We start from the raw sequence: 144,179 nt of genomic DNA on the forward strand, positions 1-144,179 counted from the left end.
TGTCTAGTTTTCAAAAAATGGTGAAAACCCCATTTACAGGCAACCTGTCATCAGGTTTTCCCTATATAAACTACATCACCCCTTCTCTGGAACTCTCTACCACAACATATCAGACTCTCACCTACCATCGAAACCTTCAAAAAGAACCTGAAGACTCACCTCTTCTGGCAAGCTTACAACCTGCAGTAACCACCGATCGACCAAACCACTGCATGACCAGCTCTATCCTCACCTACTTTATTCTCACCCATCCCGTGTAGATTGTGAGCCTTCGCGGGCAGGGTCCTCTCTCCTCCTGTACCAGTTATGACTTGTATTGTTTAAGATTATTGTACCTGTTTTTATTATGTATACCCCTCCTCACATGTAAAGCGCCATGGAATAAATGGCGCTATAATAATAAATAATAATAACAATAAACTATAACCACCACTTTTCAGTCACAGTTAAAAGCATCATTTTTATAAGGGCCCAAGTGCTCTGCATAGCTAAGAATATAACTTTTATAATTCTGCCATGTGCTGATCATCACCATCTGATCTACTGGTCATCTCCAGACTGTACTCAGCACTTCTTCTGTCTCTGCAATTGCCATCATCCTTCCTTGATTGATGTTGCTGATTTCTCCTATGTCATCCATTGAGTCTGTTCAACTCCCGTCTTGCATAGCAAATAGATAATGGCTGCACTCAAGTTTATTGTGCTAAAGCAAGGAAATGTGCAATATATGAAATGTGAACAGCATAATGGCTTGTGAAATTTATGAAAAAACACATGAGATTTTTAGCACAAGATTTGGCCAAAAGTTGTGAGCCCATTCTCCAAACGTCAAGGTAATCTCAGATCGAATAGGTAACTAACCTGTCTGCCTAGTGTGAACACTTACCTATGGCTAATAATATGGTAAAGCCTGCATTTATAGAGGAGGTTAGAACCAACTGTGTTTGGATGTAATTAAAATCACAGCATGGTGAAGGGCGGGGCGTTCAAGTCAGAAACATAGTCTTGATCAACATAGTCAAATTTATCCACACACACTTTGGTTCAGGTGATGCAAAAAATGATTTTATTCAATTCAAGTCCGTGAAACAAGGGAGAAGCAAGTGGAAAAAAAAATTATAATACAAAGTGACTAAATAACATTGCAGATGCTTCGACCCATCCTGGGTCTTACTCATTACGTTGCTGTAAAAGAAAAAACAATACATGGGAGTGATGTTCAAACCCGGAGTGTCCAGCTTTTACAGCATAGTGGATGGGATTTCTAGAAATTCTATGTCTACTATGCGTGTCTGTGGACCTGCGAATCACCCTTCTTCCTTCGCAGAAATCTTGAGAGGTTTGTGTTGTAGTGCAGCGGTATCCATGCTGTCCAGTGATGAGGCAGTGACCAGGTAAAGTTCAAAACAAAACGTGTGTTAGTGTCCAACTCACAGAAATGCACAGCACATGATATCCTCCAGACTGCAGCCAGGAAACAAGACGGTCTACCTCCTAGACCGGTTGCCGTGGGCGACTGCAGCACCGTGTACGCTGAGGGTGCCAGGCTCTGCTTGCCTGTGTTGCTTCACACAGGTGGAGCTCTGCAGAGCTTCTGCTCTGCATGCTTGCAAAACCAAACTGACACAACCAACCCTTTTCTGCAGGTGTTTTTGCAAGGAATCTGTGGCCGGAAGCTAGATGGAAAACCCGGCCAGGATGGAAACGAACTGCCCCACTAACATCCTATAATCCATTTTAAAAATAAAAATCCCATGGCAGGGTGACTCTATTTTGGTGTCTGCAGTCTCTATCTGAGGATCACTATGAGTTATTGCTGCATCTTGAGCTTACATACAGATCGGGTGATGCTGGAGCTGATGGCTCCCACTGACAGAGCGACCTGATCTGTATGTAAGTGTAAGATGGTGCAATAAATCTCACAGTGCCTCAGATAGAGCCTCCTCAGAAACAAAACAAGAGGCAGGAATCAGATGAAGCCCTGTCACCTATTTGCTGCCGTGGCACCTCTCCAGCAGATTATAACAGGTGCACAGGTGGCATAAGAAGAGCAGACGCCCACAGACAGCCTGCAGTGTCTGCAAAACTGGGATACACAGTTACTGTACAGTACAGTGCTGGCACCAGTCTACTGAAGCAGCTGAAAGCTGTGCACCTGGCCCTGATAGTATGCCCCTGCCTGAATGGGCCTCCGGCACCTCTGGGCCCCAGTGCAGCTGGCCCAAGGGATTCAATAGGGAAATGGACTGGCTTAACTAATTCACCATCATTTTCTTCCTAGACACGTTGATCCTCCTTCAGTCAATAGGTGAGTGCATCCCCACCCCGCATAACGCACATGGCATACCATACACCTATACTAGTCTCCCCACACTGCTTTCCCCATTAGTTACATCCCAGCCATATAACCTTACTGTCCATTTACGTGATCCACATATAATATTTATTTCTCTGAATTAAATTTTGGTCATACTCATTAATTAAACATCTAGACTCTTTATTTGAGAGTGAATGTACCCCCACTGTCCACAGACTCTCTTGATATTCCATCATACCACAATTACAGGCCCCTTCAGTCTATCCCTTTTAGGGTACCCATCTAAATGAATTAATACTGTACAGGTGCTTCTCACAAAATTAGAATATCATCAAAAAGTTAATTTATTTCAGTTCTTCAATACAAAAAGTGAAACTCATATATTATATAGAGTCATTACAGAGAGATCTATTTCAAGTGTTTATTTCTGCTACTGTTGATGATTATGGCTTACAGCCAATGAAAACCCAACAGTCATTATCTCAGTAAATCAGAACATCTGATGTTAGGGGATAGAGATAGCTTTCATGCCTCTGCCTTAATGCGTTTCCCCAATTCATCAGGAGGCCCAATTCATATGAGGTACAGATTCTCTGATAGTCATATTAATAAACATTAGCGTTTTAAAGGGTTATATGTACTCACCTATGTCTACTGTACTTTGCAACATTGTGCCAACTTCCCTAACCTTCAGATAGATTACCTGCTCAGTGCTCACTCATGCCAAACACCTCTGAACTGTAGGATGAGTAGCCAAAAGATACAATGAAGGAAACAGCATTGCAAATATTGACTGCTATTCAAGCATCCATTGTTTCTCTTACTGGCACGATCAATGAGGTTCTTGAATGGAAGAAGTGGCTGCTCCTGAACTTGAGGAAAAGCAACTCTGAGACAGCAGTCAGTACCTGGACACAAAGAGCAGAAGATCTTGAAAATCTGTATTGTGAAAATAATCTTTGCATATTTCGATTCATGGGACATGCATCGGGGAAATAACTATGTGCCTACTTCTAGCAGGAGGTTCTGGCTGTTACTTAACCATTTAGATGCTGCTGGCAATGGCTGACAGCACTATAAAATTATTTAGATCTGGGTGGTGGTTCTAATTTCTCATTTATTGGAACTCTTGTAATTTGATCATCGGAAGCTGATGGTGCTGAGAAGGCAGGCAGGGGCCTGCTGAAGGTCCCTGTCACCTGCTGGGTTCCTGGAAAATTGTAAAATTAACAATAACCTGCAATACTATAGTAAAGATTTCAGTTGTAAGTACACTATGGGAGCTTAGAAAAGGCAAAAAAAAGTATATAAATGGAAACAAAACCCTTATATAGCTCCATAAAAAAAAGAATAAATAATGGTGAAACAGATGGAAAAAACAAAAGTGTAAAACCAAAAATTGGCCTTGGCAGGAAGGAGTTCTTATGCATTGTATTGTTTTCTTTTAGCTGGTTCATGTTAGTACACCATATAGCTTAGGTAATATTATAAAGCATCAATGTTCTCCAACCAGTGGCTCACCAGCTTTTGCAAAACTACAGCTTCCAATTATGCCTTGATAGTCTCCAACTGGAGTTGTAGCTTTGCAACGTCTGGAGAGTCACAGATTGGGAAACACTGCATTACGCAATGTACAATTAGTAGATAACTGGAACAGAGATGTATTTCCATTACAGCTGTCTAGTGAAGTAAAGCAAAATGATTTCCAGGACCCCTGTCTGGCATCTGTAAGGAGATGGACATACTGCCTACGTTAAAGCTTGAGCTTTAGTAATCAAATTTCCATACATGTAAAGTGCTTTTAAACTGGTGAAAAGGTGGAAGGACTTTGTGTCTATGGTACCGGTAATTTGTAAGAAAATGCCAGTCTGAGTCCAGAGGAACCTCATTCAGTGACATCTTGAGATCTTCCACCATGTCACAATTCACACCAATTGTAAAGTTCAGCTCCTCAAATTCTTAACTCAAACCAAACTTCATATTCATATGTAGTGCATAATACTTCCTTTTCAGCACCTGACTTTTCTGTCTCAGAATGTGCAGCGCCCCCACTGCCGCAGGGCCGAGGGGTACCCGGTACCGGGTCTCTGAGTCTCTGTTCTGGAGTTGTCACGGTGGCTAGACCCGGTCCGTGACCCTGCTGAGGGGTGTACAATGAAGGTGGAGGTATGGGTTGTCGTTATGGTGCGGTGAAGTGCCGGTCACGGTAAATAACGAGGACACCAAGTTGCAGTCTCTTTACCTCTTTACTGAAGGCTTCAGGATCCTCAATCCGGAATACGGTTAACCGGGCCGCGTAAGCCTGGCCGGTCCGATGGCACATCCAGAGCTCCCTTTGCAGGTGGAAATCTGTGCCTACCTTCTAGCGCTTGTGTCTTGTGGTCCTCCCCTGCTGTGCTTACGGGATAGTCCCCACAACTGTTGTGTTTGTTTCTCGTGTTCCCTCACAACTCGATTCTGATGTTCTTCCACGTCCCCCAGATCTTATGGTTAGGACACACCCATATGACGGGGAGGCTCGGAGCTCTTCCGGGACTCTAGCGTCGACCCAATCCTGTTGTTACCCCCCTGTGTCTTCCTAGGTCAATTGGGTGAGACAGCCCGCCTATAACTGACTGTCCTGCCGTAGGTTTGAAGTTTGGCCTGGAGCTCTATACTTCCTCGGCGTTCCGGCCACCGGTTACGCGCCTCAGTAGGATGTTGCCTCGTCTTACAGCACGACTCCTACTGGTATTCTCCTTGTTGCGTTGATCTCGTTTCTCACTCAGCACAATAAACCTCGCTTCTTGTCCTTTCTTGGGGTACCGCCGCTATATCGTGCAGGCGCGGTCCTGTAACGTTCTCTCTGGTTGCTAGGCCTCTGTCAGGATCCCACCCCTGACAGGGACCCCTCTGAATCTTCCCCTACAACACCCTCTGCCACAAGGTGTTGCCTGGTTCCAACCCAGTCAGCTTTCTGATCTAACTTCCTATCCAACCCCCAGTTTTACCAGACTGTGAGGAGTGGCCTAATACATAGTGCCCTTAGCTCCCCCTGGAGGCCAGACTGTGAAATGTATTGGTGTCTGTGATACCTGGTCAGAAGAACCCTTTCAGTGCCATCAGACGTACCATAGCCCCCCTTAGTGGCGGAGCAACAGTACTGCAACGACCAGGACTCTGGGGCGCTGCAAATGCACTGAGAAAAAAAAATGCTAAAGTTAAGTAAATTATCCACGTCAAACATGATCTGCAGATATTCATGATGGATTGTTCATGTGCATATGGGAAAGCAACCATGCATAAAATGTTAGTTTGGAAATTAAGGAACTGTTATGGCTTTTTTAGCACATTTATCACTTCCCTTATGAAAAGGCAAAAGGTGACACCATAAATAGGAAAGTACGCACAACTATTATATAAGACTTAAGAAAGATTTTCTACCACTATTTTGAAAACTGACCAGACAAAGGGAATATTTATAAATTAATGAAATAAGGGTATATGCACATGTTGCGGAAAGGTGTGCGGAATTTTCAGCACTGATTTTGGTAAATCCGCAGGAAATCTGCACTGCGGATTTACTGCGGAATTACCGCAGAATTACCGCGGTTTTTCCTCAGTTTTTGTGTGGTTTTACACCTGCGCTTTTACACTATTATGGAGCAGGTGTAAACCGCTGCGGAATCCGCACAAAGAATTCACATTCTGCGGAATAAACAACGCATCGTTTCCGTGCGTTTTTTTACGCAGCATGTGCACTGCGGATTTTGTTTTCCATAGGTTTAAATGGTAAATAAGTAATTTCTGATAACATGTGGGGCAGCATCGTGTTCGGGAATAATTGTGCAAGAAATTGTGGGGTTTAGCTTCACCTATTAGCCTTTGTGTACTTGACAAATTTGCAGCAAATACAAAAATTACATTTTTACCACTAAAATTTCCTATTTCCACATCTCAATGTCATAAAATTCTGTGAGGCACCTATGGGTTCAAAATACTTGCTACCCCCCTAGATGAATTCCTTGAGGGGTTTAGTTTAGTTTCGAAAATGGGGTTACTTGCAGGGGTTTCTGCTATTTTCACTTGTCAGGTGCTCTTCAAATGAGACATGGTATTCACAATTTATCCCAGGCAAATAGCACCTTTTTCTTTACTAGCCCTGCTATGTGCCCAAGCAGAAGTTTTTGACCACAGATAGGGTATAGTCGCGTTCAGGACAAATTGCACAACAAATTATGGGGTCTGTTTTCTCCTATTATTCATTGTGAAAATTACAAACTTGCGGCTAAAACAACATTTTCGTGAAAAAAAAACAACATTTTCAATATGACTACCTAATGCTATCAAATTCTATGTAGTACCTGTGGGTTCAAATGGCTTACCTTGCCCCTGGATAATATCCTTGAGAGGTTTAGATTCCAAAATGGGGTCACTTGTGGTTTTTTTCACTCGTTAGACACATCAGGGGCTCTCCAAAGGCAACATAATGCCTGCAGATCATTCCATCAAAGCCTGCGTTCCGAAATGTCACTCCTTCCTTTCCGAGCCCTACCGTGCACCCGATCAGTGGTTTTCCTCAACATATGGGGTATCAGCGTACTCAGGAGAAATTGCACAATACATTTTTTGGTCTATTTTCTCCTGTTACTCTTGTGAAAATAAAAAATTTGGGGCTAAAATTACATTTTTGTGATTATGTGATTTTTTTAATTTTCACAGCTCTATGTTATAAACTTCTGTGAAGCACTTGAGGGTTCAAAGTGCTCAAGACACATCTATATAAGTTCCCTAAGGGGTCTAGTTTCCAAAATGGGTTCACTTGTGGGGGGTTTCCATGGTTTAGACATATCAGGGCCTCTCCAAACGCGACATGGCTCTCGATTCCACATGCTTTTGAGTACAAAAGTCAAACGGTGCTCCTTCCCTTCCGGGCCCTTCCGTAAGCCCAGATAGTAGTATTCCCACACATATGTGGTAGCAACATACTCAGTAGGAAATATACAATACATTTTGGGGTCCATTTTCTCCTGTTACCCTTGTGAAAATAAACAAAATTTAGCTAAAAGTACATACAGTGGGGCAAAAAAGTATTTAGTCATTCAGCAATAGTGCAAGTTCCACCACTTAAAAAGATGAGAGGCGTCTGTAATTTACATCATAGGTAGACCTCAACTATGGGAGACAAACTGAGAAAAAAAAATCCAGAAAATCACATTGTCTGTTTTTTTTATCATTTTATTTGCATATTATGGTGGAAAATAAGTATTTGGTCAGAAACAAAATTTCATCTCAATACTTTGTAATATTTCCTTTGTTGGCAATGACAGAGGTCAAACGTTTTCTGCAAGTCTTCACAAGGTTGCCACACACTGTTGTTGGTATGTTGGCCCATTCCTCCATGCAGATCTCCTCTAGAGCAGTGATGTTTTTGGCTTTTCGCTTGGCAACACGGACTTTCAACTCCCTCCAAAGGTTTTCTATAGGGTTGAGATCTGGAGACTGGCTAGGCCACTCCAGGACCTTGAAATGCTTCTTACGAAGCCACTCCTTCGTTGCCCTGGCGGTGTTCTTTGGATCATTGTCATGTTGAAAGACCCAGCCATGTTTCATCTTCAATGCCCTTGCTGATGGAAGGAGGTTTGCACTCAAAATCTCACGATACATGGACCCATTCATTCTTTCATGTACCCGGATCAGTCGTCCTGGCCCCTTTGCAGAGAAACAGCCCCAAAGCATGATGTTTCCACCACCATGCTTTACAGTAGGTATGGTGTTTGATGGATGCAACTCAGTATTCTTTTTCCTCCAAACACGACAAGTTGTGTTTCTACCAAACAGTTCCAGTTTGGTTTCATCAGACCATAGGACATTCTCCCAAAACTCCTCTGGATCATCCAAATGCTCTCTAGCAAACTTCAGATGGGCCCGGACATGTACTGGCTTAAGCAGTGGGACACGTCTGGCACTGCAGGATCTGAGTCCATGGTGGCGTAGTGTGTTACTTATGGTAGGCCTTGTTACATTGGTCCCTGCTCTCTGCAGTTCATTCACTAGGTCTCCCCGCGTGGTTCTGGGATTTTTGCTCACCGTTCTTGTGATCATTCTGACCCCACGGGGTGGGATTTTGCGTGGAGCCCCAGATAGAGGGAGATTATCAGTGGTCTTGAATGTCTTCCATTTTCTAATTATTGCTCCCACTGTTGATTTCCTCACTCCAAGCTGGTTGGCTATTGCAGATTCAGTCTTCCCAGCCTGGTGCAGGGCTACAATTTTGTTTCTGGTGTCCTTTGACAGCTCTTTGGTCTTCACCATAGTGGAGTTTGGAGTCAGACTGTTTGAGGGTGTGCACAGGTGTCTTTTTATACTGATAACAAGTTTAAACAGGTGCCATTACTACAGGTAATGAGTGGAGGAAAGAGGAGACTCTTAAAGAAGAAGTTACAGGTCTGTGAGAGCCAGAAATCTTGATTGTTTGTTTCTGACCAAATACTTATTTTCCACCATAATATGCAAATAAAATGATAAAAAAACAGACAATGTGATTTTCTGGATTTTTTTTTCTCAGTTTGTCTCCCATAGTTGAGGTCTACCTATGATGTAAATTACAGACGCCTCTCATCTTTTTAAGTGGTGGAACTTGCACTATTGCTGAATGACTAAATACTTTTTTGCCCCACTGTATTTGTTAGTAGAATCTGATTTTTTTTATTTTCACAGCTCTTTGTTATAAACTTCTGGGAAGCACCTTTCATGACAGATCTAGATTACAGATCTAGATAAGTTCCCTAAAGGTACCGTCACATTAAGCGACGCTGCAGCGATAGCGACAGCGATGCCGATCGCTGCAGCGTCGCTGTTTGGTCGCTGGAGAGCTGTCACACAGACCGCTCTCCAGCGACCAACGATGCCGAGGTCCCCGGGTAACCAGGGTAAGCATCGGGTTGCTAAGCGCAGGGCCGCGCTTAGTAACCCGATGTTTACCCTGGTTACCAGCGTAAAAGTTAAAAAAACAAACAGCACATACTCACCAGCGCGTCCCCCAGCCTCTGCTTCCTGACACTGACTGAGCTCCGGCCCTAACAGCAGAGCGGTGACGTCACCGCTGTGCTTTCACTTTCAGTTTAGGGCCGGCGCTCAGTCAGGGTCAGGAAGCAGAGGCTGGGGGACGCGCTGGTGAGTATGTGCTGTTTGTTTTTTTAACTTTTACGCTGGTAACCAGGGTAAACATCGGGTTACTAAGCGCGGGCCTGCGCTTAGTAACCCGATGTTTACCCTGGTTACCAGTGTAAAATATCGCTGGTATCCTTGCTTTTGCTGTCAAACACGGCGATACACGGCGACCTAGCGACCAAATAAAGTGCAGACCTTCTAGCAGCGACCAGCAATTTCACAGCGGGATCCAGATCGCTGCTGCGTGTCAAATACAGCGATATCGCTATCCAGGTCGCTGCAACGTCACGGATCGCTGGCGATATCGCCTAGTGTGACGGTACCTTAAGGGGTCTAGTTTCACAAATGTTGTAGGGAGTAGGGAGTTTCCACTAATTAGGCACATCAGGGGCTCTTCAGACGAAACATGGTATCCACTCTCTATTCCATCAATTTTTGTGTTCAAAAAGTCAAACGGTGCTCCTTCCGAACCCTGCCGTGAGCCCAAACAGTGGATTTCCATTTATTGGCATACTCAGTAGAAATTGCACAACAAATGTTAGGCTAGGTTCACATTTGCATTTGTGTGCGTAGCGTATCATCTTCATGCGCAAATGTATGTAAAAACGAATGCTTACACAGCATTTTTTATCCGCATCATCTTATGCAAGACGCAAAAAACATGCTGCGTTGTTTATGCGCATGCGTTCGATATTCCCAATGCTTTTCCAGTACAATTGCCTTGACACCAGATACCATGTGATTTCTATATACAGTATATATATAGACGCACTGCACTGATGAAATCCTAGTCTTTGCCTGCAGGGCCGGCTCCAGGTTTTTGAGGGCCCCGGGCGAAAGAGTCTCAGTGGGCCCCCCCTTTAACACATACCACGATTCATGATCGCATATAAACACAGCCATGTAGTATATAACACAGCCCACGTAGTATATAGCAGCCCACGTAGTATATAGCAGCCCAGGTAGCATATAGCTGCCCATGTAGCATATAGCAGCCCATGTAGTATATAGAAGCCCACGTAGTATATAGCAGCCCACGTAGTATATAGCACAGCCCACGTAGTATATAGCAGCCCACGTAGTATATAGCAGCGCAGCCCATGTAGTATATAGCAGCCAACATAGTATATAGCACAGCCCACGTAGTATATAGCAGCCCACGTAGTATATAGCAGCCCAGCCCACATAGTATATAGCAGCGCAGCCCATGTAGTATATAGCAGCCAACGTAGTATATAGCACAGCCCACGTAGAAATATATAGCAGCCCACGTAGTATATAGCAGCGCAGCCCACGTAGTATATAGCAGCGCAGCCCATGTAGTATATAGCAGCCAATGTAGTATATAGCACAGCCCACGTAGAAGTATATAGCAGCCCACGTAGTATATAGCAGCCCAGCCCACGTAGTATATAGCAGCGCAGCCCACGTAGTATATAGCAGCCAACGTAGTATATAGCACAGCCCACGTAGTATATAGCAGCCCACGTAGTATATAGCAGCCCAGCCCACGTAGTATATAGCAGCGCAGCCCACGTAGTATATAGCAGCCAACGTAGTATATAGCACAGCCCACGTAGAAGTATATAGCAGCCCACGTAGTATATAGCAGCCCAGCCCACGTAGTATATAGCAGCGCAGCCCATGTAGTATATAGCAGCCAATGTAGTATATAGCAGCCCACCACGTAGTATATAACACAACCCAATCAGTATATAAGAGCCCATACCTTGTCCTCCCAGCCAGGCTCTGCATCCCCCCGGCCCCCGCAATCCTTTGTTCCAGGTGGCAGGTGCTGCACACTTCCTGTTTGGCGACGCTCAGCTCATTCTCCAGGCACTGGACAGTCAGAAGTCACTCTGCTCTGCGTATCCATGGCGACGGATTGTGGGCGGCTCTCCAGCAGCTGCAAAAGTTCCAGAGCTCCGTGCTGCCTCTGCCTCCTCTCTTTTAGCGTGCACCTCGGACCGCAGATGCCTGCCTCAGGGGCCGCATGCGGGCAGCCTGCCCCTAACGCCAGCCCTAAATGGGCCCCCCTGTCTCGCCAGGGCCCCGCCACTTGCCCGGGTACGCCGGGTGCTGACGCCGGCCCTGTTTGCCTGCCGTATCAAGCTGCAAGATGGATATTATTAAGACACAGAGCTTTATGTTTAACCTGGATTTGTCTTTGAAATTGGCTCATGTCTTTACTGTGGCTTGTCAAGAACAAAGAATAAGAGAAAGATGGAGAAGACGTTGTCGTCGGTATTGGCAACACTCCATTGTGGAAGTCCAAGGGAGCCGTGGAGCCTACCACTCATTGTACTCAGAGCTGTGTGACAACCCAGAGAAATTTTACAACTACACCAGAATGTCACAACACAGTTTCCATGACTTGTTGCAACGTGTCAGAGCATCCATCAGCAGGCAGGACACACACAGCTCCATCGAGCAATTACTACTGAGGAACGGTTATTGGTCACCCTGAGGTATGTAATGTTGAAAAAGAAACTCCTGTCACTAATAACCCTAACCCTATCCCTAACTTATCCCTAACCTATCCCTATCCCTAAACACTAACCCCAAACCATAACCCTAAGCAGTGTACTGATTTTTGTTTCTCATTTTCTTTTCTGCAGATTCCTTGCTACAGGAGAGACGTTATCATCGTTACATTTCCAATTTAAGATTGGAGTATCCACGCTGTCTGGGATTGTTGGTGAAACATGCCGTGCTTTATGTGATGTCCTGCACAGAGAATTCCTCCCCCAACCCACAACTGAACTATGGAGGGAAAATGCTGCCAAATTCATGGAAATTTGTAATTTTCCCAACAGTTTGGGGCTGTGGACGGAAAACATATTAGAATATTGAAACCTGCTGGAACTTGATCAGAGTATTACAATTTTAAAAAATACTTTTCTATAGTGTTAATGGCGATTGCCGATGCAGAGTGTAAATTTGTCGCTGTGGACATTGGCTCATATGGACGTGGAAATGACTCACAGACATTTAAAAACTGTGACATGGGCCAACGATTATATTGTAATGGTTTTAATTTTCCACAGCCACAACCTCTTCCCAGCACTGAAGGACCGCCAATGTCATTTGTTCTGGTTGGGGATGAGGCATTCCAGATGTGTGCCAACCTCATCAAACCATACTCAAGTCGGGACTTAAACCACACAAAAAGGATTTTTAACTACAGACTCACAAGGGCACGAAGAACAGTGGAGTGCGCCTTTGGATTGCTGGTCTCAAAATGGCGCATTTTGGGAACATCCATTAATCTTAAAATTGACACTATTGATCAGGTTGTGAAAGCATGTGTATTTCTTCACAACTACATCCTGGCTAAAGAGCGACCCAACCTAGAGGAACCTGCTACTATCACATTGCAGGATTACCACAATCATCCTCTGAGGACTTCAATGGCAGTTGCCCAAACAAGAGATAAATTTGCTGACTATTTTGTTTCTGATATTGGGCGTCTTGCATGGCAAGACGAAATGGTGTAATAAAATGTACCTGTTATTTTTGTACCAATTTTGTACCAGTTTGCTTACCTAAAGTGAAATGTACCTGTTACCTAAAGTGAAATGTAGGTGTTATGTTTGTACCTATAATGTTTGCTTACCAATAACACCTTAACAAAACCTCCTGAGTGTAACACCCATTACTACACATGTTTAAATAAAAACATAAATAAAAGACAGAGACAGTGATTGTGAACCAAAATTTTTTTCTTATTTACAAAACTAAAAACTTTTTATTTCCACAGTAATAAATTGAAAACGAAAAATCTAGTGTCTTTTATTACTGTGCGTTTGGGACAATGGAGTGACATTTTGGACCAGGGGGTTGTTGGGCTGGAAGTATTGGCTAGGAGTGGTTGGGGAAGTGATTAAATGGGAAGTGGCAGATACTTGGAGGAGTGGGTCAGACACACTGGGATTAGATGACACATTGGGGAAGAGGACACATTAGAAGCGGATAACAAAATGGAAGGGAGTGACAAATTGGAAGGGTTTTAAAAACTTGAAGGGAGAGACTGAGCTGTCATGATCTCAATGGCAAGAGAACATAGCATCAGCATATATAGGAACTAGCTCTTGGAAGATGGGAACTGAGCTGACCATGAACTAAACCTAACACACAACTAGCAGTGGCCGGGTAGCATGCCTACGTTGATTCTAGATGCCCAGCACCAGCCGGAGGACTAAATAATGCTAGCAGAGGAAAATAAGTCCTAGCTCACCTCTAGAGAAATACCCCGAAAGGAGACAGAGGCCCCCCACATGTATTGGCGGTGAATTAAGATGAAATAACAAAACGTAGTATGAAAATAGGTTTAGCAAATTTGAGGTCCACTTACTACATAGCAGAAGACAGAAAGAACACTTTCATGGTCAGCTAAAAACCCTATCAAAACACCATCCAGAAATTACTTTAAAACTCTGGCATTAACTCATAACACCAGAGTGGCAATTCCTGTTCACAAGAGCTTTCCAGACACAGTAACGAAACTACAGCTGTGAACTGGAACAAAAATGCAAAAACAAACATGGACAAAAGTCCAACTTATCTAGTAGTTGTCTAGGAGCAGGAACAAGCACAGAGAGGCTTCTGATAACATTGTTGACCGGCAAGCAACTAACAAAGCAGCAAGGTTATATAGCGACTCCCACATCTTGATGGGAACAGGTGAACAGAGAAGATGAAGACACCAGTTCAATTCCACCAGTAGCCACCGGGGGAGCCCAGAATCCAAATTCACAACAGTACCCCCCCCTCAAGGAGGGGGCACCGAACCCTCACCAGAACCACCAGGGCGATCAGGATGGGCCCTATGAAAGGCACGAACCAGATCAGAGGCATGAACATCAGATGCATTCACCCAAGAATTATCCTCCTGGCCGTATCCCTTCCACTTGACCAGATACTGGAGTCTCCGTCTGGAAACACGAGAGTCTAAGATTTTCTCCACAACGTACTCCAACTCACCCTCAACCAACACCGGAGCAGGAGGCTCAACGGAAGGCACAACCGGTACCTCATACCTGCGCAATAATGACCGATGAAAAACGTTATGAATAGAAAAGGATGCAGGGAGGTCCAAACGGAAGGAAACAGGGTTAAGAATCTCCAATATCTTATACGGGCCGATGAACCGAGGCTTAAACTTAGGAGAAGAGACCCTCATAGGGACAAAACGAGAAGACAACCACACCAAATCCCCAACACAAAGCCGAGGACCAACACGACGGTGGCGGTTGGCAAAAAGCTGAGTCTTCTCCTGGGACAACCTCAAATTGTCCACCACCTGCCCCCAGATCTGATGCAATCTCTCCACCACAGCATCCACTCCAGGACAATCCGAAGATTCCACCTGACCAGAGGAAAATCGAGGATGAAACCCCAAATTACAGAAAAACGGGGACACCAAAGTGGCAGAGCTGGCCCGATTATTGAGAGCGAACTCCGCCAATGGCAAAAAAACAACCCAATCATCCTGGTCAGCAGACACAAAACACCTCAGATATGTCTCCAGGGTCTGATTAATCCGCTCGGTCTGGCCATTCGTCTGAGGATGGAAAGCGGACGAAAAAGATAAATCTATGCCCATCCTAGCACAAAATGCCCGCCAAAATCTAGACACGAATTGAGTCCCTCTGTCAGAAACGATATTCTCAGGAATACCATGCAAACGAACAACATTTTGAAAAAACAGAGGAACCAACTCGGAAGAGGAAGGCAACTTGGGCAGAGGAACCAAATGGACCATCTTAGAGAAACGGTCACACACCACCCAGATGACAGACATCTTCTGAGAAACAGGCAGATCTGAAATAAAATCCATCGAGATGTGCGTCCAAGGCCTCTTAGGAATAGGCAAGGGCAACAATAATCCACTAGCCCGAGAACAACAAGGCTTGGCCCGAGCACAAACGTCACAAGACTGCACAAAGCCTCGCACATCTCGTGACAGGGAAGGCCACCAGAAGGACCTTGCCACCAAATCCCTGGTACCAAAAATGCCAGGATGACCTGCCAACGCAGAAGAATGAACCTCAGAGATTACTCTACTGGTCCAATCATCAGGAACAAACAGTTTATCAGGTGGGCAACGATCAGGTCTATCCGCCTGAAACTCCTGCAAGGCCCGCCGCAGGTCTGGAGAAACGGCTGACAATACCACTCCATCCTTAAGGATACCTGTGGGCTCAGAGTTACCAGGCGAGTCAGGCTCAAAACTCCTAGAAAGGGCATCCGCCTTAACATTCTTAGAACCCGGTAGGTATGACACCACAAAATTAAACCGAGAGAAAAATAATGACCAGCGCGCCTGTCTAGGATTCAGGCGCCTGGCGGTCTCAAGATAAATCAAATTTTTGTGGTCCGTCAATACCACCACCTGATGTCTGGCCCCCTCAAGCCAATGGCGCCACTCCTCAAAAGCCCACTTCATGGCCAAAAGCTCCCGATTCCCAACATCATAATTCCGCTCAGCGGGCGAAAATTTACGGGAAAAGAAGGCACAAGGCCTCATCACGGAGCAGTCAGAACTTTTCTGCGACAACACTGCCCCAGCTCCGATCTCAGAAGCGTCGACCTCAACCTGAAAAGGTAGAGCAACATCAGGCTGACGCAACACAGGGGCAGAGGAAAAACGGCGCTTAAGCTCCCGAAAGGCCTCCACAGCATCAGGGGACCAATCAGCAACATCAGCACCCTTCTTAGTCAAATCGGTCAATGGCTTAGCAATATCCGAAAAACCAGCAATAAATCGACGATAAAAGTTAGCAAAGCCCAAAAATTTCTGAAGACTCTTAAGAGAAGAGGGCTGCGTCCAATCACAAATAGCTTGAACCTTGACAGGATCCATTTCAATGGAAGAGAGGGAAAAAATATATCCCAAAAAGGAAATCCTCTGTACCCCAAAAACACACTTAGAACCCTTCACACACAAAGAATTAGACCGCAAAACCTGAAAAACTCTCCTGACTTGCTGGACATGAGAGTCCCAGTCATCCGAAAAAATCAGAATATCATCCAGATACACAATCATAAATTTATCCAAATAATCGCGAAAAATATCATGCATAAAGGACTGGAAAACTGACGGAGCATTTGAAAGACCAAAAGGCATCACTAAATACTCAAAGTGGCCCTCGGGCGTATTAAATGCGGTTTTCCACTCATCCCCCTGCCTGATTCGCACCAAATTATACGCCCCACGAAGGTCAATCTTAGAGAACCACTTGGCCCCCTTTATGCGAGCAAACAAATCAGTCAGCAACGGCAATGGGTATTGATATTTAACAGTGATTTTATTCAAAAGCCGATAATCAATACATGGTCTCAAAGAGCCGTCTTTTTTTGACACAAAGAAAAAACCGGCTCCTAAGGGAGATGACGATGGACGAATATGTCCCTTTTCCAAGGACTCCTTTATATATTCTCGCATAGCAGCATGTTCAGGCACAGACAGATTAAATAAACGACCCTTTGGGTATTTACTACCCGGGATTAAATCTATGGCACAATCGCACTCTCGGTGCGGAGGTAACGAACCAAGCTTGGATTCTTCAAAGACGTCACGATAGTCAGACAGGAACTCAGGAATTTCAGAGGGAATAGATGATGAAATGGAAACCACAGGTACATCCCCATGAGCCCCCTTACATCCCCAGCTCAACACAGACATAGCTCTCCAGTCGAGGACTGGGTTGTGAGATTGCAGCCAAGGCAATCCTAGCACCAAATCATCATGTAGATTATACAGCACCAGAAAGCGAATAATCTCCTGGTGATCCGGATTAATACGCATAGTTACTTGTGTCCAGTATTGTGGTTTATTATTAGCCAATGGGGTGGAGTCAATCCCCTTCAGAGGAATAGGAGTCTCCAAAGGCTCTAAATCATACCCACAGCGTTTGGCAAAGGACCAATCCATAAGACTCAAAGCGGCGCCAGAGTCGACATAGGCGTCCGTGGTAATAGATGACAAAGAGCAAATCAGGGTCACAGATAGAATAAACTTAGACGGTGAGGTGCAAATGGAAACAGATTTACCAAGCTTTTTAGTGCGTTTAGAGCATGCTGATATAACATGAGTAGAATCACCACAATAGAAACACAACCCATTTTTACGTCTAAAATTCTGCCGCTCGCTTCGGGACAGAATTCTATCACACTGCATACTCTCTGGCGACTTCTCAGTGGACACCGCCAGATGGTGCACTGGTTTGCGCTCCCGCAAACGCCTATCGATCTGAATAGCCATTGTCATGGACTCATTCAGACCCGCAGGCACAGGGAACCCCACCATAACATCCTTAATGGCATCAGAGAGACCCTCTCTGAAAGTCACCGCCAGGGCGCACTCAGTCCACTGAGTAAGCACAGACCATTTACGGAATCTTTGGCAGTAAATTTCCGCTTCATCTTGCCCCTGAGATAGGGACATCAAAGTTTTTTCTGCCTGAAGCTCCAAATGAGGTTCGTCATAAAGCAACCCCAAGGCCAGAAAAAACGCATCCACATTGAGCAACGCAGGATCCCCTGGTGTCAATGAAAAAGCCCAGTCTTGAGGGTCGCCCCGGAGCAAGGAAATCACAATCCTGACCTGCTGTGCAGGGTCTCCAGCAGAGCGAGATTTCAGGGACAAAAATAATTTGCAATTATTTCGAAAATTCTGAAACCCAGATCTATTCCCCGAGAAAAATTCCGGCAAAGGAATTCTCGGCTCAGATACAGGTGCATGACAAACAAAATCTTGCAAATTTTGTACCCTCGTGGCGAGATTATTCAAACCTGCAGTTACACTCTGAAGATCCATTACAAACAGGTGGACACAGAGCCATTCAAGGGTTAAGAGGAGGTAAGAAGCAGCTAGACAGCAATTAAGGGCTAGACAGCAAAACTCTGAAGGGAAAAAAAAAAAAAAAAAAAAAAAAACACTTCTCTATCTCCTGCTTCAGCCCAAACAATTAACACTTTGTGGGCCGGTCAAACTGTCATGATCTCAATGGCAAGAGAACATAGCATCAGCATATATAGGAACTAGCTCTTGGAAGATGGGAACTGAGCTGACCATGAACTAAACCTAACACACAACTAGCAGTGGCCGGGTAGCATGCCTACGTTGATTCTAGATGCCCAGCACCAGCCGGAGGACTAAATAATGCTAGCAGAGGAAAATAAGTCCTAGCTCACCTCTAGAGAAATACCCCGAAAGGAGACAGAGGCCCCCCACATGTATTGGCGGTGAATTAAGATGAAATAACAAAACGTAGTATGAAAATAGGTTTAGCAAATTTGAGGTCCACTTACTACATAGCAGAAGACAGAAAGAACACTTTCATGGTCAGCTAAAAACCCTATCAAAACACCATCCAGAAATTACTTTAAAACTCTGGCATTAACTCATAACACCAGAGTGGCAATTCCTGTTCACAAGAGCTTTCCAGACACAGTAACGAAACTACAGCTGTGAACTGGAACAAAAATGCAAAAACAAACATGGACAAAAGTCCAACTTATCTAGTAGTTGTCTAGGAGCAGGAACAAGCACAGAGAGGCTTCTGATAACATTGTTGACCGGCAAGCAACTAACAAAGCAGCAAGGTTATATAGCGACTCCCACATCTTGATGGGAACAGGTGAACAGAGAAGATGAAGACACCAGTTCAATTCCACCAGTAGCCACCGGGGGAGCCCAGAATCCAAATTCACAACACTGAGCATAAGGTAGGTGCACACTCGGAAACGGAGAATCAAGGACAGGTGAGGGTTGAGGAGGTAGGACAGGTGAGGGTTGAGGTGGTAGGACAGGTGAGGGTTGAGGAGGTAGGATGGGTGAGGGTTGAGGTGGTAGGACAGGTGAGGGTTGAGGTGGTGGGTTCGATGACTTGAAAGTCTTTTTCCGGGAGGTTTTGCTGGTTCCTAGGTGTTTTCATTGGCTCTGTTCCTGGGGTCCTGCACTTGGCTGACATGTCGATGTTGATGCTATTTCTTCACTCCGCTGCATGGTGACACTTGCACTTGGCTGTGTGGTGAAGCTGTCCTAATGTCCAGCGGTGGTGGTGATGGAAACGTCAATTGCGCTGGTGGAGCCGACTGGTATCCTAGTCCTTGGGATGTGTTGAAAAGTGCTGGAGGATTCTGCCACTGCTGCTGTGCTGGGCCTTGTTGACCTGTTCCTGTATAGAAGGAAGGTGGTACCTGCTGCTGAAATCGGGACAGCTGCTGTAATACCTGTTGTGAATTCCGTTCTCAAACTCCCTCCTGTGGTCATGAATGGTACTTCGGTGAGTTCTGTCCGTGGACTCCCTCTGGTGGCTGTGAGTGGAGCTGCTGGTTCTGAGATTCCTTCCCCACCTGCCTCGTTTATGGCTAGGCTGGATTCTCTATTTAACTCCACTCAGATCGTTACTCCATGCCAGCTGTCAATGTTCTAGTACTGGTTCAGATCTCTCCTGGATCTTTCTGAGGACCTGTCTACTCCAGCGAAGCTAAGTTCCTGCTTGTTCATTTGTTACATATGGTTTTTCTTGCTAAGTTCTAGTCCAGCTTGCTATCATGAAACTGCCTGGCTAGCTGGAAGCTCTGGGGGTGCAGAGTGGCACCACCGCACCGTGAGTCGGTGCGGGGGTATTTTTTGCACACTCTGCGTGGTTTTGTAGTTTTTTGTGTTGACCGCAAAGATCCCTTTTCTATCCTCAATCTGTTTAGTTAGACTGGCCTCCCTTTGCTAAAGCCTATTTCATCCTGTGTTTTGTGATTTCCTCTTAACTCACAGTCAATACTTGTGGGGGGCTGCTTTTACCTTTGGGGAAATTTCTTTGAGGCAAGTGAGGCTTTGTTTCCTTTCTTTAGGGGTAGTTAGCTCTTAGGCTGTGAAGAGGCGTCTAGGCAGAGTCAGGCACGCTCCACGGCTATTTCTAGTTGTGTTGATAGGAGTAGGGTTTGCGGTCAGCAGAGTTCCCATTTCCCCAGAGCTCGTCCCTATTCCGTGTTTAACTATCAGGTCATTCCTGGTGCACCTAACCACCAGGTCCATAACAAATACCTGGTTGTAAGCAACTTGTCAGGCCTTCATCACATACAGCTGGAGATCAGGCGGTAGGTTTTCTGTCACGCACCATTCTATGGAAGAAAAAAAATGTTGCGCCGGTCTCTGAAGCATGGTGATCTCCAGTCTGTGAAGCCTGCTTGGTTGCTCCATCGCTGGTGGATGACTGGGAGTGTGTCAGTTCGTTGCCTGGCCGATGAAGAGCCGCTTCAACAGATGATGGTCTGGGTTCTGCAGTGCTGCTCCAGTTCTGTTTTGAAATAAATTAAAAACATTAGTAAAAAAATTTACACAGTTTGTAAAAGCAACACAAAAGATACTCACGTTCGCTGAGCAACCACAGGCCTCAGAAACTCAAGCTGGCGATGATACTTGTATTTTCTCAGCCTTTGAGCAGCATCGCTTCTAACCTGATTCTCCTCTCTAATGTCCTTGTTGAAGCGATCCTTCATCGAACACCAACAGACTTTAATTTTCTTCACTGTGAAGGGAGAAAAAGGAAAAACTTGTTGAACATTGCACATATATTTTCAGGTTCTTTGCTGTACTTACAAAAATCCTTTTTGGAATGTGGCGTGGCATTGTCCCAATCATCCAGCAGCAATCTTGCCACTTCTTCCCAGAGTCATTGAATCAAGACCGCGTCTGAATAGTTTCAATCACGGGGGTCCCACAACTCTGCTCGCTCTTGCACCGATTGAATGAGTGTGTCATTATTTATGTCCAGTTTGCGATCACGTTCTGGAACCTATAGAAAAAAAATGAAAAATAATTAGGAAACTTAAATTCAATTACAAGTCTGACAATGAAAATAATACTTACTCCCCGTGTTTCCTCCCCCTAAGCTTGACACCGACGAGTCTGGGAAGATTCATTGTCACTTGTCTGCTGCTGCTCTTCCCCACTGACAGGTACCTGTAAAGAAAACACATGATTTACCACACTGACATTCAATACTTTCCAAACAGTAGATCAAATGTGCTTACATATTCACTGTCCTGTCCACCCTGGGAGATTCACTGGAGGATATGGTTTTGCAGGCAGCAGTCAAGGGAAACACTGCAGAAAAAAGTAAAATTAAAATTGTTAAGAGCAAAAAAAAGAAAGAAAAAACACACAATACTTACATTACAAGCAGTAGTCCAACAGCACAGCAGTCAGGCAGCACGACAGGGACGGCAGCACCAGGACTGGAGCAGGAGGATGGCAGTACAAGTGAAACACTAGAGAAGAAAAATTAAACTTGTCAAGAGCACACAAAAAAAAGGACACCAAAACTTACAGCTTGTGTTGAGCGATACCTTCCGATATTCAAAAGTATCGGTATTGGATTGGATCGGCTGATATCAAAAAAATATCGGATATCGCCGATACCGATACCCGATACCAATACAAGTCAATGGGACACAAATATCGGAAGATATCCTGGATGGTTCCCAGGGTCTGAAGGAGAAGAAACTCTCCTTCAGGTCCTGGGATCTATATTCATGTAAAAAATAAAGAATAAAAATAAAAAATATGGATATACTCACCCTCGGACGGGCCCTGGCTCTCACCGCTGCAAGCGTCTGCCTCCGTTCCTAAGAATACAGAGAGTGAAGGACCTTCAATGATGTCGCGGTCACATGATCGGTCACATGAGCGGTCATGCGACCAATCACAAGACCGCGACGTCATCGCAGGTCCTTCACTCTCTGCATTCTTAGGAACGGAGGCAGACGCTTGTAGCGGTGAGAGCCAGGGCCCGTCCGAGGGTGAGTATATCCATATTTTTTATTTTTATTCTTTATTTTTTACATGAATATGGATCCCAGGGCCTGAAGGAGAGTTTCCTGTCCTCGAGACCCTGGGAACCATACACTGGGAAGTTATAGGAACTTCCGATTCCGATTTCCGATATCACAAAAATATCGGAACTCGGTATCGGAATTCTGATACAGCGAATATCGGCCGATACCCGATATTTGCAGTATCAGAATGCTCAACACTACTCACAGCCTGTAGTCCAACAGCAGCACCAGGACAGCACCAGCAGGACGGGAGCAGCAGGATCGGAGCAGCAGCATGACCACAACAGGAGGACGGCAGCACCAGGACCGGAGCAGGAGGACCGACTTGACCAGCAGACAGTCTACAAGGAATAGATCAAAAAAATGAGTACAGAGTCAAGACTGCAGAGACAGACATTTTCAATGCTTCCATGCTTACATATCAGTCTGATGCTCACATCCCAGATTCCAGAGAGTATAATGGCCTGGCAGTGTCCAGACTTCATTTTATAGACCTGGCAATTAGCAGGCGGTGTATCACTTCCAGGCCACAATAATTAACGAAACGCATCCGTTTCAAATGCATATATGTGCGCAGGTCCGTGTGCATGTTTTCCCATAGACTGTAATGCGTTGTTTTGACGCATTCCATCCACAATCATCGGCATGCATAATTGGCACCTCCAAAAATGCAACATGTTGCGTTCGCCAGACCCCGCCGCAACCCCGGAAATAACATAAACGTACGCATCCTGCATACACCATGTTAAAGATATGTATGCATGACGCTTGTGGATTGATGTGGATGAAATGCTGCACACAAACGCAAATGTGAAACCGGCCTTAGTGACAGAGCCAATTCTTATCTCAATGACCAGGCCAATTTTTTTTAATTTTGGCCAGTGTCACTTTATGTGATTATAACTTTGGAACGCTTCAACTGATCCCACTGATTATGAGATTGTTTTTTTATGACTTATTGCACTTCATGACAGTGGTAACATTTCTTCTACACTGTGTTCCAAATTATTATGCACAAAGAGTTTAGGAGTGATATGGTTATACTTTTTCTGTTTGTCATTTAAACTCATTGATGGTGATGTGTGTCAGGGCTCTTTATATCACTGAAAGCAATTGCAGATACCTGTGCAAATTAGTTTGGCAGGTGTGTCCAAATAAAGGCAAGACTACTTAAGAAGGCTGTTCCACATTATTAAGCAGCCTACATTTTTTGCCAAAATGGGAAAGAAAAAGGATGTGTCGGCTGCTGAGAAGCAACAAATTGTGGAGTATTTAGGTCAAGGCATGACTACAATCAACATTGCCAAGACACTTCATCGTGATCATCGCACAATCAAGAAGTATGTAGCTGATTCCCAGCACACATGTGTGCGTGGTGAAAAGGAAAAATTGAGGACTCTTTCCAACAGGCAATTGCGTAAATTAAAAGAGCAGCTGCAAAAATGCCTTGTCATAGCAGCAGACACGTTTTTGAAGCTGCTGGTGCCTCCAACGTCCCCAGAACAACAAGATGCAGGGTCCTTCAGAGGTGCGTAAGCCATCCTGTTGACCACCTCTATCCACTGGACACAAGCAGAAACGGCTCCAGTGGGCCAAACGATACATGAAGACTGACTTCCAAACTGTTTTGTTCACCGATGAGTGCCGTGCAACGCTCGATGGTCCAGATGGATGGAGTGGAGGATGGCTGGTTGATGGACACCCCATGAAAGCATGGCTAAGGACCCAACAAGGAGGAGGTGGAGTAATGTTTTGGGCTGGAATCATGGGGAGAGAGATTGTCGGCCACTTTATGATCCCTGAAGGGGTAAAGATGAACTCCATAATCTATGTGGAGTTTCTAAAACAACACTTCCTGCCATGGTTCAAGAGGAAGAACCGTGCTTTCCGCAGCAAGATCATTTTCATGCATGATAATGCACCGTCTCATGCTGCAAAAAACACATCTGCATCTATGGCTGCTATGGGCATAAAAGAGGACAAACTTATGGTGTGGCCATCATCTACCCCTGACCTCAACCCCATTGAGAACCTCTGGAGCATCATCAAAAGGAGTGTCTATGATGGCGGGAGGCAGTTCACATCTAAGCAACAGCTCTGGGAGGGTATTCTGTCCACATGCAAAACAATTGAAGCAGAAACCATCCAAAAACTGACAAATTCAATGGACGAGAGAGTTCAGAAGCTTCTTTCGAACAAGGGGTCCTATGTGCAAATGTAACATCACCTAGAATAAAGTTTACACTTGAAAACTGTTTGATTTCATTTTGTAATAAGCTGATAATGCTAATAACTTCACAACTGACCATTTTTTGTTCAAAATAAAAAAAAGGTTGAAAACTCTGCTGTGCATAATAATTTGGAACATGCATTTTGAGTGTTTATTTTTTTTAAAAAAGATACTGTTTTCATAGGCAGTTTGTTCCAAAACATTGCAATTATACTAGAATAGTAGATGACTGGAAAATAACAATGACTGCAATTCAGATAGGTAATTTAGAGAAAATATGAGGAAATATTATTTGCATAATCATTTGGAACACAATGTATATGACTTGCGTTTATTTGTGAAAATATAGGAAATTTGGCGAAAATTTTGCAATGTTCAAACTTTTAACTCTTATGCCCTTAAATCAGAGACTCATGTCACACAAAATAGTTTATAAACAACATTTCCAACATGTCTACTTTACATCAGCATGATATTTAAAATTTTTTTTTTTGTTAGGAAGTTATAAGGGTTAAAAGGTCAAACAGCGATTTCTCCTTTTTACAACAAAATTTACAAAACCATTTTTTCTAGGGACCACCTCACATTTAGGCTAGTCTCACAGGTCCAGATAATTCTGGTACCGGAGCCGCATATTCATCCCTGTAATGAGCGGCACCACATGACTGCTCATACAGGACAAGCTGCGGCGCTGAGAGGAAGCATCAAGGGAGCTGGGTGATTATTTTAATGCCAGTGGGCGGGCGCACAGGGGGTGGGAGGCGAGAGGTGACAGGGAACTTTATTTTAAAAACAGAAAAAATAAAAAAACATGATTTTTCATTCCTTCTCTCCAGCGAACGCTGCTGGGAAGAAGGAATGAATGGCGGCTTCAGCACCACACGCAGGGGGACAGCGCTTAACCCTAGCGCTTTCTCCTGCACTGTCCGTGTGGTACTCAGTCGGCACACGGGCGGCACACGGGCAGCATCCGTGTGCGGTACGTGTTTACACGGACCCACTGACTTTAATGGGTCCGTGTGATCCGTGCGCTCCCACGAACACTGACATGTCTCCGTGTTTTGCACACGGATACACGGTCTGTGAAAACACGCTGACATGTGCAGAGACACATTGATTTTAATGTGTCTACGTGAGTCAGTGTCTCCGGTACGTGAGAAAACTGTCACCACACATAATTTCGGCTCTGGCCAGTAGGTGTCAGGATTGTCCCATTGATACATATTTACGTAGTTATGTAGGTTGAAAAAAGACCTAGGTCCATCAAGTTCAACCTTTCTCCACCAATTGTACATTTCATCACTAATTTAGCTATAACCCGCAATGTTATGTGAATCAAGGAAATCGTCCAGCCCTTTTTTAAATGCTGTTATAGTGTCTGCCATTAATACCTCTTGTGGTCGGCATTCCACAGTCTGACTGTTCTCCCTGTGAAGAACACTTTCCTATTTAGGAGTCGGAATCGCCTTTTTTCCACCCATAATGAGTGACCCCTAGTTCTAAGTATGGTCCTTGGAAGGAATAAGTCATGCACCAGACATCTGTACTGGCGACACATATTTATACATGTAAATGAGATCTTCTCTGAGACATCTTTTTTCTAAGCTAAACAAGCCCAACTTTGCCAACCTCTTCTCATATGAGAGGCCTCTATCCCATGAAATAATCTAGTTGCCCGTCGTTGAACTGTCTTGGAGGACTGGTTTGCAGTGGTAACAATTGTATCTGTAAGGCTGGCGTCACACTAGCGAGTTTTACGGACGTATGAGAGGCGTAGAAAATACGGATTGCATACGGTACAATGATTCTCTATGGCCCAGCTCCTATCTGCCGTATTTTACGTATCCGTATTATACGGTCTTGTACGGCCGTAGAAAATTGCAGCATGCTGCGTTTGTCAGCGTATTGTGCTAAAAATACGCCAATGAAAGTCTATGGGGGCGAGAAAAATACGGATTACACACGGACCATGCGTGTGACTTGCGAGAAATACGCCAGACATCTCCAGGTGCCAGGAAATGTGCCAAGCCCTCAATCAGGAAGCTCAGACATGATAATTAGCTGAAAAAGCCAGACAGACATCCTGGAAGTCTGGCGCTCGCCTCCACGGAGTTGCAAGCAGCATGGCAAGCATCATCAACGTGGATATGCTCCTCATCCTAGTCCAAGAAAGGCCTGAAATATGGGACCAGCGGGATCCCAACTATTCCAACCGGGCCAGGAAAGAGGCAGCTTGGAGGACCATCTGTGCGATCCTATTCCCAGATTATGACCAGCGCACACGTGCGGAGCAGACACAACTTTGTAAGTTCACTCATGTTGCGACATTAATTAACCTTGAAAAATGCTTTACCTATATGATTTCTGGTCGTTTTTTTTTTTTTTGCTTAGTGTGGTTTATTTTTTGGATTTTTTGGGCAAAAACAAAGATGATGAACATGAGAAACTGTTTTATGTACATAGATAATATAGATGTTGTGTTGGGTACTATTTTTGTTAACGCCAGACTGGTACAGAGGGGAGTGAACCCTGTCCTTGTGTTGTTTCATTTTATTGTGTATAATGTATTTGCTGTTGTAAGTAGGGTTGAGCGAAACGGATCGGACATTTTCAAAAATCGCCAACTTTTGGCAAAGTCGGGTTTCGTGAAACCCGACCCGATCCCAGTGTGGGATCGGCCATGCTGTCGGCGATCTTTGCGCCAAAGTCGTGTTTCATATGATGCTTTCAGCGCCATTTCTCAGCCAATGAAGGAGGACGCAGAGTGTGGCAGCATGATGACATAGGTCTCGGTCCCCACCATCTTAGAGAAGGGCAGGACAGTGATTGGCTTGCTTTCTGCGGCGTCACAGGGGCTATAAAGGGGCGTGCACGCCGACCGCCATCTTACTTCTGCCGATCTGAGCATAGGGAGAGGTTCCTGCAGCTTCATCAGAAGAAGGGATATAGTTAGGGAGGGAATATTAACCCCCAAACCGCTTGTGCTGTAGCGATTTCCACTGTCCAACACCACCTTTTCTTTGCAGGGACAGTGGAGGCTACATATCTGTGCATCAGCTCTGTAGGTTATAAGGCTCCCTGATAGCTGCATTGCTGTTTGCACGCTGCTGTGCAAACCAACTGCTTTTTTAAAAGCAAAAATCCTGTTGCTCCTTTCTGCACAGTTCTATTGTTTATTTGTCCACACTTTTGTGTGCAGCAGTCCTTTTTATTGCTGCCATACTTGTCCTGAGATCATTGTAGAGAGATTATTATTGTAGTACAGTCCCTTTTTTTAACATATATCTTCCAGTCACTTTCTGCCACTTATACTGTGTAGTGTAATACAGTGGGCCTGAATTTTGCAGCTGTCTCCCACACATAAAAAGGGAGATTTATATTGCCACTAAGTCATACCTCCCAACTTTTGAGGAAGGGAAAGAGGGACAAAGTCAGCGGCGCGCGCAGCGCGCGGCGGCAAATTTTGGCCACACCTCTGACCACACCCATTTCACAACTAGTCACGCCCCAACCACACCCATTTAGCACTTCTGATAACAATGTTTCATAAACAATAATTATAAACAACAAAAAAATATGGCCACACATGACGCTCCATACTGTATAATGGCCACACATGACGCTCCATACTGTATAATGGCCACACATGACGCTCCATACTGTATAATGGCCCCAAATGATGCTGCGTACAGTGTACTGGCCCCACGTGATGCTCCATACAGTATAATGGGCCCACATGATGCTGAATACTGTATAATGGCCACACATGATGCTCCATACCGTATAATGGCTCCACATGATGCTCCATACTGTATATTGGCCACACAGTGCTCCATACTGTATAATGGCCACACAGTGCTCCATACTCCCAGACATACTCCCAGACAGAGACCTGGGCACAAATAATGAAGTTAGGGGTGGCGGGGGCATGGGGGGTGGGGTTAGAACAGTTAGTAATTTAAGAAAGAATGGAGGTACAGAGAGGAACATCAAGTGCATGTATACTAATGCCAGAAGCCTCGCCAACAAAATGGACGAATTTGAACTAATGTTGTTGGAACATAATTATGACATGGTGGGGATATCTGAAACATGGCTGGATGAGAGCCATGACTGGGCTGTTAACTTGCAGGGCTATAGTCTGTTCAGAAATGACCGTACAGATAAGCGAGGGAGAGGGGTGTGTCTGTATGTAAAATCCACCTTAAAACCCATCCTGCATGATAATATAGGTGAATCTAATGAAAATGTAGAGTCCCTGTGGGTGGAGATAAGGGGAGGGGGAAAAAATAATAAATTATTGATAGGGGTTTGTTATAAATCTCCAAAAATAATGGAAGCAATGGAGAATATCCTCGTAAAGCAAATAGATGAAGCTGTGACTCAAGGAGAAGTCATTATTATGGGGGACTTCAACTACCCTGAAATAGATTGGGGAACAGAAACCTGCAATTCCAGTAGAGGTAATCGGTTTTTGACAACTATGAGAGACAATTACCTTTCACAACTGGTTCAGGACCCAACAAGAAGGGGGGCACTGCTAGACCTAATATTAACCAACAGGCCAGACTGCATAGCAAATATAAGGGTTGGGGGTCACTTGGGGAATAGTGATCACAAAATAATAAGTTTTCAGGTCTCCTTTAATAAGATGTGTAGTAGAGGGGTGACAAGGACACTAAACTTCAGGAGGGCAAATTTCCAACGGATGAGAGAGGATCTTGGTGCAATTAACTGGGACGATATCCTGAGGCATAAAAATACACAAAGAAAATGGGAGACGTTTATTAGCATCCTGGATAGGACCTGTGCACAGTATATACCGTATGGGAATAAACATACTAGAAATAGGAGGAAACCAATATGGCTAAATAGAGCTGTAAGGGGCGCAATAAGTGACAAAAAGAAAGCATTTAGAGAATTAAAGGAAGTAGGTAGTGATGAGGCATTAAATAAATATAGAAAATTAAGTAAATTCTGTAAAAAGCAAATCAAGGTAGTAAAGATTGAGACAGAGAGACTCATTGCCAGAGAGAGCAAAAATAACCCCAAAATATTCTTTAACTACATAAATAGTAAGAAACTAAAAAATGATAGTGTTGGCCCCCTTAAAAATAGTCTGTGTGAAATGGTGGATGAGGATGGGGAAAAAGCCAATATGCTAAATGACTTTTTTTCATCAGTATTTACAAAAGAAAATCCCATGGCAGCCAATATGACTAGTGATAAAAATTCCCAATTAAATGTTACCTGCTTAACCCAGCAGGAAGTACGGCGGCGTCTAAAAATCACAAAAATTGACAAATCTTTGGGCCCGGATGGGATACACCCCCGAGTACTGCAGGAACTAAGTACAGTCATTGATAGACCGTTATTTTTAATCTTTAAAGAGTCCATAATAACAGGGTCTGTACCACAGGACTGGCGTATAGCAAATGTGGTGCCAATATTTAAAAAGGGGACAAAAACTGAACTCGGAAATTATAGGCCAGTAAGTTTAACCTCTACTGTGGGTAAAATCCTGGAGGGCATTCTAAGGGATGCTATACTGGAGTATCTGAAGAGGAATAACCTCATGACCCAGTATCAGCACGGGTTTACTAGGGACCGTTCATGTCAGACTAATTTGATCAGCTTCTATGAAGAGCTAAGTTCCGGACTGGACCAAGGGAACCCAGTAGATGTAGTGTATATGGACTTTTCAAAAGCTTTTGATACGGTGCCACACAGAAGGTTGATACATAAAATGAGAATAATTGGGATAGGGGAAAATATGTGCAAGTGGGTTGAGAGCTGGCTCAGGGATAGGAAACAAAGGGTGGTTATTAATGGAGCACACTCGGACTGGGTCGTGGTTAGTAGTGGGGTACCACAGGGGTCAGTATTGGGCCCTCTTCTTTTTAACATATTTATTAATGACCTTGTAGGGGGCATTCAGAGTAGAATTTCAATATTTGCAGATGACACTAAACTCTGCAGGGTAATCAATACAGAGGAGGACAATTTTATATTACAGGATGATTTATGTAAACTAGAAGCTTGGGCTGATAAATGGCAAATGAGCTTTAATGGGGATAAATGTAAGGTCATGCACTTGGGTAGAAGTAATAAGATGTATAACTACTGTATGTGCTTAATTCTAAAACTCTGGGTAAAACTGTCAATGAAAAGGACCTGGGTGTATGGGTGGATGACAAACTCATATTCAGTGGCCAGTGTCAGGCAGCTGCTACAAAGGCAAATAAAATAATGGGATGTATTAAAAGAGGCATAGATGCTCATGAGGAGAACATAATTTTACCTCTATACAAGTCACTAGTGCGACCACACTTAGAATACTGTGCACAGTTCTGGTCTCCGGTGTATAAGAAAGACATAGCTGAACTAGAGCGGGTGCAGAGAAGAGCGACCAAGGTTATTAGAGGACTGGGGGGTCTGCAATACCAAGATAGGTTGTTACACTTGGGGCTATTTAGTTTGGAAAAACGAAGGCTAAGGGGTGATCTTATTTTAATGTATAAATATATGAGGGGACAGTACAAAGACCTTTCTGATGATCTTTTTAATCATAGACCTGAGACAGGGACAAGGGGGCATCCTCTACGTCTGGAGGAAAAAAGGTTTAAGCATAATAACAGACGCGGGTTCTTTACTGTAAGAGCAGTGAGACTATGGAACTCTCTGCCATATGATGTTGTAATGAGTGATTCATTACTTAAATTTAAGAGGGGCCTGGATACCTTTCTGGAAAAGCATACTGTTACAGGGTATGTATACTAGATTCCTTGATAGGGCGTTGATCCAGGGAACTAGTCTGATTGCCGTATGTGGGGTCGGGAAGGAATTTTTTTCCCCATGGTGGAGCTTACTCTTACCACATGGGGTTTTTTTGCCTTCCCCTGGATCAACATGTTAGGGCATGTTAGGTTAGGCTATGGGTTGAACTAGATGGACTTAAAGTCTTCCTTCAACCTTAATAACTATGTAACTATGTAACTATACTGTATAATGGCCACACATGATGCTCCATACTGTATAATGGCCACATGATGCTCCATACTATATAATGTCTACACATGATGCTCCATACTGTATAATGGCCACATTATGCTCCATACTGTATAATGGCTCCACATGATGCCCCATACTGTATAATGGCCACACATGATGCCCCATACTGTATAATGGCTCCACATGATGCTCCATACTGTATAATGGCCACACAGTGCTCCATACTGTATAATGACCACACATGATGCTCCATACTGTATAATGGCCGCACATAATGCTCCATATTATATAATGTCTACACATGATGCTCCACACTGTATAATGGCCACATTATGCTCCATACTGTATAATGGCTCCACATGATGCCCCATACTGTATAATGGCCACACATGATGCCCCATACTGTATAATGGCCACACATGATGCTCCATACTGTATAATGGCTCCACATGATGCTCCATACTGTATAATGGCCACACAGTGCTCCATACTGTATAATGACCACACATGATGCTCCATACTGTATAAGGCCACACATGATGCTCCATACTGTATAATGGCCACATGATGCTCCATACTGTATAATGGCCACACATGACGCTCCATACTGTATAATGGCCATTGGCCACATTATGCTCCATACTGTATAATAGCCCCACAAGATGCTTTGCACTGTATAATGGCCACACATGATGCTGCGTACTGTATAATGGCCACACATGATGCTCCATACTGTATAATGGCCACACATGATGCTCCATACTGTATAATGGTCATTGGCCACATTATGCTCCATACTGTATAATAGCCCCACAAGATGCTTTGCACTGTATAATGGCCACACATGATGCTGCGTACTGTATAATGGCCACACATGATGCTCCATACTGTATAATGGCCACACATGATGCTCCTTACTGTATAATGGCTCCACATGATGCTCCAGACTGTATAATGGCCACACAGTGCCCCATACTGTATAATGGCCACACATAATGCTCCATACTATATAATGGCCACATTATGCTCCAAACTGTATAATGGCCCCACATGATGCTGCGTACAGTATACTTGCCCCACGTGATGGTCCATACAGTATAATGGCCCCACATGATGCTGGGTACAGTATAATGGCAACACATAATGCTGGGTACAGTAAAATGGCCCCTCACGATGCTCCATACAGTATAATGGCCCCACACAATGCTGGGTGCAGTATAATGGCTACACATGGTTACCCCACCCCCATCATTGCCTTATCCATCACTATACACACACACCTTTCACCGCGCTCCCTCGCAGCAGCCGACAACTTCCACTCCCACGGCGCTGAATGGTATCATCCAGCTGCGCCGCTGACTGCTCACGTCGCTGCAGCTGTGATACGCCACTGATAAAGACCTCCTGTGTCTCCTGTGCCAGACAGTGTCAGAGCGAGGGGCAATATCTGCTCCGATCCGACACAGCCAGCGTCCACTCCGTACACCTCGTACACATGCGACTCCACTCCATACACCTCGTACACACACGACTCCGCTCCATGCACCTTGCACATGCAGCTCCACTCCGTTCACCTCGTACACACATGGCTCCGCTCCGTACACCTCATACACACACGGCTCCTCCCCATACACCTCGTACACACACGGCTCCACTCCATACACTTCGTACACACACAGCTCCGCTCCATACATCTTATACACACACGGCTCCGCTCCGTACACCTCATTACACACACGGCTCCTCTCCATACATCTCGTACACACACGGCTCCACTCCGTACACCTCTTACACACATGGCTCCGCTCCATACACCTCGTACATACACAACTGCGCTCCATACACCTTGCACATGCGGCTCCGCTCCGTACACCTCATACACACACAGCTCCGCTCCGTACTCCTCATACACACACACGGCTCCACTCTGTACACCTCATACACACACGGCTCCACTCCGTACACCTCGTACACACACGGCTCCACTCTGTACACCTCGTACACACACGACTCCGCTCCGTACACATTGCACACGCTGCTCCGCTCCGTATACCTTGCACACACGGCTCCGCTCCGTACACGTCATACACACATGGCTCCACTCCATACATCTCGTACACACACGGCACCACTCCGTACACCTCGTACACTCACGGCTCCGCTCCATACACATTGCACACGCTGCTCCGCTCCGTATACCTTGCACACATACGGCTCTGCTCCATACCCCTCATACACATACGGCTCCTCTCCATGCATCTCGTACACACACTGCTCCACTCCATACACCTCATACACACACAGCTCCGCTCCGTACACATTGCACACGCTGCTCCGCACCATATACCTTGCACACACGGCTCTGCTCCGTACACCTCATACACACATGGCTCCGCTCCATACAACTCGTACACACATGGCACCACTCCGTACACCTCGTACACTCACGGCTCCGCTCCATACACATTGCACATGCTGCTCCGCTCCGTATACCTTGCACACACACGGCTCTGCTCCATACACCTTATACACACATGGCTCCGCTCCATACATCTCGTACACACACAGCACCACTCCGTACACTCACGGCTCCGCTCCATACACATTGCACATGCTTTGGACACAGTGGATACCCCGCTCCGCCCAAAGCACCACCCCCTGTTGTACGCGCGGTGATTCCGCATGTGTTCATTGAACACATGCGGAATCACCACATCGTATACATAGACTATGGTATTTATCTTGCGGAGATGGATCATCTCCGCAATATAAATAGATATGCTGCGGTCTATAAAGACACATGTCTGGGTACGCAGGGCCGCCGGACATCTGGACGCTGCAGATTGGACGCTGTGGCTGTACGCAGTGTCCAATCCGCAGCAAATCCTGAACGTTTCCTGCCCGTGGAAACATAGCCTGATTTGCTCAAACAGTTAAATGCAGCAACATTTCTTTGTAAAAAATTTTTAAAAAAATGCTGCATGAAAAACGCAGCATTTAAGGCTACTTTCACACTAGCGTCGTGCACTGCACTTCGCAATGCGACGTTGCGGCGCACCGACGCATAATGTGGAAGCGCCGCACAACGGGGGCAGCGGATGCTGTTTTTCAACGCATCCGCTGCCCCATTGTGAGGTGCGGGGAGGTGGGGGCGGAGTTCCGGCCGCGCATGCACAGTCGGAAATGCTGCAGACGGCGCACCAAAAAACGTTACATGCAACGTTTTTTGGTGGCGACGGTCCAACGCAACACGACGCAACCGTCGCACGACGGTTGCGACGTGTGGCAATGCGTCGCACTGCGTCGCTATTAAAAGTCTATGGAGAAAAAACGCATCCTGCAAGCACTTTTGCAGGATGCGTTTTTTCTGCAAAACGACGCATAGCGACGTGCAGTGCCCGATGCTAGTGTGAAAGAGGCCTAAGGCTACTTTCACACTAGCGTTAACTGCAATACGTCGCAAATGCGTCGTTTTGCCGAAAATACGCATCCAGCAAAAGTTCTTGCTGGATACGTTTTTTTGTCATAGACTAACATTAGCGACGCATTTGCGACGCATTGCCAAACGTTGCGTCCGTTTTGCGACGCTTGGGCGTGTGGTAGCGGACCGTCAGGAGAAAAAAAACGTTACATGTAACGTTTTTTGCTCCCGACGGTCCGCTTTTTCCAACCGCGCATGCGCGGCCGGAACTCCGCCCCCACCTCCCCGCACTTCCCCGCACCTCACAATGGGGCAGCGGATGCGTGGGAAAAATGCATCCGCTGCCCCCGTTGTGCGGCGGAGACCATGCTAGCGTCGGGAACGTCGGCCCGACGCACAGCGACGGGTTGTTCCCGACGCTAGTGTGAAAGTAGTCTAAGCTGCATTTGGACACGGTCTGCACGTCCAAACAAAGTGGATGTGATTTCATGAAAACTCCTGCCGACAGTGCATCTAAAGACGTCGTTAAACTGTTCAGTTGTGGTGCATTTTTTTTCTAAAAGTTTTAATGTGGAGAATGTAAGAAAACACCATTGTATTGTTAAGTGTAGAATCAAAGCATTTCTGTACTATATAAAAGCAGCAAAAACACTGAAGTCTGCACCAGAAACACTTCAAATAAGGGTATAAAGAAACACAGCAAAAACTCTGTAATCAGAGAAGATTGTTATCTTATGCTACGGACACCTGCAGGAAAAAAAAACGCACCTCAGCTTTACATCTTTTTAAAAAATATTTATGGGTTTAAATGGGGATAAACAAATCAATCACGTCATTTTTTATGCTATTTACCGATTACCGTAAATAATCTATTCACTGTTTTGTGCTGGTTGCTATGATATGTCTGTGTTATTTGCTTGTTTGTGATGTTTATTTTTTAAGGTGCATTAAAAATGTCATTATTATTATTTTTTTGCATTATTTTCTAGGAATTTTATAAGAAGAAAAAAATTGACTTTTCTTTTCATAGAATCATAGAATGATAGAGTTGGAAGGGACCTCCTGGTTCATCTGGTCCAACCCCCTGCTCAAAGCAGGATTCACTAAATCATCCCAGACAGATGTCTGTCCAGTCTCTGTTTGAAAACTTCCATGGAAGGAGAACTCGCCACTAGTGTTGAGCATTCCGATACCGCAAGTATCCGATACTTTTGTGATATCAGGAATCGGTATCGGAACCATATTCATGTGTAAAATAAAGAATTAAAATAAAAAATATGGATATACTCACCTCTCCGGCGGCCCCTGGATCTTACCGCTGTGACCGGGAGCCTCCGTTCCTAAGAATGAGTGCCTGAAGGATCTGTGATGACGTCGCGGCTTGTGATTGGTCGCGTGAGCGGTCACATGAGCGCTCACGCGACCAATCAGAAGCCGCGACGTCATCGAAGGCCCTTCACGCGCTCATTCTTAGGAACGGAGGCTCCCAGTTACATCGGTAAAGTCCAGGGGCCACCGGAGAGGTGAGTATATCCATATTTTTTATTTTAATTCTTTATTTTACACATGAATATGGATCCCAGGGCCTGGGAACCATTCCGATACTTTGCGTCCCATTGAAATGCATTGGTATCGGGTATCGGTATCGGCGAGATCCGATATTTTGCTGGTATCGGCCGATACTATCCGATACCGATACCAATGCATATCGGAAGGTATCGCTCAACACTACTCGCCACCTCTCGTGGCAGCCTGTTCCACTCATTGATCACCCTCACTGTCAAAAAGTTTTTTCTAATATCTAATCTGTGTCTTCTCCCATTCAGTTTCATCCCATTGCTTCTAGTCTTTCCTTGTGCAAATGAGAATAAAGATGATCCTTCTATAATGTGACAGCCCTTGAGATATTTGTAGACAGCTATTAAGTCTCCTCCTCTCAGTCTTCTTTTTTGCAAACTAAACATTCCCAAATCCTGCAACCGTTCCTCTTAGGACATGGTTTGCAGACCGGTCACCATTCGCTCTTCTCTGAACTTGCTCCAGTTTGTTGATGTCTTTTTTAAAATGTGGTGCCCAAAACTGGACATAATATTCCAAATGAGGTCTGACCAAAGAGTAGTAGAGGGCAATAATGACTTTGCATGATTTAGACTGTAAGCTTCTGTTAATACATCCCAGAATTGTATTTGCCTTTTTTGCTGCTGCATCACACTGTTGATTCATGTTCAGTCTGTGATCTATCAGTATACCCAAGTCTTTTTCACATATGCTGTTGCTTAGCCCTATGCCTCCCATTCTGTAAATGCTTTTTTCATTTTATTGCCCAGATGTAGTATTTTGCATTTTTCCTTGTTAAAAACCATTCGGTTAGTTGCTGCCCACTGCCCCAGATTATTTATATCTTTTTAAATCCTCTCTCTTCTGTAGTATTAGCTATCCCTCCTAGCTTTGTGTCATCAGCAAATTTAATTAGTGTACCTTCAATTTCTTCATCCAAATCATTGATAAAGATGTTGAACAATTCAGGGCCCAGGACAGAACCCTGTGGTACCCCACTTGAGACATTCTTCCAACTGGATGTGCAGCCATTTACGACCACTCTTTGGGTTCAATCACTAAGCCAGTTGTAACAACCCTGCTGGCATCGCTGCATGGCCTCCCATCCCCCACCTACATTACACTCAAACTCACTTACTTCTCTGGGCCTTGTTGTGACTTCTCTCTGCTGTTTGCTCGGTGCATGCTCTGTCTGTGTGCATATGGGGGTGGCGCCGGCAACTCCTGTGTCTTATTGAGTCTGTGTGCACCTTGCTAAGGTGTCCCCGGCCAATTGCCATGAGGCTTCCTGTATTTAAGAGATCCCCACCCATTGGTGGGGGCCTGTGCAACTTACTCCCTCAGTCAGTTCTTAGCTGCTGAGGTGCCAGGCCCTGTCTCTTTTACTCTTGTGTCCGCCACCCAGGGGTGCGTTGTACTCTGGTCTGCGTCCTGTGTAGCCACCCAGTGGAGCTTAGTACCCTGGCCTATGTCCTTGTGTAGCCACCCAGCTAGGCTTCATACCCTGGCCTATGTCCGCCACCCAGAGGGGCGTTGTACCCTGGCTTGTGTCCATGTCTCTGTGCCTTGTCCTGTTCCTGACTTTGTCTTAGCCTAGTCCTGTTCCTGTGTCCGTTTATATCCCTGCCTTGGTTTCCTTTCCCTGCTCTGCGTTCTCTATGCCTTGCTTTGCTCTGCTTTTGGCTCCGCTCTCTGCGACCATGCTTTGCTACTAGCTCTGCATTCTGTGACCTTGCTCTGCACTCTGTGGTTTTGCTCTCGGCTCTGCACTCTGTGTCTTGCTCTGCACTCTGACTTTACTCTGCTCTCAGCTCTGCACTCTGTGGCTTTGCTCTCAGCTCAGCTCTCTGTAGCTTTTCTCTGCACTTTGCTCTGTACTCTGACTTTGCTTTGCTCTCAGCTCTGCACTCTGTGGCCCTGCTCTGCGGCTCTGCTCTGCGCTCGCTCTGCGGCTCCTCTTCTTGTGGTTCTACCTTGCTCCGCTCCTTGCGGTTCTACCTGGCTCCGCTCCTTGCTGTTCTACTTCTCCCGCTCTTGGCTCCGCCTCCTGCATTTCTGCACTTGGCTTTGCCTCCAGTTCTTGGTTCTGCCTCCTGCGCTTCTGCACTTGGCTCCGCCTCCAGCTCTTGGCTCTTCCTCCTGCATGTCTGCACTGGGCTCTGCCTCCTGCATTTCTGCACTTGGCTCTGCCTCCAGCTCTTGGCTCCGCCTCCTGCATTTCCACGCTTGGCTACGCCTCCTGTGTTTCTGTTCTTGGCTCAGTCTCCTGCTCTTGGATCCGCCTCCTGCATTTCTGTGCTTGGCTCCACCTCCTGCATTTCTGTTCTTGGCTCTAGCTCCTGTGCTTTCGCTCTGCATCCGCTCTTGCGGTCTTTCTCTTCCTATTCATAAGTCCTCCTGTCTGAACAGGTCCTTACCTGTTTTACATACCAGCCTGCAGACCGGTCCCTACCGGCTCTTCCAGTGTACCAGCCTTGTCCTTCTGTCCTGCCAGAGAGCCACCCGTACCTGCCTACCAGAAAGCCAGCCGTGCCCGCCTGCCAGTGTCTCTGTAGTACCCGTACCTGGCTGCCAGAGAGCCAGCTGTGCCCGCCTGCCAGTGTCTCTATTGTACCCATCCACCTGCCTGTGTCCCAGCTGTGCCTGCCTGCCAGAGTGCCAGCCGTGCCCGCTTGCCTGTCTATGTTTTGTTCCCCGGTGGGTTCAGCAGCCACAGTCAGACACCACCCTGGAGTAGCACCTGGTAGCTTCCTATTGCACAAGTTTGTAACTAAGATTTATTAGTTACAAACCCATGCTGACTCTGGTTAATCACTTCATTCTTATCCAGGTACTTACATACATGTTGTTTAATAATTTGTTCAAAGATCTTTCCTGGTATGGAAGTCTGACTCACCGGCCTATAGTTCCCTGGGTCCACCTTATTCCCCTTTTTGAAGATAGGAACTACATGTGCTCTTCTCCAGTCGTCTGGGACTTCTCCTGTTCTCCAAGAATTTTCAAAGATTATGGAGAGTGGTTCAACAATGTCTTCTGCTATCTCCTTTAGAACTCTGGGGTGTAATTCATCTGGACGTGGAGACTTGAATTCATTTATGTTAGCTAAGTGTTTCCTCACTATCTTTCTGTTTATAGATATCCTGGATTCTTCTATTCCTTTAATAGGACAGTGAAGATCAGTTGATGTTACATTTCCTTTCTGAGAGAAAAACAGATGCAAAATAGGAATTTAAAAGTTTGGCCTTCTCAACATCCTTTCTTACCATTTCACCATTTTCATCCTGTAAAAATCCTATAGCATTTTTTACTTTTCTTTTACTTTTGACATATCCTCAAAATCCTTTTTTATTGCTTTTGATGTCTCTTGCAAGCCTTAATTCATTGTCCGCTTTAGATAATCTGATTTGTGCCCTGCAGGTTCTGCAGACAGCATTATATTCTTCTTTAGATATACCTCCCTCTTTCCTTTTGATAAACATTTCATTCTTCCTTTTTAGCATGTGTTTAAGATCTGTGCTCATCCATCCTGGTTTCGTTAAATGCTTTGTATTCTTCCCTCTTTTTGGAATTAACGATTCTGCTTTGAGAATCTCATTATTCAAAATTTCCCAACCTTCCTGGACATTTTTGTCCTTAAGGATATCCAGCCATTGGATCCCTCAGATTCTCTTTCTGAGTCCCTTAAAATCTGCCTTTCTGAAATCTAACCTTGAAGTCTGAGTCTTCACAGGTCTTCCTCCTCTAGTTATCCTAAATTCTAAAATAGCATGGTTGCTACCTCCTAGGGTCCCAGCCACTCTTACCTCCTCAACCATTTCCTCCCTGTTTATAAGGATTAGATCCAAGGTAGCAGATCCCCTTGTTTTCTCCCCTACCTTTTGGAAGATAAAGTTGTCAGCAAGAGAGGATAAGAATTTGCTTGACCTGTCAGTTTTGCCTGAGAGAGATTCCCAACAAATGTCTGGATAGTTGAAATCTCCCATGACCACTATGTCATATTTTTTTGGAGAACTTAGCCATTTGATGCATAAAGAGTTCATCCATATCTTCAGCTTGCACAGGCGACCTGTAGTAAATGCCTACAATGGTGTCCTTTCCATTGTTCTCTCCTTGTATTCTTACCCAGTTTCCACAGAACTCACAGTCTCTGAAGCTTCAATCTCTTTGCAGATATACGCTTTTCTAACGTACAATGTGACACCTCCTCCTCGTTAATCAAGTCTGTTTCTTACAAATAAGTTGTATCCTTCTAGTCTTTTCCTTCTAGGCTACAGGGACATGGAAATGCACGGAATGATATATACAGATGTAGCGCTATGTACCATGCATAACTCTGTACATTCAGGTAACGAAAATTCTCCCTCACATGTCAGTGCAGGCTGTGGCAATTGCCTACAATGATACAGGTTGTGAGTATGAATCCGGGTGAGATCAAATCTCAAGAAAACAATGATTTATTTATTTAATTGAATGTAAGTGTGTGCAGAGAGATGCTGGCACTGCCTTCAAGAATGAGAAGCTACGGAGCAATGAAGACATTGTACAGAGTGAGGGGAAGTTGAGACACAGCCCTGACCTGCTGGGACAGCGGGACGGTTCCACAGGATCGAGACGGTTAGGAGCTAAGAGCACTATTCTCTTCTTTTGATGCTCTATTCATTTTGTCTAGGTAACAGTGTACTTGTGCGTGTTCACAAATGTTATTACTATGGTAACTTTTCTTTGTGTGTCAACCGTAAGGGGTATTTATTAGCTTTTCTTCTACTGTTATCAGCTTTACTGTTATATATCTATGTATTTCATTTTAGATGTAATAATAAAGATGTGGTTTAATCTTTATTTTCATGTGTTGACTTTTTATTGTGCTATACAGGACTAAATATGGAAACATGGTATCTTTTAATTATGAAATGAAACATAAACAATAAAACTATGATTCTAACTCTCTTGTTAGAGAATAATAAGGGTAAATTCACACTAGGCGTTTTTTTTTTCTGCAGCAAAATCTGATCTCTTGGCAGAAAAAAAGCATGTTTTCCTTGGTTTTCCTTGCGCCGTTTTTGATGCATTTTTGGCGACGATTTTGGCATGCTAGATTTGTCTCTTGTGCATGTTGATAAAGTTTAGTGTTGAAAAAAGTCCTATTCCAAGTTTTAGCACAAAAACTTCTGATTTATTCTCACTGCGGGGCTGGGATTCACAGGCAGGGCGGCCGCACAGGCGCAGTCAGCTAGACTGCATATGAGGACAGACGGGCAGCGCTCACTGCCCCTGCCCAAGGCAGGAGAAAAGAGCGCAGGCGCCGGCTCATTTCAAAACAGCAATGAGGAGGCGGCACCCGGCGCCAAGAAGACTTGAGTGACGGCTGTGTGGCGTCTGCAGCAGGGGGGAAACGCCTGCCTCCAGGACTGAGGAAAGGTATTTGGGACTAATTACAAAATGGATTGACTAAACTAAAAGAGCTACCTTGTCAGAATGCAGCATTACTGCTGCACAAGGTGGCTCTTTTAGTTTCAAACGCCTGGGGGGGAGGGGGCTGACAGGTTCTCTTTAAGTGCCATTTTGCCAGACACATCTGCAAGGACATATTCACATGTAGTGTAAATGCTACCTTTTTTCTGCTTCATTTTTTTATAAAAAAAATCTGCTGCCTTTAAGTGTCTGCTTCATGTTTTTTATCAGAATATCTGCTGCCTTTAAGTGTACGAGGTAAGTGTAAGTGATTTCAGAAAAACTCCGTCCCACTGTGCTTCTAAAGATGCTGTTTAACTGCATTTTTTGTGCGTTTTCTCTCTATGTGCTTCTCTATGGAGAGTCAGATAAAAATGCATGCACAGTAAAAACTGCAGTTTCCTCTTTAAAGGGAACCTGTCACCAGGTTTGGCTGATAAGAGATGCGGCCATCACCTTTCAGGCCTGCTATACATCATTCTATAATGCTGTATATCTGGCCCCAACCCAACCTGTAAGAGGAGAAAAATAACTTATTATACTCACCTGCAGTGTGGTCCGGTCCGGCACCTCCCATCTTCTTACGATCCCTGTCCTCCTGCTTGCTTCATGTGGATGAAGCATCCCTGCATCCCCCACACATTCTCCTCGGCACAGTGCTCCTGCGCAGGCATACTTTTCTGCCCTGTACTGCAGTGCGCATGCGCCAGGGCTCTTTGACCTTTCCCAGCACCTGCGCTCTACAGTACTTTGCTCTGCCCTCAACAAGCAAGAGAAGTACATCTGCACAGGAACACGATGCCGAGGAGACGTGTCATCCACACGAAGCAAGCAGGAAGGCGGCATTGCAGGAAGATGAGAGGCGCCGGACCAAGAAGAGCAACACCCATCGGACCAGACCGCCCCGCAAGTGAGTATAATAAAAGTTCTTTTTCTTCTCTTACAGGTCAGGTTGGCAGCAGATATACAACATTATAGAATGCTGTATATCAGCCCTGAAAGGTGATGGCCGTATCTTATATCGGCCAAAACTGCTGACAGGTTCACTTTAAGTACAGAATCAAGGCGTTTTTGTACTATAAAAACGCATTAAACCCACTGCTTCAGAATTGCACAAAACCTCATTAAACAAGGGAAAAAATACATAAAAATGAAACAAAAAGCATAATAGTCAAAGAAGATTCTTACTGAATAATTTGGTATGGACAAGTTGCAGTTAAAAAGCAGGAGAAAAAAATGCAGCATTTACACTACAGCTGGACACAGCCTCAGAATTCCCTTTTTATTTCTTTTATGGGTTTAATAAAGAAAAAAAATCAATCATGCCATTTTTTACACTATTTACCAATCACTGTAAATCATCCATTCACTGTATTTTATGAATTTTTATACATGCAATGAACCTTCCCAGCAAGGAGAGGAGACATTGCAGACACAAAATGAAAGTCTGGACATATCCTTGATCCTGTTGTACATTTCTCCCCAAATCAGTATTGCCCGTCTAGAACTAGATGGTTAGGAGCTATGATTAAAGGGGGGGTGCAAAATCCTAAATGCCTATCTATTTAATGTAATAAAAATTCCTTATTATTTCCTCACTACACTATCTACCGTACCTGATTTATTCTTTTTTTGTACTATTTCTTCTTTGAAGAAACTTCACAGAAAAAAGCATAAATCCAACATGTTGTGCAGTATTATTTGCTACTAATTATGAAATAATAATCCATAAAAACAATACAGAAATACATTTAAAAAGTAATTGTATTTTATGTTTTAGATTTTGTCAGTAGATGAACTTTCAAATATAATCAGGTTATCTTATTCTTTTCTAGAAACATACAGGACAATCGCTAAAACTAACTTTTAGACAGTGCTAACTTAGGGTACTGTCACACTAAACGATTTACCAACGATCACGACCAGCGATACGACCTGGCCGTGATCGTTGGTAAGTGGTTGTGTGGTCGCTGGGGAGCTGTCACACAGACCGCTCTCCAGCGACCAACGATGCCGAAGTCCCCGGGTAACCAGGGTAACCGGCTTTCCGGCCGGCCGGCGCTCACAGTGCAGAGAAGCAGAACGCAGGGGGACAGACACCGGAATGTAAGTATGTACTGTTTTTTTTTTTTACTTTTACGCTGGTAACCACGGTAAACATCAGGTTACTAAGCGCGGCCCTGCGCTTAGTAACCCGATGTTTACCCTGGTTACAAGCGAACGCATCGCTGGATCGCTGTCACACACAACGATCCAGCGATGACAGCGGGAGATCCAGCGACGAAAGAAAGTTCCAAACGATCTGCTACGACGTACGATTCTCAGCAGGGTCCCTGATCGCTGCTGCGTGTCAGACACAGCGATATCGTATGGATATCGCTGGAACGTCACGGATCGTACTGTCGTAGCGACAAAAGTGCCACTGTGAGACGGTACCCCTAAACTAGACAGTGCTTGTCACGGGGAGCAAAGGGAAAATAGGAGATAAGAAACCTGTGCCCCTGAACTGCCCCTCAGGCTAGGAGAGCCCTGTCTTTCCTTAACTCTTGTGTACCCTTGATGGTAGGGAGGCCTGAGCCACAGATCTGTTCCTATCTCCTGTCCCTATCTCCTGTCCTGCCCTGAGCTAAACCCCCAACCCCCATCCCAGGAGGTGAACCGTAAAGGAAAACACTGATAAAGACCAACAGGGATAAAGTAAACTGCACCACAAAGCAAACTATAAGGGCAACATGATATGTGTGCGGAGGGAACACAATACAAATAGGGAAATGAACAAACAACAAAGTGTACTTCACCAGACTCCAAATTAAGATTTGAGTATGAACAGCTACTCCAACACTGGACCGAAAAGCAAGAGGCACGCAAATGCTATAGTCTGCATCCAGGAATATTCTGAGCCATACTTAAAGGGAGAAGGCATTGCCAGCAGCCTCAGCCTACAATTGACACTAATCAAAACGTTAACTCCTGCAAAGCTGAACATCAGAGAACAAATCACAACTGATGCCCAAACTCAGGCTGAGCAACAAGAAGATCTAAGACTGCACATCAGACTCTCCAGCGTGAACAGAGTCCGAAGCCGGCATGACAGTGCTAAAGAGAACTTGTTATTAGCTTAATGCTGCCCGAACTATAGCCTGCATGAATCAGACTGGTTAAGCCACATTTGAAATTTATTTTGTAAAATATTTGAAAAGCCATCCAAAGACTATGGTTTCAAGCAGCTCCAACAAAATGGGTGGAACAGGGAATGGAGTCGGAGCAGAATAGTGCGTGCTATGCCCGCCTGTCGATTGAATAGACAGTGGTGGCCTTTTTTACACTAGAAATGGCAGAGGTGCATGCCATTAATAAGATGTGCCAAATTCATTAAGTGGCATGCACCTTTTAATGAATTCGGGACATCTTATTCCTGCATGCCGTCACTAAGACTGGAGTAAAAAATGCCAGTCTAAATGATCGGGACCTATGCAGTTCCTGGACAACTTTTCACTTCCAACTGACTGACAGATCTATCACATCACACTCCTGATGGGCGAAAGGACCTATCAGTCAAAGAGACTGGAGCAAGGAGAAGCCAACCGGCATTGAACTAATCAGCTTGACACATAGTTTCCAACTAGCTTTTCAAAGTAAGTTTTCTGTGATTGTGAAATGCTGCAGCATTTCAGAGTAAAACATATTCAGCTGCAGATAGTGTCTGATTCTTGCTAGCTGTGGCTCAATCAACATGAATCTGATGACATGCTAACTTTAAAATTCTCCAAATCTATAAAAGTGTCTCACGCTGTTGATAAATTTGGTGCATTTTTAAACTGTCAAATCAAGCTGATATTTTTGAGACAAATTCTAATGTTCTGCTTGATAAACGCATCTCAAATTTTGACATAGGTTAGCCAAGACTACTTTACAGCAGAAAAAAAAAAACCTAAATTATTGACCTTGTTGACATTTTGGCCCATTTCTAAATTGAAAGAGGCACAAACATAATGCACCAAAATTCTGGTGCAATTTACAATTAAAATCTGGCATAAATACAATAGTAAATGTTTATCATTCAGCATATTATTGTAGTTTACAGAATTAGTTATGATATAGTCATTTGCATTACTCATAGTTTGGCAGACACGGATTGGTAAAACTGATGAACAGCAGAGTTCAGATTTCAGTACCTGCTTCAGTGAGCCGTTTCTAAAATTAAAAATAAAGGATGTGAATTAATGACAAATTGACACATTTATAGCCTGTTGTTAAGATAGGCATTTAAAGTAAAATCCAGGAAAACACGTAAAAAGCCTAAAAAACACCAAAAAGCTACACAATTTTACATTTTATATTGACTTTAAAGGGATTGTCCTTGTTTAGCACTGCAGACTTGTGAATCCTCACAGCGCTCATAGTGCACTGTCAGGATTCTCCAGTGTCGGGAAAGGGCAGTTATGGGACCATAAGTATGCTATATGCATACGCCTGATGACATTAATACTAGACGTGCACGGCCTTGCTCCAGCTCCAGAGAATCTTGACAGTGTGCGCTGTGTGGGATGTGAGGATTCAATGGTCTGCAGTCACATAAAGTGATTCCAGACTTTCGTGCCAACCCTGGACAATCCGTTAGATAGGAGGAACACAGCACTCTTGGTCTATGGTGCTGTAGGTGCCCAAGTCAGGTATCCAACCAGTCACTGTATAATATAACAAACTTGGCACTCAAAATGTGAACAATAGAAGTTCCTTTTATTATGCTTCCAGACACAAACAGGTTGTTGAACGTTTTCGGTCCGTCACAGGACCTTCATCAGAACATTTTTTAACATGAACTGGATATAAAGGAACACTCGTATATGGAGGAATGGCGTCCGATTAATAAACCAGATGAAGCATGTAAGGCTGAACAGTTACTAGGTACCGTGTCGCCGGAAAAAGCACTAGGGGTAAGGGTAACGGAGTTCCCAAATCTCATCCTCTGCATCGTGGACCGTGGCAGCCAACGCTCTTCTTGTGTAACTCCGTTACCCTTACCCCAAGCGCTTGTTCCGGCCACACGGTACCTAGTAACTGTTCTGTCTTACCTGCTACCTCTGGTTTATTAATCGGACGCCATTCCTCCATATACGAGTGTTCCTTTATATCCAGTTCATGTTGAAGAATGTTCTGATGAAGGTCCTGTGACGGACCGAAAACGTTCAACAACCTGTTTGTGTCTGGATGCATAATAAAAGGAACTTCTATTGTTCACATTTTGAGTGCCAAGTTTGTTATATTAAACCTGGACAATCCATTTAGCATTACAGATTTTAAAATGGCAGATGTATATCATAAATGTACACATTGGTTATTATAATATTAATCTAATATATAGATTTTAAAAAAGTATAATTTGGGAAAATTGCATGAAATAATGAAAAGCACAATAGTTACTGCTCAAACTGCTGTTGTTTCAAGGCCAACAATTTTGTGGGTAAACAGGAATAGCATTTTCTGCTGTTCCATTCATTGTTTATTGTGCTGCAATGATGATGCTCTTGACTGCTCTAATGATCATTGCATCCAATCACTGGACTCCTATGTTATACAATCAAGACCAAATATTGGATGATTTGGTCATAGAGAGAGAGGAATTATTACAGCGGCATTAGAATGAAGCAAGATCTATTAGATAAGTAAAAGCGCTTTACAATAATTTATGCAGTTCCAAATTTGGACCAAATTTCAAACAAGTATTTAGAAGACTATTAAACCAGTTCATTAAAATAATATGTCAGCACAATACAAATTAATCATTTAAAGCATGCAAAAATAAATTTTAATGTATAAATACATCTATGGCTTCTGGCAATCCTTGGTATGACCAGCAATAACTTTTCGCAGTCTGGCCCAGAACAGCTGTTGTCCATCTGCATCTTCTGGCCACTTTAGGTAGGTTTTCTTGTCTAGAATCTTAGTGAGCTTTTGGTAATACTGAAGTTCTTCTCTAGGGATGTCATCCAGGATCACCAGGATGAGGGAATCCTTACTCTCTGCTACAAGCCTGTAAGTTGCCATTCTTATCTCCAAGGAGCACCAGTTACTCTGAAGGTAACTACGTGTGATAACACAGATTGTCCACCTACTGTTATAGATACTGTCCACAATGTTCTCCACAATGTCTCTGCCAATCTCAAAGTCTCGGTTATGGATACACACTTTAAAGAAAGGAGGACCGATTTGTTCCAAGTTATGGAGAAGCTGCTCTGTTACCCACTGTTCATTGTGGCCATTATATGACACAAATACGTCATATTCATAGTGGCCTCTTTTTCGGTGTCTATTACTGAGCCAACATTTGATTGTATAAAACATGTACAGAATATACCACCAGATACTTTCATAGAAGACAGAAATACATATAAATATCAAAGTACTGACGAGTGTAACTAAGAATGCGATGAAACCTAGCTCAGTATTGCAGTTCTGTTCTAAAAAGGAGATTAAATACGGGTACTGTATTTGAGTATTAACAAAACAATGTTGATCATAAAAGTCAAGGAATAAAACTTGTGTTTCAGATTTCACCCACTGACCCAACCATGCAAACTCACATTTACAAAAAAAACTTGTGTCTGGAAGAAAAACATATTTTAGACTTATCATATCGGCCAACACATTGTCTGGAAATCCGTAAATTCTTTCATTTTCCATCATCAAAAGTCGGACTGATTTTAAATCTCGGAACAACACATTTGATCTGTAGTCCTCTATTCCGGAATTTACTAAATGCAAAATTTGTAGGTTTTTCAACCCCAAAAATAGTTTCTGCACATTTAATGCTGGGAAATCATACAGTTCATTTGTATTTTCAAAGTGAAAAAAAGAAAGTTTTGTTAAGTTTTGTAAATTAGAATTAAAGATGTCTGTGTTGGATTTTGAACGTACGTTCGCTATCAAATATATCTTGTCTAAATTTGTAAATTTTCCCAGTGCGATCTCAAATTTTGCATCATAGCAGAGAAGAGAGTAGATATTTGTTAAGTACAGTTCTTTTACTTTGTAAAATGGAAACTCATCACACTTATCAATGAACACATGATGCGAGTCAATGCTCAAACTTTCAAAGTCATTAAAAATGTTGAAGTATTCAGATTCAATTGTCAGCATCGTGTCAAGTGTTTTCAGGGACATCTTTTTCAGTGACTCCATATTCTGTGACCATGACATGCTTACCATGTCTTTAAAATCAATAGCAATCTCTTCAAGGTTTCTTAGATCCTTAAATGCCCAATCACTAATGGTTTCTACAAAATTTTCATTCAAGGTCAGTTGCTTTAAAGAAAAAAGACCTGAAAATGCAAATTCAGTCAAACTATAGAAATGATTACTCTTTAGATGCAGAACTTCCAGAGTCTTCAAACCACGAAATGAATATTTACCGATTGTCTGAATCTTATTGTCATTCAGTGAAAGTGACTTCAGTTTTTTTAGGCATTGAAATTCATCTTTCGTCAGAGAAGCTAAATAGTTAAATGACAAGTTAAGGTGAACAAGCTCCATGGAAACATTCTCAGAGCATATTTCAATTGCGATAATTATATTGTTTGACAAGTTGAGCTCTTTCAGTTTTTTAAATTTCTTCATTTGAGATGCAGTCACATTTTTGACCGAATTGTATGATAAATCCAGAATGCGCAGAAGGTTGCAGGACCCTTTGGATGTATTGATAAACTTAATGCGGTTCTGTGCCAGCTGGAGTTCTCGGATCTTAAAAAGTGATGCATACATACAGATGTTAAAATCAGGAAATGCAGAATTAGAAAATGAAAAAGAGTCAACTACTTGAATCCCAGAATTTTTCAAAGCTGTTACAAGTGAATAAGATATATCAGGTTTAAAAAAGGATAGCTTTGGAAAGTTACATAATGAGTTGTTTTCTAGTGTGGAAATTTGTTTTCCATCTATGTTCAAATAGGAAATATTAAAGTGCATGAAACTGGTATTACCGATGTGATTTTCGTTCATGAGACAGTCTGTTTCTCGGAGTGCAATCAGACTCTCACTAAATAGAGATAATCCTTGCAGATTTTCTAGTTTAGGAAGATACTGAGTTACTGATGATAAAGTTTCAATGTCCTTGTGATCCAGAATAAGATGTTTCAGTTGATGAAGGTTGTCAAATATGGATTTGTTCAGAGATGAAAAGGGGAATCCTCTCAATTTAAGCTCTTGCAGCATATAAAGTCCTCGCAAATCAAGTTCATCAATAAATGGCTGTTGTGTCTGTTGTATCCACAAAACAGAGAGTTTCTGAAGTCTCAAAAAGACCTCAGGTGACATCACAAAATCACCAAATATATAGATATACATTAGGTTTGTAAGATTGGAAAGAGCTTGTGGCTTAATGCTGACATTAAATATCTGCAGATAAAGCCAGTCTGAAGTCACAGGAACTTCTTCTAAGTCTTCTATGGAGGTGTTATGGAACTTACAGACTGCTGCAAGGCTGAAGTTTAGTTGGTCAAATCCGAGAAATTTGAAAGACGTTCTTGTACTGAAAGTATCAAAATATTCATGCTCTATAGTGTCACAGTGCTTCCTTAGCATACCAAGACATGAAGAATAGGTAGCCATGAAGAAGGCTAAGCACACCAGACGAAGAATAGCATCCATGTCATCAGATGTCTTCATGAACTAAATTCAGATGAATAATATATACTAGTCATAGTTTTAAAAGAATTTTCATTTTCAGTTCCTTTTACTAATGAAAAACACAGCAGAGTAAAAGAGAAACGAAAATGTAAATTTAGCATTGAGCAACTTTTACTTGTGTCTGTAGATAAGATTTCTTTGTCATTGTGCTTTAGATGTTACTTTCGATACCTTAAACATTGTACATAAATGTGTATCGTTTATAGAATGTAAATCCACATACCATTACCAGGATAGGTTACTTTTTAAAATACTTCTTTTTAATAAATGTCCTGTTTTCCTATGTTATTTGTAGAAATTGTCATCATTGAGGGCGCATGCCACTGAAGACAGCAAATGGCAGGGCCCATGCCACTCAAAACCAACCGCTAAAAAATATAGAGTATAGTATAACATCCTGCATGCATGTTCAACAATTGTCATGAAGTTAGCTATCACTTGTCCATTATTATAACAATAGTACCATACTGGATGTTGCTGGTGCTGGAATTGCTGTTATAAGTCATTCTTATAGCAATACATAAGGCAATAGAGTAAAGTCTGAAGAGAATACAGAATTATCATCCTGTGATCACAGAATACTTCCCTTATTGATGGTGTGACCTCATTCTTGAAATTCCCATATAGAAAAATAATTGGGTGGCACAGATCACCTATAGGATCCCACTCACAACTTTAGGTTTGCTCAAGGTACTTAGCGGCCTTAGGTGCCTTAAATTATTGGTTACACTGGATAAGGTGCAGCAGCACTGGGACCAGACTAATCAGGAATGAGTTGGTAATATGGTTTTCTGCAAAAACATCAAAAGATTCAATATTGATTTGTACTAGACAGCGTGGAACAAGGAGCTGGGGATTTGGTAGCATAGTCATACAGGCCACAGGTTGGTAACAAGGTCAAACAGGATCAGGATGCAGAATGGTGGAAAGAACAAGGCGGAATGAGGACAGCTCAATTATATAAGGTCAACTTCAAGTTCAAGATTAATACCAAATCAGAGAAGCAATACTTATACGTGGAACAGAGACCAGATTGCGGATAGTTTGAATAAACTAACTTTGATTTTAGATGGCCAGATCGTTGTGCACATTATGCAGACATTATTCTGTGTTCATTGGCCCGCCGTGGTGGCGACTAGGAATGAAAAAAATGTAGCACTTTAGCCAAGTGTAGTAAGTTTGTGGCAGGTTGCCTTGAGAAGTGCCAGACATTGTGAAAGTTTGACTTCCCTGTTTGAAGCCAAATACATTTCATCATTAACTTTTTATAGCAAGAGTTCAAAAGGGAATTTATTCCAGCTGATGATGTTAATACTGTTAGCATTTAGCATTACACTGCTAAAGGTTAGAAAGGATTAGCCTACATCCACAGATCTATGGTTCTCCAAATGTTTGGAGCAATCTTCCTGCAAAGATCATCCAAAAAGTGTACACACTGGTACCCAGGAGAATTCATGCTGTTTGAAAGGCAAATTGTGATCATACCAAAAACTGATTTGATTTACATTTCTTTTTTGTTCATCCCCTTTACAAACATTTTGTTAATTGATAAGAATACATTTTTAAATATTCTATTTTCAAAAGCATTCTCACTTTCCAGTAATTTTTCTCACATTTCCTAAAAGTTTTGCACAGTACTGTATCCTCTGAAATTGCAATACCAAGAAGGATAGTTATGTAATTATGAAAATTACAGGATCGATAGACATGTTCATAATATGTAAATGATAAGAAATTAACACAAATTTTTAAAACATCTAGATCAATTCATTATCAAGAATGAGAATCACATGCAGAAATACCACACTTACACGCCTTGACTGTTGTCCATGAATTTATCTCTGGTTGTTTGAGGAATGTTCTACCACACTGAATGCACATGGGAATGAAAATTATCAAGATCTCCTGCTGGCAGCTCTTTTTTGAAATTGCCAGCTAATGACTTCTCAAATATTTTGCTGTCTGAGGTGAGATCTTCAACTCGCCTCATGCCAGATGCGGCCCTGCATCAAAGAGTGCTATTTATTTACTACTAAGTGATTGCTACTAATTGTCAAAAATCAATGTTATCAAGTAAATCTGCATCATCTGAGGACTGTGGTGCATTGTCCAGTATCTGAAGTGTATATTTTCATATTTTGCAGAACTGGGGTTAGGGGCTGACACTGACAGCTTGGGGCACCTTTGTCTGGGTCCATCACCTTTTATGGTGATAAAGCTACTGATTATATGTGTGTGTGTGTGTGTGTGTGTATACAGCTCTGGCAAAAATTAAGAGACCACCACATCAAAATCCTGTCATGGCCAGCCCAATCTCCAGACTCGAACCCCATTGAAAACCTCTGGAATGTTATCAAGAGTAAGATGGATAGTCAAAAGCCATCAAACAAAGAAGAACTGCTTATATTTTTGCGCCAGAAGCAGTGTGAAAGACTGGTGGAAAGCATGCCAAGACGCATAAAAGCTGTGATTAAAAATCATGGTTGTTCCACTAAATATTGATTTCTGAACTCTTCCTGAGTTAAAACATTAGTATTGTTGTTTCTGAATGATTATGAACTTGTTTTATATATAGTATAAGGCAGCACCCCATAGGCAGACCCCATAGTATAAGGCAGACTCTGTAGTATAAGACACCACCCCATAGGCAGACCCTGTAGTATAAGGCAGCCCTCCCTAGGCAGACTCTGTAGTATAAGGCAGCACCCCCCACAGGCAGAGACTGTAGTATAAGGCAGCATCCCCCCACAGGCAGACCCTGTAGTATAAGGCAGCACCCCCACAGGTAGACCCTGTAGTATAAGGCAGCACCCCCACAGGCAGACTCTGTGGTATAAGGCAGCACCCCCCATAAACAGACTCTAGCATAACGCAGCACCCCCCACAGGCAGCCCCTGTAATATAAGGCAGCACCCCCCACAGGCACACCCTGTAGTATAAGGCAGCACCCCCAAAAGGCAGACCCTGTTATCAAAGGCAGCACACACCCCCATAGGCAGACCCTGTAATATAAGGCAGCACACCCCCACAGGCCGACTCTGTAGTATAAGGCAGCACTCCCCCACAGGCAGACCCTGTAGTATAAGGCAGTACCCCCCATAGGCCGACTCTGTAGTATAAGGCAGCATTCCCCAACAGGCAGACCCTGTAGTATAAGGCAGCACCCCGCACAGGCAGACTCTGTAGTATAAGGCAGCACCCCCCACAGGCAGACACTGTAGTATAAGGCAGCACCCCCCATAGGCCGACTCTGTAGTATAAGGCAGCACCCCCCACAGGCAGACCCTGTAGTATAAGGCAGCACCCCTCACAGGCAGACTCTGTAGTATAAGGCAGCACCCTCACAGGCAGACTCTGTAGTATAAGGCAGCACCCCCCTACAGGCAGACACTGTAGTATAAGGCAGCACCCCCCATAGGCCGACTCTGTAGTATAAGGCAGCACCCCCCACAGGACGACCCTGTAGTATAAGGCAGCACCCCTCACAGGCAGACTCTGTAGTATAAGGCAGCACCCCCCACAGGCAGACTCTGTAGTATAAGGCAGCACCCCCCTACAGGCAGACACTGTAGTATAAGGCAGCACCCCCCATAGGCAGACTCTGTAGTATAAGGCAGCACCCCCCACAGGCAGACCCTGTAGTATAAGGCAGCACCCCTCACAGGCAGACTCTGTAGTATAAGGCAGCACCCCCCACAGGCAGACTCTGTAGTATAAGGCAGCACCCCCCACAGGCAGACTCTAGTGTAAGGCAGAATCCCCCCACAGGCAGACCCTGTAATATAAGGCAGCCCCATTAAGAAAAACAATAAATAAATACTCACCTCTCTTCTTCCTGGTTCCTGCGCTGCTTCCTGCTCCCGCTCACCTCCGGACCGAGGGTGGCGGGCAGTGACGTCATCGCACCTCCTGTCAGTGTCCGCATCGGTGACGTCAGACACTGACAGGGGGATGATGGGAGAAGGAGTGTAGCGCTCCTTCCCTCTTCAATGCGGTCAGCTGCATTGGCTAGATGCCGATACAGCTGACCCTGTGATGACAAAGCGGCCGGGTGGTAGAGCAGGGAGATCAATTCTCCCTGCTTTGCCGCAGAATGTAACTGTATCAGTGTGCTGTGCACGCCAATACAGTTACAGTAGCGTAGCTCCGAGTGGGCGCCCTCTGCCCCCCCGGTAGCTACGCTACTACCAGGTGCGTAACTCTGTGGGGTTCAGACTGTACAGGTGCGTCGCGCTTGTACAGTCTATAAAGGCTTCGCACAGAGTGACGCTCCCAGCGTTATAGATTTTATATATACAGTGGGGCAAAAAAGTATTTAGTCAGTCAGCAATAGTGCAAGTTCCACCACTTAAAAAGATGAGAGGCGTCTGTAATTTACATCATAGGTAGACCTCAACTATGGGAGACAAACTGAGAAAAAAAAATCCAGAAAATCACATTGTCTGTTTTTTTTATCATTTTATTTGCATATTATGGTGGAAAATAAGTATTTGGTCAGAAACAAAATTTCATCTCAATACTTTGTAATATATCCTTTGTTGGCAATGACAGAGGTCAAACGTTTTCTGTAAGTCTTCACAAGGTTGCCACACACTGTTGTTGGTATGTTGGCCCATTCCTCCATGCAGATCTCCTCTAGAGCAGTGATGTTTTTGGCTTTTCACTTGGCAACACGGACTTTCAACTCCCTCCAAAGGTTTTCTATAGGGTTGAGATCTGGAGACTGGCTAGGCCACTCCAGGACCTTGAAATGCTTCTTACGAAGCCACTCCTTCGTTGCCCTGGCAGTGTGCTTTGGATCTTTGTCATGTTGAAAGACCCAGCCACGTTTCATCTTCAATGCCCTTGCTGATGGAAGGAGGTTTGCACTCAAAATCTCACGATACATGGCCCCATTCATTCTTTCATGTACCCGGATCAGTCGTCCTGGCCCCTTTGCAAAGAAACAGCCCCAAAGCATGATGTTTCCACCACCATGCTTTACAGTAGGTATGGTGTTTGATGGATGCAACTCAGTACTCTTTTTCCTCCAAACACGACAAGTTGTGTTTCTACCAAACAGTTCCAGTTTGGTTTCATCAGACCATAGGACATTCTCCCAAAACTCCTCTGGATCATCCAAATGCTCTCTAGCAAACTTCAGATGGGCCCGGACATGTACTGGCTTAAGCAGTGGGACACGTCTGGCACTGCAGGATCTGAGTCCATGGTGGCATAGTGTGTTACTTATGGTAGGCCTTGTTACATTGGTCCCAGCTCTCTGCAGTTCATTCACTAGGTCCCCCCGTGTGGTTCTGGGATTTTTGCTCACCGTTCTTGTGATCATTCTGACCCCACGGGGTGGGATTTTGCGTGGAGTCCCAGATCGAGGGAGATTATCAGTGGTCTTGAATGTCTTCCATTTTCTAATTATTGCTCCCACTGTTGATTTCTTCACTCCAAGCTGGTTGGCTATTGCAGATTCAGTCTTCCCAGCCTGGTGCAGGGCTACAATTTTGTTTCTGGTGTCCTTTGACAGCTCTTTGGTCTTCACCATAGTGGAGTTTGGAGTCAGACTGTTTGAGGGTGTGCACAGGTGTCTTTTTATACTGATAACAAGTTTAAACAGGTGCCATTACTACAGGTAATGAGTGGAGGAAAGAGGAGACTCTTAAAGAAGAAGTTACAGGTCTGTGAGAGCCAGAAATCTTGATTGTTTGTTTCTGACCAAATACTTATTTTCCACCATAATATGCAAATAAAATGATAAAAAAACAGACAATGTGATTTTCTGGATTTTTTTTTCTCAGTTTGTCTCCCATAGTTGAGGTCTACCTATGATGTAAATTACAGACGCCTCTCATCTTTTTAAGTGGTGGAACTTGCACTATTGCTGACTGACTAAATACTTTTTTGCCCCACTGTATATATATATGTATATATATATATATATATATATATATATATATATATATACAGTATATATATACACACTGCTCAAAGAAATAAAGGGAACACTAAAATCCCACATCCTAGATATCATTGAATGAAATATTCCAGTTGTAAATCTTTATTCATTACATAATGGAATGTGTTAAGAACAATAAAACCTAAAAACAATCAACGTAAATCACAACTAATATCCCACGGAGGTCTGGAGTTGGAATGATGCTCAAAATCAAAGTGGAAAATGAAGTTACAAGCTGATCCAACTTGAGTGGAAATACCTCAAGACAAGGAAATCATGCTCAGTAGTGTGTGGCCTCCACATGCCTGTATGACCTCCCTACTGTACAATGCCAGGGCATGCTCCTGATGAGGCAGCGGATGGTCTCCTGAGGATTCTCCTCCTAGACCTGGACTAAAGCATCCACCAACTCCTGGACAGTCTGTGGTGCAAAGTGACGTTGGTGGATGAAGCGAGACATGATGTCCCAAATGTGCTCAATCGGATTCAGGTCTGGGGAGCGGGCAGGCCAGTCCATAGCTTCAAAGCCTTCATCTTGCAGGAACTGCTGACACACTCCAGCCACATGAGGTTGGGCATTGTCCTGCATTAGGCGGAACCAAGGGACAACCGCACCAGCATATGGTCTCACAAGGGGTCTGAGGATCTCATCTCAGTAACTAATGGCAGTCAGGCTACCTCTGGCAAGCACATGGAGAGCTGTGCAGCCCTCCAAAGAAATGCCACCCCACACCATTACTGACCCACTGCCAAACCAGTTATGCTGAAGGATGTTGCAGGCAGCAGATCGCTCTCCACGGCGTCTCCAGACTCCATCACATCTGTCACATGTGCTCAGTGTGAATCTGCTTTCATCTGTGAAGAGCCAGGCACGTCAGTGGCAAATTTGCCAATCCTGCATGGTATTGGGCTGTGAGCACAACCCCCATCTCTGGACGTCGGGCACTCGGACCATCCTCATGGAGTCGGTTTCTAACCGTTTGTGCAGACACATGCACATTTGTGGCCTGCTGGAGGTCATTTTGCAGGGCTCTGGCAGTGCTTCTCCTGCTCCTCCTTGCACAAAGGCAGAGGTAGCGGTCCTGCTGCTGGGTTGATGCCCTCCTACGGCCCTCTCCACGTCTCCTGGTGTACTGGCCTGTCTCCTGGTAGCACCTCCAGCCTCTGGACACTATGCTGACAGACACAGCAAACCTTCTTGCCACAGCTCGCAATGATATGCCATCCTGGATGAGCTGCACTACCTGAGCCACTTGTGTGGGCTGTAGAGTCCATCTCCTGCTACCACGAGTGTGAAAGAACAACCAACATTCAAAACTGACCAAAACATCAGCCAGAAAGCATTGGTACTGATATGTGGTCTGTGGTCCCCACCTGCAGCACCACTCCTTTATTGAGGGTGTCTTGATAATTGCCAATAATTTCCATCTGTTGTCTATTCCATTTGCACAACAGCATGTGAAATTGATTGTCAATCAGTGTTGCTTCCTAAGTGAACAGTTTGATTTCACAGACGTTGATTTACTTGGAGTTATATTCTGTTGTTTAAGGGTATGTGCACATGATTCGTTTGTGGATTTTCCTTGCGGATTCAGAGAAATCCGCAGGTAAAACGCCGTGCGGATTACCTGCGGATTTACTGAGGATTTTGGGCGGAATTCACCTGCGTTTTTACACCAGCAGATTCCTATTAAGGAATAGGTGTAAAACGCTGCGGAATCCGCACAAAGAATTGACATGCTGCAGAAAATAAACTGCAGCAATTCTGCTTGGAATTTTTTGCAGCATGTGCACAGCAGATTTGATTTTCCATAGCTTTACATGCTACTGTAAAATGCATGGAAAACAGCGGCAGATCCGCAGCCAAATCCGCAACGTGTGCACATACCCTAAGTGTTCCCTTTATTTTTTTGAGCAGTGTATATGTGTGTCAATGACATATATATATATACAGTGCCTTGCGAAAGTATTCGGCTCCCTGGAACTTTTCAACCTTTTCCCACATATCATGCTTCAAACATAAAGATACCAAATGTAAATTTTTGGTGAAGAATCAACAACAAGTGGAACACAACTGTGAAGTTGAACGAAATGTATTGGTTATTTTAAATTTTTGAGGAAAATCAAAAACTGAAAAGTGGGGCTTGCAATATTATTTGGCCCCTTTAACTTAATACTTTGTTGCGCCACCTTTTGCTGTGATTACAGCTGCAATTCGCTTGGGGTATGTCTGTTATCAGTTTTATATATTGAAAGACTAAAATTCTTGCCCATTCTTCCCTGGCAAACAGCTCGAGCTCAGTGAGGTTTCATGGAAATTGTTTGTGAACAGTAGTTTTCAGCTCTTTTCACAGATTCTCGATTGGATTGAGGTCTGGACACTTGGCCATTCTAAAGGTACCTTCACACGAAACGACATTATAACGATATCGCTAGCAATCCGTGACGTTGCAGCGTCCTCGCTAGCGATATCGTTTCGTTTGACACGCAGCAGCGATCAGGATCCTGCTGTGATGTCGCTGGTCGCTGAATAAAGTCCAGAACTTTATTTGGTCGTCCGATCGCTGTGTATCGTTGTGTTTGAAAGCAAAAGCAACGATACCAGCGATATTTTACACTGGTAACCAGGGTAAACATCGGGTTACTAAGCGCAGGGCCGCGCTTAGTTACCCGATGTTTACCCTGGTTACTAGCGTAAAATGTAAAAAAAACAAACAGCACATACTCACATTGCGTCCCCTGCAGTCTGCTTCCTCCTCTGACTCAGCGCCGCAAAGTGAAAGTGAAAGCAGCACAGCGGTGACGTCACCGCTCTGCTCTCACTGTACGGCGCTCAGTCAGTCAGGAAGTGGACGCAGGGGGACGTGAATGTAAGTATGTGCTGTTTGTTTTTTTTAGATTTTACGCTGGTAACCAGGGTAAACATCGGGTTACTAAGCGCGGCCCTGCGCTTAGTTACCCGATGTTTACCCTGGTTACCAGGGGACCTCGGCATAGTTGATCGCTGGAGAGCGGTCTGTGTGACAGCTCTCCAGCGACCAAACAGCGACGCTGCAGCGATCGACATCGTTGTCGCTATCGCTGCAGCGTCGCTTCGTGTGAAGGTACCTTAACACCTGGATATGTTTATTTGTGAACCATTCCATTGTAGATTTCGCTTTATGTTTGGGATCATTGTCTTGTTGGAAGACAAATCTCAGTCCCAGTCTCAGGTCTTTTGCAGACTCCAACAGGTTTTCTTCAAGAATGGTCCTGTATTTGGCTCCATCCATGTTACCATCAATTTTAACCATCTTCCCTGTCCCTGCTGAAGAAATGCAGGCCCAAACCATGATGCTGCCACCACCATGTTTGACAGTGGGGATGGTGTGTTCAAGGTGATGAGCTGTGTTGCCTTTACGCCAAACATATCGTTTGGCATTGTTGCCAAAAAGTTGGATTTTGGTTTCATCTGACCAGAGCACCTTCTTGTATATCTTTGAGAAATAGCTTTCTTCTTGCAACTCTTCCATAAATGCCAGATTTGTGCAGTGTACGATTGATTGTTGTCCTATGGACAGACTGTCCCACCTCAGCTGTAGATCTCTGCAGTTCATCCAGAGTGATCATGGGCCTCAGCTGCATCTCTGATGATCAGCTTTCTTTTTGTTTGAGATGAAAATTTAGAGGGACGTCCGGGTTTTGGTAGATTTGCAGTGGTATGATACTCTTTCCATTTCAATATGATCTCTTGCACAGTGCTCCTTGGGATGTGTAAAGTTTTGGAAATCATTTTGTATCCAAATCCGACTTCTCCACAACAGTATCACGGACCTGCCTGTTGTGTTCCTTGGTCTTCATGATACTCTCTGTGATTCAAACAGAACCCTGAGACTATCACAGAGCAGGTGCATTTATACGGAAACTTGATTACACACAGGTGGATTATATTTATCATCATTAGGCATTTAGGACAACATTGGATCATTCAGAGATCCACAATGAACTTCTGGAGTGAGTTTGCTCCACTGAAAGTAAAGGGGCTGAATAATATTGCACGCCCCACTCTTCAGTTTTTGATTTTCAACAAAAATTTAAAATAACCAATAAATTTCATTCAACTTCACAATTGTGTTCCACTTGTTGTTGATTCTTCACCAAAAATTTACATTTGGTATCTTTATGTTTGAAGCATGATATGTGAGAAAAGGTTGAAAAGTTCCAGGGAGCCGAATACTTTCAATAGGCACTGTATATATATCTACCTATACTACGTGTAGACATTTATTTTAGCTATTCTATTTTAACCTGTTAGTGTGATTTTACTGTACACCGCACTGAATTGCCGGCTTTTCAACTGAAGACCCTTGTTCTCCTGTAAAAAAATCCGAAATAAAAAAGCAACAATATCCCATACCTGTCCGCTGTACAGGCAAGTCCCACGCTGTAAATCCATCTCAAGGGGTTAAATACATTTACAACCAGGAGCGCTGCTAATGCTGCCACTCCTGGCTGTTAAAGACTGGGGAATGAATGAAATCCAGGGAACGGAGCTTCAGTAACTAACGGTGTCATCATTCATATGAACTCTTTAGCATGAGAAAATATTGAGAATCTTTCCCACGCTACAGTTCAAAGGAGTTCCTGCCACCAGGGGGCGGAGCCTCGGTGACGTCACCGCTAGTCACCAAAGCTCCACCCCCCTGCATTTCATTTATTCCCCAGTCTTTTACAGCCAGGAGCGGCAGTTTTAGCAGCGCTCCCGGTTGTAAATGTATTTAACCCCTTGAGATGGATTTACAGCATGGGACTTGCCTGTACGGCGGACAGGTATGGGATATTGTTGCTTTTTTATTTCGGATTTTTTTACAGGAGAACGAGGGTCTTTGGTTGGATTGAGCGTACAATAAACATATTAAAAACGTGTATTTCTTTCTTTCAATAAAATACTTTATTCTTAATGTGTGTATTTTTAACACTTTCCTGCTATTGGATTAATAATGGATAGGTGTCTTATTGACACCTCTCTATTATTAACCAGGCTTAATGTCACCTTAATGACATTAACCCCTTATTTCCCCATATGCCAATGTCACAGGGCAGTGGGAAGAGAGAGGCTAAGTGCCAGAATAGGCACATCTTTACAGATGCGCCTTTTCTGGGGTGGCTGAGGGCAGATGATTTTAGCCAGGGGGGCAATAACCATGGTCCCTCTCTAGTCTATTAATATCTGCCCTAAGTCACTGGCTTTCCCTCTCTTGCAGAGAAAATTGCGGTGGAGCCCACACCAGTTTTTTCTGTGAATTAACCCTTTAATTTAACATCTAGAGCCACCAAATTTTGCACACACACACTGCTAACATTATTAGTGAGGGATATATAAAAATATAACGGATATGCAATGGTTTACTGTGTGTAAACCATGTCTCATATCCTGTCGGGTTCGGTAATGATTTAGCAAAAGCCGACAATTGAACTACTGGCTTTTCTGCTACCTAGCGCTGTATGAAATATAAATATATATATGTGTTTCACTGATATATATATATAGACTGTATATATGTTTTCACGAATATTTGAGCCCATGGATCCATTATATGTCCATTTTGCCAGCCGGCGAGAAAATCTCACCGTACGGATGTCATACGGATGACACACGGATACTTTTTGGAGAAAAAATCGCATCCTCACATTAAATACGGATGACATACGGATCAGGAACATTTTTGCGTATCTCGGCCGCAAAAAACGGACCGTAGTTTTATACGTTAGGTGTGACTCCAGCCTTACACTGAGGTTTTATCTAACTGATAGGATAACACTGCCTCATCCTACAAGTAATATCATGTTAATAAAGGGACATAGTTTCTTCGTGAGACACCACATAGCAGAAAACCTAGGTTTCATATTAGTCTGTTCACAAGGCAATCTAATTCTCAGCCCCACAGAGAAAGTAGAAGAGGGGAGATGTAGAAGAGGTAAGTGAGACCATAAGCTTCAGTGACACCACAGTAGTATCCTCTAATATGAAGCACCATTATTTACATTAGTTATGTCTCCTCTCATGGGTTCCATCTTCCGCCGGCTGATATCATCCTGCCGGCAAGGATTCTCCCGGGCTACTCGATTTATCAGAGAAAGCTGAATATTTGCAGCCGGCCTCAGAAACATCTCGAGGTGAGAAAAACCTCCAATGTCTAGCCCTGAAGAAAGTACAGTATGTCCTCCATGAAAGCTGCACTTGTATGGAAGGACTTATTCATGGATCTATCCATGGCCTTCAGACAAGCAGAAGAAGAAGGCCCTCCAAGAACATCTATTCATTCTTCCATGAAATTCTTAATTAAAAAAAACAACTATAAAAATGTGTCTTCAGTGAATGCATATTTTCCCATTACTGAGATAGATGACAATCGGTGCTCGTAAAGTTCTATGCATAGCTATGTGGTTTCAGGACAACTTTCAGCAAATATGTCTGTGTCTGCCTCTTGCTTCTCTTCCCTCCCCTCTTCGTGGAATTTTAAAAGCACCAATACCAATTGTGATCCATCTCCATATAGTGAAACTGTCCTCACTGAATACAGATTTTACCCATAAATTAAGACTAAAAGACCATTCCAGGAGGAGAAAGAAGCTGATTTCTCTGATAAGAAATATTACAAGTTGCTTATTTTTAGGTGTAATATTGATTCATGAAATAAAAAGTAACTGCTGCTTTAATTTTTAACAATGGCAGTCAGTCTACGGAGAAAATGACAAAATTAAGTTCAAAACTTGAACCGAATAACTTTGTAGTAAGAAAATTACAATAATAAGGCAAACAAAAACAATTAGTGAAATGGTAAATTAAGACAATACAATAACAAGACACAAGACACAAACGAAAGGGGAAATATAAGGGAGATAAGGATCTTATGACCAGAAAAAAAAATATTCTGCCATGCAATACTCATAAATGGCATGGAAATTATATGGATACTTAAGTAACATGCAATTTATCGATCACATGCAGCCCAGTAACAGTTCACCAAAGACCATTGAAGGCATCCACTCTACTTAGTAGTAAAGATGGGAGGTTTCTATATTTCTAACATCTTTAATGCATAGTATAGATCTATCAATAATGGAACATGGGGCCTTTTCCAGTTCTTTGTGATTACCGTATTTTTCCGACTATAAGACGCACTTTTTTTCCTCCAAATTTGGGAGGAAAGTGTGGGTGCGTCTTATAGTACGGATATAGCATGTGGGGAGGGGGGCAGCAGCGAGTGGGATCGCAATGATATCCCACTTCAGGATGTCCCCGCTGCCAGAATCAGCTGCTGGGGAAACCACATGGCCCCGCTGATTAAGTGCAGTGAATATTCATTAGCGGCTCCCCGCCCACCAATCAGCTGAGCGGTGAGCGGGGAGCAGCAAATGAATACTGCACTTAAGTAGCGACACACAGTTTCCCCAGCACTGATTCTGGGGAGAATCTGTGTGTCCGGGGGAGGAGGCAGCAGCAGCAGGGGCCAGGAGATCGCTGCATACCTGCCTGTGCTGGACGCTGAGCAGTGTCTGTGGTGCACAAGGAGGACCTGTGTGATGTCAGAAGTGGGCGGGCTGGAGCATCACTTGGCAGCACAGAGCCCTCCCTCTTCTGACATCATCACAGGTCCTTCAGACTCCCACCTAGAATCTGCAGCTTCCTCTTATGTCCTGCGCGTGCGCTGTGGAAAGGCAACAAGAGAGAGGGCTCTGTGTGTGCAGCCATGGGATGCTCCAGCTTTTACCTCACCACAGGCTGGCTCCCACAATTAAGAGGTTAGTCTTTACAAAACACAATAAAGCACTCTGCCACTCCTTTGGTGAACTATAACTCCCAGCATGTCATAGGATCTGCAGGACATGCTGGGAGTTATCGTTCTCCCATGGGATTTTAAAGCAGCACTCCAGTGTTATTTTGCAGTGCTGGAGTGGTGCTTTCACTATAAGCCCTGTGCCCCCATTCTTATACTCACCCTCCAGCATCTTCATATAGTACTTCACAGACACCACACTGGTCCCGCAGCTTCCAACATAATAACGTACTATTATATATAATAACACCACATATAATAGTATGTTATTTATGTTATTAAATATTTTACCACATTTTTTTTGCTTCAAATATTTTTTTCCCTATTTTCCACCTCTAAAACCTGGGTGCGCCTTATAGTCCGGTGCGTCCTATAGTCTGAAAAATACGGTATATACTTTGAATCTCTCAAAAAGTGGAGAAGCAACTTAACATATTTTTCCTTATTGGGAATGAAGGGACATTTAGAAGAAAAATATAGAGGATTCAATGCAATTTGTCTATTTATTACCTTTGAAGTAAGATTTTTACCTATATCCAGTGAGGTTGGATTAAAGCACAAGACCAGAAGATATGAGTTGTGTCTGCTCTTATTTTCTTAGACCACCTCCAACATGTATCCGTCATATGTGGGTAAAGTTTATGACAAAGAGATGGGGTAAGGTACCGGAAAAATAAAATCTTATATTGACTTTCCCTGCTATACACTCACCGGTACACCATGCTAGTAACGGGTTGGACCCCCTTTTGCCTTCAGAACTGCCTCAATTCTTCGTGGCATAGATTCAACAAGGTGCTGGAAGCATTCCTCAGAGATTTTGGTCCACATTGACATGATGGCATCACACAGTTGCCGCAGATTTGTCGGCTGCACATCCCAAAGATGCTCCATACAAGGCAGGATGGATCCATGCTTTCATGTTGTTTACGCCAAATTCTGACCCTACCATCCGAATGTCGCAGCAGAAATCGAGACTCATCAGACCAAGCAACGTTTTTCCAATCTTCTACTGTCCAATTTCGATGAGCTTGTACAAATTGTAGCCTCAGTTTCCTGTTCTTAGCTGAAAGGAGTGGTACCCGGTGTGGTCTTCTGCCATCTGCCTCAAAGTTCGACGCACTGTGCGTTCAGAGATGCTCTTAGGCCTACCTTGGTTGTAACGGGTGGCGATTTGAGTCACTGTTGCCTTTCTATCAGCTCGAACCAGTCTGCCCATTCTCCTCTGACCTCTGGCATCAACAAGGCATTTCCGCCCACAGAACTGCCGCTCACTGGATTTTTTTTCTTTTTCGGACCATTCTCTGTAAACCCTAGAGATGGTTGTGCGTGAAAATCCCAGTAGATCAGCAGTTTCTGAAATACTCAGACCAGCCCTTCTGGCACCAACAACCATGCCACGTTCAAAGGCACTCAAATCACCTTTCTTCCCCATACTGATGCTCGGTTTGAACTGCAGGAGATTGTCTTGACCATGTCTACATGCCTAAATTGCCGCCATGTGATTGGCTGATTAGAAATTAAGTGTTAACAAGAAGTTGGACAGGTGTACCTAATAAAGTGGCCAGTGAGTGTATATACAGAGTGTCCCGGTCAAAAGTCAGGCCCCTCTGAAGGTAACTCCGTCAAAATCAGAGGTGAAGGAGTTTCCCCTATGCGTCCTCACTGGAGAGGAGGACGAGACAGTAACAGAGGAGCCCAGCTTCCCTAACTTAGAGGTGCCTGAAGAGAACTTTGGGACTGTACAGCTTCGGGACCTCACATTAAAGGTGGCATTTGAGAATGTGACTGTATGTAATGGGGTTGCTCAAGAGCCGAGGGCTGACACCAGGTTCCCTCATTATGCAGTACATGGTGAATTGTTGTATCGGGTGACCAAACTGAGTGGAAGAGATAGTAGAGCAGTTGTTAGTTCCAGGACCCTAAAGGCAGAGGGTTTTAGACATGGCCCATTCACATGTTTTGGGTGGACATCTGGGGGTGGAGAAAACTTAGGAGAGAGTGTTACAGAGGTTCTATTGGCCAGGGTTTTACCGAGAGATCCTGAATTATTTTAGGTCCTGCCCACTTGTCAGAGAACTGCTCCTTCTTCTCACTTCTGAAGCCCCTTAGTTCCCTTGCCTGTGATAGAAATCTCCTTCGAGAGGATTGCTATGGACCTGGTAGGTCACCTCATTAAATCTGCACACGACCATCATTATATCTTAGTGATCATGGACTACGCGACTCAGTACCCAGAAGCAATACCCCTGAGGAAGTCTTCAGCTAAGAGTATAACCCGGGAACTTGTCCATATCTTTGCCTGGACCGGCTTGCACAAGGAGATTTTGACGGACCAGGGGACTCAATTTATGAGCAAAGTGATGCGGGAGCTGTGTAGAGTCCTCCAGATTGCCCAGCTATGAACCTCAATTACCATCCGCAGACTGACGGACTGGTGGAGCGCTTCAACAAGACCTTGAAGGCCATGCTCAAGAGGATCGTTGAGAAGGATGGTCAGGACAGGGACTATTTGCACCCGTTCCTGCTCTTCTCTATCAGAATATCAAACAGAGGCAACAAAGGAATGCTTAGGCTGGTTTCACACTTGCGTTGTGCAGAGCTGCGGAGGGCTGTACTTCCTCGTACTTCCTCTGTTAAGCCCCGCCCACTGCCGCACCTCTTCCATTCAGCTCTGCCTATGTCGGCATGCCTCCTGCGTACCTATCTTTAACATTGGGTACGCAGGCCATGCAAATGTATTGTATGCTGATGCCTCCGCATGTGTCATTTTGACGCTGCGCCGAACTGCGTCAAACGCAACATGTTGCATTTTGTTGTGGTCAGTGCAGCACAATGCATCCGCATACATTTGCATGGTCTGCGTACCCAATGTTAAAGATAGGTATGCAGGACGCATGCCGACGCAGGCGGTGCTGAATGGAAGAGGTGTGGCAGTGGGTGGGGCTTAATGGAGGAAGTACGAGGAAGTACGCAGCCCTAAGTAGCTCTGCACAATGCAAGAGTAAAACCAGCCTTAGTGGTAGCAGGGTGTCTATTGTACTTCAGTAAGTTTATAGTATACATTCAAATAAGAGTGATATCCCTGCTACCAAGAAGACGGACCTGAGTGATAATAGGTGGACAGTTGGAAAATTACGGAGAAACACAAAAGAACAAAGAAACCGACCATATAGTCCAAGGTATTATAGTGAAAAAAGTCAATTTATTCAGTAAGTCAGGTAAAAACAATGGAAAAAACTACAATGAATGAAGTAAGATAAAAATATAAAATTTCGCAATAAGGACGCTCACCCAGGACAATAACAACAATAAAACTGAGTGGAAGGGTGCCAAAAATGGTATGCACAGCACAACGAGTAGTATACATAATAATGTAAAACATCAAGCAGTATTGAGCAAAGTGTATGCGGGTGAGATAAAGTATGTTGTGCAATATAGCAGGTGTGGGTGTTACCATAAATTCATAATAAATAGAAAAGTATAAGCTATTAGAATGTTAGAGCACCAGGCTGCACAAGGAGCAGATACATTGTGTCGAGGAAAGAAGATCATCGAAAAGTGTAAGGCAATAGATCCAAAGTGGAGGGTAACTTACAGGGTAACTTACAAGTAATAATGCAGATCTCTGGCTCCTGGATGCAGAGGACGCTGTCACGAAAGTTAGCTGATATTCTACATTGTGAGAGGTTTGGAAGCTTAGTATTTATTTATATTCGGTCATATCAGAGAAGACTAAATTATAATCTCCCCTAGAAACAGACAGCTGGGGCAAATTAGACAGTTTCGATAAGACACGTGTTAAGAAAATTATTTGAGAGTGCAGCCTACATGTGGGGGTATATGTAGGGGGTGTAGGCTTTATGTGGGTGTACATATTAGGGGCGCAGGCTACATTTGGGGGTACATATATGGGAGTGCAGGATACATGTGGATTGTACATATAGAGGGTGCAGGCTATATTAGGGTAAATGTGGGGGTACATATAGGGAGTGAAGGCTATATGTGGGGTACATATGTGGGTGTAGGCTATAAGTGAGGGAACATGTGGGGGTGCACAGGGCCGCCATCAGGGCATTACAGGCATTACTGCTGTATGGGGCCCGGTCAGCAGCAGTACACAGAGGGGCCCGCAGATCCGGGCCCCCACTGTTGTGCTTCTACTGATCGGGCCCCATCATGCACTAAAATACTGTGCACTGCGGCGCACACGTCGGCGCTGGGGCCCGGGAGCCGTCTTGGAGCTGTGCACGGCCGTTACCTAGCTCGGCAGGTCCTGACTACAGCCCACCCATCCATTCTAGCCAGTAGGGGGGGGGGGCCCTGTCACATGAAGGGGCCCACGGGGAGCCAGGGCAGGGCCACTTCTGTGACGAGGGAGAACACCGCATAGGAGCAGAGCAGAGCAGTATAACGTCTGTTCCCGTCTGACAAGCTGCACGCTGGCTACTAGCACAGTGACGGCTGCAGAGTCTCCCTCCTGCAGTGAATGGTTTCGCCCGTCTGACCTGATCCTGAAGCTTTTCCTGGCTGCAGTTTTCCTCACTCTGTGCACGCTGGGATTGGCTCAGGCACGCTGGGTCCTAGTGCACACACCCTGCATTTCACTGACACTTCCTGGTCCTGCAGTGCAAACTTTATCAGTAAGTGCTGGGGATGGGACATTTTAGGTTTATTAAATTCAGGTATGTCACTGTGAGACCCTTGGGGTATTGTGGGGGCTGAAAGTGAGTGAGGGGGGACAGGGTACTGGGGGATGAATGTGTGCCCATGGGGGTATTGTGGGTGAGGGGGGACAGGGTACTGGGGGGTGAATGTGAGACCATGGGGGTGTTGTGGGGGAGGGGAGACAGGACATTGGGGGGTGAATGTGAGACCATGGGGTGTTGTGGGGGAGGGGAGACAGGGCATTGGGGGGTGAATGTGAGACCATGGGGGTGTTGTGGGGGCTTAAGGTGGGTGAGGTGGGACAGGGTACTGGGGGGTGAATGTGACACCATGGGGGTATTGTGGGGGAGGGGGGACAGGGTACTGGGGGGTGAATGTGAGACCATGGGGGTGTTGTGGGGGCTGAAGGTGGGTGAGGTGGGACAGGGCACTGAGGGGTGGATGTGAGACGATGGGGGTATTGTGGGGGAGGGGGACAGGTCACTGGGGGCTGAATATTATAATGTTATGTTATGATAGTATATGTACGGGGAGGCTGGAGATGGGGGTAGGAGGCCTTTGATACGTTCCACCTGGGTATTTTATGAGTGTTAGTATAAGGAGCCCCCATACAGTAACCAAGAGCTGCATCACATTTACAGCACCACTTCCAGGTGCTGACAATCCTCGTCCCCTGCCCTGTCTGATACTCACCTTCTGGCGTCTTCATCTGTTTTAGGCTACGTTCACATTTGCGTTGTGCTCCGCAGCGTCGGCGACGCAACGCACAACGCAAATGTGAACGCATGCACAACGCAGCGTTTTGTGACGCATGCGTCCACTTTTGCATGGTTTTGGGCGCAGAAAAAACTGCTCTGCGCCCTGACGCATGTGTCAAAAAACGCAAGTGCAACGCATGTCCATGCGCCCCCATGTTAAATATAGGGGCGCATGACTCATGCGGGGACGCTGCAGCGCCCGACGCTGCGGCGCAGAACGCAAATGTGAACGTAGCCTTAGTCTCTGCTTGGCTCCGTCTCTTGCAGTTTGTGGCCTGTCCGAGGCTCCAGTGTTTCATGGAGCAGCACAGAGGTCACTAATCAGTGTGAGTCTGTGGGAGCCTCGTTCTGGCCTCGTTCTCACTCTCAGGCTATGTGCACATGGTGCGGATTGGCCGCTGCGGATCTGCAGCAGTTTTCCATCTGGTTTACAGTACCATTTAAACCTATGGAAAACCAAATCCACAGTGCACATGGTGCGGAAACGCTGCATTGTATTTTCCGTAGCATGTCAATTCTATTTGCAGATTCCGCAGCATTTTACACCTGCTCCTGTATAGGATTCCGCAGGTGGTAAAATGTGCCTCAAAATACTGAATACGCCGGAGGATGAGTAAATGTCCATCAAACTGTGTATACGGGAGCTGTGGGTCCATCATACTGTGTATAAGGTAGCTGTGCACACATCATACTGTGTATAAGGGAGCTGCGGGTCCATCATACTGTGTATAAGGGAGCTGTGAGTCCATCATACTGGGTATAAGGGAGCTGTGAGTCCATCATACTGTGTATAAGGGAGCTGTGTGTCCATCATACTGTGTATAAGGGAGCTGCGGGCCCATCATACTGTGTATAAGGGAGCTGCGGGCCCATCATACTGTGTATAAGGGAGCTGTGGGCCCATCATACTGTGTATAAGGGAGCTGCGGGCCCATCATACTGTGTATAAGGGAGCTGTGTGTCCATCATACTGTGTATAAGGGAGCTGCGGGCCCATCATACTGTGTATAAGGGAGCTGTGTGTCCATCATACTGTGTATAAGGGAGCTGCGGGCCCATCATACTGTGTATAAGGGAGCTGTGTGTCCATCATACTGTGTATAAGGGAGCTGCGGGCCCATCATACTGTGTATAAGGGAGCTGCGGGCCCATCATACTGTGTATAAGGGAGCTGCGGGCCCATCATACTGTGTATAAGGGAGCTGCGGGCCCATCATACTGTGTATAAGGGAGCTGTGTGTCCATCATACTGTGTATAAGGGAGCTGTGTGTCCATCATACTGTGTATAAGGGAGCTGCAGGCCCATCATACTGTGTATAAGGGAGCTGCGGGCCCATCATACTGTGTATAAGGGAGCTGTGGGCCCATCATACTGTGTATAAGGGAGCTGCAGGCCCATCATACTGTGTATAAGGGAGCTGCGGGCCCATCATAATGTGTATAAGGGAGCTGCGGGCCCATCATACTGTGTATACGGGAGCTGCGGGTCCATCATACTGTGTATAAGGGAGCTGTAAGTCCATCATACTGTGTATAAGGGAGCTGTAAGTCCATCATACTGTGTATACGGGAGCTGCAGGCCCATCATACTGTGTATAAGGAAGCTGTGGGCACATCATACTGTGTATAAGGGAGCTGGGGGTCCATCATACTGTGTATACGGGAGCTGCGGGCCCATCATACAGTGTATAAGGGAGCTGCGGGCCCATCATACTGTGTATAAGGGAGCTGCGGGCCCATCATACTGTGTATAAGGGAGCTGCGGGCCCATCATACTGTGTATAAGGGAGCTGCGGGCCCATCATACTGTGTATAAGGGAGCTGCGGGCCCATCATACTGTGTATAAGGGAGCTGCGGGTCCATCATACTGTGTATACGGGAGCTGCGGGTCCATCATACTGTGTATAAGGGAGCTGTAAGTCCATCATACTGTGTATAAGGGAGCTGTAAGTCCATCATACTGTGTATAAGGGAGCTGTAAGTCCATCATACTGTGTATAAGGGAGCTGCGGGTCCATCATACTGTGTATAAGGGAGCTGTAAGTCCATCATACTGTGTATAAGGGAGCTGTAAGTCCATCATACTGTGTATACGGGAGCTGCAGGCCCATCATACTGTGTATAAGGAAGCTGTGGGCACATCATACTGTGTATAAGGGAGCTGGGGGTCCATCATACTGTGTATACGGGAGCTGCGGGCCCATCATACTCTGTATAAAGGAGCTGGGGTCCATCATACTGTGTATAAGGGAGCAGTACATCATACTGTGTATACAGGAGTTGCGGGCCCATCATACTGTGTATAAGGAAGCTGGGGGCCCATCATACTGTGTATAAGGAAGCTGGGGGCCCATCATACTGTGTACAGGGGAACTGTGAGGGACATCATACTGTTTGACGGGAGCTGCCGGCCCATCATACTGGGTATAGGAAACTGTGAAGGCATATTGTGCATATGGGAGCTGTTGGCCCATTACACTGTATATAGGGGAGCTCTGGGGGGCATTATACTTTCTATAGTGGAGTTCTGTCAGCATTATACTGTGTATAGGGGAGCATTGGGCTCATTATAGGGGAGCAGTGGGAACATCATACTGTGTAAATAGGGGAGAAGTGAGAACATCATACGGTGTAAATAGGGGAGAAGTGAGAACATCATACAGTGTATCGGGGAGTTATAGAATCATCATACTGTGTATAGGGGAGCTGTGGGGGCCTTAGACTGTGTATAGGGAAGCTTTAAGCTCACCATACTGTGTATAATGGAGCAGTACATGAGGGAACTTAGGGGACATTATTAAATGTTAAGTGGGCACTTAAGCATCATTGTTATAGGGGCACTCGGAGTATTGTGACCATCAAAGTTGCATATGGTCACAATATGGCGGTAAAGTCAATGATCGTTTTTTTATAGAGATTTATTTTCAATAACAGTAGGGTCATATTCTGAGGCTCCCCTATATTCACAACTAGAGTGCGCAACCGTAGCTGTAATCAGGGTTAGCTGGTTAGGGGCCCACTCAGATGTTTCGCCCCCCCTAAGTTGAAACCCTAGCTACGCCTCTGATTCTAGCAGTCTCAGTAGTGAATGTGCTAGAATGTAGGGGCTCCTGTCAGGTCCTCTCAGCAGCCCATACATTCTAGCTGCTGCTTCACTGCTGGAAACACTAGACGCCCCGGAACGACTGAGGGAAGTATAAAAAACATTTTTATTTTTGTTTTTTTAAATGGGTGAGGTGGGTGAGAGTGAGCCTGCAGATGATGAAGTGTGTTTAAGGGGGCACTGCGCATGATGAAATGATAGGGGGCTGCAGATGATGAAGTGTGCTTGAGGGGGCACTGCACATGATGAAATGATAGGGGGCTGCAGATGATGAAGTGTGTTTGAGGGGGCACTGCGCATGATGAAATGATAGGGGGCTGCAGATGATGAAGTGTGCTTGAGGGGGCACTGCACATGATGAAATGATAGGGGGCTGCAGATGATGAAGTGTGTTTGAGGGGGCACTGCGCATGATGAAATGATAGGGGGCTGCAGATGATGAAGTGTGCTTGAGGGGGCACTGCGCATGATGAAATGATAGTGGGCTGCAGATGAAGTGTGTTTAAGGGGGCACTGCGCATGATGAAATGATAGGGGGCTGCAGATGATGAAGTGTGTTTGAGGGGGTACTGCACATGATGAAATGATAGGGGGCTGCAAATGATGAAGTGGGGGTGATGGGGACTGCAGATGATGAAGTGGAGGTGATGGGGACTGCAGATGATGAATTGTGTTTGAGGGGGTACTGCACATGATGAAATGATAGGGGGCTGCAAATGATAAAGGGGGACTGCAGATGAAGTGAAGGGGGATAGGGGACTAAATGATGAAGTAAGGTGGACTGCAAATGATGAAGTGGGGGTGATGGGGACTGCACATCAAGTGAGTGTGAGGGACGGTGGACAGCAATTGAATTGTAGGTGGGGGTGGGGAGAGCCAATGGTATATTGAAGGTAGGGAGAGCAAATAATGATTTTTGAGGGTGGGGAAGAGCAGTTGATAATGAATAGAGGGTGGGAGAGAGAAGACATGACAATGAATTGAGGCAGAAGGGGCATGTAGCTATAATGAATCGGAGTTAGGGTTAGAGCGGGAGGTGCATAGTGGGATCGTTGAGGATAAAGTGACTGGAAATAAATTGGGAGAAAGAGTACAGGTGCTAATTAATTTATATATTAAATGGGGCAAGTGGCTATGTATAGCTAGAAGGGGCTCAGTGGCGTATTATAATTTATATTTGGAATGGTGGGTTGCATAATAACCAATTACAGTATATATTAATGGTGGGTGAATGTCTGTATTCAGATGTGTAGTGTAGAAGAAAGGAAAAAAGTGGGGAATGTGCTCTGGAAGCGGTGCTCTAGATAACTGTGTTATTTTATGCAGAGATGAGTCCTGGCTGAAAGAAGTGATGGCGGTCTGCGCTGGATTAAAAAGAAACGCAAAGATGAAGGACTTCAGCTAGAGACATCACTGGTGAGTCAGTATGTTACCTGTACACTGACACCATACACTATATACTGTATACAGAGCTCCTGTGTATCATGTCACTAGTGATCCCTGTATTACCTATACACTGACACCATACACTGTATACTGTATACAGAGCTCCTGTGTATAATGTCACTGGTGATCACTATATTATCTGTACACTAAACACTATATACAGAGCTCCTGTGTATAATGTCACTAGTGATCACTGTATTACATGTACACTGACACTATATATAGAGCTCCTGTGTATAATGTCACTGGTGATCCCTGTATTACCTGTACACTGACACTATATATAGAGCTCATGTGTATAATGGCATCGGTGACCACTGTATTACCTGTACACAGACACTGCATACTAAGTACAGATCTCCTATGTATAATAGCACTTATGGTGATAGTATTTTTTTTTTTTATTAATGATCAGTATTGTACTATTCAATGTGGTGGTAATATGTTGTCCGGCCATGATGTGGCGGTATTTGTTCCTTGTATGTGCTATTATTTGGTCACTATGTGGTGGTAATATGTGGTCTGGTCATGGTGTGGTGGCATTTGTTCCTTGTACGTGCTATTATTCGGTCACCGTGTGGTGGTAATATGTGGTCTGGTCATGTTGTGTTGGTATTTGTTCCTTGTATGTAGTTGGTCACCATGTGGTGGTAATATGTGGTCTGTACATGCTGCTGTGGTATTTGTCCCTTGTATGCGATATTGTTCGGTCACTGTGGTGGTAATATGTGGTCTGCACATGGTGTGGCAGTATTTATTCCTTGTAGATAGTATTATAGGTCACTATGTGGTGATAATGTGGTGTCTGGTCATGGTGTGGTGTTATTTGTCCCTTGTATGTGGAATTATTGGTCATTTGAAAAATTGAAAAATAAATAAAAATATACCTAAATTGTATTGCATATTTTAACAAATGTTTAATAAGTTAGAGTAGAGTAGGGCCCGGCCAAAAGAGTCTACCTTGTCATCGTGGCAGATTAAAAAAACCTTTTGGCCAAAACAAAATCTGCTAGCTATGTGTGTGATCTGGTGATGGGAACTGTTAATGTGTGATTGGTGAGAAGTGTAGTTTTTCCAAGAGTCAGCGGTGGTGCTGTAGACAGTTCGAGGTTTGGAGGCGGGGCTGGGGTGGAGCCTGGGCGGAGTCTTAAGGGTCCCCCGAAAATGTTGCCAGTATGGGGCCCTGAAATTTCTAGTGGCAGCCCTGGGGGTGCAGAATATATATGGGGGTACATATGGGGATGCAGGATCTACAGTATATGGCGTGCAGAATATATATGGAGGGGCATATGGGTGTGCAGGGTGTATATGGGGTGCAGAATATATGTGGGGGTACATATGGGTGTGCAGGATGTATATGGAGGTGCAGGCTATATCTAGTGGCACATCTGGGGGTGCAAGCTATATGTGGAGGTTGCATACAGGAGGTGCTGGAGATATGTGGTGGTGCAGGCTACATGTGGGGGTACATATGGGGGTGCAGGATGTATAGTGGGGTAACACAAAATAATCCATCATGGCGTGTAGCCGTCAGGATAAGAAGAGATTTATATGGGGATGCGGATTATAGATTTAGATGTATATGGGGGTGCAGAATACATGTGGAGTTACATATCGGGGGTGCAGGCTTTATGTGGGGGTACATATATGGGGTGTGGGCTATAAGTGAGGGATACATATGAGGGTGCAAGCTACATGTAGGGGTACATATATAGGGATGCAGCCTATATGTGGGGGTACATATATGGGGTGCAGGATACATGTGGAGGGTACATATAGGGGTACAGGCTATATTCGGCTACATATGGGGGTGCAGGCTACATGCAGGGCCGGCGTTTGGCACAGGCAGACCAGGCAGACGCCTGGGGCCCCCACCTAGAAAGGGGGCCCCCTGCCTCTGCAGCCCCTGTATGAAGTGCCCAGAGGGTGTACAGCAGTGCTGTGTATTGTGTAGTTCTGGAATGCCTCTCCCAAACCCCCCTTGAGACCCCCTCAGTGCAGTGATTTACTCATGTGGTCCAGGAGCTCTGTGCTGTTTGCTGTAGGATCAGGTTTCACAGTCACATACAGCAGCCATCAGCATTGGCTCTGCCCAGTCACTAAATCATTGCTTGTAATCTGACAGGGTGACCTGCTATCACTACTGTCTGGATGACACAAGACAGGAATATTGTCTGCTGAATCAGGGCATTTATTATATAGAAATAAAGGAATTCCCACGTGAAATAATAAGGGTAAACTATACACATATAGTACAGGTGTGCATAGGAATCAGCGTTTTTGGTGCATTTTTTTTTTTGCAGCCAAAGCCTGCTCTCTTGGCAGTAAAAACACTGCTTTCCAAAACACCCATTTTTTAGGGTATGTGCAGAGGATCCGGAAATGGCAGCATCTTGGACGCAGCGGACATGTGCTCCATCCAGAGTGCTGTCATCTTTTGAACACAGGTGATTCCGCGTGTGTTCATTGAACCGTGTGGAATCCCTGTGTCCTATACATTGCAGGGGTGAGATTTCTCTTGTGGAGACTCGCGTCTGCGCCAGATAAATTGGCATGCTGGGGTCTGGACAGACTCACCGCATGTCCGTCTCCCCAGGTGAGGTATGAGTGTCAGTGCACGCATAGTAGAGATGGAATTTCTTGAAATCCCATCCACTGTACTGTAACATCTGGCCGCTCCGGGTTGGACGCTGCACAAGTACACAGCAGCCGACCTGCAGCGTTTACTGATTGTGGGCACATACCCTTAGAGCTTTTGCTGTTTGTTTTTTACACTATGCATTTTGTCTACAGTACATGTTTAATAAAGTTAGTGTTAGGCTATGTGCACTGATTTTGATAAATCCGTAAGGCAAAAACACTGCGTTTTTCCTGCGGATTTATCGTGGTTTTACCGCTGTTTTTATGCGGATTCTGCTGCGGTTTTACACCTGCGGTTTTCTATTATGGAGCAGGTGTCAAACCGCTGTGGATTCCGCACAAAGAATTGACATGCTGCGGAAAATAAACCGCAGCAATTCCGCGTGTTTTTTTCCGCAGCATGTGCACAGGGGTTTTTGTTTTCCATAGGTTAACATGGTACTGTACACCGCATGGAAAACTGCTGCGGATCCGCAGCATCAAAAACGCTGCGGATCCGCAGCAAAAACCGCAATATGTGCAAATGGCCTAATTCACAAAAAACGCAGCGAAAAACAACGTTGCAGCACTTGCAGCATTTTTTAAACTTTTTCATTGCTTTCTACAGGTGAAAAAAATTGCTGAAAGAAGTGACACGCTGCAGATTTAAAAAACACTGCAGTTGTGAAATTCAGTCAACGGAAAATAAAAGGGTGCACAGGAGATTTCTGAAAATCTCAGTTTTTGCTTGTGCTGTAAAATGCTGTAAACTTATTATTTGCAGAAGAAAAAGCTGCAAAAATTCTACATATGAACATGGCGAAAAGCTACTTTTCAAAGTGCCAGCAGTGACCCTGCGTACAGCTAATAGTGGCAGACCCGTTGGCCGATATAAGGCCCCTAAATATGGAGGCCACAGTGCAATGTTATCATTTGGGGCCCCCACTTTAAATTTTTGCCTAGGGCCCCACTTTGTCTAAAACCGGCCCTGGCTACATATGGGGGGTAAATATAGGGGTGCAGGCTATATGTGGGGGTACATTTGGGGAGTGCAGGCAATATGGGCAGCACGGTGGCTCAGTGGTTATCACTGGTGACTTGCAGCACTGGGGTCTTGGGTTCAAATCCCACCAAGGACAACATCTGCAAGGAGTTTGTTCTTTTATAAAGGTTATATAAGAAATGCAATGAAAGCAATAAAGTGTCGGAGGCTTAAATATTTCAATAATTTTTATTTAGGTGAAAATTGCACAGATACATAGAAATATGATGGTAAAGATGTACCATTTGTTCTTATCAGTATTATAAAACATTGTATAATTTGTGAAATCATATTAAAAAAATAGGACAATAAGTAATTAGTAGAAATTTGATTAAAAATTAACAAGCAAACAAAAGATAAAAAAGGATTGTATGATCTCTAACAAAAATCCAGCACATTCCTTAAAGGGAACCTGTCACCCCGTTTTTTCCGTATGAGATAAAAATACCGTTAAATAGGGCCTGAACTGTGCATTACAATAATGTATTTTGTGGACCCTGATTCCCCACCTATGCTGCCGAAATACGTTACCAAAGTCGCCGTTTTCGCCTGTCAATCAGGCTGGTCTGGTCGGATGGGCGTGGTGACATCGCTGTTCCTTCCCCCAGATCTTGCTTATTTTTCCGTTGGTGGCATAGTGGTTTGCGCATGCCCAAGGCCCGAATCCACTTCATAGGTGTGGAAAAAGAGCGTGATGTGCGCTATTCCCCTGGTGATCGGTGGGGGCGGCCATCTTCCTGTGGCCGCGCATGCACAGATGGAGCGCTCTGCTGCCCGCGGCTTCAGGAAAATGGCTGCGGGATGCCGCGTGTGCGCAGATGGAGATCGCGGCGGCCATTTTCCTGAAGCCGAGATACGAACTCTGCTTCAGGAAAATGGCCACCGCAATCTCCATCTGCGCACGTGCAGCATCCCGCGGCCATTTTCCTGAAGCCGCGGGCAGCAGAGCGCTCCATCTGCGCACGCGCGGCCACAGGAAGATGGCCGCCCCCACCGATCACCAGGGGAATAGCGCAGATCGCGCTCTTTTTCCACACCTATGAAGTGGATTCGGGTCTTGGGCATGTGCAAACCACTACGCCACCAACGGAAAAATAAGCAAGATCTGGGGGAAGGAACAGCAATGTCACCACGCCCATTCGACCAGACCAGCCTGATTGACAGCCGAAAACGGCGACTTTGGTAACGTATTTCGGCAGCATAGGTGGGGAATCATGGTCCACAAAATACACTATTGTAATGCACAGCTCAGGCCCTATTTAACGGTATTTTTATCTCATACGGAAAAAACGGGGTGATAGGTTCCCTTTAAGATCTTGTGCTTTAGTATAAGCACACTCTGACACTGTTTAAGCTGGTATTTGCCCTTTGTCATAGTTAGTGGCGCCGCACATCTATCTCAGAAAAACATCGCTCATGATGACTACACAAGCACTAAAATTGTTTGTCACCATTAGGAGTATGGATGTGAATGTGGAAACAATGGCAGAATGGCATTTTTCATGTATTAACCAATTTTACAAACTTCATCAACTGAGTTAGGCTACGTTCACATTTGCGTTGTGCGCCGCATGGGTCCTTTTTTTCATTGATTTTGGACGCAGCAAAAATGCAACTTGCTGCGTCCTCTGCGCCCGGACGCGGGCGCCGCAGTGACGCATGCGGCGCAAAACGCAAGTGCGACGCATGTACATGCGCCCCCATGTTAAATATAGGGGCGCATGACGCATGCGGCGACGCTGCGGCGCCCGACGCTGCGGCGCTGACCGCAAATGTGAACGTAGCCTAAAATGACACTTGACTCACGCTCGCAGCAGAGTTTGAGCTGAGGGTCAATTGCATATAGCATCCAATGCTCTCACATGAGGGAATCATCGGATACTACTTGCCTGTGTGAGCGAGCCCTTAGTGTTTATTGCTGTCTCCATTATGCAGTAAATGTCATTTATTCATATAGGCTAATTACGGTGGCGTGGCCAAGCAGTTCAGCGCACTATCCCACCCACACGTTTTGCATGCCGCCACTTCACTCACAGATGGTATACACCAAAAATGTAAGTAAATTATAGCGCAAAGCTATGCCTGCTTATAGTGTATGAAAATTATAATGTCAGGCAGAGGAGAAAAATATGTGCCACACATTATACTCAAGCATGCTGTATTAAAAAACCTGGAAAAATGAAACACCAGGTGTATGAAAGGCCCCTTCAACACTTAAAAACAAAAAGACAACACTTCAAACAATATGCATATTATACAGGTATAAAGGGACACTAGCTGTTTCCAGCCAGCTAACGCTCGGCATGCTCATTGCTATCTAATTAACGCTGCTAGTGATTAAACTAAAGTAAATAATGACAACATTCAATAGCGCTTACGCAGGTGGTAAATTAACTTAAAATTAAGTTAATAATAATAATTAAAAATCAGAATAATACTAAAACATTTTATTCACAGTGTAAAATCAAAAGCAAACTGGATTTGTGTGGTAATGTGTGGGGACAGGGCCTCGTGTGGTAATGTGTGGGGACAGAGCCTCGTGTGGTAATGTGTGAGGATGGAGCCTCGTGTGGTAATGTGTGGGGACAGAGCCTCGTGTGGTAATGTGTGGGGACAGAGCCTCGTGTGGTAATGTGTGAGGACGCAGCCTCATGTGGTAATATGTGAGGACGGAGCCTCGTGTGGTAATGTGTGGGGACAGAGCCTCGTGTGGTAATGTGGAGGGACGGAGCCTCGTATGGTAATGTGTGGGGACAGAGCCTCATGTGGTAATGTGTGGGGATGGAGCCTCGTGTGGTAATGTGTGAGGACGGAGCCCCGTATCGTAATGTGTGGGGACAGAGCCTCGTATGGTAATGTGTGAGGACGGAGCCTCGTGTGGTAATGTGTGAGGACGGAGCCTCGTGTGGTAATGTGGGGGGACGGAGCCTCATGTGGTAATGTGTGGGGACGGAGCCTCGTGTGGTAATATGTGGGGATGGAGCCTCGTGTGGCAGTGTGTGGGGGCGGAATTATGTGTGGTAATGTGGGGGGCGGGATTATGTGTAGTAATGTGGTGGTGGGGCGGGATTGTGTGTGGTAATGTGGTGGGGGGGTGGGATTATGTGTGGTAATGTAGTGGGGGGCGGGATTATGTGTGGTAATGTGGTGGGGGGCGGTATTATGTGTGGTAATGTGGTAGGGGGGCGGGATTATGTGTGGTAATGTGGTGGGGGGGCAGGATTATGTGTGGTAATGTGGGGGGGGCAGGATTATGTGTGGTAATGTGGTGGGGGGCGGGATTGTGTGTGGTAATGTGGTGGGGGTGGGATTATGTGTGGTAATGTGGTGGGGGGTGGGATTATGTGTGGTAATGTGGTGGGGGCGGGATTATGTGTGGTAATGTGGTGGGGGCGGGATTATGTGTGGTAATGTGGTGGGGGGCGGCATTATGTGTGGTAATGTGGTGGGGGGCGGCATTATGTGTGGTAATGTGGTGGGGGGGTGGGATTATGTGTGGCAATGTGGTGGGGGGGCGGGATTGTGTGTGGTAATGTGGGGGGCGGGATTGTGTGTGGTAATGTGGGGGGGCGGGATTGTGTGTGGTAATGTGGTGGGGGGCGGGATTGTGTGGTAATGTGATGGGGGGGCGATATTGTGTGTGGTAATGTGGTGGGGGGCGGGATTGTGTGTGGTAATGTGGTGGGGGCGGGATTGTGTGTGGTAATGTGGTGGGCTGGCGGGATTGTGTGCGGTAATGTGGGGGGGTGAGATTGTGTGTGGTAATGTGGTGGGGGCGGGATTGTGTGTGGTGATGTGTGGGGGCGGAGCTACTGTGCAGGGGGCGGGATTAGCGAGTAATCACGATGCCTCTTATATATATAGATTTACACATATAATTTGTGTATACAAAACAGTTCTAAGTGATAATCAGGTATGTGAACTTTTTTAGTACTACTATTTAGGAATGGACTAAGAGGTCCAGAAGCTGAGATCAAATATCAGTACCTTCTCCAATCCACACAAATAACAGGCCAAGTGAGATTTTTTTCTTTCACAGTCAGTGTAGCATATTATTTTCTTGTCTGTTCAGCTCAATAACAATGAGAGAGTCTAACATGGGATGAGGGCGCTGTCGGGCCTCAACAACCTATGTACCGAACAGTAGCTCAGGTTTTATTAGTATGCTACTATAACATTTTTCTATTTTATTCTTTTTCTAGTGTTACTAATAACTTTTCGCAGTCTGGCCCAGAACAGCTGTTGTCCATCTGCATCTTCTGGCCACTTTAGGTAGGTTTTCTTGTCTAGAATCTTAGTGAGCTTTTGGTAATACTGAAGTTCTTCCCTAGGGATGTCATCCAGGAACACCAGGATGAGGGAATCCTTACTCTCTGCTACAAGCCTGTAAGTTGCCATTCTTATCTCCAAGGAGCACCAGTTACTCTGAAGGTAACTATGTGTGATAACACAGATTGTCCACCTGCTGTTATAGATACTGTCCACAATGTTCTCCACAATGTCTCTGCCAATCTCAAAGTCTCGGTTATGGATACACACTTTAAAGAAAGGAGGACCGATTTGTTCCAAGTTATGGAGAAGCTGCTCTGTTACCCACTGTTCATCGTGGACATTATATGACACAAATACGTCATATTCATAGTGGCCTCTTTTTCTGTGTCTATTACTGAGCCAACATTTGATTGTATAAAACATGTACAGAATATACCACCAGATACTTTCATAGAAGACAGAAATACACATAAATATCAAAGTACCGATGAGTGTAACTAAGAATGCGATGAAACATAGCTCAGTATGGCAGTTCTGTTCTAAGAAGGAGATTAAGTACGGGTACTGTATTTGAGTATTAACAAAACAATGTTGATCATAAAAGTTAAGGAATAAAACTTGTGTTTCAGATTTCACCCACTGACCCAGCCATGCAAACTCACATTTACAAATAAAACTTGTGTCTGGAAGAAAAACATATTTTAGACTTATCATATCAGCGAACACATTGTCTGGAAATCCGTAAATTCTTTCATTTTCTATTATTAAAAATCTGACTGATTTTAAATCTCGGAACAACACATTTGATCCGTAGTCCTCTATTCCTGAATTTACTAAATGCAAAATTTGTAGGTTTTTCAACCCCAGAAATAGTTTCTGCACATTTAATGCTGGGAAATCATACAGTTCATTTGTATTTTCAAAGTGAAAAAATGAAAGCTTTGTTAAGTTTTGTAAATTAGAGTTAAAGATGTTTCTGTTGGATTCTGAACGTACATTCGCTATCAAATATATCTTGTCTAAATTTGTAAATTTTCCCAGTGCGATCTCAAGTTTTGCATCACGGCAGAGAAGAGCGTAGACATTTGTTAAGTAAAGTTCTTTTACTTTGTGAAATGGAAACTCATCACACTTATCAATGAACACATGATGCGAGTCAATGCTCAAACTCTCAAAGTCATTAAATATGTTGAAGTATTCAGATTCAATTGTCAGCATCGTGTCAAGTGTTTTCAGGGACATCTTTTTCAGTGACTCCATATTTTGTGACCATGACATGCTTACCATGTCTTTAAATGCAATAGCAATCTCTTCAAGGTTTCTTAGATCCTGAAAGACCCAGTCATTAATTTCTTCTAAGAAATTTTCATTTAAGATCAATTGTTTTAATGAAAAAAGACCTGAAAATGAAAATTCAGCTAAACTATAGAAATAATTACTATTTAGATGCAAAACTTCCAGAGTCTTTAAACCGCGAAACGAATATTTACCGATTGTCTGAATCTTATTGTGATTGAGTGAAAGTGACTTCAGTTTTTTTAGGCATTGAAATTCATCTTCTGTTAAAGAAGCTAAATAGTTAAATGACAAGTTAAGGTGAACAAGCTCCATGGAAACATTCTCAGAGCATATTTCAACTGCGGTAATTATATTGTTTGACAAGTTGAGCTCTTTCAAATTTTTCAGTTTCTTCATTTGAGATGCAGTCACATTTTTGACCGAATTGTATGATAAATCCAGAATGCGCAGAAGGTTGCAGGACCCTTTGGATGTATTGATAAACTTAATACGGTTCTGTGCCAGCTGGAGTTCTTGGATCTTAAAAAGTGATGTATACATACAGATGTTAAAATCAGGAAACTGAGAACTGGAAAATGAAAAAGAGTCAACTACTTGGATCCCAGAATTTTTCAAAGCTGTTACAACTGAATAAGAAATATCAGGTTTAAAAAAGGATAGCTTTGGAAAGTTACATAATGAGTTGTTTTCCAATGTGAAAATTTGTTTTCCATCTATGTTCAAATAGGAAATATTAAAGTGCATGAAACTGGTATTACCGATGTGATTTTCGTTCACAAGACAGTCTGTTTCTCGGAGTGCAACCAGACTGTAACTAATCAGAGATAATCCTTGCAGATTTTCTAGTTTAGGAAGATACCGAGTTACTGATGATAAAGTTTCAATGTTGTTGTCATCCAGAATAAGATGTTTCAGTTGATGAAGGTTGTCAAATATGGATTTGTTCAGAGATGAAAAAGGGAATCCTGTCAATTTAAGCTCTTGCAGCATATAAAGTCCTCGCAAATCAAGTTCATCAATAAATGGCTGTTGTGTCTGTTGTATCCACAAAACAGAGAGTTTCTCAAGTCCCAAAAAGACCTCAGGTGAAATCACAAAATCACCAAATATATAGATATAAATTAGGTTTGTAAGATTGGAAAGAGCTTGTGGCTTAATGCTGACATTAAATATCTGCAGATAGAGCTAGTCTGAAGTCACAGGAACTTCTTCTAAGTCCTCTATGGAGGTGTTATGGAACTTACAGACTGCTGCAAGGCTGAAGTTTAGTTGGTCAAATCTGTCAAAATCAAAAGACGTTCTTGTACTGAAAGTATCAAAATATTCATGCTCTATAGTGTCACAGTGCTTCCTTAGCATACCAAGACATGAAGAATAGGTAGCTATGAAGAAGGCTAAGCACACCAGACGAAGAATAGCATCCATGTCATCAGATCTCTTCATGAAGTAACTCAGATTTTACACTTAAGGTTTTTTGTTTCTTTCAATGCCTTAGGCTTTGTGTCAAAGAAAGCTACTTATCAAATTCCATTTTATTTATGAAATGCTCTGGTTTCGTTTGTTATTGGTGGTAGTCAGTGGACAAGTCCATCTAGGATGTTGTCACCATTGAGGGCTCATTTTAGTCACGGACAGAATACGCAGGTGGACTTGGAGCATTAAAAAAAATATGCAACAATCTTCACAGTACAAGCAGTATCACTGTGCCGAAAATGTAGTTTAAATGTTCAAGTACATTAAGTGCAAAGGAATGTGCTCACTGTGACAATGTAGATTTCCACAGTGTGTTCCTCCTGCACAACAAACTCTGCCCCTGTAAGATTTTGATGGCAGGCAGTTCTCGTGTGACACAGTCTGCAGCAGTATTACTGTTATCCTGATTCTTCCTCCTGTAGAAGTTCTTCTCCATTCTCTCTCCACATAGGCTTCTATGGATCTCCTCTGTGTTCAAAACTCCTTCAGCCTTTTTTCTTTGCACATCGCTAGTTGGCTCTAGAACTCCAGAAACCATTAGCTCTTTTCTTTAATCTGGCATGGGACAAAATTAAATTGCCTTCCTCTTCAACTACACTCCAAGAGAGACTAGATTCCTTGACTTGTTGTGTATTCTTTGCTGGACTGCATATTACGTTTCTGAATCCTTGTAAGACTCAAAAAAGCTGTGCTATGCAGAGTCTGTAATGTTTTACAAGTTTTGCAGGTTTCACAAGGAAAAATTTATGTTTTTCATACTGTCTGTCTGATTGTGCGATTAGTGAACTTTGATCATACATGGCTTTTTAAATAACATTTTTGACCCAGTATGGTATATTTTCGTATGGTGGGGCAAGTATTTGATCACTTGTAATCTATCTCATTTAAACACATCAATCCAGGTCATTAAATGGCTGTAGATTGTCTATATACAAGTTGTTTAAACAACAAAACAGTGATGGGGATAAAATGATAGTGAATGCAATTGCTCTAAAGCTGGAGTTATTTACACTAAACGACTTACCAACGATCACGACCAGCAATACGACCTGGCCGTGATCGTTGGTAAGTCGTTGTGTGGTCGCTGGGGAGCTGTCACACAGACAGCTCTCTCCAGCGACCAACGATTAGGGGAATGACTTCGGCATCGTTGAAACTGTCTAAAACGATGCCGAAGTCCCCCTGCAGCACCCGGGTAACCAGGGTAAACACTAAGTGCAGGGCCACGCTTAGTAACCCGATATTTACCCTGGTTACCATTGTAAAAGTAAAAAAAAAACACCACATACTCACATTCTGATGTCTGTCACGTCCACAGGGTTAAAACTGCTTTCGGCAAGAGCGCTGGTAATGCACGCGCTGCTGCCGAGAGCTTCCCTGCACTGAATGTGTCAGCGCCGGCAGTAACAGCGGTGACGTCACCGCTGTGCTCTGCTTTACGGCCGGCGCTGACAGAGTCAGTGCAGGGAAGCTCTCGGCAGCAGCGCGTGCATATTACCAGCGCTCCTGCCGAAAGCAGTTTTAACCCTGTGGACGCCGGGGGATGTGACAGACATCAGAATGTGAGTATGTACTGTTTTTTTTAACTTTTACAATGGTAACCAGGGTAACTATCGGGTTACTAAGCGCGGCCCTGCACACACGCCGATCCAGCGGGTGATCAGCGACCAAAAAATGGTCCTGATGATTCCCATCGCCAACGATATCCCAGCAGGGGCCTGATCGTTGGTCGCTGTCACACATAACGAGATCGTTAGCGGGATCGTTGCTACGTCACCAAAAGCGTGACGTTGCAACGATATCGTTAACTATATCGTTATGTGTGACTCAGCCTTAACTCCATAGAGTATCATGTCATCAGTCAAACATAACTAGTTTACAAAGTTCTGCTAATAACAATGATTTTTATTCATGCTTAAAAATCAATGCACCCAACAAACATGCGCTTTTGTTAGTTTATCAGGTGATTCCTGGCCTGCTAGAAAGGTCAATTCTCAGGAATGAGTGTTCCAATTACTGGCTCACGTAAAGAGGCCTCACAGATTTTCTGATGTTCAACAGTTTATTTCCTCATCTTTTACCTTTAAAACCTTTACATTTCTCAAACTCATTCTGGCATGTTGTTTTTAGTAACATGGAAGAATTTACTATTTTTATATTCATGGCAGAAAGTGACAGCTTCCATTTCCTATAAAACTATTAACCTTTATCTTTTTAAAGGTTTTGGTGCACAATATTTTGTGAGACACAATTGTGAAATCCAAAAATTGACCTATACTGAACTAATGACAACTTTATATTCCAAGAGTTGTTATTCGACTTCAAGGTGCTTTCCCCACCTTTGCATAAGATAAGGCAATTAATTATCTATGTAGATCCACCATTTTTTAATTGTTTAGTGGCACCACATACACATAAGTGTCAAGAAATAAAGACAGCAGATCATAGGGCAGGACCAATCAAAACTATCAGCTAAAAAACATGGGATAGGGTGTAAGATCCTGAGTCCAGTGGTTCAGTGGTTTTACTGAGGTCAGACATCTGTTTGTCCATTTTTTTATCAATAGTACCATACTATATGCTGGTGGTGCTGGAACTGCTGCTACTAGTATTCGTTCCAGAAATTTCCAAACCAGTAGAGCAAGAATTAATTTAGGAGAGTAGAGGTAAATCAAAAAGAAAATCAAAGTGGAAAATCAAATTACAGTCTGATTCGACTTCAGTGGAAATGCCTCAAGACAAGGAAATGCCTGGGCAAGCTCCTGATGAGGCGACTTATTTTCTCCTGAGGGATCTCCTCCCCAACCTGAATTACAGCATCAGTGAACTCCTGGACAGTCCATGGTTCAATGTGGCATTGGTGGATGGAACGAGACATGATGTCCCAGATATGCTCGACTGGATTCAGGTCTGTGAAATGGGCAAGCCAATCTATAGCATCAATGCCTTCATCATGCAGAAACTGCTGACACACTTCAGCCAAATGAGGCCTAGCATTGTCATTAGTGATGAGTGAATATACTCGTTACTCGAGATTTCTCGAGCACGCTCGGGGGTCCTCCGAGTATTTTTTAGTGCTCGGAGATTTAGTTTTTCTTGCCGCAGCTGAATGATTTACATCTGTTAGCCAGTATAAGTACATGTGGGGATTCCCTAGCAACCAGGCAACCCCCACATGTACTTATGCTGGCTAACAGATGTAAATCATTCAGATGCGGCAAGAAAAACTAAATCTCCGAGCACTAAAAAATACTCGGAGGACCCCCGAGCATGCTCGAGAAATCTCGAGTAACGAGTATATTTGCTCATCACTAATTGTCACGCATCAAAAGGAACTCAGGGCCCAGTGCACCTGCAAATGGCCTCAGAATAGGTCTGAGGATATCATCCATCTACCCACTGCCAAATCGGTCATGTTGGAGAATGTTGCAGGCAGAACATTCTCCATGGCATCTCTGGCTCTGTCATGTCTGTCACATGTGCTCAGTGTGAAACTAATCTTATCCATGAAGAGCACAAGGTGTCAATGTTGATTCTGTTAGTCGCCACACACAGTATTGGGCTGTAAGCACAAAACCTTCTTGTGGACATCGGGCCCTCATGGAGTCTGTTTCTGATAGTTTGAGCAGACACATGGATGTTATTGGTCTGCTGGAGGTCATTTTGCAGGGTTCTGTGTTATGATCCTGGTGGTAGGAACACATGAACTGACCTGATAGTTAAACCAGAAATAAAGCACTAGCTCTGGGAACGTGGGAACTCTACTGACCGCAACACTGATCCTATCAACACACACTATAGGCAGCCGTGGAGCGTTCCTGACTGGCCTAGACGCCTCTTCACAGCCTGAGAAACTAGCTATCCCTAGAGAGAAACAAAGCCTCACTTGCCTCCGAGAAATTACCCCAAAGTATAGACAGCCCCCCACAAATAATAACGGTGAGTTAAGGAGAAAGCACAAACGTAGAAATGAAAACAGGAGGTCACCGAACCCTCACCAGAGCCCCCCGGCCGATCAGGATGAGCCAAATGAAAGGCATGAACCAAATCGGCCGCATGGACATCAGAGGCGACAACCCAGGAATTATCCTCCTGACCATAGCCCTTCCATTTAACTAAGTACTGAAGCTTCCGTCTCGAAACACGAGAATCCAAGATCTTCTCCACCACATACTCCAATTCTCCCTCGACCAACACCGGAGCAGGAGGATCAACAGAAGGAACCACAGGCACCACGTACCTCCGCAACAAGGACCTATGGAACACATTATGAATGGCAAATGATGCTGGGAGGTCCAAACGAAATGACACAGGGTTGAGGATTTCTAAAATCTTATAAGGACCGATGAAACGGGGCTTGAACTTAGGAGAGGAAATCTTCATAGGAACATAACGAGAAGACAACCATACCAGATCCCCCACACGAAGTCGGGGACCCACACAGCGACGGCGGTTAGCAAAGCGCTGAGCCCTCTCCTGTGACAGCGTCAAATTGTCCACTACGTGGTTCCAAATCCGCTGCAACCTATCCACCACAGAATCCACCCCAGGACAGTCAGAAGGCTCAACCTGACCTGAGGAAAAACGAGGATGAAAACCAGAATTACAAAAAAAAGGCGAAACCAAAGTAGCAGAACTAGCCCGATTATTGAGGGCGAACTCAGCCAATGGCAAAAAAGTCACCCAATCATCCTGATCAGCAGAAACAAAACATCTCAGATAAGTTTCCAAGGTCTGATTAGTTCGTTCGGTTTGGCCATTCGTCTGATGATGGAAGGCTGATGAAACAGACAAATCAATGCCCATCTTAGCACAAAAGGACCGCCAAAATCTGGACACAAACTGGGATCCTCTGTCAGACACAATGTTCTCCGGAATACCATGCAAACGAACCACATTCTGAAAAAACAGCGGAACCAAATCGGAGGAGGAAGGCAGCTTAGGCAAGGGCACCAGATGGACCATTTTAGAAAAACGATCACAAACCACCCAGATGACAGACATCCTCTGAGAGACTGGAAGATCCGAAATAAAATCCATGGAAATATGCGTCCAGGGCCTCTTCGGGACAGGCAAAGGCAAAAGCAATCCACTGGCACGAGAACAGCAAGGCTTGGCCCGAGCACAAATCCCACAGGACTGCACAAAAGAACGCACATCCCGCGACAAGGAAGGCCACCAAAAGGACCTTGCCACCAAATCCCTGGTACCAAAAATCCCAGGATGACCCGCCAACACCGAAGAATGAACCTCGGAAATAACTCTACTGGTCCATCTATCCGGGACAAACAGTCTCTCTGGTGGACAGTGGTCAGGTCTATTGGCCTGAAATTCCTGCAGCACACGCCGCAAATCAGGGGAGATGGCAGACAAAATCACCCCCTCTCTGAGGATACCAGCTGGTTCAGAAGCTCCCGGAGAATCAGGCACAAAACTCCTAGAAAGGGCATCAGCCTTAACGTTCTTTGAGCCCGGAAGGTACGAAACCACGAAATCGAAACGGGAGAAAAACAGCGACCATCGAGCCTGTCTAGGATTTAAACGCTTGGCAGACTCGAGATAAGTCAAATTCTTGTGATCCGTCAAGACCACCACACGATGTTTGGCTCCCTCAAGCCAATGTCGCCACTCCTCAAATGCCCACTTCATTGCCAACAACTCCCGATTACCAACATCATAATTCCGCTCGGCAGGCGAAAACTTTCTTGAAAAGAAAGCACATGGCCTCATCACAGAGCCATCAAAGCTTCTCTGCGACAAGACAGCCCCAGCTCCAATCTCAGAAGCATCAACCTCGACCTGGAAAGGAAGAGAGACATCCGGCTGACGCAAGACAGGAGCCGAAGAAAACCGACGTTTCAGCTCCTGAAAGGCCTCCACGGCCGCAGGAGACCAATTCGTCACATCAGAACCCTTCTTGGTCAAATCCGTCAAAGGCTTAACCACACTAGAAAAATTAGTGATGAAGCGACGGTAAAAATTAGCAAAGCCCAAGAACTTCTGAAGACTCTTCACCGATGTAGGTTGAGTCCAGTCATAAATAGCCTGGACCTTGACTGTATCCATCTCGATAGTAGAAGGAGAAAAAATAAAGCCCAAAAAGGAAACCTTCTGGACTCCAAAGAGACATTTAGAGCCCTTCACAAACAAGGCATTGGCATGCAGGACCTGAAATACCATCCTGACCTGCTTCACATGAGATTCCCAATCATCAGAAAAGACCAAGATATCATCCAGGTACACAATCATAAATCTATCCAGATACTCTCGGAAGATGTCGTGCATGAAGGACTGAAACACGGAAGGGGCATTAGAAAGCCCAAAAGGCATCACCAACTACTCAAAATGGCCTTCGGGCGTATTAAATGCTGTTTTCCATTCATCGCCCTGTTTTATACGCACAAGATTATACGCTCCTCGAAGATCTATCTTGGTGAACCAACTAGCCCCCCTAATCCGAGCAAACAGATCAGACAGCAGAGGCAAAGGTGTTGTGATCCTAGTGGTAATCTCAGAAGTTCCAGCTAAGTCTGCAAACACAATATCTAGCTCATAGGGAGGTGGTAACTAGGCTGACCGAATATCTGATCCTAACACAACAACTAACAGTAGCCGGGGAACGTACCTACGTTGATTCTAGATGTCTCGCACCAGCCGGAGAACTAACTAACCCTTTCAGAGAAAATAAGACCTCACTTGCCTCCAGAGAAGGGGCCCCAAAGGTATGATACAAGCCCCCAACAAATAATAACGGTGAGGTAAGAAGAAAAGACAAACGTAAGTATGAACTAGATTTAGCAAAGTGAGGCCTGTTATGACCCCAATGGCGAGGGTCTCAGAGGAACGTGGTAGTCTGCAGAGTACAAAAATCCAGCTCATAGGGCAGTGGTAACTGGGTTGACCATATATCTACTCCTAACGCCAACACTAGAAGTAGCCGGGGATCATTCCTACGTTGATTCTAGATGACACGCGCCAGCCGGAGAATCTAGCTACCCCTAGTAGAGGAAAACAAAGACCTTTCTTGCCTCCAGAGAAGGGGACCCCAAAGCTGGATAGAAGCCCCCCACAAATAATGACGGTGAGGTAAGAGGAAATGACAAACACAGAAATGAACCAGGTTTAGCACAGAGAGGCCCGCTTACTGATAGCAGAATAAAGAAAGGTAACTTATATGGTCAACAAAAACCCTATCAAAATCCACACTGGAAATTCAAGAACCCCCGAACCGTCTAACGGTCCGGGGGGAGAACACCAGCCCCCCTAGAGCTTCCAGCAAAGGTCAGGATATAGATTTGGAACAAGCTGGACAAAAATACAAAACCAAAACAAATAGCAAAAAGCAAAAGGCAGACTTAGCTGATATAACTGGAACCAGGATCAGTAGACAAGAGCACAGCAGACTAGCTCTGATAACTACGTTGCCAGGCATTGAACTGAAGGTCCAGGGAGCTTATATAGCAACACCCCTAACTAACGACCCAGGTGCGGATAAAAGGAATGACAGAAAAACCAGAGTCAAAAAACTAGCAACCACTAGAGGGAGCAAAAAGCAAATTCACAACAGTACCCCCCCCTTAGTGAGGGGTCACCGAACCCTCACCACGACCACCAGGGCGATCAGGATGAGCGGCATGAAAGGCACGAACTAAATCGGCCGCATCAACATCAGAGGCGACCACCCAGGAATTATCCTCCTGACCATAGCCCTTCCACTTGACCAGGTACTGAAGCCTCCGCCTGGAGAGGCGAGAATCCAAGATCTTCTCCACCACGTACTCCAACTCGCCCTCAACCAACACCGGAGCAGGAGGCTCAACAGAAGGAACTACAGGCACAATGTACCGCCGCAACAAGGACCTATGAAATACATTGTGAATAGCAAACGACACAGGAAGATCCAGACGAAAAGATACAGGATTAAGGATTTCCAATATCTTGTAAGGCCCAATAAAACGAGGTTTAAATTTGGGAGAGGAGACCTTCATAGGAACAAAGCGGGAAGAAAGCCATACCAAATCCCCAACGCGTAGTCGGGGACCCACACCGCGGCGGCGGTTGGCAAAGCGCTGAGCCTTCTCCTGTGACAACTTCAAGTTGTCCACCACATGATTCCAGATCTGCTGCAACCTATCCACCACAGAATCCACCCCAGGACAGTCAGAAGGCTCCACATGACCCGAAGAAAAGCGAGGATGAAAACCAGAGTTGCAGAAAAAAGGCGAAACCAAGGTGGCGGAACTAGCCCGATTATTAAGGGCAAACTCAGCCAACGGCAAGAATGTCACCCAATCGTCCTGATCAGCAGAGACAAAACACCTCAAATAAGCCTCCAAAGTCTGATTGGTTCGCTCCGTCTGTCCATTAGTCTGAGGATGGAAAGCAGACGAAAACGACAAATCAATGCCCATCCTACTACAAAAGGATCGCCAGAACCTGGAAACGAACTGGGATCCTCTGTCTGACACAATATTCTCAGGGATGCCGTGCAAACGAACCACGTTCTGGAAAAACACAGGAACCAGATCGGAAGAGGAAGGCAGCTTAGGCAAAGGAACCAAATGGACCATCTTGGAGAAGCGATCACATATCACCCAGATAACGGACATGCCCTGAGATAGCGGAAGATCAGAAATGAAATCCATGGAGATATGTGTCCAAGGTCTCTTCGGGACAGGCAAGGGCAAGAGCAAACCGCTGGCACGAGAACAGCAAGGCTTAGCTCGAGCACAAGTCCCACAGGACTGCACAAATGACCGCACATCCCTTGACAAGGAAGGCCACCAAAAGGACCTGGCCACCAGATCTCTGGTGCCAAAAATTCCCGGGTGACCTGCCAACACCGAGGAATGAACCTCGGAAATGACTCTGCTGGTCCACTTATCCGGGACAAACAGTCTGTCAGGTGGACAAGACTCAGGCCTATCAGCCTGAAATCTCTGCAACACACGTCGCAGATCCGGAGAAATAGCTGACAAGTAGTGTTGAGCATTCCGATACCGCAAGTATCGGGTATCGGCCGATACTTGCGGTATCGGAATTCCGATACCGGGATTCCGATACTTGCCGCGTATCGGATACCGGAATCGGAAGTTCTAAGATTCAAAAAGCAGAAATTCAGCCAATGAGATTGATTCCAAGTGTGGGCACATCCTGTTTAGCATGGAGGGCATGAAACTACTGGCAAGGCTGTGATTGGCTGGTGTAATGATGTCATGATGCAGTTTAAAAGTCGCTGGCGCCATTTTGCGATCACTCTGCTGTGAATTCAGTTAGTGACAGGACGCTGTTTGCTGACTGAGGGACAGTTTAGAGATAGCGATTTGCTTCTTTGTGCTTTCCAAAGGCTAATTTAGCAACCGCTGTGTTCACCTACTATTCACCTTGCTTTTGCCTTGTAGCGCTGTTTTCACAGCGATCTGCAGGGTCTGTGTGTGTGTGTGTGTGAGTGCAGCCCAGTCTCCAGTCTGAGTGCAGCCACATAGGCCATCCATAGTTGGTTGTATTCAGTTCAGGGAGGGTGGTTCATTGCCTCATACTGTTCCTTTTTTTTTTTTTTTTCCCAAGTAGTGTAGTCTGCTGCTAATTTATTCAAAAAAATCCTATTAGTGTCTTTCCACCCGTCTCCAGCTAATTTGTGGAAAAACACTACATAGGATAAAGTAGAGGAGGGTTTTTGGGCCTTGCAGCGCCGTTTACGGCTGTCTGCACGGTCTCCGTGTGACTGCAGCTCGCCCTGTAATCTGTGAGCAGCTGTAGCCTGGTTGTCTCCAGCTCAGGGTTTTTCACTGCGTCATACCGCCAAATCAATTTTCTTTTTTTTCAAAGTAGTGTAGTCTGCTGCTAATTAATTTTAAAAAATCCTATTAGTGTCTTTCCACCCGTCTCCAGCTAATTTGTGGAAAAACACTACATAGGATAAAGTAGAGGAGGGTTTTTGGGCCTTGCAGCGCCGTTTACGGCTGTCTGCACGGTCTCCGTGTGACTGCAGCTCGCCCTGTAATCTGTGAGCAGCTGTAGCCTGGTTGTCTCCAGCTCAGGGTTTTTCACTGCGTCATACCGCCAAATCAATTTTCTTTTTTTTCAAAGTAGTGTAGTCTGCTGCTAATTAATTTAAAAAAATCCTATTAGTGTCTTTCCACCCGTCTCCAGCTAATTTGTGGAAAAACACTACATAGGATAAAGTAGAGGAGGGTTTTTGGGCCTTGCAGCGCCGTTTACGGCTGTCTGCACGGTCTCCGTGTGACTGCAGCTCGCCCTGTAATCTGTGAGCAGCTATAGCCTGGTTGTCTCCAGCTCAGGGTTTTTCACTGCGTCATACTGCCAAATCAATTTTCTTTTTTTTCAAAGTAGTGTAGTCTGCTGCTAATTAATTTAAAAAAATCCTATTAGTGTCTTTCCACCCGTCTCCAGCTAATTTGTGGAAAAACACTACATAGGATAAAGTAGAGGAGGGTTTTTGGGCCTTGCAGCGCCGTTTACGGCTGTCTGCACGGTCTCCGTGTGACTGCAGCTCGCCCTGTAATCTGTGAGCAGCTATAGCCTGGTTGTCTCCAGCTCAGGGTTTTTCACTGCGTCATACCGCCAAATCAATTTTCTTTTTTTTCCAAATAGTGTAGTCTGCTGCTAATTTATTCAAAAAAATCCTATTAGTGTCTTTCCACCCGTCTCCAGCTAATTTGTGGAAAAACACTACATAGGATAAAGTAGAGGAGGGTTTTTGGGCCTTGTAGCGCCGTTTACGTCTGTCTGCACGGTCTCCGTGTGACTGCAGCTCTATCTGTTGTCAGTTCAGCCCCCAAAAAATAAATAAATAATAAAGTTCACCAAACACACCAGTTACACCACTTTACATTTCTGTAGGCCACATTAGCTCATATTAAAGTCTAGTCCACACTTTAGATAATTAGTGCTTCTTATACCTGTTAGGAGGAGTTGCTCAGGAATAAGCACACAAATCCGTTAGTACTTTTCTGCTTATCTTTATCAGTCAACCAAGATGAAGAAGGCAGTGAGTAAGGCACGGGGGCGTGGGAGCCGTCGCGGAGCAGGGAGGGGACGTGGGGATTCTGTGCCTGCTGCGGGCACCGGTGACTCATCAGCACCCACTTTCACCAGGCAACAGTCGTTCATGCGAAGCTTTGTGTCCGAGCGCCGTACACCGCTGCTGCGTGAAGAACAAATTGAAGCTGTTGTCGGATGGATGGCAGCTAATGCATCAACTTCCATTAGTGCCACATCCTCTCAGACACAGAGCACTGGAGAGCAGCCATCTGTCTCTTCACCACCTGCCAAATTGCCCAGGCAGACAGAGAGCCCAGGACAGGAGCCGTCTCTACTTCTGTTCTCTGAATCTCTTGGCTTGGAAACAGGGGGCCAGCCAAGCAGCATTGGAGAAATGGAAGAAGAGGCAGGGTGCAGTGATGCCCAACAGCTTTTTCTGTCTTCCTCTGAAGAGGCGGGTGGGCCAGTGGCTCCGGTCACCACATCGCAGGCCGCATCAGCTGATGATGACACTCAGGTGCCACTTACTGGTGCGTGCTCTGCTGCTGAGACTACCCAGGAGGAGCAGTTGGGGGCAGAGGGTAGTGTAGATGATGAGGTCCTCGACCCATCTTGGCGTGAGGGACAGGAAGGTGGTGGGAGCAGCTCTGAGGAAGAGATTCCCCGTACGGCCCAAAGAGGGAGAGGGAGGGGGAAGACTGCGGATCCTGCAGCCTCCGCTTTGGCACCCGTTAGGAGCATGTCTCTTCCAAAAGCCAAAAAGGGCGCTCCCAAGACTTGCAGTGCCTGGTCCTTTTTTGACACAGTTGCAGATGACATTTGCTATGTCAGATGCAACGTGTGTCATCAAAAAGTCAAAAGAGGGAAAAATGTCAGCAACCTCAATACCTCCAACATGTGGAAACATGTGCGCAACAGGCACCCGGCGGAGTTAGAAAAACACACTGAAGAGGTAGGCCAACCAACAGCGGCAGCTACCACCTCTTCAGCTCGTGTTGCCTCTTCCTCTACCTCACACGCAGCTGGTTCGGCGTCCTCCCAGGATCGCCGTGGAAGAACCTCTGCCCCTGTTGTCCAGAGACCCGCTGTAATTCCACCCGCAGCGCCACTTTCCCAGTCATCCACACACTCCCAGCCCAGTCTACAGCCATCGGTAGTACAGGCATGGGAGAAAAGGCGGCCTTTCTCGTCAAACCACCCACGAGCACAGGCTCTGACTGCAGGCATTGCCAAACTTCTGTCACTGGAAATGCTGTCATTCAGGCTGGTGGAGACTGACAGCTTCCGTGACTTGATGTCATTGGCAGTCCCACAGTACAATGTGCCCAGCCGCTTTTACTTCAGCAGGCAAGCCGTCCCTGCCCTGCAGAAGCATGTGGAGGGACACATAAAACACGCGCTACTGAACGCCGTCAGTAGCAAGGTCCACCTCACCACCGATGCGTGGACCAGTCAACATGGACAGGGGCGATACCTTTCCCTCACTGCCCATTGGGTTAATGTCGTTGAGCCGGGTACAGACCGTGCGAGTGGCGCAGGACGTGTCCTGCCCACTCCAAGGATTGCAGGAATCCATTCTGTACGCATTGACTCCTCCTCTTACACCAGTTCCTCAGAATCATCGCTGCAGGAGCCGTCACAGTCCACCTCCACATGGACCCGTGATGAACGTGTACCTGTTACGACCGACATGAGCACAGCCGTGGCCAAACGTCAACAGGCCGTCTTGAAATTAATTTTCTTGGGGAATCGTAGCCACACAGCGCAGGAGCTCTGGAATGCCATCAAGCAGGAGAGCGATGTGTGGTTTGTGCCAGCGAATCTCCAGCCAGGCATGGTAGTGTGTGATAATGGCCGAAATCTGGTGGCAGCTCTGGGCCTCGGCAACCTCACTCACATCCCATGTCTGGCACATGTGCTCAATTTGGTCGTGCAGAGCTTTTTGAGGGACTATCCGGATCTTGATGCACTGCTGCACAAGGTCCGCCTAGAGTGTGCTCACTTGCGGCGTTCCAGCACGGCAAAAGCGCGCATTGCGGCTCTGCAGCGCCGACACCGCCTGCCGGAACATCGCATCATATGTGACCTACCTACCAGGTGGAATTCCACGTTACATATGTTGGAGCGGTTGTGTGAGCAGCAGCAAGCTGTAATGGAGTACCAGCTGCTTCAGGCGCAAAAAAGTCGCAGTCAGCGCCGTACAGACTTCACAACCACAGAGTGGGCCACTATGAATGACGTCTGCCAGGTTTTGCGTCCCTTTGATTATTCCACGCGGATGGCGAGTGCAGATGATGCACTAGTCAGCATGACTGTCCCCCTTATCTGCCTGCTTGAAAAATCACTGCAAGCGCTAAGGGATGATGTTGTGGAAGAGGTGGAGGATGAGGATTCACCATTTCCATCATCTTCTGGACAGTCAGCGCCACGTGGTTCCTCACAAACGCGTAGGCAGGGGACCGTTTGTGAGGAGGATGAGGAGGAGTCAATGGAGGAGGAAGACATCCGTCCAGAGGAGGGAGTTACACAATTGTCCAGTACTCAGTGTGTACAGCGAGGGTGGGGTGATGACGAGCGGGCAGAGATCACGCCTCCAGCAGGGGACAGCGTTTCTTGGGCAGTTGGCAGTCTGCAGCACATGGTGGATTACATGCTGCAGTGCCTGAGAAACGACCGCCGCATCGCCCACATTCTCAACATGTCTGATTATTGGGTGTTCACCCTCCTCGATCCTCGCTACCGGGACAACGTAGAAAGCCTCATCACACCGTTGAACCGGGAGCGAAAAATGCGGGAGTACCAAGACACACTGGTCAATTCCATCATCTTCTCCATTCCAACTGAGAGAAGTGCTGCTAGTGCATTCCAAAGCAGCTCAGTGCGTCCAGGCCGTGGTGGAGGCTCTGCACAAAGAGGGAGCAGAAGCAGTGCCTCTGCCCAAGGCAAGACCAGTATGGCCGAACTGTGGCACAGTTTTCTGTGCCCGCCACAAAAGTCTACACCATCACAGACGGCTCCAGTCAGCAGGAGGCAACGGTTCCGTCAGATGGTGACAGACTACATGTCTTGCCCTCTTGCTGTACTCCCAGACGGCTCTTCCCCTTTCAAGTTTTGGGTCTCAAAGCTGGATACATGGCCAGAGCTAAGCCAGTATGCATTGGAGGTGCTGTCTTGCCCTGCGGCCAGTGTATTATCGGAACGTGTCTTTAGTGCTGCAGGTGGTGTACTAACTGACCGTCGCATGCGACTATCCTCCGATAACGTTGACCGGCTTACTTTCCTGAAAATGAACAAGGCCTGGATCTCGCCGGAATTTGCCACTCCTCCTCCTGATTGAATAATTAGGTCACTGTATACGTTATCCAGGTCTCCTGTTGTGTTCATCTTTCTACCACCTGAACTTAAATTCCTGGGCTCCAACACCGCCAGTTGAGGCTCAGACGTGCCGTCTGCACAGTCAAAACATACGACCCAGTGTTATTGGGTTTCAGTAACGTCAGCTGATCCCCAGCTGTGTAGCCGGCAATGTGTCATGCGACCGCCACGCTGACACAACAACTGAAATGTAAGGGAATCTGTCCCCCCCCCCCCAAGGCGTTTGTTACTGAAAGAGCCACCTTGTGCAGCAGTAATGCTGCCCAAGGAAAAGGTAGCTATTTTTGTTTAGCTCCTTGCACACGCAGAACTTAACACTTATAAAATGTGTCCACTGATACCGTAAAACCGTCCCGGAGGTGGGACTTTCCTTCGTAATGTGACGCAGCCCAGCCGTCATTCCTACCCCCCCGGCGCCGCGCACCGGCTCCTCAGCGTTGTTTTATTCCGTCCAGGAGCCTGCGCTGTTATGTTATCCCGTGGCCAGGCACACTTAGCGCTGCCCGTCTTCTGGCATCATTTGGTGTCTGGATGGCTGCGCCTGTGCGGCCGCGCTGGCAGAGAGCCCGCCTCGCAGTGTCTTCTGATTTAATCCCACTGGGGGCCTGGGATCCATGGACATGCGCAGTGCATATCTGAACCTCCACCTCTCACTCATTTCCCTATGGCTTCTTCAGACTGTTCGGTGTCAGCTGGTCCCTAACAGCATGCCACGGCCGTGACACCGCACAGTCTGAAGAAGCCATAGGGAGATGAGTGAGAGGTGGAGGTTCAGATATGCACTGCGCATGTCCATGGATCCCAGGCCCCCAGTGGGATTAAATCAGAAGACACTGCGAGGCGGGCTCTCTGCCAGCGCGGCCGCACAGGCGCAGCCATCCAGACACCAAATGATGCCAGAAGACGGGCAGCGCTAAGTGTGCCTGGCCACGGGATAACATAACAGCGCAGGCTCCTGGACGGAATAAAACAACGCTGAGGAGCCGGTGCGCGGCGCCGGGGGGGTAGGAATGACGGCTGGGCTGCGTCACATTACGAAGGAAAGTCCCACCTCCGGGACGGTTTTACGGTTGCAGGGGACACATTTTATAAGTGTTTAGTTCTGTGTTTGCAAGGAGCATGATGAAAAGAGCCACCTTTTCCTTTTGCATCTTTTGTGCTGCACAAGCTGGCTCTTTCAGCTACAAACGCCTTGGGGGGGGGTTAAAGGTTCCCTTTCGACTTTCTCAGGCTTCGGCCTACATTGTGTTCCTCTGCTTTTCCACCTGTCCCTGGGCTCCAACACCGCTAGTTGTTGCCTGGTAGTGCTGTACGCACAGTCCCAACAGTCGCTCCTCTGTTATTGGGGTTCAGTAACGTCAGCTGTTCCCCTGCTGTGTGTGTGGCAATCCCTCCTACCTCCTCCAACCTCCTCCTCCTCCACCTGTCCCTGGGCTCCAACACCGCCAGTTGCCGTCCAGAAGTGCTGTACGCACAGTCAACAGTCCCTCCTCTGTTATTGGGGTTCAGTAACGTCAGCTGTTCCCCTGCTGTGTGTGTGGCAATCCCTCCTACCTCCTCCTACCTCCTCCTCCTCCACCTGTCCCTGGGCTCCAACACCGCCAGTTGCCGTCCAGAAGTGCTGTACGCACAGTCAACAGTCCCTCCTCTGTTATTGGGGTTCAGTAACGTCAGCTGTTCCCCTGCTGTGTGTGTGGCAATCCCTCCTACCTCCTCCTACCTCCTCCAACCTCCTCCTCCTCCACCTGTCCCTGGGCTCCAACACCGCCAGTTGCCGTCCAGAAGTGCTGTACGCACAGTCAACAGTCGCTCCTCTGTTATTGGGGTTCAGTAACGTCAGCTGTTCCCCTGCTGTGTGTGTGGCAATCCCTCCTACCTCCTCCAACCTCCTCCTCCTCCACCTGTCCCTGGGCTCCAACACCGCCAGTTGCCGTCCAGAAGTGCTGTACGCACAGTCAACAGTCCCTCCTCTGTTATTGGGGTTCAGTAACGTCAGCTGTTCCCCTGCTGTGTGTGTGGCAATCCCTCCTACCTCCTCCTACCTCCTCCTCCTCCACCTGCCCCTGGGCTCCAACACCGCCAGTTGCCGTCCAGAAGTGCTGTACGCACAGTCAACAGTCCCTCCTCTGTTATTGGGGTTCAGTAACGTCAGCTGTTCCCCTGCTGTGTGTGTGGCAATCCCTCCTACCTCCTCCTCCTCCACCTGTCCCTGGGCTCCAACACCGCCAGTTGCCGTCCAGAAGTGCTGTACGCACAGTCAACAGTCGCTCCTCTGTTATTGGGGTTCAGTAACGTCAGCTGTTCCCCTGCTGTGTGTGTGGCAATCCCTCCTACCTCCTCCAACCTCCTCCTCCTCCACCTGTCCCTGGGCTCCAACACCGCCAGTTGCCGTCCAGAAGTGCTGTACGCACAGTCAACAGTCCCTCCTCTGTTATTGGGGTTCAGTAACGTCAGCTGTTCCCCTGCTGTGTGTGTGGCAATCCCTCCTACCTCCTCCAACCTCCTCCTCCTCCACCTGTCCCTGGGCTCCAACACCGCCAGTTGCCGTCCAGAAGTGCTGTACGCACAGTCAACAGTCCCTCCTCTGTTATTGGGGTTCAGTAACGTCAGCTGTTCCCCTGCTGTGTGTGTGGCAATCCCTCCTACCTCCTCCTACCTCCTCCTCCTCCACCTGTCCCTGGGCTCCAACACCGCCAGTTGCCGTCCAGAAGTGCTGTACGCACAGTCAACAGTCCCTCCTCTGTTATTGGGGTTCAGTAACGTCAGCTGTTCCCCTGCTGTGTATACGGCAACGTGTACTGCGACCGCCACGCAGGCACAACAAGTTAAATGTAAGGGAACCTGACCCCCCCCCCCCCCAGGCGTTTGTTACTGAAGGAGCCACCTTGTGCAGCAGTAATGATGCAAAGGGAAAAAGTGCCTCTTTTCGTGATGCTCCTTGCACATGCTGAACCAAACACTTATGAAATGTGTCCCCACACAGCGTTACACCGTCCGGTAGGTGGAACTTTCCTTTGTCGTGTGACGCAGCACAGCCATCATTTTTACCCCCTTGGCGCCGTGCGCCCCCTCCTCAGCGTTGTTTGAATCTGTCCCGGAGCCTGCGCTGTTAGGTTAGCCCTTGGCCATGCACACATGTTGCGCTGCCCGTCTTCTGACCTCATTTGGTGTCAGGCTGGCTGCGCCTGTGCGGGTGCGCTGGCCGAGATCCCGCCTCGCAGTGTCGTCTAATGTAATCCCACCGCGGGCCTGTGATCCGTGCCCGTGCGCAGTGCATATCCTCTCCTCTCACTCCCCTCCCTATGGCTTCTTCAGACTGTGCGATGTCAGCTGGTCCCTAATAGCATGCCACGGCCGTGACACCGCACAGTCTGAAAAAGCCGTAGGGAGGGGAGTGAGAGGAGAGGATATGCACTGCGCACGGGCACGGATCACAGGCCCGCGGTGGGATTACATGAGACGACACTGCGAGGCGGGATCTCGGCCAGCGCACCCGCACAGGCGCAGCCAGCCTGACACCAAATGAGGTCAGAAGACGGGCAGTGCAACATGTGTGCATGGCCAAGGGCTAACCTAACAGCGCAGGCTCCGGGACAGATTCAAACAACGCTGAGGAGGGGGCGCACGGCGCCAAGGGGGTAAAAATGATGGCTGTGCTGCGTCACACGACAAAGGAAAGTTCCACCTACCGGACGGTTTAACGCTGTGTGGGGACACATTTCATAAATGTTAGGTTCCGCATGTACAAGGACCATAATTAAAAGAGCTAAGTTTACCTTTTCCAGCATTAGTGCTGTACACAATGGCTCTTTCAGCTACAAACGCCTGGGGGGGGGGGGGGTTAAAGGTTTCCTTTCAACTTGCTCGAGTGCAGGCTTCGGCCTACACTCCGCTCCCCCTGCTCCTCCTGCTGTCCCTGGGCTCTAACACACCGCCAGTTTTTGCCCAGATGTGCTAGCTGCACAGAGAAAAACACCAGCCAATGTGTCAGTGGGGTCCAGCACCGCCAGCTGTTCCCCTGCTGTGCAGCCGGCAACGTGTCCTGCAAAAGCCACGCAGACACAAGAACTGAAATTGAAGGGAACCTGTCCCCCCTCCCCCAGGCGTTTTTACGTTATCCAGCCACCTTGTACAGCGGTAATGCTGCATGTGTGCAAGGTGGCTCAGAAACGTATTCTCCTCGCACATGTGGAACTGAAAACACGTCTGCAATGTGTCCTCTGTGTGACCATTTAACCGTCCCGGTGGTGTGACTTTCCTTTGTAATGACACGCTGCAACCCCCTTGGTAGCGCTGCCCGTCTTCTGGCATCATTGTTTGGCTGCCTGCGCCTCTGCGGCCGCCCTGACCCACACAACGCCCCTCGGTGTCTTATTTATTGGGACTGCGAGGGTGTGATTGATGGGCAGGATCAGTGCATCAGTTCGCCTGTCCCTCCTCTCCTTCCGCCTTCTTCGGACTGTGCGGCTTCATGGCCGTGGCATGCGATAAGGGATCAGATGACGCCGCACAGTCTGAAGCGGGTGTAAGGACCCGAGTGTGAGAGGCGAACATATGTGCTGCGCCAGGCCCTGAATCCCAGCCCCGCAGTGTTTTAACAATGTTAAGACACTGCGGGGCTGGGATTCATGGTCATCGCGAACCGCACCGGCCGACATTACATGATGCCAGAAGATGGGCAGCGCTAACGGCGCTAGGCCAGGGGATAACACGACAGCGCAGACTCCTGTACAGCAAATAACAACGCTCGGGAGGCTGCACCCAGCACCAAGGTGGGATTCTTGACACCTGTGCTGCGTCTCATTACAAAGGGAACTCTCGCCTCCATTACACAGTTTGACTGTATAAAGGGCTAAATGTTATACGTGTTCCATTCAGCGTGTGCAAGGAGAAAAATTACAAGAGCAACCTTTGACTTGCGCAGCACTGCTGCTGCATAAGCTGTGGCTCTTCTACTTTGTAACCCCTGAGGGGGGGTTAAAGGTGACTTTTGAAATCGGTTCAATTAGGCTTCGGCCTACACTCTGCTCCACCTGCAGAGCCCGGGCTCCAACAACGCTAGTTGCTGTCCGGAAGTGCTGGCTGCACAGAGCCAAACACCTCGCCAATGTGTCAGTGGGGTCCAGCACCGCCAGCTGTTCCCCTGCTGTGTAGCCGGCAACGTGTCCTGCAAAAGCCACGCAGACACAACACACCCAAAGCTGCCGCCTGTGCAGGATTCGGCCTACACTCCCCTCCCCCTGCTCCTCCTCCTCCTGCTCCTCCTCCTGCTGTCCCTGGGCTCTAACACACCGCCAGTTTTTGCCCAGATGTGCTAGCTGCACAGAGAAAAACACCAGCCAATGTGTCAGTGGGGTCCAGCACCGCCAGCTGTTCCCCTGCTGTGCAGCCGGCAACGTGTCCTGCAAAAGCCACGCAGACACAAGAACTGAAATTGAAGGGAACCTGTCCCCCCTCCCCCAGGCGTTTTTACGTTATCCAGCCACCTTGTACAGCGGTAATGCTGCATGTGTGCAAGGTGGCTCAGAAACGTATTCTCCTCGCACATGTGGAACTGAAAACACGTCTGCAATGTGTCCTCTGTGTGACCATTTAACCGTCCCGGTGGTGTGACTTTCCTTTGTAATGACACGCTGCAACCCCCTTGGTAGCGCTGCCCGTCTTCTGGCATCATTGTTTGGCTGCCTGCGCCTCTGCGGCCGCCCTGACCCACACAACGCCCCTCGGTGTCTTATTTATTGGGACTGCGAGGGTGTGATTGATGGGCAGGATCAGTGCATCAGTTCGCCTGTCCCTCCTCTCCTTCCGCCTTCTTCGGACTGTGCGGCTTCATGGCCGTGGCATGCGATAAGGGATCAGATGACGCCACATAGTCTGAAGCGGGTGTAAGAACCCAAGCGAGAGGCGAACATATGTACTGCGCCAGGCCATGAATCCCAGCCCCGCAGTGTTTAAACTATGTCAATACACTGCGGGGCTGTGATTCATGGGCATCGCGAACCGCACCGGCCAACATTAAATGAGGTCAGAAGATGGGCAGCGCTAACAGCGCTAGGCCAGGGGATAACACGACAGCGCAGACTCCTGTACAGCAAATAACAACGCTCAGGAGGCTGCACCCAGCACCAAGGTGGGATTCTTGACATCTGTGCTGCGTCTCATTACAAAGGGAACTCGCGCCTCCAACACAGTTTGACTGTATAAAGGGCTAAATGTTATACGTGTTTCATTCAGCGTGTGCAAGGAGCGAAATTAAAAGAGCAACCTTTGACTTGTGCAGCACTACTGCTGCATAAGCTGTGGCTCTTCTACTTTCTAACCCCTGAGGGGGGGTTAAAGGTTACCTTTGAAATTGGTTCAAGTAGGCTTCGGCCTACACTCTGCTCCCCCTGCAGAGCCCGGGCTACAACACCGCTCGTTGCTGTCCGGAAGTGCTGGCTGCACAGAGCCAAACACCTCGCCAATGTGTCAGTGGGGTCCAGCACCGCCAGCTGTTCCCCTGCTGTGCAGCCGGCAACGTGTCCTGCAAAAGCCACGCAGACACTTGCTCTTGTACCTTCTGCTCCACATCCTGGTTCCAGTACCGTCAGCTGGTTCCGGGCAGAGCCTTTGGCTTAGGTGCCTCCCTCTGGGTATCCGAGTTCCACCAACGTCAGGTGGTCCTTGGTAGTGCTTTCAGGCACGGGTACCTCCTGCTTAGTAACCGGGTTCCAGTAACGTCAGCTGGTCCTCGGTAGTTCCATTGGCTCTTGGACCTTCGGCTACCCATCCGGGTTCCAGCACCGTCAGCTGGTTCTCGGCAGTGTCTTTTGCTCTTGTACCTTCTGCTCCCCATCCTGGTTCCAGTACCGTCAGCTGGTTCCGGGCAGAGCCTTTGGCTTAGGTGCCTCCCTCTGGGTATCCGAGTTCCACCAACGTCAGGTGGTCCTTGGTAGTGCTTTCAGGCACGGGTACCTCCTGCTTAGTAACCGGGTTCCAGTAACGTCAGCTGGTCCTCGGTAGTTCCATTGGCTCTTGGACCTTCGGGTAGCCATCCGAGTTCCAGTTCCATCAGCTGGTTCTCGGCATTTTCTCAGCCTTCTTGTACCTTCTGCTACATTTCCAAGTTCAAGAGACTAAACACGATGACCCGGAAGAACACCCCTAAGATGACGACGACACCAGAGACGACAACCACCGTGATGACGACGACCCTGGAGACGATGACCCTGAAGACCACCCCGATGACGACGACCCCGGAGACCACCCCGATGACGACGACCCCGGAGACGACGACCCTGGAGACGACGACGACCTGGAAGACCGAGAAGCAGAAGAACAAGAGGCTGCAGAACAAAGAGCAGAAGGACATTAAGCATAACACAAAATATCAGAGCAAAAAAATATTATGTAAATTATAAGCAGAAGAAGACTAAGCAGTGTATGGGGGTGAGTCCGTTCCTCCTCGTGGTGCCCCTGGATAAAGCCTGATGCTGCAGGCCAAACTGAACGCGGACAAATGTAACTGGTTTGTGACAGGCAGAACGGAAGGTGTAATCTTCAAACTTTTATAGATAACAACTACGGGAATGCCTGTCACAAATAAGAATATGATGAAGAAGTTGAATATGATGAAGATAATAGTAAAATAAAAAGAATATGAACAATGTAACCCAAAAAATAATAGGTAGAAGATGAAGAAGAAGATGAATAAGGTGAAGAAGTTGATGTCAAAGAAGCTGATGATGAGGATAATTAAGAAGAAAGCGTGGGAGAAGTAAAAAAGAAGGTGAAGGGCGTGGAAGTAGTGAAACATCAATATCTGACATAAAAAAAAAAAAAAATAACAGTCAAATTTTTCTAACGCCGAACTTCATAAAAAAAAATTAAAAATCCTGCTATTCTATTACATTGGGCTAAACCTCTGTCCCTTTAATATCTCCGCCACGTCCCCCAATACATCCTACATTATTCTTAGTTGTTTTCCTTCATGTAGAATGAACCTACAAGTTTATAAAGGGTTTATTTTAATTCCGATATTTTCGTCCCATTGACTTGCATTGGGATCGGGTATCGGTATCGGATTGGATCCGATATTTTGACGGTATCGGCCGATACTTTCCGATACCGATACTTTCCGATATCGGAAAGTATCGCTCAACACTACTGACAAGATAACTCCATCTTTAAGAATACCCACAGGATCAGCGACTCCAGGAGCATCAGGCACAAAGCTCCTAGAAAGAGCATCGGCCTTCACATTCTTTGAACCTGGTAAATACGAGACAACAAAATCAAAGCGGGAGAAAAACAATGACCAGCGGGCCTGTCTCGGATTAAGGCGTTTAGCAGACTCGAGATACATCAGATTTTTGTGATCAGTCAAGACCACCACACGATGCTTAGCACCCTCGAGCCAATGACGCCACTCCTCAAATGCCCATTTCATGGCCAACAACTCCCGATTGCCCACATCATAATTTCGCTCGGCAGGCGAAAACTTCCTAGAGAAAAAGGCACAAGGTTTCATAACAGAGCAACCAGGGCCTCTCTGCGACAAAACGGCCCCTGCCCCAATCTCCGAAGCATCCACCTCAACCTGAAAGGGAAGTGAGACGTCAGGCTGGCACAAAACAGGCGCCGAAGTAAACCGGCGTTTCAACTCCTGGAAAGCCTCCACGGCAGCAGGAGCCCAGTTAGCTACATCGGAGCCCTTCTTGGTCATATCCGTCAAAGGTTTCACAATGCTAGAAAAATTAGCGATAAAACGACGGTAGAAGTTAGCGAAGCCCAAGAACTTCTGAAGACTCTTAACTGACGAGGGCTGAGTCCAATCAAGAATAGCTCGGACCTTGACTGGGTCCATCTCCACAGCAGAAGGGGAAAAAATAAACCCCAAAAAGGGAACCTTCTGTACACCAAAGAGACACTTTGAGCCCTTGACAAACAAAGAATTTTCACGCAAAATTTTAAAGACCAACCTGACCTGCTCCACATGCGAATCCCAATTATCAGAAAAAACCAAAATATCATCCAGATAAACAATCAAAAATTTATCCAGATACTTCCGGAAAATGTCATGCATAAAGGACTGAAAAACTGAAGGCGCATTGGAGAGCCCAAAAGGCATCACCAAGTACTCAAAATGACCTTCGGGCGTATTGAATGCGGTTTTCCATTCATCACCTTGCTTAATGCGCACAAGGTTGTACGCACCACGAAGGTCTATCTTGGTGAACCACTTGGCACCCTTAATCCGGGCAAACAAGTCAGACAACAGCGGTAAAGGATACTGAAATTTGACAGTGATCTTATTTAAAAGCCGATAATCAATACAAGGTCTCAAAGATCCGTCCTTTTTTGCCACAAAAAAGAATCCCGCACCAAGAGGGGAAGAAGACGGACGAATATGTCCTTTCTCCAGAGACTCCTTGATATATGAACGCATAGCGGTATGTTCAGGTACCGACAGATTAAACAGTCTTCCCTTAGGAAATTTACTGCCTGGGATCAAATCTATAGCACAGTCACAGTCCCTATGAGGAGGCAGTGCACTGGACTCAGACTCACTGAAGACATCCTGATAATCAGACAAATACTCCGGAACTTCCGAAGGCGTAGAAGAAGCAATAGACACAGGCAGGGAATCCCCATGAATACCACGACAGCCCCAACTTGAGACTGACATAGCCTTCCAGTCCAGGACTGGATTATGGGTCTGTAACCATGGCAGCTCTAAAACAACCAAATCATGCATTTTATGTAAAACCAGGAAACGTATCACCTCGCGGTGTTCAGGAGTCATGCACATGGTAACCTGTGTCCAATACTGCGGTTTATTTGCTGCCAATGGTGTAGCATCAATACCCCTAAGAGGAATAGGATTTTCTAATGGTTCAAGAGTAAAACCACAGCGCTTAGCAAATGAGAGATCCATGAGACTCAGGGCAGCACCTGAATCTACAAACGCCATGACAGGATAAGATGACAGTGAGCAAATCAAAGTTACAGACAGAATAAATTTAGGTTGCAAATTACCAACGGTGACAGGACTAACAACCTTAGCTATACGTTTAGAGCATGCTGAGATAACATGTGTAGAATCACCACAGTAGTAGCACAAGCCATTCCGGCGTCTATGAATTTTCCGCTCATTTCTAGTCAGGATTCTATCACATTGCACCGAATTAGGTGTCTGTTCAGACAACACCATGAGGGAATTTGCGGTTTTGCGCTCCCGCAACCGCCGGTCAATTTGAATAGCCAGTGCCATAGTATCATTCAGACCTGTGGGAATGGGAAAACCCACCATAACATTCTTAATGGCTTCAGAAAGGCCATTTCTAAAATTAGCGGCCAGTGCACACTCGTTCCAATGTGTCAGCACGGACCATTTCCGAAATTTTTGGCAATACACTTCAGCCTCGTCCTGCCCCTGAGACATAGCCAGCAAGGCTTTTTCTGCCTGAATCTCAAGATTGGGTTCCTCATAAAGTAAACCGAGCGCCAGAAAAAACGCATCAAGATCAGCCAATGCCGGATCTCCTGGCGCCAGCGAAAAAGCCCAATCCTGAGGGTCGCCCCGTAAGAACGAAATAACAATTTTTACTTGCTGAGCAGAATCTCCAGATGAACAGGGTCTCAGGGACAAAAACAATTTACAATTATTCACGAAATTCCTAAACTTAAACCTGTCTCCGGAAAACAGTTCAGGAATCGGTATTTTAGGTTCTGACCTAGGATTTCTGATAACATAGTCTTGTATGCCCTGCACACGAGTAGCCAGCTGGTCCACACTTGTAATCAAGGTCTGGACATTCATGTCTGCAGCAAGCATAGCCACTCTGAGGTAAAGGGGAAGAAGAAAAAAAAAAAAACTCAGAATCTTCTTTCTTATAATCCCTCTTCTGCAATGCATTAAACATTTAATACTGGCCTGGCAAACTGTTATGACCCCAATGGCGAGGGTCTCAGAGGAACGTGGTAGTCTGCAGAGTACAAAAATCCAGCTCATAGGGCAGTGGTAACTGGGTTGACCATATATCTACTCCTAACGCCAACACTAGAAGTAGCCGGGGATCATTCCTACGTTGATTCTAGATGACACGCGCCAGCCGGAGAATCTAGCTACCCCTAGTAGAGGAAAACAAAGACCTTTCTTGCCTCCAGAGAAGGGGACCCCAAAGCTGGATAGAAGCCCCCCACAAATAATGACGGTTAGGTAAGAGGAAATGACAAACACAGAAATGAACCAGGTTTAGCACAGAGAGGCCCGCTTACTGATAGCAGAATAAAGAAAGGTAACTTATATGGTCAACAAAAACCCTATCAAAATCCACACTGGAAATTCAAGAACCCCCGAACCGTCTAACGGTCCGGGGGGAGAACACCAGCCCCCCTAGAGCTTCCAGCAAAGGTCAGGATATAGATTTGGAACAAGCTGGACAAAAATACAAAACCAAAACAAATAGCAAAAAGCAAAAGGCAGACTTAGCTGATATAACTGGAACCAGGATCAGTAGACAAGAGCACAGCAGACTAGCTCTGATAACTACGTTGCCAGGCATTGAACTGAAGGTCCAGGGAGCTTATATAGCAACACCCCTAACTAACGACCCAGGTGCGGATAAAAGGAATGACAGAAAAACCAGAGTCAAAAAACTAGCAACCACTAGAGGGAGCAAAAAGCAAATTCACAACAGAGGCCCTCTAATTAATAGCAGAAAATAGAAAGAGAACTTATGCGGTCAGCAAAAAACCCTACCAAAATATCCACGCTGAATATCCAAGAACCCCCGCACCGACTAACGGTGTGGGGGGAGAATATCAGCCCCCTAGAGCTTCCAGCAAAAATCAGGAATCACATTGTAACAAGCTGGAACAAAATAGCAGTAATGCGGATAAACAAAAATAAGGAAGCAGGACTTAGCTTATCTTGCAAAAAGCAGGAGACAGGAGCAAAAAGACTTAGACTGATTACATCGATTCCAGGCACTAGACTGAGTTTCCAGGAAGTCTAAATAGGAACACCCAAGGCCTAACGACCCAGGTGGGTACAAACCTGGAGAAAGGCAATCCAAGTGTCATACCACTAGTGATCACAAAAGGGAGCCAAGAAATACAATTCACAACAGTACCCCCCCTTTAAGGAGGGGTCACCGAACCCTCACCAAGACCACCAGGGCGATCAGGATGAGCCGTGTGAAAAGCATGAACCAAATCGGCCGCATGAACATCAGAGGCGACCACCCAGGAATTATCCTCCTGACCATAGCCCTTCCATTTGACCAGATACTGAAGCCTCCGTCTAGAGAGACGAGAATCCAAGATCTTCTCCACCACGTACTCCAACTCGCCCTCAACCAAGACCAGAGCAGGAGGGTCAACAGCAGGAACCACAGGCACAACATACCGCCGCAACAAAGACCTATGGAACACATTGTGAATGGCAAACGAAACCGGAAGATCCAAACGAAAAGAAACCAGATTAAGGATTTCCAAAATTTTATACGGACCAATAAAGCGAGGCTTAAACTTAGGAGAGGAAACCTTAAGAGGGACATACCGAGAAGACAACTAAACCAAATCCCCAACACGAAGTCGGGGACCCACACCGCGGCGGCGGTTGGCAAAACGCTGAGCCTTCTCCTGTGACAATTTCAAGTTGTCCACCACATGACTCCAAATCCGCTGCAATCTATCCACCACAGAATCCACCCCAGGACAGTCAGAAGATTCAACATGACCCGAGGAAAAACGAGGATGAAAACCAGAGTTGCAGAAAAATGGCGAAACCAAAGTAGCGGAACTAGCCCGATTATTGAGGGCAAACTCAGCCAATGGCAAGAAGGTCACCCAATCATCCTGATCCGCAGAAACAAAACATCTCAAATAAGCCTCCAGCGTCTGATTAGTTCGCTCCGTTTGGCCATTAGTCTGAGGATGAAAGGCAGATGAGAATGACAAATCAATGCCCATCTTAGCACAAAAAGATCGCCAGAACCTGGACACAAACTGGGATTCTCTGTCAGACACGATAATCTCAGGAATGCCATGCAAACGAACCACATTCTGAAAGAACAAAGGAACCAGATCGGAAGAGGAAGGCAACTTAGGCAAGGGCACCAAATGGACCATCTTGGAAAAGCGATCACACACCACCCAGATGACAGACATACCTTGAAACACCGGAAGATCTGAAATGAAATCCATGGAAATGTGTGTCCAGGGCCTCTTCGGGACTGGCAAGGGCAAAAGCAACCCGCTGGCACGAGAACAGCAAGGCTTAGCCCGAGCAAAAAATCCAACAGGACTGCACAAAAGAACGCACATCCCGCGACAAGGAAGGCCACCAAAAGGACCTAGCTACCAAATCTCTGGTACCAAAAATCCCAGGATGCCCTGCCAACACCGAGGAATGAACCTCAGAGATAGCTCTGCTGGTCCATTTATCAGGAACAAACAGTCTATCAGGTGGGCAAGAGTCAGGTCTACCAGCCTGAAATCTCTGCAACACACGTCGCAAATCAGGAGAAATGGCCGAAAAATTACTCCCTCTTTAAGAATACCAGCTGGCTCTGAGACTCCCGGAGAGTCAGGCACAAAACTCCTAGAAAGAGCATCCGCCTTCACATTCTTCGAACCAGGCAGGTATGAGACCACAAAGTCAAAACGGGAGAAAAACAACGACCAACGAGCCTGTCTAGGATTCAGGCGCTTAGCAGACTCGAGATACATCAAATTTTTGTGATCAGTCAAGACCATCACACGATGCCTAGCTCCCTCGAGCCAATGACGCCACTCCTCAAATGCCCACTTCATGGCCAACAACTCCCGATTACCCACATCATAGTTCCGCTCCGCAGGCGAAAACTTCCTAGAAAAAAAAGCACAAGGTCTCATCACAGAACAACCAGAGCCTTTCTGCGACAAAACAGCCCCTGCACCGATCTCAGAAGCGTCCACTTCAACCTGAAAGGGAAGTGAAACATCAGGCTGGCACAAAACAGGCGCCGAAGTAAACCAGTGCTTCAGCTCCCGGAAAGCCTCTACGGCTCCTGGAGCCCAATTAGCCACATCAGAACCTTTCTTGGTCATATCCGTCAAAGGTTTCACAACGCTAGAGAAATTAGCAATAAAACGATGGTAGAAATTAGCAAAACCCAAGAATTTCTGAAGACTCTTAACGGACGTGGGTTGGGTCCAATCATGAATAGCTCGGACCTTGACTGGGTCCATCTCCACTGTAGAAGGGGAGAAAATGAAACCCAGAAAGGAAACCTTCTGCACTCCAAAGAGACACTTTGAGCCCTTCACAAACAAAGCATTATCACGCAAAACCTGAAACACCATCCTGACTTGCTTTACATGAGAATCCCAATCATCAGAAAAAACCAGAATATCATCCAGATAAACAATCATAAATTTATCTAGATACTTCCGGAAGATGTCATGCATAAAAGACTGAAACACTGAAGGGGCATTAGAGAGCCCAAAAGGCATCACCAAGTACTCAAAATGACCTTCGGGCGTATTGAACGCAGTTTTCCATTCATCTCCCTGCTTAATGCGCACAAGGTTGTACGCACCACGAAGATCTATCTTGGTGAACCACTTGGCACCCTTAATCCGAGCAAACAAGTCCGACAACAGTGGCAAAGGATACTGAAATTTGACCGTGATTTTATTCAGAAGCCGATAGTCTATACAAGGTCTCAAAGACCCGTCTTTTTTGGCTACAAAAAAGAATCCCGCACCAAGAGGGGAAGAGGATGGACGAATATGTCCCTTCTCTAAAGACTCCTTTATATAAGAACGCATTGCAGCATGTTCAGGTACAGATAAATTAAATAAACGTCCCTTAGGAAATTTACTACCAGGAATCAAATCTATAGCGCAGTCACAGTCCCTATGAGGAGGAAGGACACTGGACCTGGACTCACTAAATACATCCTGATAGTCCAACAAATACTCCGGAACTTCAGAAGGAGTAGAAGAAGCAATAGACACCGACGGGGAATCGCAATGAATTCCCTGACAACCCCAACTTGACACAGACATTGCCTTCCAATCTAAGACTGGATTATGGGTCTGTAACCATGGCAGACCTAAAACGACCAAATCATGCATCTTATGCAGAACAAGAAAACGAATCACCTCCCGATGTTCAGGAGTCATGCACATGGTCACTTGTGTCCAATACTGCGGTTTATTCTCCGCCAATGGCGTAGCATCAATTCCTCTAAGAGGAATAGAATTTTTTAAAGGCTCCAGGACAAAACCACAGCGCTTGGCAAACGACAAGTCCATAAGACTCAGGGCAGCACCTGAATCCACAAGTGCCATAGCAGGGTAGGAAGACAATGAGCAAATTAGAGTTACAGACAAAATAAACTTAGGATTTAAATTACCAATGGTGACAGGACTAATCATCTTTGTTAGGCGCTTAGAGCATGCTGAGATAACATGTGTAGAATCACCACAGTAAAAACATAACCCATTCTGACGTCTATGATTTCGTCGTTCAGCTCTAGTCTGAATTCTATCACATAACATTGAGTCAGGTGCCTGTTCAGACAGCACTGCCAGAGGATTAGCAGATTTGCGCTCCCGCAAACGCCGATCTATCTGAATGGCCAGAGCCATAGAATCACTCAGACTTGTAGGAATGGTAAAACCCACCATCACATTCTTAATGGCTTCAGAAAGGCCATTTCTGAAAATTGCGGCCAGAGCACACTCATTCCATTGAGTGAGCACGGACCACTTCCGAAATTTTTGGCAATACACTTCAGCCTCATCCTGGCCCTGAGAGATAGCCAGCAACGCTTTTTCTGCCTGAATTTCAAGATTGGGCTCCTCATAAAGTAATCCGAGCGCCAGAAAAAACGCATCAATATTTGCCAATGCCGGATCTCCTGGCGCCAATGCAAAAGCCCAATCCTGAGGGTCGCCACGCAAGAAAGAGATAACAATTTTAACTTGCTGAGCTGAGTCTCCAGACGAACGCGGTCTCAAAGATAGAAACAATTTACAATTATTCCTAAAATTCCTAAATTTAAATCGATCACCAGAGAAAAGCTCAGGAATAAGTATCTTAGGCTCTGACATAGGACTACTAGTAACAAAATCCTGAATGCCCTGCACTCTTGCAGCAAGCTGATCCACACTAGTAATCAGAGTCTGAACATTCATGTCTGCAGCAGAGCTTCAAGCCACTCAGAGAAAAAGGGGAAGAAGAAAAAAAAACAAAACTCAGAACTTCTTTTCTTTTAATCCCGCTTCAGCAATGCATTAATGGCCTGGAATACTGTTGTGATCCTAGTGGTAGAGGATCTCAGAAGTTCCAGCTAAGTCCGCAAACACAATATCTAGCTCATAGGGAGGTGGTAACTAGGCTGACCGAATATCTGATCCTAACACAACAACTAACAGTAGCCGGGGAACGTACCTATGTTGATTCTAGACGTCTCGCACCAGCCGGAGAACTAACTAACCCTTTCAGAGAAAATAAGACCTCACTTGCCTCCAGAGAAGGGGCCCCAAAGGTATGATACAAGCCCCCAACAAATAATAACGGTGAGGTAAGAAGAAAAGACAAACGTAAGTATGAACTAGATTTAGCAAAGCGAGGCCCACTAATTAATAGCAGAAAATAGAAAGAGAACTTATGCGGTCAGCAAAAAACCCTACCAAAATATCCACGCTGAATATCCAAGAACCCCCGCACCGACTAACGGTGTGGGGGGAGAATATCAGCCCCCTAGAGCTTCCAGCAAAAATCAGGAATCACATTGTAACAAGCTGGAACAAAATAGCAGTAATGCGGATAAACAAAAATAAGGAAGCAGGACTTAGCTTATCTTGCAAAAAGCAGGAGACAGGAGCAAAAAGACTTAGACTGATTACATCGATTCCAGGCACTAGACTGAGTTTCCAGGAAGTCTAAATAGGAACACCCAAGGCCTAACGACCCAGGTGGGTACAAACCTGGAGAAAGGCAATCCAAGTGTCATACCACTAGTGATCACAAGAGGGAGCCAAGAAATACAATTCACAACACAAAGGGTACTGAAATTTGACCGTGATTTTATTTAGAAGGCGATAATCTATACAGGGTCTCAGAGAACCATCCTTCTTGGCCACAAAAAAGAACCCCGCACCCAAAGGTGACACGGACGGGCAAATATGCCCCTTCTCCAAAGACTCCTTTATATAACTCCGCATAGCGGTATGCTCTGGCACAGACAAATTAAAAAGTCGACCCTTAGGGAACTTACTACCAGGAATCAAATTTATAGCACAATCACAATCCCTATGAGGAGGTAGGGCACTGGATTTGGGCTCATCAAATACATCCTGGTAGTCCGACAAAAATTCAGGGACTTCAGAAGGAGTAGAAGAAGCAATTGACACCAAAGGATCATCGCCATGTACCCCTTGACAACCCCAACTTGACACAGACATAGCTTTCCAATCCAGCACTGGATTATGAACCTGCAACCATGGCAGACCCAACACGACAACGTCATGCAAATTATGTAAAACAAGAAAGCGAATCACCTCCTGATGTGCAGGAGTCATGCACATGGTCACTTGAGTCCAGTACTGAGGCTTATTCTTGGCCAATGGTGTAGCATCAATTCCCTTTAGAGGAATAGGGAATTGAAAAGGCTCCAAGATGAAACCACAGCGCCTGGAAAATGACAAATCCATCAAATTCAGGGCAGTGCCTGAATCCACAAAAGCCATAACTGAGTAGGATGACAGAGAGCAAATCAAAGTAACAGACAAAATGAATTTAGGCTGTACAGTACCAATGGTGACAGATTTAGCCAACCTATTTGTGCGCTTAGAACAATCTGAGATAACGAGTGGAATCACCACAGTAAAAGCACAACCCATTCTGACGTCTGTGATTTTGCCGTTCAATTCTGGTCAGAATCCTGTCACATTGCATAGACTCAGGCTTCTGCTCAGAAAACACCGCCAGATGGTGCACAGGTTTGCGCTCCCGCAAACGCCGATCAATCTGAATGGTCAAAGACATTGACTCATTCAGACCCGCAGGCGTGGGGAACCCCACCATAACATCCTTAAGGGCTTCAGTAAGACCCTTTCTGAAAATCGCAGCCAGGGCACACTCATTCCATTGAGTGAGCACAGACCACTTCCTAAACCTCTGACAGTAAACCTCTGCTTCATCCTGACCCTGAGAGAGAGCCAGCAAAACCTTTTCTGCCTGGTCTACTAGATTAGGTTCCTCATAAAGCAATCCAAGCGCCAGAAAAAACGCATCCACATTTTGCAATGCAGGATCTCCTGGCGCTAGGGAGAATGCCCAATCTTGAGGGTCACCACGTAACAAAGAAATAATAATTTTAACTTGCTGAACAGGGTCACCAGAGGAACGAAGTCTTAGAGAAAGAAATAATTTGCAATTATTTTTGAAGTTCAAAAACCTAGATCTATCTCCAGAGAACAACTCAGGAATTGGTATCTTAGGCTCTGATATAGGACTGTGAATTACATAATCCTGAATGCTTTGTACCCTTGCAGTGAGATGATCCACACTAGAGGACAGACTCTGAATGTCCATATCTGCAGCTGAATTCTGAACCACCCAGAGATTAAGGGGAGGAGAGAAGCTAGACAAACTGCAGAGAAGAAAAAAAAAAGAACTCAGGACTTCTCTTATCCCTCTTTGGCGATGCATTAACTCTTTACTGGCCTGCTGTACTGTTATGATCCTGGTGGTAGGAACACATGAACTGACCTGATAGTTAAACCAGAAATAAAGGACAAGCTCTGGGAACGTGGGAACTCTACTGACCGCAACACTGATCCTATCAACACACACTATAGGCAGCCGTGGAGCGTTCCTGACTGGCCTAGACGCCTCTTCACAGCCTGAGAAACTAGCTATCCCTAGAGAGAAACAAAGCCTCACTTGCCTCAGAGAAATTACCCCAAAGTATAGACAGCCCCCCACAAATAATAACAGTGAGTTAAGGGGAAAGCACAAACGTAGAAATGAAAACAGGATTTAGCAAATGAGGCCCGCTAATCACTAGATAGTCAGAAGATAGCAAGGAATCTGTGCGGTCAGTACAAAACACTATCAAAATTATCCACGCAAAGAATACCAAAAACCCCCAAACCGACTCACGATGTGAGGGGCGCAACTCTGCACCCCAGAGCTTCCAGCAAGCGAGAAAATCACATGTAAGCAAGCTGGACAGAACTCATCATATACTGAGAAACATTTAAAAAAAAAAACAATGAGCAAAAAGAACTAGCAAGACTTAGCTTCTCCAGGAGGAGACAGGTCACAAGGGAAGTCCAAGAGAGATCTGAACCAGTACTGAATACAACGACAGCAGGCAACAAGTGAAGGTCCAGGTGGAGTTAAATAGGAAGCCAGAATAGGCAGAAAATGAGGCAGCTGGAGTCCAGCTACAGACCAGCCGTATCGCTAAAAGCCACCAGAGGGAGCCCAAGAACAGAACTCACACAGTACCACTCATGACCACAGGAGGGAGCCTGAGAACGGAATTCACAACAGTTCTGGCAGTACTTCTCTTTGCACAAAAGAGGAAGTAGTGATCCTGTTGCTTTGTTGTTGACCTTCTATGGCCCCTCCACTTCTCCAGGTGTACTGGCCTGTCTACTGGTATCTGATCCATGTTCTGGACACTCTGCTGACAGACACAGCAAACCTTCTTGCCACAGCTCACATTGATGTGCCATCCTGGATGAGCTGCACTACCTGAGAAACTTCTGTGGGTTGCTACTGTACCTCTAGGGGTGAGAGCAATGGCAAAATGCAAAAGTGACCAAAACAACAGCCAAAAAGAATGAGAACTGTTATGACCCCAATGGCGAGGGTCTCAGAGGAACGTGGAAGTCTGCAGAATACAAAAATCCAGCTCATAGGGCAGTGGTAACTGGGTTGACCATATATCTACTCCTAACGCCAACACTAGAAGTAGCCGGGGATCATTCCTACGTTGATTCTAGATGACACGCGCCAGCCGGAGAATCTAGCTACCCCTAGTAGAGGAAAACAAAGACCTTTCTTGCCTCCAGAGAAGGGGACCCCAAAGCTGGATAGAAGCCCCCCACAAATAATGACGGTGAGGTAAGAGGAAATGACAAACACAGAAATGAACCAGGTTTAGCACAGAGAGGCCCGCTTACTGATAGCAGAATAAAGAAAGGTAACTTATATGGTCAACAAAAACCCTATCAAAATCCACACTGGAAATTCAAGAACCCCCGAACCGTCTAACGGTCCGGGGGGAGAACACCAGCCCCCCTAGAGCTTCCAGCAAAGGTCAGGATAAAGATAAGGAACAAGCTGGACAAAAATACAAAACCAAAACAAATAGCAAAAAGCAAAAGGCAGACTTAGCTGATATAACTGGAACCAGGATCAGTAGACAAGAGCACAGCAGACTAGCTCTGATAACTATGTTGCCAGGCATAGAACTGAAGGTCCAGGGAGCTAATATAGCAACACCCCTAACTAACGACCCAGGTGCGGATAAAAGGAATGACAGAAAAACCAGAGTCAAAAAACTAGTAACCACTAGAGGGAGCAAAAAGCAAATTCACAACAGTACCCCCCCCTTAGTGAGGGGTCACCGAACCCTCACCACGACCACCAGGGCGATCAGGATGAGCGGCATGAAAGGCACGAACTAAATCGGCCGCATGAACATCAGAGGCGACCACCCAGGAATTATCCTCCTGACCATAGCCCTTCCACTTGACCAGGTACTGAAGCCTCCGCCTGAAGAGGCGAGAATCCAAGATCTTCTCCACCACGTACTCCAACTCGCCCTCAACCAACACCGGAGCAGGAGGCTCAGCAGAAGGAACTACAGGCACAATGTACCGCCGCAACAAGGACCTATGAAATACATTGTGAATAGCAAACGACACAGGAAGATCCAGACGAAAAGATACAGGATTAAGGATTTCCAATATCTTGTAAGGCCCAATAAAACGAGGTTTAAATTTGGGAGAGGAGACCTTCATAGGAACAAAGCGGGAAGAAAGCCATACCAAATCCCCAACGCGTAGTCGGGGACCCACACCGCGACGGCGGTTGGCAAAGCGCTGAGCCTTCTCCTGTGACAACTTCAAGTTGTCCACCACATGATTCCAGATCTGCTGCAACCTATCCACCACAGAATCCACCCCAGGACAGTCAGAAGGCTCCACATGACCCGAAGAAAAGCGAGGATGGAAACCAGAGTTGCAGAAAAAAGGCGAAACCAAGGTGGCGGAACTAGCCCGATTATTAAGGGCAAACTCAGCCAATGGCAAGAATGTCACCCAATCGTCCTGATCAGCAGAGACAAAACACCTCAAATAAGCCTCCAAAGTCTGATTGGTTCGCTCCGTCTGTCCATTAGTCTGAGGATGGAAAGCAGACGAAAACGACAAATCAATGCCCATCCTACTACAAAAGGATCGCCAGAACCTGGAAACGAACTGGGATCCTCTGTCTGACACAATATTCTCAGGGATGCCGTGCAAACGAACCACGTTCTGGAAAAACACAGGAACCAGATCGGAAGAGGAAGGCAGCTTAGGCAAAGGAACCAAATGGACCATCTTGGAGAAGCGATCACATATCACCCAGATAACGGACATGCCCTGAGATAGCGGAAGATCAGAAATGAAATCCATGGAGATATGTGTCCAAGGTCTCTTCGGGACAGGCAAGGGCAAGAGCAAACCGCTGGCACGAGAACAGCAAGGCTTAGCTCGAGCACAAGTCCCACAGGACTGCACAAATGACCGCACATCCCTTGACAAGGAAGGCCACCAAAAGGACCTGGCCACCAGATCTCTGGTGCCAAAAATTCCCGGGTGACCTGCCAACACCGAGGAATGAACCTCGGAAATGACTCTGCTGGTCCACTTATCCGGGACAAACAGTCTGTCTGGTGGACAAGACTCAGGCCTATCAGCCTGAAATCTCTGCAACACACGTCGCAGATCCGGAGAAATAGCTGACAAGATAACTCCATCTTTAAGAATACCAACAGGATCAGTGACTCCAGGAGCATCAGGCACAAAGCTCCTGGAAAGAGCATCGGCCTTCACATTCTTTGAACCTGGTAAATACGAGACAACAAAATCAAAGCGGGAGAAAAACAATGACCAGCGGGCCTGTCTCGGATTAAGGCGTTTAGCAGACTCGAGATACATCAGATTTTTGTGATCAGTCAAGACCACCACACGATGCTTAGCACCCTCGAGCCAATGACGCCACTCCTCAAATGCCCATTTCATGGCCAACAACTCCCGATTGCCCACATCATAATTTCGCTCGGCAGGCGAAAACTTCCTAGAGAAAAAGGCACAAGGTTTCATAACAGAGCAACCAGGGCCTCTCTGCGACAAAACGGCCCCTGCCCCAATCTCCGAAGCATCCACCTCAACCTGAAAGGGAAGTGAGACGTCAGGCTGGCACAAAACAGGCGCCGAAGTAAACCGGCGTTTCAACTCCTGGAAAGCCTCCACGGCAGCAGGAGCCCAGTTAGCTACATCGGAGCCCTTCTTGGTCATATCCGTCAAAGGTTTCACAATGCTAGAAAAATTAGCGATAAAACGACGGTAGAAGTTAGCGAAGCCCAAGAACTTCTGAAGACTCTTAACTGACGAGGGCTGAGTCCAATCAAGAATAGCTCGGACCTTGACTGGGTCCATCTCCACAGCAGAAGGGGAAAAAATGAACCCCAAAAAGGGAACCTTCTGTACACCAAAGAGACACTTTGAGCCCTTGACAAACAAAGAATTTTCACGCAAAATTTTAAAGACCAACCTGACCTGCTCCACATGCGAATCCCAATTATCAGAAAAAACCAAAATATCATCCAGATAAACAATCAAAAATTTATCCAGATACTTCCGGAAAATGTCATGCATAAAGGACTGAAAAACTGAAGGCGCATTGGAGAGCCCAAAAGGCATCACTAAATACTCAAAATGACCTTCGGGCGTATTGAATGCGGTTTTCCATTCATCACCTTGCTTAATGCGCACAAGGTTGTACGCACCACGAAGGTCTATCTTGGTGAACCACTTGGCACCCTTAATCCGGGCAAACAAGTCAGACAACAGCGGCAAAGGATACTGAAATTTGACAGTGATCTTATTCAAAAGCCGATAATCAATACAAGGTCTCAAAGATCCGTCCTTTTTTGCCACAAAAAAGAATCCCGCACCAAGAGGGGAAGAAGACGGACGAATATGTCCCTTCTCCAGAGACTCCTTGATATATGAACGCATAGCGGTATGTTCAGGTACCGACAGATTAAACAGTCTTCCCTTAGGAAACTTACTGCCCGGGATCAAATCTATAGCACAGTCACAGTCCCTATGAGGAGGCAGTGCACTGGACTCAGACTCACTGAAGACATCCTGATAATCAGACAAATACTCCGGAACTTCCGAAGGCGTAGAAGAAGCAATAGACACAGGCAGGGAATCCCCATGAATACCACGACAGCCCCAACTTGAGACTGACATAGCCTTCCAGTCCAGGACTGGATTATGGGTCTGTAACCATGGCAGCCCTAAAACAACCAAATCATGCATTTTATGTAAAACCAGGAAACGTATCACCTCGCGGTGTTCAGGAGTCATGCACATGGTAACCTGTGTCCAATACTGCGGTTTATTTGCTGCCAATGGTGTAGCATCAATACCCCTAAGAGGAATAGGATTTTCTAATGGTTCAAGAGTAAAACCACAGCGCTTAGCAAATGAGAGATCCATGAGACTCAGGGCAGCACCTGAATCTACAAACGCCATGACAGGATAAGATGACAGTGAGCAAATCAAAGTTACAGACAGAATAAATTTAGGTTGCAAATTACCAACGGTGACAGGACTAACAACCTTAGCTATACGTTTAGAGCATGCTGAGATAACATGTGTAGAATCACCACAGTAGTAGCACAAGCCATTCTGGCGTCTATGAATTTTCCGCTCATTTCTAGTCAGGATTCTATCACATTGCATTAAATCAGGTGTCTGTTCAGACAACACCATGAGGGAATTTGCGGTTTTTCTATCACATTGCACCGAATTAGGTGTCTGTTCAGACAACACCATGAGGGAATTTGCGGTTTTGCGCTCCCGCAACCGCCGGTCAATTTGAATAGCCAGTGCCATAGTATCATTCAGACCTGTGGGAATGGGAAAACCCACCATAACATTCTTAATGGCTTCAGAAAGGCCATTTCTAAAATTAGCGGCCAGTGCACACTCGTTCCAATGTGTCAGCACGGACCATTTCCGAAATTTTTGGCAATACACTTCAGCCTCGTCCTGCCCCTGAGACATAGCCAGCAAGGCCTTTTCTGCCTGAATCTCAAGATTGGGTTCCTCATAAAGTAAACCGAGCGCCAGAAAAAACGCATCAAGATCAGCCAATGCCGGATCTCCTGGCGCCAGCGAAAAAGCCCAATCCTGAGGGTCGCCCCGTAAGAACGAAATAACAATTTTTATTTGCTGAGCAGAATCTCCAGATGAACAGGGTCTCAGGGACAAAAACAATTTACAATTATTCACGAAATTCCTAAACTTAAACCTGTCTCCGGAAAACAGTTCAGGAATCGGTATTTTAGGTTCTGACCTAGGATTTCTGATAACATAGTCTTGTATGCCCTGCACACGAGTAGCCAGCTGGTCCACACTTGTAATCAAGGTCTGGACATTCATGTCTGCAGCAAGCATAGCCACTCTGAGGTAAAGGGGAAGAAGAAAAAAAAAAAAAAAAAAAAAAAACTCAGAATCTTCTTTCTTATAATCCCTCTTCTGCAATGCATTAAACATTTAATACTGGCCTGGCAAACTGTTATGACCCCAATGGCGAGGGTCTCAGAGGAACGTGGAAGTCTGCAGAATACAAAAATCCAGCTCATAGGGCAGTGGTAACTGGGTTGACCATATATCTACTCCTAACGCCAACACTAGAAGTAGCCGGGGATCATTCCTACGTTGATTCTAGATGACACGCGCCAGCCGGAGAATCTAGCTACCCCTAGTAGAGGAAAACAAAGACCTTTCTTGCCTCCAGAGAAGGGGACCCCAAAGCTGGATAGAAGCCCCCCACAAATAATGACGGTGAGGTAAGAGGAAATGACAAACACAGAAATGAACCAGGTTTAGCACAGAGGCCCGCTTACTGATAGCAGAATAAAGAAAGGTAACTTATATGGTCAACAAAAACCCTATCAAAATCCACACTGGAAATTCAAGAACCCCCGAACCGTCTAACGGTCCGGGGGGAGAACACCAGCCCCCCTAGAGCTTCCAGCAAAGGTCAGGATAAAGATAAGGAACAAACTGGACAAAAATACAAAACCAAAACAAATAGCAAAAAGCAAAAGGCAGACTTAGCTGATATAACTGGAACCAGGATCAGTAGACAAGAGCACAGCAGACTAGCTCTGATAACTATGTTGCCAGGCATAGAACTGAAGGTCCAGGGAGCTAATATAGCAACACCCCTAACTAACGACCCAGGTGCGGATAAAAGGAATGACAGAAAAACCAGAGTCAAAAAACTAGTAACCACTAGAGGGAGCAAAAAGCAAATTCACAACAGAGAACAGAGAAATGTTCTGTGGTCACCCCCTGCAGAACCATAACTCTTTTTTTGTGTTGTCTTGCCAATTGCCTGCCATTTCTAGAAAGAGTATCAGTAGAACAGAATTCATAGTGCAAAAAGTAATAAAAGCTCTATACCATAAAGTTAACGGGCCAAAAGTATTATAGATACTCCTCATAACAGACTCAAATAAAGTATAAATGGAGTAAAAAAATCTACTAAAAATATAACAGTTTTATCAAAGATATATATATATATATATACATATATAAACAAGGTCAATAAAAAGTCTCAGGTGTTTAAAGGACTTGCTCATCCACAATTTAGTATAAAGGGTGGGGAAATTAGCTACAGCCCCCGAGGAAGCCCATGCGAAACGAGCGTTGGGGATGGTGGCCTGCTTTTCCACATGGGGAATATGGGTAAGAGCCATGAATGATCACCCTCCCTTCACTTTATGCATCCTTGAGCTTACTTTAAACTTATTTTTGGAGCAGATTGGGTTTTCTCCATTGAGAAACTCTAACTCATAGTAGTAGCCCTAGTTGTGAGATATGATGCATCTAGCAAAGGTGTGATGTTATGTTTAGGCACTGGCACTTTATTTTTACTACTATTCTTTGCTAAATTCCCACCCTTATACAAAATAGTGGATGAGTAAGTTTTTTAACCCTTTTCTGACCTCGGACAGGATAGTACATCCAAGGTCAGAACCCCCACTTTGATGCGGGCTCCGGCGGTGAGCCCACATCAAAGTCGGGACATGTCAGCTGTTTTGTACAGCTGACATGTGCCTGCAATAGCGGCGAGTGGAATCGTGATCCACCCACCGCTATTAACTTGTTAAATGCCGCTGTCAAACGCTGACAGCAGCATTTAACTAGGTCTTCTGGCTATTGGGCCGGAGATGCATGCATCGCTGACCCCCGTCACATGATCGGGGGTCATTGATGCATCGGCATGACAACCAGAGGTCTATTGAAGACCTCTATGGTTGTTGATGCCGGATTGCTATGAGCATCACCCTGTGGTCGGCGCTCATAGCAATGCAGTAAATCTACTACATAGGAGCGATCTGAGCATCACTCCTATGTAGCAGAGCTGATCAGGCTATTCCAGCTTCTAGTCTCCCATGGAGGCTATTGAAGCATGGCAAAAGTATAAAAAAAATATTAAAAAATATGAAAAAAAATATATAAAGGTTTAAATCACCCCCCTTTCGCCCCATTCAAAATAAAACAATTAAAAAAATATCAAACCTGCACATATTTGGTATCGCCAAGTTCAGAATCGCCCGATCTGTCAATTAAAAAAAAGGATTAACCTGATTGCTAAACGGCGTAGCGAGAAAAAAATTTGAAACACCAGAATTACGTTTTTTGGCCGCCATGACATTGCATTAAAATGCAATAACGGGCGATCAAAAGAACGTATCTGCACCAAAATGGTATCATTAAAAACGTCAGCTCGGCATGCAAAAATAATCTCTCACCCCAGATCTCAAAAAATGTAGACGCCACGGGTATCGGAAAACTGCGCAATTTTTTTTAGCACTTAGATAAAAAATAGCCTAGACATGTTTGATGTCTATGAACTTGTAATGACCTGGAGAATCAAAATGGCAGGTCAGTTTTAGCATTTATTGAACCTAGCAAAAAAGTCAAGCAAAAAACAAATGTGGGATTGCACTTTTTTTGCAATTTCACCGCACTTGGAATTTTTTTCCCGTTTTCTAGTCCACAACATGGTAAAACCAATGATGTCAATCAAAAGTACAACTTGTCCCGCAAAAAATAAGCCCTCACATGCCATATTGACGGAAAAATAAAAAAGTTATGGCTCTGGGGAGGAGGGAGTGAAAAACGAAAACGCAAAACTGAAAAAAGCTGGGTCATGAAAGGGTTAAACATCTGAGTCTTTTCATTGACCTTGTCTATTTATATGTATACAGCAGTGTTCAAAATAATAGCAGTGTGTTCAAAAACCTGAGTTAATCATAAAATCTTTATACTGGTTTTTATTTCCAGCATTGGGAACATTGCACACTGTCTTCTTCTGTTTTATAAATGTTAACTACTTTACAGAAAATAACAAAAAAAGGACCAATGCAGTGCCTGCATTTGTCTTTACAAACTCACAATATGTACTGTTTTTTGGTGGATTTAGAATTCCTGTGACTCACTATTGTAATATTTAGTTGTTACCCACAGTTTTTTAGAACTGCTTCACATCTATGTTGCATAGATTCAACCAACTTCTGGCCTCTGTCAACTGTTATTCCATCCCAGGATGCTTGGACTACATTCAACAATTGTTTGCCATTTGTTTTGGCTTTGCCTCAGAAACCACATTTTTAATGTCACCCCACAAATGTTCTATGGGATTAAGGTCAGGGATTGGGCTGCCCAATCCATAATCTCATTTTGTTCGGACTGGAACCAAAATTTTGCTTATCAACTGGTGTGTTCAAGGTCGTTGTCTTGTTGAAACACCCATTTCAAGGGCATATTATCTTCAGCATGAGGCAAAATGACCTCTTCAAGTATTTTAACACATGCAAACTCGCTCATAATCCCTGGTATGTGGTAAATAGGTCCGGCACCATAGTAAGAGAAACATGCCCATATCATGATGTGTGCACCACCATGATTCACTGTCTTCAGGGTGCACTGTGGCTTGAATGCAGAGTTTGGGGGTCGTCTGATAAACTGTCTGCAGCCCGTGGACCTAAAAAGAATAATTTCACGTTCAGTCCACAAAATATTTCTCTATTTCTCTTTTAAGCCAGTGGGATATGATCTTTGGCAAATTGCTTCCGCTTCAGTACATGTCTTTTTTTATCAGTGGGACTTTGCGGTGACTTCTTGCTAAGAGATTAGCGTCACACAGGCGTCTTCTCACTGTCACAGTCCTCACAGGTAACTTGAGACTGTCTTTCATCATCCTGGTGCTGATTATTGGCTGAGCCTCTGCCATTCTGGCTATTCTTTCATCCATTCGCATGGTAGTCTTCCATTTTCTTCCACGTCTCTCGGGTTGGCTTTCCATTTTAAAGCATTGGAGATCATTCTAGCTAAACAGCCTATAATTGTCTGCATTTTTTTTATAAATGTTACCTCCTCCAATTAATTTTTTGATCAAAGTACGCTGTTCTTCTGAACAATGTCTTCAACAACCCATATTTCTCAGGCTTTCAAGGATAAATGCATGTTCAACATGTCCTGGCTTCACCCTTAAATAATGGCCACCTGATTCACACCTGTTTCTTCACAGAATGATGGACCTCACTAATTGAACTCCACACTGCTATTATTTGGCACACAGTCCCTTTCAATTAATTATTCTAATACACAGACTCAAAAACTTGCAGATCATGAATGCGGAGTCTGTTGGTTTTCTTAGAATCTACTGCAGCAACTGGTAAATTGTGTGACATGTGGCAATATAATTTCTACTGAAAACAGTGGTTAATCTGGTTTGTCATATTGGACTGCTATTATTTTGAACACTACTGTACTTGTTTGTATGCCTGTCCTTGATATTTTTAATAAAACTACCGTATATACTCGAGTATAAGCCGAGATTTTCAGCCCCCAAAACTGGGCTGAAAGTGCCCTTCTCAGCTTATACTCGAGTCATGGAAGGCAGGGGGGTCGGCGGGTGAGGGGGAGCGACGACTGTCAAATACTCACCTTCTTCCGGCGCTCCTGGCATGGTCCCCACATGTCCCACGGTGTTCGGGCGCGGCAGCTTCCCCTGTTCAGCGGTCACTGGTACCGCTCATTAAAGTAATGAATATGGACTCCACTCCCATAGGGGGTGGAGCCGCATATTCATTACTGTAATGAGCGGTACCATGTGACCGCTCACTACAGGAAGAAGCTGACACTCCCGGAGACGTGGGACATGCAGGGACCGTGTCTGGAGCGCCGGGAGCAGGTGAGTATGTCATATTCACCTTCCTTCGTTCCACTGCCGCCTCGTGTTCCGCGTCCTCTGCTGTGAGTGTTCAGGTCAGAGGGTGCGATGACGTATTAGTGTGCGCGCCGCCCTCTGCCTGAACAGTCAGTGCGGAGAGACGTGACGCTGAGGAGCAGCGGGCAGCGACGAGAGGTTAGTATGTCATTTCTTTTTTTAGTGCAGCAGCAGCAGCATTACATGTGGCACAATGCTGCATGGAGCGTCTATGGGGCCATAAAGAACTGCATGGAGCATTATATGGGGCATCTATGGGGCCATAACTGCATGGAGCATTATATGGAGCATCTATGGGGCCATAACTGCATGGAGCATTATATGGGCATTATATGAGGCATCTATGGGGCCATAAAGAACTACATGGATCACTATATGTGGCATCAATGGGGCCATAACTGCATGGAGCATTATATGGAGCATCTATGGGGACATAACTGCATGGAGCATTATATGGGGTATCTTTGGGGCCATAACTGCATGGAGCATTATATGGAGCATCTATGGGGCCATAACTGCATGGAGCATTATATGTGGCATCAATGGGGCCATAAATGCATGGAGCATTACATGGAGCATCTATGGGGACATAACTGCATGGAGCATTATATGGAGCATCTATGGAGCCATAACAGCATGGAGCATTATATGGGGCATCTATGGGGACATAAAGAACTGCATGGAGCATTATATGGAGCATCTATGGTGCCATAATGAACTGCATGGAGCATTATATGGGGCATATTTGCATATGGAGCATCTATAGGGCCATAAAGAACTGCATGGAGCATTATATGGGGCATCTATAGGGCCATAACTGCATGGAGCATTATATGGGGCATCTATGGGGCCATAAAGAACTGCATGGAGCATTATATGGAGCATCTATGAAACATAAAGAACTGCATGGAGCATTATAAGGAGCATCTGTGGGGCCATAATGAACTGCATGGAGCATTATATGGGGCATATTTGTATATGGAGCATCTGTGCGGCCATAATGAACTGCATGGAGCATTATATGGGGCATATTTATATATGGAGCATCTATGGGGGACATAAAGAACTGCATGGAGCATTATATGGGGCATATTTGTATATGGAGCATCTGTGGGGCCATAATGAACTGCATGGAGCATTATATGGGGCATATTTGTATATGGAGCATCTATGGGGCCATAATGAACTGCATGGAGCATTATATGGGGTATATTTGTATATGGAGCATCTATGGGGCCATAAAGAACTGCATGGAGCATTATATGGGGCATCTATGGGGACATAACTGCATGGAGCATTATATGGGGTATATTTGTATATGGAGCATCTATGGGGGACATAAAGAACTGCATGGAGCATTATATGGAGCATCTATGGGGCCATAAAGAACTGCATGGAGCATTATATGGGGCATCTATGGGGGACATAACTGCATGGAGCATTACATGGGGCCATAAAGAACTGCATGGAGCATTACATGGAGCATCTATGGGGCCATAAAGAACTGCATGGAGCATTATATGGGGCATCTATGGGACCATAACTGCATGGAGCATTATACGGGGTATCTATGGGGCCATAAGGAACTGCATGGAGCATTATATGGAGCATTACATGAGGCCATAAAGAACTGCATGGAGCATTATACGGAGCATCTATGGGGCCATAAAGAACTGCATGGAGCATATACAAAAAAAGGTTGCACTCTATCGTGCCAAAACACGTCAAATATGAAATACATGAAATATGAATAGCAAAATGGCTTTTTGAACATTAGGAAAAAAATTTTTGAGACGCTTAGCACTGAATTTGGCCAAATAGTGTGAGCCCATCAACCATCGTCAAGGTGGTCTCATTAAACTCATGGGTACCTGACCTCCCTGTCCAAATGTGAACACTTAACGAAGGCTAATGTCTGTATGCTTGGGTGAATATGGACACCTCTCTCAGCAAAACCTACATATGGGTTGGGCGGAACCAAGTGTGATTAGATGTAATTAAAAACCAGATGGTGAAGGGAGGAGTGCTCAGTCAGTAAGCTAACATAGAAATGACAGAAAAACGACTGGCACATCCAAACTAGTGTGAATAGGTGCATACCAGTCGTTTTTCTGTCATTTCTATGTTAGCTTACTGACTGAGCACTCCTCCCTTCACCATCTGGTTTTTAATTACATCTAATTACACTTGGTTCCGGCCAACCCATATGTAGGCTTTGCTGAGAGAGGTGTCCATATTCACCCAAGCATACAGACATTAGCCTTCGGTAAGTGTTCACATTTGGACAGGGAGGTCAGGGACCCATCAGTTTAATGAGACCACCTTGACGATGGTTGATGGGCTCACACTATTTGTCCAAATTCTGTGCTAAGCGTCTCAAAATTTTTTTCCTAATGTTCAAAAAGCCATTTTGCTATTCATATTTCATGTATTTCATATTTGACGTGTTTTGGCATGATAGAGTGCAACCTTTTTTTGTATATTATATATGGAGGTAGCTGCTCCTGAACTGCATGGAGCATTATATAAAGCATTACATGGGGCCATAAAGAACTGTATGGAACATTATATGGGGCATATTTGTATATGGAGCATCTTATGGGGCCATAATGAACAGTATGCAGCATTATATGGGGCTCCTGTGTTATGATCCGGTGGCCTTGGAGCCCTTCTCTGTAGAAGGTGGTACCTGTACAGACCGCAACCCTAAACTGACACCGCAACTAGAAGTAGCCGTGGGGTGTACCTAACACTCCCTAGACACCTCGACACAGCCGGAGGACTAAATAATCCTATAGATGGAAATGGGAATTCTATCTTGCCTCAGAGCAGAAACCCCAAAGGATAGGCAGCCCCCCACAAATATTGACGGTGAATATAAGAGTAAATACACACACAGGCTGAAAACAGGATTTAGCAAAAGAGGCACTTCTAGCTAAATAGTAAAGGATAGGACAGAGTACTAAGCGGTTAGTATTAAAACTCTGAAAATATCCACAGCAGAAAATACAAAAATTCCACATCTAACTAAAGACATAGAATGTATATCTGCATCTCCAGAGAATCCAGCATGACTGAAAAAATCCAAACAAGTCTAAGCTGGACAAGACAAAACAATGAATTGTTCTGAACTGAAAAGCACACTGCATGTGTGCTGCAGGAAAATAAACCAGACACTTATCTTGGCTGAATTGGCAGCAGAGCAGAAGGAACCAGACAGGGATGTAAACCCTCCAAGAACAATGGACAACTGGCACTGACTAATGAATCCAGCACACTTAAATACCTAATAGAGCTGAAATCAGCAGAAACACCTGCCCAGGAACAACCCAGAGACAACTGCACTATCACCAACAACCACCGGAGGGAGCCCAAGAGCAGAATTCACAACAGTACCCCCCCTTGAAGAGGGGTCACCGAACCCTCACCAGAGCCCCCAGGCCGATCAGGACGAGCCAGATGAAAGGCACGGACCAAATCATGGACATCAGAGGCAAAAACCCAAGAATTATCCTCCTGGCCATAACCCTTCCATTTGACAAGATACTGAAGCTTCCGCCTCGAAAAACGAGAATCCAAAATCTTCTCAACCACATACTCCAACTCCCCATCAACCAACACAGGGGCAGGAGGATCAACAGAGGGAACAACGGACACCACATATTTCCGCAATAAAGATCTATGGAAAACATTATGGATGGCAAAAGAGGCTGGAAGGGCCAAACGAAAAGACACCGGATTGATAATCTCAGAAATCCTATAAGGACCAATAAACCGAGGCTTAAACTTAGGGGAAGAAACCTTCATAGGAACATGACGGGAAGACAACCAGACCAGATCCCCAACCCGAAGTCGGGAACCAACACACCGACGACGGTTAGCAAAACGCTGAGCCTCCTCCTGAGACAACACCAAATTGTCCACCACATGAGCCCAAATCTGCTGCAACCTGTCCACCACAGAATCCACACCAGGACAGTCAGACGGCTCAACCTGCCCTGAAGAAAAACGAGGATGAAAACCAAAATTACAAAAGAAGGGCGAAACCAAGGTAGCCGAACTAGCCCGATTATTAAGGGCAAACTCGGCCAGAGGCAAGAAGGCCACCCAATCATCCTGATCAGCAGACACAAAGCATCTCAAATAAGTTTCCAAAGTCTGATTAGTTCGCTCGGTCTGGCCATTTGTCTGAGGATGAAATGCGGAGGAAAAAGACAAATCAATGCCCAGCCTAGCACAAAAGGCTAGCAAAATCTAGAAACAAACTGTGAGCCTCTGTCGGACACAATATTCTCCGGAATACCATTCAAACGAACCACATGCTGAAAAAACAACGGAACCAAATCAGAAGAGGAAGGCAATTTAAGCAAAGGCACCAAATGGACCATCTTAGAGAACCGGTCACAAACCACCCAGATAACCGACATCCTCTGGGAAACCGGAAGATCTGAAATAAAATCCATAGAAATATGCGTCCAGGGCCTCTCAGGGACCGGCAAAGGCAAAAGCAACCCACTAGCACAGGAACAACAAGGCTTAGCCCACGCACAAGTCCCACAGGACTGCACAAAAGAACGCACATCCCGCGACAAAGAAGGCCACCAAAAGGACCTACCAACCAAATCTCTGGTACCAAAAATACCAGGATGGCCAGCCAACACAGAACAATGAACCTCAGATATCACTCTACTAGTCCATCTATCAGGAACAAACAGTTTCCCCACTGGACAGCGGTCAGGTTTATCAGCCTGAAATTCCTGAAGAACCCGTCGTAAATCAGGGGAAATGGCAGACAGAACAACCCCTTCTTTCAGAATGCCGACCAGTTCAAGGACCTCAGGAGAATCAGGCAAAAAACTCCTAGAGAGGGCATCAGCCTTAATATTCTTAGAACCCGGAAGATACGAGACCACGAAATCAAAACGGGAAAAGAAAAGGGACCATCGAGCCTGTCTAGGATTCAGCCGCTTGGCAGACTCGAGGTAAATCAGATTTTTATGATCGGTCAAGACCACAATATGGTGCTTAGCTCCCTCAAGCCAATGTCGCCACTCCTCAAACGCCCACTTCATAGCCAACAACTCCCGATTGCCGACATCATAATTGCGTTCAGCAGGCGAAAACTTACGGGAAAAGAAGGCACACGGTTTCATCAAGGAACCATCAGAATTCCTCTGAGACAAAACGGCCCCTGCCCCAATCTCAGAAGCGTCAACCTCAACCTGAAACGGAAGAGAAATATCCGGTTGACGCAACACCGGGGCAGAAGTAAATTGGCGTTTAAGCTCCTGAAAGACAGAGACAGCCGCAGAGGACCAATTTGTCACATCAGCGCCCTTCTTCGTCAAATCGGTCAAGGGTTTAACCACACTGGAGAAGTTAGCAATGAAACGGCGATAAAAATTAGCAAAGCCCAAAAATTTCTGAAGGCTCTTCACGGATGTGGGCTGAATCCAATCATGAATGGCCTGAACCTTAACCGGATCCATCTCAATAGATGAGGGGGAAAAAATGAAGCCCAAAAAAGAAACCTTCTGCACTCCAAAGAGACACTTAGACCCCTTCACAAACAAAGCATTATCACGAAGGATCTGAAATACCATCCTGACCTGTTCCACATGAGACTCCCAATCATCGGAAAAAATCAAAATGTCATCCAAATATACAATCATGAATTTATCAAGATAAGTCCGGAAGATGTCGTGCATGAAGGACTGAAAAACAGATGGAGCATTAGAGAGCCCGCATGGCATCACAAGGTATTCAAAATGGCCTTCGGGCGTATTAAACGCAGTTTTCCATTCATCACCCTGCTTAATGCGAACAAGATTATATGCCCCACGAAGGTCAATCTTAGTAAACCAACTAGCCCCCTTAATCCTAGCAAACAAATCAGAAAGCAAAGGTAAAGGGTATTGAAACTTGACCGTGATCTTATTCAAGAGGCGATAATCAATACAGGGTCTTAAGGAGCCATCCTTCTTAGCAACAAAAAAGAATTCCGCTCCCAACGGTGAAGAAAATGGCCGAATATGCCCTTTCTCCAAAGACTCCTTAACATAACTCCGCATGGCGGTATGTTCAGGCACAGACAGGTTGAAAAGTCGGCCCTTAGGAAACTTACAGCCTGGAATCAAGTCAATAGCACAATCACAGTCCCTATGCAGTGGAAGGGAACTGGACTTGGGCTCATAGAATACATCCTGAAAATCAGACAAAAACTCAGGAATTTCAGAAGAGGAGAAAGAGGAGATTGACATCAAAGGAACGTCATTATGAGCCCCCTGACAACCCCAACTAGTCACAGACATAGACTTCCAATCCAACACAGGATTATGTACCTGCAACCATGGAAAACCCAGCACAATAGCATCATGCAAATTATGCAACACCAGAAAACGACAATCTTCCTGATGGGCTGGCGCCATACACATGGTCACCTGTGTCCAAAACTGGGGTTTATTTTTAGCCAAAGGTGTAGCATCAATGCCCCTTAAAGGAATAGGATTCTGCAAAGACTGCAAGGGGAAACCACAACTCCTGGCAAATTCAAAGTCCATTAAGTTCAAAGCGGCGCCTGAATCCACAAACGCCATGACAGAAAATTATGACAATGAGCAGATCAGGGACACAGATAACAGAAATTTAGGTTGTACAGTACTGATGGTAACTGAACTGGCGATTCTCTTTGTACGCTTAGGACAGACTGAAATAACATGAGAAGCATCGCCACAATAAAAACACAGCCTATTCTGACGTCTGAATCCTTGTTTTTCTGTTCTAGACAGAATCCTATCACACTGCATAGGCTCAGGCATCTGCTCTGAGGACAACGCCACAGCGTGCACAGCTCTGCGCTCACGTAAGCGCCGATCAATCTGAATGGCCAGAGACATAGAATCACTTAGACCGACAGGTGTGGGAAACCCCACCATAACATCTTTAATGGATTCAGAAAGACCCTTTCTGAAAATTGCCGCCAAAGCATCATCATTCCAGTTAGTCAGCACAGACCATTTTCTAAATTTCTGACAATACAATTCTGCCGCCTCTTGACCCTGAGACAGGGCCAACAAGGTCTTCTCCGCTTGATCCACAGAATTTGGTTCATCATATAATAATCCTAGAGCCTGAAAAAAGGCGTCTACATTAAGCAGGGCCGGATCCCCAGATTCCAGGGAAAATGCCCAATCCTGAGGATCGCCACGAAGCAGGGAGATGACAATTTTAACCTGCTGAATGGGATCACCAGAGGAACGAGGTTTCAGAGCAAAAAACAGTTTACAGTTGTTTTTAAAACTCAAAAATTTGGACCTGTCCCCAAAAAACAAATCAGGAGTAGGAATCCTAGGCTCTAAAACCGGAGTCTGAACAATATAATCTGCAATACCCTGTATTCTAGCAGCAAGCTGGTCTACACGAGAAGCTAATCCCTGAACATCCATACTAGCACAAAACTCTACAGCCACCCAGAGGAAAAGAGGGAAGGAGAGACAAAGCAGACTACAGAAAAAAAAATGGCTCAACACACCCTTCCCTTCTTCTGAGATGCATTTAACTCATCGTGGGCCAGTTGTACTGTTATGATCCGGTGGCCTTGGAGCCGCATGAGACCTTCTCTGGAGAAGGTGGTACCTGTACAGACCGCAACCCTAAACTGACACCGCAACTAGAAGTAGCCGTGGGGTGTACCTAACACTTCCTAGACACCTCGACACAGCCGGAGGACTAGATAACCCTATAGATGGAAATGGGAATTCTATCTTGCCTCAGAGCAGAAACCCCAAAGGATAGGCAGCCCCCCACAAATATTGACGGTGAATTTAAGAGTAAAGACACACACAGGCTGAAAACAGGATTTCGCAAAAGAGGCACTTCTAGCTAAATAGTAAAGGATAGGACAGAGTACTAAGCGGTCAGTATTAAAACTCTGAAAATATCCACAGCAGAAAATACAAAAATTCCACATCTAACTAAAGACATAGAATGTATATCTGCATCTCCAGAGAATCCAGCATGACTGAAAAAATCCAAACAAGTCTAAGCTGGACAAGACAAAACAATGAATTGTTCTGAACTGAACTGAAAAGCACACTGCATGTGTGCTGCAGGAAAATAAACCAGACACTTATCTTGGCTGAATTGGCAGCAGAGCAGAAGGAACCAGACAGGGATGTAAACCCTCCAAGAACAATGGACAACTGGCACTGACTAATGAATCCAGCACACTTAAATACCTAATAGAGCTGAAATCAGCAGAAACACCTGCCCTGGAACAACCTAGAGACAACTGCACTATCACCAACAACCACCGGAGAATTCACAACACTCCTGATTCAATATGGATATTCAAAAACACTTAACCTACTGATGTCTCAATTAATTTTACTTTTATTGGTATCTATTTTTATTTTTGACATTTACCGGTAGCTGCTGCATTTTCCACCCTAGGCTTATACTCGAGTCAATAAGTTTTCCCAGTTTTTTGTTGCAAAATTAGGGGGGTCAGCTTATTCTCAGGTCTGCTTATACTCGAGTATATATGGTATGTTATATTTTTAGAGGATTTTTCGACTCCATGTTTTTTTGCCTATTATTTCTACCTGTTGCCTGTTCCATTTGTACATCACCAGGAGAAATTGATTCACAATTGGTGTTGCTTCATAACTGGATAGGTTGACTGACTTGGAGTTACATTGTGTTGCTTAAGTGTTCCATTTTTTTGAGCAACATATATAGACAAATAAGTATAGAATAGTACTTGTAAATCTTTCTTAAAAAATAAAAACTTTACAGTACAAAATAGCTATAAACAGTTGTGGGCAAGATTATTGGCACACAAGATTATTTACAATTAAAAAGCTGATACCTTGATATATAAGTGTATATGTACCGACTGTGTATCATTGGAATATGTTAATAGAATGTCTAAATATATAAAATATATTGAACAAAATAGTTGTCCTGTCACCATACATGCAGTCATTTAATGAAAAGAAATAAAGAGGAAACCTAGTATATGACATGGAATGGACAAGTTTAACCCCTTAGTGACGGAGCCAAATTTTTAAAATCTGACCAGTGTCACTTTATGTGGTAATAACTCTGGAACGCTGAAACAAATCGTAGTGATTTTAAGACAGTTTTTTCGTGACACATTATACTTTATGATAATGGTAAATTTAGGTCGATATGTTTTGTGTTTATTTATAAAAAATATCATAAATTTGAGAAAAATGTAAAAAAATTAGCAATTTTCAAACTTTGAATGATTATCCCTTTAATCCAGATAGTCATACCACAGCAAAACATTAATAAAAAACATTTCCCACATGTCTGCTTTACATCAGCACCATTGTAAAATGATATTTTATTTTGTTAGCATTTTAGGAGGTTTAAAAATGTAGGAGTCATTTTTCATTTTGTTCAAGGAAATTTACAAAAGTTATTTTTTAGGGACCTATCCATGTTTGAAGTGACTTTAGGGGTCCCATATATCGGGAAACCCCCAAAAGTGATACCATTTTAAAAACAGCACCCGTGACTAGGGTTGACCGACTTTGACTTTTTTGGGGTCGAGTCGGGTTTTGCGAAACCCGACTTTGTCAAAAGTCGAGTCGAGTAAAGTCGGCCGATTATCGCGAAAAATCGGGGATCGACCGAAACATGAAACCTAATGCAAGTCAATGGGGAAGCATAGTCGGCAGTGAGTGGAGGCCAGGAAAACACCTACAGTGCCCATTTTAATGGCAAAAACATCCATTCTTGTTACTGAAGCTTGTCAATCTTAATTTACTTTATAATAATAGATAGGCATTGGAAATTGGGGGTCATTTGGCTAAAGTTGTGGGGGGTAGGGCTGGTTCATGTTTTTAGTGGACCCAGGAAACGTGGACTATGTCACGGCGGTGGAGCAGTGAGAGGTAAGTATGTCAAGATTGCAAGTGCTGTGATCCTGAGCAAGCAGGGGGGCCCACTAGTTGGCATTGGCACTGGCACAGGGCCCCTCAAAGTACAGCGGTGTGTTTGCACGGCGGGGGCGCCTCCCACCGGCAGCGACACTTTTGCGTACTGAGGGGCCCTTTGCCAGTGACGTCGCCAACGAGTATGCCCCCCCACCTGATGAAGGAACCTGCACTTTCATCTGCACCTTCCTCTTTGTCCCTGTGTAAGGTGGTATAGCATGCGGGAAGGGGAACCTTACTTTCAGCAGGGTCAGATTCTGGCTGTGTAGAGTGCAAGGGGAATGTAGTGGTCTGGGTCAATGTACCAGCAGACTCATCTAGCAGTGGCTGGGCAATGGGCAGGATGAGGAGGAAACACAGATATAGGGCCAAAGAATAAAGTAGGCTAAATGCAGTTCAAAATTGGTAACAGGACTAACCAGGAGGCATTGCTTTGTTCAGTGGAGGACAACTGTAATGAGAGGCTGACACAGTTAGTAGGCCCAAGTAATAAAGTGGGCTAAATGAAGTTCAAAATTGGTAACAGGAGTAAACAGGCGGCACTGCTTTGTTCAGTGGAGGAGAACACCAAGGAGCGGCAGACACCGTTACTAGGCCCCAACCAAAGTAGTAGGGCAACTGCAGTGTGACATTAAAAAATACTTAATGAGAGCCTGAAGGTTGAAGCTCAGACAAGGAAACCTGGAGGAGAACACCAAGGAGGAGGAGAACACCAAGGAGCGGCAGACACCGCTACTAGGCCCCAACCAAAGTAGTAGGGCAACTGCAGTGTGACATTAAAAAATACTTAATGAGAGCCTGAAGGTTGAAGCTCAGACAAGGAAACCTGGAGGAGAACACCAAGGAGCGGCAGACACCGTTACTAGGCCCCAACCAAAGTAGTAGGGCAACTGCTGTCTTATATAAACAACTACTTAATGAGAGCCTGAAGGTTGAAGTTCAGCTTTTTCAGTGGAGGACAGCTTGATTGAGTGGCGCCGCAGACAGACAAAGGTAGTATGTGTTAACTAAAAAAGTTGTCTCTATGCATTTTTAAATTAGTTACAGGGGTACACAGGCAGCATTGGTGTGGTCAGTAGAGGACAATTGGAAGGAGGGACCGCAGACAGACTTCCTAGGCCTCAAATAATAAAATAGGCTCTATGCAGCTTCCATTAGGTGGCAGGGGTACACAGGCAGCATTGGTGTGGTTAGTGGAGGACAATTGGAAGGAGAGACCGCAGACAGACTTCCTAGGCCTAAAATAATAAAATAGGCTCTATGCAGCTTCCATTAGGTGGCAGGGGTACACAGGCAGCATTGGTGTGGTCAGTGGAGGACAATACGAAGGAGGGACCGCAGACGGACTTCCTAGGCCTAAAATAATAAAATTGGCTCTATGCAGCTTCCATTAGGTGGCAGGGGTACACAGGCAGCATTGGTGTGGTCAGCGGAGGACAATTCGAAGGAGGGACCGCAGACAGACTTCCTAGGCCTAAAATAATAAAATAGGCTCTATGCAGCTTCCATTAGGTGGCAGGGGTACACAGGCAGCATTGGTGTGGTCAGCGGAGGACAATTCGAAGGAGGGACCGCAGACAGACTTCCTAGGCCTAAAATAATAAAGTAGGCTCTATGCAGCTTCCATTAGGTTGCATGGGTACACAGGCAGCATTGGTGTGGTCAGCGGAGGACAATTCGAAGGAGGGACCGCAGACAGACTTCCTAGGCCTAAAATAATAAAATAGGCTCTATGCAGCTTCCATTAGGTGGCAGGGGTACACAGGCAGCATTGGTGTGGTCAGCGGAGGACAATTCGTAGGAGGGACCGCAGACAGACTTCCTAGGCCTAAAATAATAAAGTAGGCTCTATGCAGCTTCCATTAGGAGGCAGGGGTACACAGGCAGCATTGGTGTGGTCAGCGGAGGACAATTCGAAGGAGGGACCGCAGACAGACTTCCTAGGCCTAAAATAATAAAATAGGCTCTATGCAGCTTCCATTAGGTGGCAGGGGTACACAGGCAGCATTGGTGTGGTCAGCGGAGGACAATTCGAAGGAGGGACCGCAGACAGACTTCCTAGGCCAAAAATAATAAAATAGGCTCTATGCAGCTTACATTAGGTGGCAGGGGTACACAGGCAGCATTGGTGTGGTCAGTGGAGGACATTTGGAAGGAGGGACCGCAGACAGACTTCCTAGGCCTAAAATAATAAAATAGGCTCTATGCAGCTTCCATTAGGTGGCAGGGGTACACAGGCAGCATTGGTGTGGTCAGCGGAGGACAATTCGAAGGAGGGACCGCAGACAGACTTCCTAGGCCTAAAATAATAAAATAGGCTCTATGCAGCTTCCATTAGGTGGCAGGGGTACACAGGCAGCATTGGTGTGGTCAGCGGAGGACAATTCGAAGGAGGGACCGCAGACAGACTTCCTAGGCCAAAAATAATAAAATAGGCTCTATGCAGCTTCCATTAGGTGGCAGGGGTACACAGGCAGCATTGGTGTGGTCAGTGGAGGACAATTGGAAGGAGAGACCGCAGACAGACTTCCTAGGCCTAAAATAATAAAATAGGCTCTATGCAGCTTCCATTAGGTGGCAGGGGTACACAGGCAGCATTGGTGTGGTCAGCGGAGGACAATTGGAAGGAGGGACCACAGACAGACTTCCTAGGCCTAAAATAATAAAATAGGCTCTATGCAGCTTCCATTAGGTGGCAGGGGTACACAGGCAGCATTGGTGTGGTCAGCGGAGGACAATTCGAAGGAGGGACCGCAGACAGACTTCCTAGGCCTAAAATAATAAAATTGGCTCTATGCAGCTTCCATTAGGTGGCAGGGGTACACAGGCAGCATTGGTGTGGTCAGCGGAAGACAATTGGAAGGAGTGTGACACAGTAAGTACTCAGAGTCCCAAAACCTAAATTGATGTTAATGTATCCCCAAAAAAACAAAAAACAAAAAAAAAAGGGTGGCATACTTAGGTACAGGGGTGTGCTTCTATGCTGACTTTCAGACATTGTAATTGGGCTCAAAGTATTTACTGGTGTAAATGTAGGACAGGGCCCGTGACTATTTTAACTAGCATCATACATGTCAACAAATTGTTATTGTCTGTGCCAGGCATTGAAGGATTTCAGCGCATAGACTAAACTGTGGTGGAGCAGCGACAGATAATTTTGCCAGTGGTAGAGCACTGTTTGACCTTAGGGGGGGGACACTCTCTCCTGGCCGGCGGTACAAGCCCAGGGCCCCTCATGTTACAATGGTGTGTCTGACGTTGGGTGCGCGCCACCACCACCAGAGTCACGTCATTGTACTATGAGGTAACCAGAGCCAGTGCCGTAGACCAAAAGTGGGCACACCCACCTCTTCAGACAAACGGCACTCTGACGGGTGCTTGCGACAAGTGGCGAGACCACGGCCCTGTGGGGGGAGTTAGGCCATTTAGGGAGGTGTAAACATGTCGTATGCTGGACAAACAGCAGCTGCAAATTAAGAGATTGGAACAGTAAGTAACCAGTCCCAAAGCAAGACCTTTTTACATGAAAGCTAGGTGTCAGCCGGGAAAGGTGGGGCAAAATAATTTGAAATCCATGAGTGGTTCATTTTAATGAAGGTTAGATCATCAAGATTTTGGGTAGCCAGACGAGTCCTTTTTTTGTTCAGGATTGAACCAGCAGCACTCAATACTCTTTCTGATAGCACACTAGCTGCTGGGCAAGCAAGCTCCTGCAATGCATATTCGGCCAATTCAGGCCAGGTGTCTATTTTGGATGCCCAGTAATCAAAGGGAGAACATCGGTAATGGAGGAAAAATAGTTAGTAACCATACTGGACAAATGTTGTCTCCTGTCACTTTGAATGGATGCTGCTGTACCTGTCGTGTCTGCGGTCATTGCGAAATCACTCCACAACCTGGTCAGAAAACCCCTTTGTCCTACGCCACTTCTGATTTGTGCACCTCTAACACCTCTGCCCTGTTGCCCCCTGCATCTCGTGTGAGAACCATCACCTGCGCTGTGTGCTGGGAATGCCTGAATCAAACGGTCTACAAGAGTAGCTTGTTTGGTTGCCAATATCTGTTCGAGGTTCTCATGTGGCATGATATTTTGCAATTTGCCTTTATAGCGAGGATCAAGGAGGCAGGCCAACCAGTAATCGTCATCGGTCATCACTTTTATAATGCGTGGGTCCCTATTGAGGATGCGCAAGGCATAATCCACCATGTGGGCCAATGTTCCAGTTGTCAACTCAGTGCATATGCTGGGTTGAGGAGCACTTTCTGGCAAATCAACGTCACTTGTCTCCCTCAAAAACCCTGAACCCGGCCTTGCACCGCCAGCAGTTTCTATTGCCCCCTGGGAAGCTTCCTCGTCCCAAAAATACTCATCCCCATCATCCTCCTCGTCCTCCTCCTCTTCGCCCGCCACCTTGTCCTGTAGACTTCCCTGAGCAGACAATGGCTGACTGTCATCAAGGCTTCCCTCGTCCTCGGCTGCAGACGCCTGTTCCTTTATGTGCGTCAAACTTTGCATCAGCAGACGCATTAGGGGGATGCTCATGCTTATTACGGCGTTGTCTGCACTAACCAGCCGTGTGAATTCCTCAAAACACTGAAGGACTTGAGAAAGGTCTTGGAGCTTCGACCACTGCACAGCTGACAACTCCATGTCTGCCATCCAACTGCCTGCCCGTGTATGTGTATCCTCCCACAAATACATAACAGCACACCTCTGTTCGCACAGTCTATGAAGCATGTGCAGTGTGGAGTTCCACCTTGTTGCAACGTCGATGATTAGGCGATGCTGGGGAAGGTTCAAAGACCACTGATGGTTCTGCATACCGCTGGAGTGTACGGGCGAACAGTGGATGTGAGAGCAAAGTCTGCGCACTTTCAGCAGCAGGTCGGGTAACCCCAGATAACTTTTCAGGAAGCACTGCACCACCAGGTTTAAGGTGTGAGCCAGGCAAGGAATGTGTTTCAGTTGTGAAAGGGCTATGCCAGCCATAAAATTCCTTCCGTTATCACTCTCAACCTTGCCTGCGTCAAGATGTACAGTGCCCAGCCATGACTGAGTTTCTTGCTGCAAGAACTCGGACAGAACTTCCGCGGTGTGTCTGTTGTCGCCCAAACACTTCATTGCCAAT

The 144,179-nt window shown here is 45.5% G+C and overlaps 2 protein-coding genes across 2 annotated transcripts; both read right to left on the reverse strand.

Annotated features, from left to right (window-relative positions):
* Positions 1 to 47,681: 47,681 nt before the first annotated feature.
* Positions 47,682 to 50,642, reverse strand: LOC143768450 (uncharacterized). The gene has a single exon (XM_077257130.1). The coding sequence runs from the start codon at positions 50,629 to 50,631 to the stop codon at positions 47,812 to 47,814; it is 2,820 nt and encodes a 939-aa protein (XP_077113245.1). The 5' UTR covers positions 50,632 to 50,642; the 3' UTR covers positions 47,682 to 47,811.
* Positions 50,643 to 81,823: 31,181 nt separating this feature from the next.
* On the reverse strand, positions 81,824 to 85,771 carry LOC143769914 (toll-like receptor 2 type-2). Its single transcript, XM_077258962.1, has one exon. It carries the CDS (start codon positions 84,631 to 84,633, stop codon positions 82,255 to 82,257), a length of 2,379 nt encoding a protein of 792 aa, XP_077115077.1. The 5' UTR covers positions 84,634 to 85,771; the 3' UTR covers positions 81,824 to 82,254.
* Positions 85,772 to 144,179: the final 58,408 nt, after the last annotated feature.

Source organism: Ranitomeya variabilis, chromosome 4 (assembly GCF_051348905.1).
Source record: "Ranitomeya variabilis isolate aRanVar5 chromosome 4, aRanVar5.hap1, whole genome shotgun sequence".
NCBI lineage: Eukaryota > Metazoa > Chordata > Amphibia > Anura > Dendrobatidae > Ranitomeya > Ranitomeya variabilis.

Coding starts and splice junctions, on each gene's coding strand:
- LOC143768450 (XM_077257130.1), bottom strand. CDS start 50,631: ATGGATGCTATTCTTCGTCTGGTGTGCTTAGCCTTCTTCATGGCTACC.
- LOC143769914 (XM_077258962.1), bottom strand. CDS start 84,633: ATGCTGCAAGAGCTTAAATTGACAGGATTCCCTTTTTCATCTCTGAAC.